The sequence below is a fragment of the Lissotriton helveticus genome, chromosome 3_1, assembly GCF_964261635.1.
Source record: "Lissotriton helveticus chromosome 3_1, aLisHel1.1, whole genome shotgun sequence".
NCBI classification, from domain to species: Eukaryota; Metazoa; Chordata; class Amphibia; order Caudata; family Salamandridae; genus Lissotriton; species Lissotriton helveticus.
The window spans coordinates 955,918,241-956,062,419 of record NC_136061.1 but is presented as its reverse complement, the minus strand read 5'-3'; the positions used below and the strand labels follow the sequence as shown (position 1 = coordinate 956,062,419).

Sequence of the window (144,179 nt, the reverse complement as noted above, 5' to 3'; positions counted from 1 at the left end):
TTGCCCAGAGTTACAAGATGTTGAGCTTCTCACTGAGATTCGAACCCTGTACCCCAGGTTCAAGATCAGCGCTCTAGCCCTTACACTACATTATCTGCTCGAATTGAGAAGATCCGCATTAGGATTACTGGCACTCCTTTGGAACACACAATAAAAATGCATTTCCATTATGCGTTCCAAGTAGCGCCAGCCATCTTTTTTTATTTTTTGTATCATGCTTGTTTTTCTTATTTACTTGTTTTCTGTTTGTCTTTATCATGCAGCTCGATGGTTGACTGCACATCTTTTTGTTTATGTTGAACCTGCCGCTGACACTCAAACCCGGTTCACCAGCTTGAAAGACGACCGTTCCAGCCGTTATGCCAGATCTTTTACCCTTGGCCCCACACTCCATACGAGTGCATGTGTTTACACTCAGTCTATAGTTTAACCATATACTATCTCTGCCTAAAGTGAATTACAGACACAACATCTTTCGCCCTCATAAACAAGAGTCTCCCACCCTGCCCGAGGCCTCTGCCACCCTCTGTTCTCTAACCAATGGTATGGGTTTAATGCAGAGGCTGTGCTATGGCGCGTTTACTGTTTCAACTTTTGTTTTGTACTCTGTAGGATTTAAAAGCATGAGTTAGTGGAAAAAGTTGACCTCTGGGTCAGCCTTTTTGAAGCTCCAGATATCATTGCAACGCCAACTGAAAGAGCAAAATAACATTTTCTGCAAGAAAATTAATAGCTGTTTCAATGTGAAAAATTGGCAAGCTGTCTTTTCTGCTGCAATCGCGTTGTGTAATCGTGTGATTACAGGAGCAGTCAAAGGTTCATTTGGACCTGCTGGTGGGAGGGCAAGGGGGTGGCGTCACTGGAACTAATGTTGTTTAAACTAAACCTTGTCGAAGCCCGCAAACCAGATTCGTATCTGCTCTAGAATGCCAACATACTAAGCAAAGCAAGTAATAGGACCCTTTGCAAGGGAAGGTGGAATCACTTAGCATGATGAAATGTGTTTATGTGGCTGCGGTTTGCACATTTGTGGCACACTGCGGCATACTGAAGTCTTGAGCGTGCCATCCAACTGTGTATGGAAGGCCATTATCTCCACCTTCTTAGCAACACTGTTGCAATATGGGCTTATATTTAATATCTCGTAGCTTTCTGGGAGTTGTAGTCATATTAATTAGACAAAGGTTCTAGATTGTTTTAAAGAAGTCTGCACAGGAAGAAGAGAGATGCCTTTATCTAGTAAAAGTACTGCTAGGGATAGCCAAGACTCAAACCCGGTTCCTCAACTTCAAAGACTACCTTCTCATTGATTGCATGTTCGTTTATGATATGCATTCTCCTGGAAAGAGTGGGCGACAGTCGGGCCATGTTGGTCCGGAACCATGATTATCGACTTCTTCCTGGGAGCTTTGGCTGCATCAAGGGTGCTGCAAATTTTACTACATGTTATTGTGTCCTCAGCGCCAGGCGTATTGATTAAACAAAGGCGCTTTACTTTCAAACAGTTTGTGGCATTCAGTTGTTGATAAAAATGAATATAGATTTGCCTGGATAAAATCAGTTGAATTATTTAATAAAAATAATCATGTTAATGTCCCCTGATATAATCCACAATGCCAATTGGTAGTTCTTTGTGACATCTGATACTGCTGCATCTGTTACTGCTGCATCATTTGATCGCTATATTAACCAAAGAAATAAATGTGTTAATATGGAAAACTTACTTTATAATGAAAAGTTGACCATTGGTAGCTTGCCTGCGAGCAGGCAGGCTTAACTCCAGAGATAGGTATGTAAAGCATTTAAAAACATCAATTCATTAAATATTTAAGACACACAATAAAATCCAACACCAATTTATGCAAATATGAAATATTTGTATTTATAAAATGACACCAAAATGAAAAAAATCCAATGTAGGGAATCGGAGATATGAATTTTGAAAGATGTATCACTATATAGCACATAGAAACCTATAGCGCCTATTGGGACACCTAGTCGAGCTAGGCCAAGCGTGATGCAGCCCTGCGTGGCTGCCCCTCGCCGTAGGCCTCAGTCAAAGTTTTTACCTTCTGACTGGAGATTTTTCTGCTCAATTCTCTTCACCAGTCCTCCGGAGCTTTTCAGCGGGATGAACCAACAGGGCAGGCTGGCTCACGTTGAGGGTTACCGGTTTGGCTTTCTAGGTTGAGTCGGTCCACTTAAGGAGGGTTTTTTTTTAAGTTACTCTCCACTTCTCTAAACTTTGGAACCTTCTTACTGATTTTCCTCTGGGGGTTGCAAAGTGTCAAAAACACAATCGAAGGGTCTACAAGCTCCAAGATGGTCTTTAAGAATTTGGAACTTCAGTTCCCACAATCCACTTGGAAAAAACCCTTATGAATCTACTGCACACACTCCAGGCTGGGGATTCTTGGTGGTTATGGTCCAGGTGAGCTTTGTTTACCTGTAGCTTTCAGGAAGTCCACTCTTTATTCCTCTTGAAGCCAGTTAGATCAGAGAGCTGTAGTTCCAGATTATTCCGCAGGTGCAGTCAATTAGAGTGCAGGGCTTGGTTGGTGCAAATCAAACTTCCAGCATGGACCCTTCTTCTCTTAGTTTCAAGCAGCAGATCTGAGAGGCTCTGCCCCTCTCAGATACTTATACCGAGTTCCCTAGGGTGAAGCAGGGGGGCACTCCTGTCAAAATTAGGTTCAATGCAACACCCCAGAGACTGACCACTTCCTCCAAAGTGTGGCACAATAGTTTCCCAGAGAGCACTACCCTTCCTAAATTAAAAATGGCTAAAATCTCAGAAGAGAAGCAAGTACTAGATAAAGCAACCTCAGGCATGACTCATTTCCATAGCTCTCCTCCCTCTTGGATCTGCAAATTCCTTCCTTAAGCCTGCCTTCTGACTGTGTTAAGAGGGGATGGGGGTAGATGGACCTGGCTGTCTCTGCCTGTACCATTCTGCCTTTGAAGCTGATACTTTACAACCCCTCCCCCATGCTCTGGCATTTCTGTGTAGCAGAGTCCTCGTACACGAGATAGCCTTTCTACCTGGGTGCCACTAATCACTTCATCAAAGCAGCCTGGCTAATCTTCTTAACTCCGACCAATCAGGGAAGACCACAGGAAGGCGGGATTTTGACTTACTGACAAAAAAGTCTTTTAACTTCTTTTCTGTACATTTTTTGATAAATGCAACAATAGCATATTGTACGATTTATACGTACCATTCTCTTAAGCCATTAAATATTATTATTCTGTAATCTCTAGCGGTAGTTATGAGTTCATAAACTATTGCAATGTTAACCTATGTGGCTGGGCATCTACATTGGGGAAAATGAAATGGCCTGGTTAAGCAGATCAGTGGGACAGTTAGAGTCTGTTGCCACCAGTACCAGTCAGCAAAAAGTTAACATAAGGAGGACATCTAAATTAGGTAGCATTTCAATTGCTGTTGATTAACCAAAATGCATGGCGTAGCACCCAAGGCCAGCCTTTAGCATCGGCAAACTGTGCCATTTATAATTAGAGGTGTGCTGGCCTCTGTGATTGACTCCGCAGGTTCCTTTATTATAAGTTCTCAACTGTGCCAAGTAACGGTCAGGCTGTATAGGTAGTCGGACTCTGCAGGAGTGGACAATGTAAGAGTCCAAGGGTGAAGGATAAGCATGTTGCTACTGGCAAACCATCTTGCAGAGCACCAATTGTAATGATTTTCAGCATTTAAGGCATTACAATAATCTTGTATTTATGATTAAAAAGAGATTTTTTTTATTTGTATGAAAACAATACATTTACATTCTAATGTGTTCAAATGGTAACTCTCTCCTTTTAAACATGACATTTGTGTTGGTCAATTCACTGTGAACTCAGTGCATTTCATTTGAGCCATACCTGCTCTTTCACAGGTGACTTTTAACATAGTAAATACTTACTGTACCAATGCGTGCATTAACGAGGCTTTCTCTTGCGTGCTTTTGTTTTTGGGGTATTTTTTGAGAGAGTTCCTTGTAAGAATCCTTTGCTGTCACTATTCTGAGGGACGCATGGAGCTGGGATCATTAAGGTTATTTCAGCAGCATCACCCCAGTCATCTTGCTCCAGCCTTGTCTGGGTCCCTGTGCACTCGTTTCTGTCTGAACTGGCAAGTTTAAAGCAGTTTTAATCCTTCATTATACAGTGGGCAGTGTTTTTAACACGAACTAGCCCCCTTCCTTGCCCTTCCTTCATCCTCTCACCCCTGCTGACACACACCAACAATACCATCATCAGCCTGAGGCAGCTAAGCTATCAGTGATTTAGGTGATCTGGGGGAGGTCCGGAGATGTTTGTGTTCACTGGCCAGTTTCTGCTCAGCCAGAGACTGAAAAGTGAACACAAAAGGGGCACCTGCTGCCTAATTTAATTCACTAGCATCTAAGGGAGCCACATTTCTGTCCAACCCGGGCGGTATCTGAGCAAAGGCTGGCTCTGGTCACACTACATACATATTGTCCTCCATTGTGACATCGCATTAAATTAAATCACAGGTCGTTTGGTTACAGTGGCATCACAGGAAAGAGAGTTTAGTTGATGTTTGACACTTATGACGTCACAGAAAGCGTCTAATCGCTATAAGGCGCTATAATGTAGTCTTGGGTGTAGTTTACTATGAGTTAACAGTCTCAGTGAGGAATCCCTTTCATTTTACATTTGACCACATTCTTTTGTTAGGGGTTCTGATTAGTAAATTAATCACATAGGTTGTATGTTATGAGGGATTTTTATTTTATTTGAAACACATCATAAGGCCTTACTGTTATAAACAGTATATTGATGATTGTTAGCGGACCACTGTTTTTAGATTTTGCCTGCTCAGCGCTTGCGCCGTGTTTGTTTGGTTTGTCTTGTGCCTTTTATCTAATCTCCCTGTGGCTCCACATATTTCAGGCGTGCTTGACGGCTGTGTAGCGAAGAAACGACTCAGGAGCCAGGAGTGAGTTGTTAGGTTTATTGCATAGAAAGGAGAGCGGGGCTGGTATGATCCCCACAGCAGCTGCTGCTAATTGCTCACACAGATTCCACAACATTCCAATCCCGTCAACGTTCCAAGGCTGACGTCACTAGTGTAATTCCAGAACATTTTGGACTATGCTAGATGACACCACACATCTTCCCCTTCTACACATTAATAAAAGAACCACAGAACATAGGTCAATAAATAGTGCACATATAAATACACAAATGCTTGGGTAAACACCTCAATAAATACATTTAAATAAATAACAATGCTGTGTTAGAGCAACTGACAGCGAAAAGGTGCATATGGAAAAAATCAAGACGGTTGTATTACAATCGCATCATATAATTTTGGTAGTACAACGGTTGCACGGCATTACAACGCAGGCTTTTACCCCGCATGCCATTACAACGCAGTTTTTACAACGCAAGTCGTTACAATGACTTGCGTTGGGGGCGCTGGATAGTGGAATAGTTTAATTTTCTATTCCAACTCCAGCCCACGTTGACAGTTGGGAAGGTGTTGGATAGAAAATTAAACTATTCCCTATCCTACAGCGCCCTCCAGTGCAAGTCATTGTAACGACTTGCATTGTAATAGCAGCGTTGTAATAGCAGTGCGGGGTAATGCCCGCGTTGTTATGGATGTTTCCCAGTACAACAGGTCTGCCTGTACGGGTGGACACTTGGGTAACTGGGAGAGTATGCACCTCCACATACAAATTAGTTGCACCACTCTGTACAACATTTGAGTGACTCGGCTCAGTTTGGGCAGTAACACCTCCCTCCGAACCTGTTAACTGCTCATCATTGTTACTAGAGGTGTGGTCATAGGCCTCTACTTCAGACCAGAACCAATTATCATTAATCTTAGTCAAGTTGTCATCACATTTCCACCAAAGAACGTTGTTTCATCTGGCCATTCTTTCAAAGGACCATACTTTGTTGTCGCTTAAAAGAGCGGAGCGAAAAAAAAGTTCTTTGACCTGGAGTAGGTCATTAAATTTGTTGTTCTCTTTCTTACAAAATGTGCCTAGATTCACCCTGACCCAATCACCCACGGCCAACTTGGTGCCCTTCACCCCATGTTTTTGTTGTAATACTCCTTGTAGATCTTTTGAGCTTTCACGAGATTGCTCTTCACCACCGAGGGTGAACATCTGCTTTGAGGTTTGAGGTCCATCCATACTATGTTGTCTCTGGTAAAGGGCTCTCTGTCTCACACAATCTTGAGAGGACTATTCGCAGAGACCGTGCGTGTTAAGCAATAAGCCCATACAGTTTTGATAACTTCTGTCTCCCAATTAATTCCTGCATTTATGACAGCTTGGACTGAGCCCATAATGACTCGATTGAAACGTTCTGCTGTTCCGTTGCTCGCAGGGTGATAAATTGGGGTGTGTTTAAATTTGATTCAATTCCTGTTAAGGAAAGCTTTTCATTTGTCTGAGATAAATTGTGGACCATTGTCGCAAATTATGGTTCTAGGAATTACCTCCCTCAAAAAGGTGTTCGTTAAAAAGTCTATGACGGAAGTTAAGTCTGCTTTTTCACATATTTCTAACTAGGGCCATTTTGAGTATCTGTCAATTAAGACAAGAATGTATTTAGGTATACCCCATGAATCTAAAATGGGACCTAAAATGTCTACCGAGAGTTCATCCCATGGATTGTCCGGGCACTTGTAGTCCCCTAATGGAGGCCACAACATTGTTAAAGACTTGTCAGCACTGGGGCAATATGTACACAATCTCACAACCTTCTCGACGTCATTGCCTATGCCAGGTCACCAGTAAGATGATTTCACTCTCCTTTTGAATTTTACGATGCCCAAGTGTCCCTCATGCATTATATTGAGGGTGCGGCTCCTAATGCTTTCAGGAGGAATTACTTTGTCTTCTCTGAGGAGGAACTTGGCATCATCACTGATGGACAATTTGTCTCCGAGTTCCCAAAATTTCCTGTGTTCACTTGGTAACTTCCTTTTCTCTGGCCAACCATGCGTTACAAAATGTTTCAATTGCATAAGAACATTGTCGTTGTCATAGGCTGACTCCCATTCCTGTGCGCTGATTACATCCTCGTTCTCATCAGTGAATGCAACACTGTAATCATCTAATTCATTGTGTAGATATTCATCCAAGGGCAAGGGTGAACGACATAGGTAGTCTGCCACTTTGTTTCTGCTGCCCATCACATACTCTACATCATAGACATAGTCTAATAATCTAAGGGACATCTTTGCAGTGCAGGGCGTGGCTTTCACATTGCCACTGGAGGTAAGAACTTTGACTAAGGGTTTGTGATCTGTTCTGAGGTTAGATCTTGACCTCCACAGATACTACCTGAACTTTTCCATTGCCCAGACCGTGGGCAACATCTCTATCTTAATTACTGAGAATTTTTCCTCAGTGGGGGTTAGTGAACGGGAAGCAAATGCTATGGTAATTGCTGACCCATCAATGGACAAATGGGACAAGACTCCCCCCAACCCTTTCTCACTAGCATCTGTGGTTAGAATGCTTGGTGCTGACATCTCAAATCCGGGGAGAGGAATGGCATTGCAAATGTCTGATTTGATGCTTTCAAATTCTAGGTTAATCTCCGAATTCCAAGAGAAGGTGTTTTCTTTCATGAGTTGACCCATGCCATGAGTCTTAGTGGCAAAATTCTTAACAAAGTTACTATAAAATCCTGCCAAGCTTAGGAAAGATCTAATTTCATCTTTAGATTTCGATTGTTGCTTTCACTTTCTTGAGCACACGATTTGATTGATTTACCTTTTCTTGAAAATGTTGGGACCTCTTTGGTTTCTCATTACTCTCTCTTATTGGATTCCACCAGGGGATTAACAAGCACTGCGATCGCCGGACCACGTTTTTTTCACAAACTTTATTGACGTAAGTTTGTTTATGATTCACATCTAGCATCACACCATCGAATATCCTTCGCTGATACATGTCTTTTCTCAGTTTTTTAAAGTCTTTATACTAAGGCACCTTTTTGTACTTTTCTATTTCTCTAATTTCGTCATTAAAAAAAAAAAAGGCAGATGCACATTCTCAACACGTGCACTTTCTAATCCTGTTTTTTCACCACCATTACCATCTAGTTACGTGAATGTTCATCACTTCTTTCAGTCACCTAAGGCACTACCAGTTATGACACTGTGTTCAAGATCTTGGCATGCTTACCATTCTTTGTACTGAACTTGAGTTTCTTCTATATTTCAGAAATTTAGTCCCTGATGAAGGGCAAACGGCCCGAAATGAATTGGGCCTATGTGAAATTTAACTATGTCACAAAATGAAAATTACCGTTATGAATGAATAACAAATGATGTCATCAAGAACAATTAATTAACTTAATAAAGTTTATTGAGAAAAGTTTACCAAGAAGTGAATAATTCAATTACTTACTTTTGTTCGAGTGCAAGTTGGAGATGCCGCTCATGTTGTGAGGACAGCGCTGTTGGATTTTATTTTTTCCTCATACTCAGGAGGATTAACCAATCTGCAACACCTACCGTTTTTAGGTCTCGCGACCTATCAATGCGCCTGCGCGCATTGAGCGGAGCGAGAATTCATGTCCTCAAAATCCTCGTCAAACCAAGGGTTTCTTGCTGCGGCTTTCTTTAAGTTCACGTGAATCACGTGACCAAACAAGCACGCGCATCAGCCTCCCTCCCTCCTAATTGCATTTTTTTTTAACGGCCGCACAGCACATCCAATGGCATCGCCCAGCGTGCGCTCTGCGGCTTCTCGGCTTCTCCTCCCCTAATTATTCATGACTCAGTTTCCCGGCGCGCTTTTGGGCCATAAACTTTCACCATCTGTTCCCCAGCTCCAGCACCTCCCCTCTCTCTCCCCGCACACAGCCTTACTTTGATTTCTCCTCCCCCTCCCCAGCCAGCTTCCCCCAGGCCGTGTTCCCTCCCACCTTTCCTCCTGCGCAAACTTGATTAACAGGAGGCCATGCTAATCACTGCCTTCTCCCAATGACCTGCAGTTTCCACCCCCTCCCCAATCACCCACAGCAATGCCTATATGCTCGGCTAGTTGGTGACTCTGCTTTCATGTTTAGCGAGCGTCATGTGAAGATCCTGACTACGCAGTTGCCGAAGATTTCCAGTTCTTCTAAACAGCGTTAGACTGCGGTTAGACAACAGAGCCGCTTCAGAGTCCATCCTTGTAGGCGCTGATCACCATCCAGTGAATGCAATAAAAGTCCCCGTCAACATCCCACAGTAAGAGTCATAAGCGATCTGGGGCTTCTATAAAACTACTGCGGTTTCATGCAACTCCTCACGACCTCGTGCTGAGGACTCAGCGCACGAGTCGCTCCATTGCTTCCCTTCCTTTTTTTTGTATTATGATGCTCTTCATATATTTGGGTTCGCATTTTCCCCATGTCCCCGTCAACATCCCACAGTAAGAGTCATAAGCGATCTGGGGCTTCTATAAAACTACTGCGGTTTCATGCAACTCCTCACGACCTCGTGCTCAGGACTCAGCGCACGAGTCGCTCCATTGCTTCCCTGCCTTTTTTGTATTATGATGCTCTTCATATATTTGGGTTCGCATTTTCCCCATGTCCCCGTCAACATCCCACAGTAAGAGTCATAAGCGATCTGGGGCTTCTATAAAACTACTGCGGTTTCATGCAACTCCTCACGACCTCGTGCTGAGGACTCAGCGCACGAGTCGCTCCATTGCTTCCCTGCCTTTTTTTTGTATTATGATGCTCTTCATATATTTGGGTTCGCATTTTCCCCATGTCCCCGTCAACATCCCACAGTAAGAGTCATAAGCGATCTGGGGCTTCTATAAAACTACTGCGGTTTCATGCAACTCCTCACGACCTCGTGCTGAGGACTCAGCGCACGAGTCGCTCCATTGCTTCCCTGCCTTTTTTGTATTATGATGCTCTTCATATATTTGGGTTCGCATTTTCCCCATGTCCCCGTCAACATCCCACAGTAAGAGTCATAAGCGATCTGGGGCTTCTATAAAACTACTGCGGTTTTATGCAACTCCTCACGACCTCGTGCTGAGGACTCAGCGCACAAGTCGCTCCATTGCTTCCCTGCCTTTTTTGTACTCTTTATAATGAAATATCGCTGCCGCACATTATTTTTAACCTGTAGTTTGATTGTGTTTTCACCAGAGAGACAGGTATGTATGTATTGCGCAAATGTGTATTTTGAAGCTCAGCTGCCGTATTGTCTTAAAAATGTAAGTTTCCAAGTCACTGACTCACTGTAGGTAGCCTTGCCTGACACTGCAAATAGTCCCACTCGTTGCCTTTCAGGCTAGCTTTTGTTTCCGCTGTGCTTCCCCTCCCCCCCCCCATCTCACGCCCGAGCACGTGCACACGTACTCCCTGTGAATTATTTCACTTCAACCAATGAGGCTGCAGTTTGGTTTGTAGTTTCATTACCCGTCCGCATGTATACGGCGTGGCCCCTTCTCAGCCTTCCGCAGTTGGAAAAGAAAATATGCTTGCCTTCATAAATCCAATTAAAAAGGAAGCAGCATTTACATTTCACCCCCACTCCCCAGACCCACGTATAATGGCGCACGATGTCAGAAAACATGACGCGTGTTTTCACTTTGTGACAGAAACCATTACATTTAAAAATCCGTTACAGTTAGCTTAGTTAGACACGTGATGAATGCCTCCCTAATCCTGCCATATATTATTACAGCTAAAAGGCGCTCGATGAAAAATATTTTGCGGTTATCAGCATTTATGGGCAAATGTGTTTTTGCAGTGATATATTGTATCTTTTATTTTCTCTTCATGTTATGGAGATGAAGGAACACACACACCGATTTAGTGGTTTTTAAAGGCTAGCATTATAGACATACATGTTTATTACTGCTGGTTCCTAAGTAATGCGGCGCAGTTTTACATATGGGTGTGTGGGTCTCTACACGTGGCACAGGCTGATGGGTGCTATGGCGACATCTCTTTTCCCTCGCGTCGTCACTGTCACTGCCGTCTCTCTTACCTTCTCCCATGCCTCTCTCTCTCCCACCCCTCAGACCTTCTCCCTACCCCCTCTCTGCCCCTGCTGCTTCACACCCTCATCGCCGCTCCGCCCCCTCCCCTGCCCGCCTTGTTGCATTTCTCCTCCCCCCTCCTGTTTTAAACTCTTAACACGTTGCATTCTGGAACTTTTATTTCCGCATTCCCATCAGAGACCCTCAGGTCACAAAAAGCAGAATGTCTTTGGCCATCATCTTGATCGGTATATTGAGAGAGGAGCATACAGGCGCCGCACTTGTCCAGAGGAGGCGGAGAGCGAGGCCCACTGCCTGCATGAGCCATCCGTGAAACGTGGACTTTGGTCGCGGCTTCCCACTCCAACACATCGTGTGATTCTGAGCAAATCATTTCCTATTGTGCACTAATCTGGTAGCGTATGTGCCACAGATGTTTAAGAAGGTAGCATTTGGGGTCATTGCTGGGTGAGGTGGTTGTCACATTGCATGCATGAGTGAGTGCTGCAGATCAGGTGCAGAGCGTAGTGTACAGCATCAGACACCAGTAGCGTCATAGTCGTCATATAAACATATGCAAGGACGGGTACCGAGGGCTGGGTATAGCTCATCGCTTTATTGGCTTGCTGTCTGCAAGATAGCATAGCGAGTTGAATACTCCCTGCTGGCAAATATAGTGATCTGAAAGTCGCCATTTAAAATCCTGGCAATGCCGACCGAGCCTGTCATCCTTCTGAGGTTGGTAAAGTGAGTGGTAAAAGCAACATTTGTTATTTTACAATGCTTATTTTATTTATACATTATTAGGGTGCTTTCAAACACCAGGTCTCGTATGAAACGCTCTCTCTATATGTGCAAGCATTATAGACATACATGTTTATTACTGCAGGTTCCTAAGTAACGTGGCGCAGTTTTACATATGGGTGTGTGGGTCTCTATAGGTGGCACAGGCTGATGGGTGCTATGGCGACATCTCTTTACCCTCGCGTCGTCACTGTCACTGCCGTCTCTCTTACTCAGACCTTCTCCCTACCCCCTCTCTCTCTCTGTACCCTTTCTTTTTATGGCCCCTCTCAACGCTCTGCTATGTTGTCTGCATCCCTCAACTCTCTCACAGCATCCCTCAGCTCAACCACAGCATCACTCAGCGCAACCACAGCATCACTCAGCGCAACCACATCATCACTCAGCATCACCACTGCATCACTGGTTCAAATATGTTCTCTTAATGTTTCAAGCTTTATTACAAATGTCAAAAAAGATGTTAATATTTCACTTCTGTTCTTGGATTTTCGTCACAATAAAATACACGGAACATAATCTTCACAAAAGTTATTTACAAAAGTTTAAGCTATTGCCATTATAAATTACAATAACTTTTAAAAAATTATCAATTATTGAAAAAAAAATTAAAAGCCATTATTATTTGTAATTTCAATACATGTAAGTCACGTAAATACAACACATATTGCATTACAAATGCTATAGGTGTCACATTTGCAAAAGTTATAACTTTTGGCATTGTAAATGACAAAGATATTAATTTCGCTATTTTCAAAACCAACACATAAATAAAAAATGTGTCATTTACAATACCAATAGCTCAAACTTTCCTAATGCGAGACCTATTGGCAACGCCAGTGCTTGTTAGATTGATATACTACTTACACCCAGGAGTGCATCAATCTATCCAATTGTTGGTTCTTTTTAACTACCACATCAATGCCTAACACAGTTTCTTCAATGCATAGAATGCAATCATCTTTCTCAAAATCGTGTTCACCTTCCTCATCATTGTTTTCTTCACGCAATACACACTTGACTGTGGCATTGCTGGACCTTTTCCTGCGTACCTTAGCGAAATGTCCAACAATGCCGCAATAGGTGCATTTGGACCTTATTGCAGGAAAATTCCTGTCTCTAGCCATGTGTCCCTGACTACCACATCGGAAACAGCTAGGACATTTGTTAGTGTGTGACCTACTGTGTGCGGAGGTACTTCTAATCACTTTACTACCTCCTTTGTTCCCGGAACGTGTCATGTTCTTGTAACCAGAAACTACTTTCTTATCTGAAACTTTGCATACAGAATCTTTAATTTCATTTTCTTTCTTAGCAGCCATGGCACACCTTTTGGACATTTCAGCTTTTTTAACAATAGCAATAATCTTATTGAGAGATGCACCCCCACACACCCATAACTTCTCTTGTACACTAGTGTTAACAGAATACAATTTTTATCTGATCACAAATAAATTAGTTGTGTAGGGTGCAGAATTTACAATTGATCGCAAGTTTTTTGAGGGCTGAAACATAATCCTCTACAAGTTCAGTCTTATTTTGCTTCTGCTGGAAAAAAGTATATCTGTCAATGGCTGCACATATTACAGGTTGGTAATAACTTTCTAGATCTTCTAGGGAATGCTTGAAAACATACTCATCCTGAGCGTCTCTATTTTTTTTTATCATCTCATTGTACACCCTTAAACCCTCGGGATCGAGGCTGTGCAATAGAATCTTTTTCTTCCTGTTACTAGTAAATTCATCACTACCTTCTTCTTCTATAGCAGATAAGTATTTTAAAAAGTAACCTTTCCAGTCCAACCACTTCATTGCTGGTTCGCCAGGTTTAGGAGTGAAAGGAACAGGTGGTGTCAAAGAAAATGTTTGTGCACACATACTGTCAGTCACTGCAAACTGTAGCGCAAGGAATTGTAATGCACTGAGTGCTTACATTTGGATGCACCCACACAGAAAAGCAATTATGCAGAATACCACAATTGAGATCTACAGAAAAAGCATAGGATGACTATATGAACACGGAGATGTGCGTATCACCGCTGGGGTACGCCTTGAACTGCTCACTATAGATTGTTCTAAAATAGTACAGAGGTAAGTGTGCGTATCACTGGAGACACGCAACTGTGTAAAGCTGAACGTTGTGCGCATCACCGTGTAGACACGCAGTAAGGAATATGACATGCAAAAGTGTGAAGTTGAACGGTGTGCGTGTCACGATGAAGGCACACAGTGAGGAAAATCTAGTTGAATTTCAGAAAGGCAGCACTCAGGTGTGAGATGATAGCTGGCGGGGGTGTGCTTGTCACCGTGTGGACACACGCTGTAGAAGTGATTGCTGAACACCAGGGAATGGCGCAATGTGAGGTGAGCATGCATAAGATGGCTGCAGATCAATTGATAGTGGCGCGGCTGAAGAAAATGGCTGCCGATGTGATGACGTGGAAGCCAGTTCTGAGGAGAGTGCACCAGTACCAGAACGAAGAGGAGGTGCACAGGCAGTTGTGAGGAAAAAAAGGTATGTGAAGGCCTTAAGCGACACCGCTGCACAAAGTACTTCTCATAAACCATTAAACGCCTTCCCACAGTCGCGCAGAGTGCCCTTAACTGCAGACGTAGCGGGGAAGAGGTGCGCAAGGTAGTTCCTCGTGGAGGAGCACCGTGTCATAGCCTGAACGCACTCACTAATTAAAGTTTAAAAAAACACTTGAAGCTGACTAGCAGTCAAAATCCAACAAGTCGCTTCACAGAGGTGCCCGCTCTCCTTCTGAACGATGAGGCACGTAAAGTAGTGGCTGCCTGTATCGTACATGCGCGATGCGTGCAGTGTATCCACTGGTGTGGGGAAACGGAGAGAACAGCAACAATAAAGCGCCAGCACAGTCACAATACCTTGAAGCTGAAGTTGACGTGTCCGTAGGGTGGAGTGAAATCAGTCACAATACCTTGAAGTTGAACTTGACGTGTCCGTAAGGTGGAGTGAAGTTTGCTCCTATACCTTCAGTAGGCGAGTCCTGGCGTGAATCGTGTGGGTTCAAAGGTCGTCGCCAAATCGTAGTGAAGAAACGACTCAGGAGCCAGGAGAGAGTTGCTAGGTTTATTGCATAGGAAGGAGAGCGGGGCTGGTATGATCCCCACCGCAGCTGCTGCCAACTGCTCACACAGATTCCACAACATTCCAGCCCCCATCAACGTTCCATGGTTGACGTCACTAGTGTCATTCCAGAACATTCTGAACTACACTAGATGACACCACAGCTGCATTTTTTTTCTGTGTCCTCCACCCTTTACCTATTCTCCCCGCTTTATATTACCACGAGTTACTGCACAATATATTGTCTTTCTCAATAAACAAGTCCTAACGCTATTACGAAGTTTCAGTAACTTGTTTTACACAACAGCTCACCAAGCTAAAATTTACAACAACAAAAAAAGTATTATTAATCACCAGCGAAACCTGTTGCATTAGCCAATGCTTATTTTAGAAAAGGGACTCTGTGTCCCTTTGTCCGAGACTAAGAGGTGTTGCTAAATGGTCTTCACTGGTGTAGAATTGTTTTGCTTTGCAGCTAGCTAAAGAGCACCAGCAGGAAATAAATAAGCATAGACTGCAATTTTAATGTTTAAAAAATATACAAGTTCAACATTTCTGTTTAAAAACAATTGTTGCTTTCAACCATTTCCGAGCAAAGTTGCACCTTTGACATGTGGAAAAACTAAATGTGATTTTGCAAGTAAAACCAAAAATGTCTTCTAGTAGTTTTATTTGATTATTTAAGTTGTTGTTTCTGTTAACTAGGCCAGTTACCTTTTAAGTAAGGATTGTTATAAGGGCGTGTTATCACTTCTTGTCTTGTCACGTCCTGTGCTGTCATTTTCCTTAAGGACTTTTGCCCAGTCTTTCTACGTTGGCGAGGTTATCAGTTGATTAATTCAGAGCTCGCAATTGTTGATGCAAATTTGTAACCCTACCTCTGTGTCTGAAGCATGTTCCAGTTTTTGTTTTTTAAACTCGCTCTGCACATTTTGCCTAACCCTGGGCGTAGTTCGCGGAGCCGCACTCCGCGGAGCTACGCGAAGACGCAGTTGCACTCCGCGACCTTCGCGTAGCTCCGCGGACATGCGTAGTAGCTTGCTAGACCCGTTCGCGCGCCGTTTTTTCGTCTTCGGGAGCGCGGTGCGCGTGTTCGGGGCGCTGCCTGCATGCTCGAGATAGCTAGCGCGCTAAGTTACTCAAGAGGTTTGTCCCGCCCGCTTGCGTTCCCTTATTTCCAAAGTGCGTGATCGCGTCAAATATCGCGCGAACTTACCCCCGGCGCACGCGATAATGTTATTCAGCGCGCGAGAACTACGCTACGCACCGGATCGCGGAGTAATCGACAGCTTCGCGTTCTCCGTAGAACGCGGAGTTGCCAAAACTCCGCAAGCTCCGCGAACGGAGCGTAGTTCTTCGCCCAGGGTTAATTTTGCCACAAAACTGCATGCTGCGCTTTCATGGCCTGTGGCACCCTCAGTACTGGAGCCCACGAGCTTTGCACCCCATACCTAACGCACACATCCAGTGACGCATGTCTTAATGTATTGGGTCCCGAAGAACACAACACATTCAGCAGGCGCCTGTCTACTGGAGACTTCTAGAAGCGCCTCCAAGTCGGTGGGTGCAGGGAGCCTGCAGCACGCGGCTTCCGCAGGGGTCATCGCTTCCATTCATCTCGACCACTTGAGAAGGGGAATCGTGAATTATCTCGCGCCGAGCGCGTGCCGTCCCACGATCGTTTCCAATGTGCTCCTCCGCGGGGCGCCACTCCACAAACCCAAACTAACATGCTCTTGATCAGACAACGCGGCCCGGCCACTGGGAGGTCTCTATGACGTCGGCATTCGCCATTACTGACTCCATGCAGAGTTAAGATTGTCACTGAAGGGAAACAGTGGATGAAGTGAACGGAGCTGCAAATAATCACCGCAGGCGGCCATGCCGAGAGCAGAAGCAGAAAGCGTTGACGACACCTTAGGAAGTGAGAGTGTGCCATCCTTCCAGCAGCGTGTATTCATTTCAGCTAAATGCCTTGTCCTTTCTCTATTTTCCCCTCAAACTCTTTCTCGAATCTCGCTTTTTTTAGGTCTAGCCTGGAAACAGCTTTAGTTATCTCGCCAGACTTATGTTTTTAGAAAAAAACATAAATAGAAAAAATACACAAGTATGTACATGCCTACAGGAGCTTTCAGTCAGTGGTCTTCTCCATTGGTCTATTCACCTGTCATTCGCATTTTGCCTCTGCTGGGCAATGGGTTAGCCTACTTTAGCTATTGGCTGTTCCTACTGTGAGTGACTGCATTTTGTCAACTTCTAAAAAAAAGCTTGACCCACGGACTTATATTGTGACCGCTGAAAAAACTTCTCCCAAATAATGCCATATAATATTTGCCATATACCATAAAATATTCTACCATGTCATCCCGTCTGATAGCTGCCCCCTCGCCAACACTCCTTCTCACTGCCCCCAACGCCAAGAACTCTGTCCACACGGGTCTGTATGCCCGCAGCATAGACACTGACAGGGAACCGACCAATGATAAGCTGTAGCAAGCGATCCCTCTGACTGATCACAACTGAACTGGCATCATTGTCTTCCTCTCCTCCCCAACGGTACAAGCCTATGGAACCTCTGCCACTGGGAACGAGAGAGAGCATCAGCAATTCCTGCAATGTGTCACGCTGTGTAATCACATTCGACCCTCAACAATTGCCACATTTTTGCCTCCCTTGCTGACTGCTTGTTAACTATATTCACTAAAGTTAGGTTATCCGTATTGAACATTATGGACTTGTTGGCAAAATGCTGCCCCCACAGGCACACTGCCACCACAAAGGGAAAAAACTCCAAGAAAGCTAAGCTCTATCCCCCTCTCTAGCAGCCCTCTTTCCACTCCTCCGCACACCACTGCCCTTGCCAAAAATTGCCAAATCCCTGCCCCTTGATGCATCTGAGAAAAGCTACAACGGCCACTCCATCTGCTCTCCCCAACTTGCCATAGGAATCCCATTGAAGTCTCTCAAAAAAGTCTGCCACACCTCCAAATCCTCCTTCACCCCTGCCTTCAAAGGCATTCAATGTTGCAGCAGCGATGTTCCTGACAATGTCATTCCCAACCGCCTACGGAATGTTCTCCCAGTACACACAGCCCTGCAAGTGAAATTTAGATGACCTAAATGTCTTTGACCAACAATTTGGATTTCAACAACATCCTGTCCAACAACTCCATTAACACCTGTTTCTTACCCACAGGAAGCCTGATTCCATTTACCTGGATTCCAGTTTGATTGCCAAGAAAGTGATAATTTCAACTGGGCCAGTCTTCTCCTGTGCCAACGGCACACCAACATCTGCATGAACTCCTGAAATTTACCCAGTGATTCTGCACATTTCTCTGATGCAGTGGAGCCTACTATGAAAAAAATCAACCAAGTAATGAACCATGTTGCCTCTCCCCACTGTGTAGTGATACCAGGCGCAGCTCAGGCAGGTAAGAGCAGTGGGGCGGGGTCGGGGGGGGGGGGGGGAAGTTGATGGAGAACGACAAGGTAAACCTACAATTTAATAAATGAAAACCACTGAGCTTGCACTCACCTCATCGCAGCTCTTCAGTTTCTTAGTAATTGCAGTCTAGGGTTTCCTGTTTTCAGATTCTTTTGGTTGTGAATTCAGATATTTTTTTGTTGTTTTGCAGGTTTTTTAAAAAAATCACTGGCTATTTATGTTTTTACATTTTGCTTTACAAATGTCACAGTGAATGTAGGCTCAATTCACAGAGCCTCCGAAGTCGTGGCGAGATCTCCGCACTCACGGCTGGATCTCCACACCTGTGGTGTGGTCTCCGCATTGCAGTTTCTCATTGCGGCGATTCAGCCACAACTGCGGAGGCTCTTTGTAATCAAGCCCTCTGTTTTTGGTGCTTATAGACAATTTCCTGTTTGATTTGTGCATCGACTTTGTATGAGTCTGTGCCTTTGAATGAGAAAGAGAGAGAGTAGCTGTATGTGGGTGTAACTGTGATTGTTTACCTTCTGAAAGATGTTGCAGTGATTTTGCGTTTATGCCTTTAGCTGTAATTTTTGAAACCAAGCATAAACATTTCTCAGCGATGATTTATGAGACTAGAAGGCGAGAGACTGGATTTGAGATATTGAGAACAGGATAGAGGATGAATAAGAGACCATTAGAGAGATTGGGAGAGAACACGAGCGATTGAGAAATAAATGGTGAGGGCTAGAGAAAGAGAGAGTGTGATCACAGGTAGAGAGTCAGAGATATAGAGATAAATAGAGAGAAAGAGAGGCAGTGAGAGAAAGTGGTGGAGAGCTAGGGACGGGGAAAGTGAGAAAGACATACAGAGTTGGAGAGAGGAGGAGTGAAATTGAAAGAGAGTGAAAATAAAAAGTTTGCCTGCAGGGGGTGTCTCAGTATGGGATGGTGGTTTACAGGGACATAATGAAACAGTTTGGACTCTTGTATCACGCAGACAAGTCTTCACTAAGCACAGACTCAGGAAGCTATAGCTAGAATCATGGTACAGATTGTTTTGATTATTATTTAAATCATCAAACATGTCACGCTTGTTATTGGGGTGAGATATTGAGTATGCATCAGGCCTTTCCTCAGTGGGTTGGAGCCATTTGAGGTCGGTTTTGAAGGCACAGTGCTGCTGTCAGTGCCTCTATGCAAAAGAAACAGTTGATTGACGGAATGCTGGACAATGCAAACATTCACCCCCAGTCACAAAGATCTGGGTTAAATCCATGATTCTTTTGCTCACCACACCACCCTAGTTTAGACCAAGCCATATGCAAATCAGTCTTGACCCTGTTCCTTGTGGGAACAGTCCAGCCCGAACTTCCAAGCCAGGTCCTCCCTGGATCGGAAACAAGCATACTGGGACCAGTTTCAGAGCATCACCCTTCATCAGCAAGGCTACCTTGAATCCTGTGGTGTAGTGAGCACGGGACCCACGTCTGGGCAGATCATTCCCACTTAGGACGACATATGCGAAAGAAACAGTTGATGGGCGGACTACTGGACACTGCCAGTGCCTCTGTCACTTTCCCTATATCCCAGAGATAAAAGAGGCCTCTAGAAAAAGAGAGGGGTGGAATGATGGAGAGACAGAGAGAGAGAGACAGAGGCAGAGAAAGAAAAAGAACAGAGAGGGAGGAGAAAGGAGAGAGGATTGTTGGATGTAAAGAGAGAGACACAATGAAGAGAGGAGGGAGGCAGGGAAGCATGGCTGGTTTGAGCATTTTTACAGGGCTGCTTTTGGTTTCCCAGTTCGGCCCTGCCAGTGATTTATACATAATCACACTTCAGGACAGAAATAAGCCCTAGGAAGCAAGACTCCTTGATTGCAAACTAGGACTTTTATCTGGAGCCTCATTCATGAAGATGAGCTGCTATTGGACAAACGTCTCCTGATGGTTCTATTCAGCGGTCCAGTTCCTTGGAGTACTTCTGTATGTTAACAGAATGTTGGATGAGGGAAGAAAGCCAGTGTAGCATGCTGCATGTGCATGCCATGCGTGGCTGTCGTTATTGGCATGAGAGGCTTTGCAATATTATATCTCATTATTCAGGTTCCCCTACCCCCATGTTGCCTGAGGCCAGCAGGAACACATGTTCCCTTTGCTCTTCCTCCCGAGGTCTAACTGCATGAGCCACAGCTGCTGGGATCTAGTCTTTATTTCCCTGGCCTGGACCATTGTGCCATGTAGCCTGAGTACAGAGTGCAGTTCACGTGTTTGTGCTGTGCAACACCCCAGTGATCGTGCTAGTTCTATAGTTTGGGCACTGCTACAAGGAGATGCTTACTAGGAAGAGCTGCCTTTGAAGGTGCACTTATAATGCTTTAGAACCCTCTAATGCAAAACTGATCAATGCAACAAAAAAAAAAACTCAGGAAACTTTTAAAACAGAACCAGAAAGCCTAAGTTTCATATAAAAGTCTTTGGCCCAGATGTGGAAGCCATTTAGCATTTCTTAACAAGCAAAATTGCTATTTTGGACCCGTTGGGAAATGCTAAATGGCCTTTTCCGATGTACAGATGCCCAAAACCGGTCGCGGTAATTGCAACCGCGATTTAGGAATCGCAAATAGAGATTACCTATTTGTGATTCCTAAACCCCATGTACGTAGCATTTCCTAAATGCAAATCTGGCATTTACGCAACGCTTTACGATTGATTTGCAGTTGATAGTAACCTTGTGCAAAATTAAAAAATGCATTTTTTAATGCGACATGAAGTGCACAAATGCCCCTAGGGCATCTGTGCACTTACATGCGCACTAGGAAATTCGGGGTGCCTTCAGAGGGCCTGAAGCCCAGATGCGCCCTTGGCTTTTCATTTCTTAAATTGCGACGTCCTACTAGGAAATCGCAATTTAAGAAATGCAAACCATTTCCTATTTTGCCCATAGCGGGAATGCAATGGCATTTCCTATTTGCAATTCCCTATTAGTGATTCCTACTTTGTAGGAATCACTATTAGGGAATGGCAAATTTAATACACATCCTTTTTCGTTTCTTAAATAGCGATTCCTACAGAGTTGCTATTCAAGAAATGCCAATGGGATGCTTTGTACACCTGGGCTTTTATGTCTTTAATGGTGTCACAGATTGACAGGTATTCTTCAGTCTTTCTGACATCTTATTTCTATACTGAGGATGCAGATCTTCTGTTCATCCTTCGCCTTTGAGAAACTATTATAGCAGTGGTTCATTGTTTCCTCTTAATTGAGGCATTGTGCCAGGAACCTTTCTCATATTCTACTCTCTGAGGCCCAGTTGGCATTGTTGACATATTCAGCCTGCTTGTGTGCCCCTTTGGGGGTCTCCAGCTTATTAGTGATGTTCTTGTATTTGGTGCTTGCCTTCACAGTGAACAAATATTCTGCTAAGCAGTAGTTCATGTTCAGTAGTTTGTAACACTTTAATTTGCTCTGCATGGAGGTATCCACTGAGTTGGTTACTTTTGCTTTTCGTTTAATAGCAAATTTCAGGCACTGTGCTTCTGAGAATTCGTTTTTATTGCAGGGGTTTGAATATTCTCTTCATGTATACGGAATTCTTCTTCGGCTATTAGGAGATGTGTTGTCTCATTTTCTAGAAATTCTGCTGCTTTGTAATAGCTTGAAAACCATATCAAAGAGTGTAATCTGAGATTCACAGGGAAAAATCATGCCTTGGCCCTGACATGTTAGCAGTTGTTTTGCGGGTCCCAGGCAACCCTGGGCGGAGCTGGCATAGTGCCACTAGGCAGAGTTCCACGGAGTTATGAAAAAACTCTGTTGAACTCCGCTCCCCGACTCCACAGAATCAGGGCCTGGGCCTAGGCTCCGGTGAGCACCAGGGTGCAGGAGCTCATGTCCTGCGGCCAGCCGAGGATCCGTGTGCCCGGGACTGGGGTCCCTCATGCCCGGGCAGGCTCCCAGATCCCCCTGGTCTGCCTGGGTTGAGAAGCAGGGACCTGGTCTAGAGCCTGGGCTTCGGGAAGGGCCTGGGGTGCGGGAGCCCCCCATCCTGCCGAGGGTCCGTCTGCCAGGGATGTGGGTCCCCAGTGCGCGGGGAGGCTCCCCCTCCCAGGTCTGGCTGGGTTCAGAAGCGGGGACCTGTTTTGGGGCCTGTGCTCCGGCAGGTCCTGGGGTGCGGTGAGTCCACGTCCTGCGGCCAGCTGAGGGTCCGGGGGTCCATCGGGCCGGGGCAGGCCTCCCTCACTTCGCCTGCGTGTCAAGGTGTCTGCAGGCCCCGGGTCAGAGTTCCGTTGGGGCCCCCCCTCGCAGCACTGTGCCCGAGACCCAACTAAGGGCTCTGATGAGCCCCTGGGAAGCAGAGTCCCCAAGCCCTCCAAGGGCAAGCGGGGGCCCTTCCTTTAAGGCACAGGGAGGGCTGATGGGCGTCCTTCGGGTCTGGCCATCTGGTCGCGCCTTTTCCCCCTCGGCCATATGGTCGTGCGCAATGCTTTCCAATGGGGCGACCAGAAGGCCGGGCTGTCCTAGAAGTCCCAATGAGGGCTCGTTTGCCTCCCCGATCCCAGCCAGGGCTCCGGGAGGTCAGGCACGTCCGCGCCTTGGGTCCCTCTGTCACTGGATGCGCACGGGTTACCAGAAAAGGGGGTACCTTCCTTCGGATTACTAGGGACAGGGTACGCCGGAAGCCCTCGTGGGTGGGGGGCTTTCAGCAGGCGACCAGATGGGCTAGGGCTGGGCAAATTCCTCCCCCCATCCGGGGCTCCGTACTCCAGCCCGATGCGTGACAAAGTGACCAGAAAGGCTCCATCGGGCCTGGGCGGTCCTCCCTTGGGCGTACGGACGTCCTCCGCTCTGCCATGTGCCAGCGGCCTGTCGGGCGTTCCCCAGCTTGGCTTGGGTTCAGGACTTCCTGCAGGGGCCCTTGGTGGCCCTGTGGTGAAGGGTGCCCTCCCCATCCCGGACTCTGTCCTCTGGCCTGCCGCATGACAGGGTGCTCGGACGTGGTCCTGCGGGTCTGGGGAGGCCCCACCCTGCGCCTCAGGATACGATAGCCCCGATGGGGTACACGGACCCCGCCGGGCCCTAGGGAGGGCGCTCCTGCCGAAGGCTCCATCTCCCAGTCTGCCGCTCCGCCAGGGGCCTGGGACGGGGTTCCATAGTGCCTGAGGAGCCTCTCCCTGTTTGGCTGGCTTCAGGAGCTCGTGCCAGGGGCCCATGATAGCCTAGGTGAGGGCGGCCTCCCCACCCTGGGCTCCGTTCCCGGGCGTGTCACATGGCAGGGTGCATGGATGGGGTTTCACGTGCCCAGGGTGGCTTCCCTTGCACCTCTGGGCCCGGGAGCCCCAGCTCGGTCCAGGGGCCTTGGGTCGGGGGCTCCAGCTCTCAGCCATCGGTCGCACCTATCCCCTCGGCCATCTGGTTGAGTGCAATGCTTTCCAATGGGGCGACCAGATGGCCGGGCTTCCCTGGAAGTCCAGATGAGGGCTCATTTGCCTCCCTGATCCAAGCGAGGGCTCCAGGAGGTTGGGCACGTTCGCGCCGTGGGTCCCCTCCGTTGCCCGGTGCGCACGGATTGCAAGAAAGGGGGATGCCAGTAAATAGCAGTCCTCCTAAAATTAATTGGTGGCTGCGAAGAACATTGTAGTGGGAGCTATGGTAAACTCTATCCCAGCAGCAATGCACCATAGGCGGTTCAGCTTGGCAGGTTGGTCCCTTTTCCACATTCGTTTTCAGGGCAAAAAGTTGACAAAAAGTTTCTAAATTTCACAATTTAGGGTTAGGCAACCAGGGGCCCAGGACCTTGGGGACAGCACCTAGGTATCATGACTTCCTTCAGCATTGGCCAGCAGAAGAGACTAGGCCGATCCAGCTGAAAATGGTTAGCAGGAAAATGCCTGTTGAAATTTCTTGAATCCCTGTATCTCAAACAAGAGAATAACCATATGTTAGAATTGAAAATGTTATTGCCCCATGCACATTTTATACTGAGTTAAGTTAGCATTCATGGCGCCATTTTATTAGTAGCCACCATTCTGTTCTATGATTGAAGCTAAGCTCCTGCCTCATTTTGCATGCCTCAGCAGAAAACTGTCGCCATGCATCTTTCCTCTTGTTACTCCAAGGCCGAGTTCAGCTGCTCTAATGAATGCACTCTTTATTGTGACATACCTTTGCTGTTAGATAGGCTTGCTCCCACCTCCTATAATGGCGGGCATGGGCAGAGCAACCTTGGAATCTTCTGATAACATGTACCCGGTCCCAGGACTGCAGCTCATCCTTCTGTGCCTCCTTTGTTTGTTAGTGCCTGGCCTGGAATTTTCCAGTCTGAGCGTGTTGTTAGGGGTTTGGAATTGTATATTATCTTGTTTTATGTTGGGGGGAGTCAGTCCCTCTGCAGCTATCTCATGAGACTGGTCAGACTGGACCCCGCTGCAGCGCAATACTAATAAATAACTTGGGTTTGTATTATCTACTGTCTGACCCACTCTTCATTTGTTTGGAAGGCCGAGAGGTGGTCACAAGTGACCCAGGTGACCCTATTCGGGTCACTTCCTTCACATATGACTCTTGGGGTCACTTCTTGGGGCCTAGGAACAGAGAAAGCAGGTGCAGTATTTTCAAGTCTTCAGAAAGCAGGGCAGTTCTCTTCTGAATCTTATAACAAGAAAAGGTATCCCCATACATAGCTACTTTTTAGGTCTGGGATGAGGGGGGGAAAGACTACTATTCTGAAGAACATTCCCACTTGGCCTGCATGTCTTCTCGTGCACCTTACAAGTACTGTTAGTTCTGTTCCCCAAATAAAATTATGTTCCTATGCAATATCTTTCTTACGAATTATGTTTAATAATTTTTCGCATATTTTTCCATGATCATTGATCTAAATATTTATCAAAGGAGGGAGGGGAATAGATCAATTGATCAACGGACACAGATTACCACTCTGAGGGGTGGAAGGTCCAGTATCAGCAAGTGTCCGTTTCAGGTACAACTGGCGCAATAAAGGGGTTGCTGAACTGTTCCTATAGACAAACTAGGGGGATTTGACTGGCGTGACCAAGGTGTGGAAAGAGACACCCTAGGGCATCCATTTTGTTGGATTTAGTTGCCTCACACACCCAGAAGGGTGTCATGCTTCATCATCGGCGTTTGCTCCTCGTCGGGGAGGCGGTGCAATCCCCGACGGGCTCACCTCAAAGAGGGGCTCTTTGGCAGAGATCTTTTTATCCAACAGCCTTATGGTGAAGTGGGGGTGTGTGGGCAGGATGTAGTGTTGTGTAGCGAAAATATTAAAATGTAGCAAGGGGTACCGGAATTAACTTTATTCTGAGGGTCCCCTGGCTGCTATTAAAAGGTGAAACTAGCTCGCTAGGTATCAGCCAGTTAGGTCGAGTGACCCTAGAGAGGGCTAGAAGTGAGACTGGTCGACATGTTTCTCGCTCAGGGTAAAGTCACCCGCGATTCATCAGGACCTTATAAAAAGTGTAAAGAAGAAGAAAAATTACAACAACATGCTTGTGTCATGTGTGTGGTGTACAATACCTCTGTGGAAGCTCCTATGCCTAATGGTCAGGGACTACTTGCCACATGAGGGGTCGGCGGGTCAGTACATCGGGGGTGAGTCTATTGAATGCAGCTCACTCTGCCCGTGTCCGCGTGGAAGAACCTACCCATCTCCGCCGAGCTCGAGTGAATAGACACATCTCAAAGTATACAATTACATTTTAACAATTCCTTCCATGTGCTGTGACAAAAACCTATTTTTCACAATAAAGAAAATGGTATAATTTTCATAAAATCAGCAATACCCCCAAACAACAATTCACTCACTCCCACACTCATCCAATATCACTACATACTATACAACCTATCCATACCAGCATTCTGCATATACACTGAACAGACAAGAATAGTTATTCTGGGCTGAAACACAATTGTGATACTCCTTTACGGGAGTGAGGAGGTGCTTCACTATCCAGATACATGAGTGTTCTGAAGACGGTACTGGTGATGTTAATACACTTAAAATGATCACCAGCACACTGAGCACTGCACGAATTGATACTGATGAATCAAATTCGAAATGGCCCGGTCGGGGTTAAGTTAAACTGGGCTGGCCTGGCCTGTCCGCCCGGCCCCTGCCCTGAAGACAGTATCCTCCCCCATTCACTGATTCCTCCTGTGAGTCCTACTTCAGAGTGGCTAATAATGTTAAAGCTGTGCAGGCTGGCAAAAAACTGGCTCATCTGTGTCTCGCTAGCACTGCTCTCTCGCAGTCCTGGGCCGCAATCCCCGCTATCGGGGATGGCGCAAACTGTCCATACAGGAAATTAGAACCTCAACCTAGACTCTAACTGTGGGTGACGGGCCTGATGGCCCATGGCTCCATAGCCTGCCATTTGAGCAGTAAGCAGTTGCAAGTTTTATTAATATAAATCCAAGATCAGTGTAAAACCCATGATGAGCCATATATACATATACATATACATATGTGATCAAGCTTCGTTGGAAGCGAAACGCGTTATGGCGGCTGGCTGGCTGAGAAATAAAGCACTCTGAGTGAAGCACAGAATTCGGGTCTGCTTTTCGTCATTTACTACTAAGGCATGATGAGCCTTGTCTTTGGTGGCGAGTTACTTGCACATATAAATATATATATTTATAACCACCTACAGCAAAGAAAGTGGAAACATCTCGAGAAAAATGAGAAAATACTGGCATCTGATATCAGGAGATCCTGATATAGGAGAACTCGTTGGCAAACAACCCTCAACAATTTACAGAAAGAACACCTCTCTCCAAGATCTCCTTGTGAGGAGTCACTTTCAAACTAAGCAACAAACAGACTGGCTGATGGACCAAGGTAAGGGATTCCAACCATGCACATCTTGCAAAGCATGCAAGATCGGTAAAAATATGAAAAGCATTGAAGAACCTGATGGTAAAGTCATGCAAATCGATCAACACATCACCTGCACCTCCAAAAATGTAGTGTATGTGATAGAGTGCAGATGTGGTATGAGATACATCGACAGCACAACATGCATGCTGAAAAAAAGAATCCTGGAGCATATCCGAGCAGCGAAAAACTCGAATATGCTGTACGCAACGGCCAAACATATAAGTACGTGTCAGAATGGAGACTGGAGAGCGATGAAGTTTTATGGGTTGAAAATGCTGCCAAAAATGGAAAGAGGGGGGGATGCTGTCCGTAAACTACGTCAAATGGAGTCCCGCCTTATCATCCGACTTCGAACCAAAAAGCCGAATGGCATGAACTTTGGAGAAGACCTTCACATACATCTGGACTGACTGTGCAAAAGACCATCAGTAATCTAATCAACAGTAGGGTACTAAACCCGACACAAAAAGAAAAGATGAAATATGGAACTTTTCCTTCACTCGAATATTAACTAAAAACTTTGCCCATGTGAACCAACATGTGACGCAATGTACTATACAATGAAAAAAACACACCAGTCTTTCTTTTCTTTTAACTTTATACTTTCATAATTCTGTACCAAACTACGTATCCCATAATGCCACTTTAGGGCTAATATGGGCCAGTAAATAAATGGAAATTATAGAAGGACTTACTGACCGTGAACAAAGCCTTGTTTGGCTGAAACGCGTCGGTGGGGTGAAGCGCTAATTAAAAGGCTTCAGTAAAGTATCCGGTTGTGCCGCCTCCTTTGTTCTATAAAATACATATATATATATATATATATATATTTTGCAGCTCCTTTCAACACCAGCCTGCCACACTCGCAAGCGGGTGCCTGCTTGACGGGGGTGTACCCGTCACATACACTCGGCTCCAAACATCCTCCAGGACTCCACCTGTACAGATACGCCGCACTCACGGGGATGGTTTTCAAGAGTTTATTAAAAACCTCTTGCACATCAAAGACGCGTTTCGGCGTTTAGCCTTTGTCAATTTGTTCAACGATTGGCGCCATGTTTGTTCGTGTTTATATATGCATCACGTGGTTTACTATAACGAACATAAAAAATGGACTAACAATTCCAAATTCAACACATCACCATATTGAAGTGTGCAAATCTGTGTGAGAGACGCGATAAATATCGCTAAACTACTCAATGCATATCATATGCCAACAGGATAAGGACTGTTATTACAATCCCCTTATTTTCCTACATTATCTAGCCCTGGATGGGCATAACCACTTCTGGGTATACTTCTGGTACGTCTACACCACCATTGTATATAAGACTCTGAACTATTACATTATCTGCTAAGCGAAGGGGAGACAGCACATTAAATCAAGTACTGCGGAGGCAGTTGTAAATTATATAATGTTCTGTGAAACGAAACGACGAGCGGCAGAACAGGGCATGTTCAGGAACAAAAAGAAATCTGACGACGCCCACAAAGCGGCACAGGGGCGCACAGGTGGGGGTACTGCTGATCTGAATTCTAAGCTGGTTACACTGGAACGTCTCTACGAACGAGAGATTAGGAAATGGTGGGAGGCATCCTCCCTCCAAAACTACATTGAGGTGGATCGAGTGCCGAGAGGTCTCAGGATATACACCATACCAGCATATAAAAACCCTGACCCCTTATTATTAGACGCATGGGCGGAACATATAGCCCAGTCATGTAAGGGGAGCCTGGCTATCCTTGTGCGTTTCGCGTGGAGTGATCGTGAAAAGGCTCTGATTCTGATCAAAGAATTGGAACATGAATTAACTAAAGAGGAGGATCAAACAAAATTGGAAGAAAAACGTGAATCTATGAAAAAACGACTAAAAAAATATGAAGAAAAAATAAAGCAACGCAAAGAAGAGAAATTCGAAAGGGATAAGAGGGATTACAGCATGGGGAGGGTGTTGACCTTCTCGAAGAAATATGATAATCCCAGAAAAGAACTAAGGAAAAGAACACCGGGTCCCCCAATGACGGTCCCAGAGACTTCGGAATCCTCTGTAACAGGAGACGAGGTGTCGAGTGAAGAGGGACAAACGGATGTGTCACCTTTTCACGAGGAATTCAAAGTCATGCGCAAACAACAATTAGAGGGGGGAAGGGGGAAGCCACCAGAAAGAAGAGCGGGAAGAGGAAGACGAGGCGGGGGGGCTGGAGCAAGAAACATTGTAGGCTCGCCACCCGTGACCCGCAGCAAGAACTTCTACAAGAAGAAAGTATAAACGAAGAGGACAATTTAACTATAGTCAATCTGACGCCCAAAAAGTTGACCGTAGAAGAAGAATCTATCCTCAGATTGGGACTTTCTTTCTGCCCACATAAGAATTTTGAGTTTGCGCAAACGAGAATAGACCTGTTTAAATTTACTCGGAAGTTAAAATTGCACAAGTTCTTTAAACTGAAACCACCACCCAAGAAACCCGCGGCTGTGGGGAATATGGATGTGAGTGTAGTAACATGCAAGGACTTGGAGGCGATACGATCCATCGAGGAACTTAGAATGGAGGTCAATGAGGAAGATATATTGGACCTGGGCAATACTCAAACATTGTCAGACATGCAAATACAACAGAAGGGAGGGGCGAGTAACTTCAAACCGACCTCCACGTTTATGCCATCTATGGGAACGGATGCTATAGATACGTTTTCAGACGCGGTGGTCAAGGATTTGACACGTCTAAGAAGTGACATCAAGTACAGGAAGAAGGATTGGAACTTCACTAATAAACAACAGTTGGCACTAAAATAATTGTGTGAAGACTCTTCTTGGGTATGTAAACCCTCGGATAAGGGGGGGAACATTGTTTTATTAACTAAGACTCAATATGAGACAGAAGCCTTACGTCAACTTGATGACACTAATACATACACCAGAATAAGTGAAAAAACGTACAATAATAGCATTAAGGAAGATGATGAAATGATCTCCAAGTGGCATAACAAAAATATGTTGAACTCGGATGAGTAATTGTTTTTAAGATGCCTAAGTCCTATTATACCGACATTTTACTACCTTCCTAAGGTTCATAAAGACAGGTTGAATCCTCCGGGGAGACCTATTGTGGCTTCCCAAGGAAGCTTAACGGAACATCTGTCATTATATATTGACTCTTTCCTTTTTCCACACGTTGCCACACTGAAATCATATCTGAGAGACACTAAGCATTTTTTGCATTGCATTAATGATGTGGAGTGGTGTGATGGCTACTGTATGATGGTTATAGACATAACTAGTCTATATACGTGCATTGCGCACAAGGATGGACTTAAAGCAGTACAGAGTTTCTTGGAAAAGCGATCTGCTGTGTATTATGAGCATAATAAGATGTTGTCTGAATTCATTTTATTCATTCTGAATAACAATATGTTGTTATTTGGAAAGGAGTTGTTTAAACAGATGTCGGGCGTGGCCATGGGAACCTGCTCCGCCCCCAGTTTCGCGAATCTTTTCGTGGGCTGGTGGGAGGAGCAGGTGGCCTGGACTGAAACAAACTGTGAATGGAATAAGAGGATTAAGGGTTGGTATAGGTATATCGATGACCTCTTTATCATTCTAGATGATCCAACTGGAGTAGCTGCGGCATATTTGGATGTTTTGAACAACAACGATGTAAATTTGAGGTTTTCGGGAGAGATAAGTAGCACAGAGGTGAATTATCTAGACCTCACTGTATACATAGAGAATGGCAATGTACATACTAAACTCTTCCGTAAAGCCACAGCAGGCAACTCAACACTTTATGCCACCAGCAGTCATCCCAAGCAATTGGTAAATAGCATTCCTTACGGGGAGCTACTAAGGATTAAGAGGAATAACACATGTGACCGTAATTTTCAGGAAGCGGGAAAAGAAAGTATAACCAGGTTTAAAGCAAGAGGTTATAAAGATGGGGTGCTTACCCAAGCCTTGAGGAAAGTGAACAGTGTAGAGAGGGGCGAGCTACTCAAAACGAAAGATAAAAAATTGGAGAGTGGTACGTTTAGACTGATCACCACATTCTCGGAAAATGCGGGTGATATAAAAATGATCCTGCGAAAAAACTGGAACATTTTAATGACCGACAATATTCTTAGACAAGATCTTCCATCTAACCCGCTGGTCACATTTAGGAAAGCAAGGGCGCTAAGAGATCATTTAGTGCACAGCCACTATGAGAGCCAACGTGTTCAACCTCCGTTGAAACAAATGAATGGTTTTTATCCATGTGGCCGCTGCAAAGCGTGCAAAGGTAGCAAACGAACCTTATCCTATAAAATCCCAGGGCTGAAAAAACCCAGGAAAATACAGAAATTTCTAACCTGCACGACACCCTATGCCATATACTGTTTAATATGTCCCTGTGGTATGAGATACATAGGGAGCACCACCCACCCAGTCAAGATTCGTATATTGGAGCATATGCGTGCCATCAATAATGCTAACGCATCTTATCCTGTCGCTAGACATTTTGACAAAGCACACGGACGCAACAGGGATCTGTTGACATACGTTTGCTTAGATAGTCTCCCCGTGAGTATAAGAGGGGGTGATCGGCTACAGAAATTAAGGCGACTGGAGTCGCGATATATTATCGACTTGCAAAGCAAGATGCCGAATGGTTTAAATGTCCATGAAGAACTAGCGGTACATCTAGGCTAGAGATGCGTTGTGTATGATTCTGTGATTAATGTTTGATTTTATTTTATATGATGTTTACCTCCATTAAATGTGTAAATAAGAATTAATTGGATGAATGAATGTGATATTATCACGTTGACCTGAACTAGCATCAAATATAGATATGTATCGGATTTACTATGTTTGAACTATTAGCCCATTCAGGGCGTTATTGTGGGGAGATGAAGAAGTGTACCCAGAAGTGGTTATGCCCATCCAGGGCTAGATAATGTAGGAAAATAAGGGGATTGTAATAACAGTCCTTATCCTGTTGGCATATGATATGCATTGAGTAGTTTAGCGATATTTATCGCGTCTCTCACACAGATTTGCACATTTCAATATGGTGATGCGTTGAATTTGGAATTGTTAGTCCATTTTTTATGTTCGTTATAGTAAACCACGTGATGCATATATAAACACGAACAAACATGGCGCCAATCGTTGAACAAATTGACAAAGGCTAAACGCCGAAACGCGTCTTTGATGTGCTAGAGGTTTTTAATAAACTCTTGAAAACCATCCCCGTGAGTACGGCGTATCTGTACAGGTGGAGTCCTGGAGGATGTTTGGAGGCCGAATATATATATATATATATATATATATATATATAAATCCCATGAAAACCAGGATGTTAAATAAGCTGGTTGCCTTCTTCCCTGTACCAGGCAGTAAGAAAGTAGTTGCACACGCAGCACACCTAATAATGAATGAGCCCAGCATAGTCTTAAAGGATCTTTAAACATGCAGTGCCATGGTTTGTGCTAGTAAATTTGTAATGTGTAATCGTGAAGTGCCTTAATATGTATTAAAGAGATGATGATGTGTAAAAACAACGGACAGTAGTAAGTCAGCATCAGCCGTCAGCCTCGCAGTGTCCTCCATTAATTTAATTCAAACTTCAAAGCAATCTATAACGTCCGCCACCCGAGCATTTGATTAAACAGGCGGCCCCTTGGATTCTTCGTGCCACTGGTTTTTTTCAGTGACTCGTGTGAAATATTTTTCCCAAGAATTATTTGCTTTTATTTATGGCGGAGGCCGGCAGAGCTGCAGTATGTGTCTACTAAGGAAATACCTGGGGCTTAATGAAGTTTATTTATGCCTCTACTTTCTTAACTTCATTATTACCACCAGCCGCAGAAGCAGGGTAGCAAGAGGCCGGGAGGTGAGGTGAATAATAACTTAGAAGATGACAGGGAAGGGAGGAAAGGGTAGGAAGCAGAGAGAGGAACGGAGGTAAAGAGGGGTGAGCCGTGAGGTCACAAACCAAGAGAGAGATGACGGAGCAAGAGATTGGTGACGAAAGAAGGAAAGATATATAGAAAGACAGGGTGTTGAGGGAAGGATAGGCAGAGAGAAAGTAAAGACAATCAGAGTTATAGGTAGACAGGGGGATGTGGGGGTTAGAGAGAGAGAAAAAAATACTGGGGATTTCGCTACATTACGCTCCCAAACAGGGTGATACACGTCTGTGATTGCTCAACAACTTTGAGCGATGTTTGTAATTTTTAGGACAACAAGGTTATGGTGAAAATGTACTCTATTTTGCAGTTGATTGCCTTTCTTTGATGTTTCCATGATTTCTGGCCTGGGTGCCTTTGTGTGACCGCCGTGCTGTACTGGAGAAAGACCATCGCGTCTTCCCACCTCCTCGATTCAGAAGGTTGACCACAGAGTCTTCATCGCCTTAACCAACTAAAGTTCACTCGTCAGGAAGCCGCCCGACATTGGCATAGGAGCACCATACTCCTAAATCAGGAACCCTACCACTCTGGAGGACTCCCATCTGGACACATGGCTTTTTTGATCCCCAATTAAGCCAGCACACTGAACCAAGGGTTTCAACGGCCCGGCTTACGCACTTCCGAGCGAAGCCCCCAGAACTCTGATTTCTTCCTAGCGCCTGATCCATGCCAACCGTGGACATTGACAGGCGTCCATAATTACAAAAACAGGCAACTGATCATATAGTCCTGATGATGATCCCGGTTTATTAGGAGCCAGGGGATCGAAACGTCGACGGTTAAAATAGTTCTGCAATATATCCATTGTGTTTATGAGATTGCAGTGACTGTTTGTCAAAACTTGCTGTATTATATAACTAGTGGCAAGTGACAATTGGCTCCAACGTTTTTGCCTGCTAATTCTTTCCCCTGCTTTTTCTACCTTGTTTCTAACTATATGTTTTCATACTCTTGGATAGGTACAGGATTGTGCCTTATCTAATGCTTATAAAAGGCCTTTCTAAGGCGTTCTACCTTTCTATTGTTCTGAATAAATATTCCTAACCCGGCTGGGTATAGGAATTGAGAGTATAGTACTGATTCGAGTCTATAACTTTATTGTACAATTAATCAATTTATCCTTAGGACCTTTGTTTCCTTTAATAATGGGTGCTTATGTGTGACATTTCCCCAGTTTATGGCCTGGAATGGAAACTTATATGTGACACACATTTCCATGGTTTATGCAGTGCATGGGGTGCTTATGTGTGACATTGCCATGCTTTCTGGCCTGCTTGCATTTGTGTACCGTTTCCATACTTCCTTGTCTGAGTACTTATGTGTGAGTGTTCCATGCTTTCTGGCCTGGGTGCTTATGTCAAGTCATAATTTACGATTTACTATGCTTTGAAAGTTAATACAGCTAAATATGTAATGGAAAATGTGTTGTGCACCATTGGTTTTTCTTTAAGCCCAAGGATGATGAGGAGCCTACTAACAAATGTGCTAAAAAAGACCAAGGGCCAGATGTAGGTTGGTCGGTAACGGCCGAAAATCGGTATTCTCGGCCGTTACCGACCGGTATTACAGAAATGGGATGTAGGGGCATGTGTAACTGATTCGGTATAATTACCGATCGGTAAATTTACCGATCGGTATTTCTACCGAATCGGTAATAATGTGATGTAGGTGGGACTCTTCTGAGTCCCACAAGCCTTACAGAATCGGTATTTTAACATCAAATTCAATTTGATGTTAAAATACCGATTCCGGTGTGCATGCACATGTGTGCATGCACACCTATGCCATATGACAGGCAGACCTGCCCTTAGGGCAGGTATGCCTGCCACATGGCACCCGAGCCTCTTTTGGGGGTGCCAGAGGGTGTCAAAGTGACACCCCCTGCACCCTTGTGTAATTCGGTATTTACCGATTCGGTAAATACCGAATCGGTAATGCCAATTCATTCCTATGGGCTTCAAAGCCCATAGGAATGAATGGGCATTACCGGTCGGTATTTACCGAATCGGTAAATACAGATTTTTACCGATTCGGTAATAGAAACATCTGGATGCTCCTACATGTCCCCCCTTCTTATTTACCGATTCTTAATTACCGAATCGGTAAAATTCGGTAATTATGAATCGGTAAATAAGTCCTACCTACATCGGGCCCCAAGTACCTCCAGTGGATGAAGGGAACAAGGGAGATAAAGTGTGAGAGAAGGCACTAGATGAGAGTGAAACCACAGCTAGCAGTAGCATTGTCATCACCCCTACAGAAGAAAAGATTCAAGATAGTCCTCAGAGATGAACAGCATCATGCTGTGGAGATTGCTGCAGAGACAGAGGAATCACCAAGCACTAGCAAACAGTTTGACATATTATCACTGAAATCACATTCAGACAGAGTTTTTAGTAAAGGCATTCTTTCTAAAGGTTGGAAACATAACCAAAAAATATATTTCCAATACAAGCATCCGTGGTTAATTATTAAAAACCCTAACCTTGGTTGATCTGTGTGTCGCCAAATCCTTGATCTTGATGCTGAGAAATCCAGCGGAATGAAATTGTCCAAAGAATGGACTGAGTCTACTGTGAAGGCATATGGCACCAATATAGAACAACAGCTGAAGTCACTGAGGAAAAACTTTGGAGAACATGCACATAGCAAGGCTCATGTTGCAACTTTAAAAATCTTTGAAAACGCTAAAAGAGATCGTTTATTGCAAGTAACTGCAAAAGTGCAATCTGTACAAGTGTCAGCAACAGCCAGAATATTCCATGTAGCTTACAAGGAAGCAAAGCAGAACAGGCCAGCGTATGGTTTTGAAACAGAGATAGACTGGCACCAGTTAAATGAACTGGATATGGAGCAAATTTTGCACTCAAATGTCGCTTGTTCAAACATACAACGCCATATATCCTCAGAAATGAAGAGGAAGATATATATGCTAAAATTATTGAACTTTCCTCAAAAGTAGGTCTTTTACTAGATAAAGCCACTGCGTTAAATAGGAAAAGTTCTTTAATTGTATGCATACAAATTCAGCTACCTGGGACGGACTCTCCATGGACCCCATTGAGCTGAGTGATTTGTCAGCTGACGGCATAGGAAACAGTTTACTGTCTGCACTAAAAAAAAGATCCTGTTAATATAAGTGAGGACTTTCCAAATGCCTGGCTAGAGCGTCAGTGATTTGTGGCCGCCACAGTGGTGTTGTAAAGAGGTTGCAAGAAAAAATCTCTCCCAATATTGTAGCCTGGCACTGCTCAGCACATCGCCTGGAACTTGCCGTTCATGATCTCATGAAAGATATTGGTGCTACAATCATTTAAAAAACTTACAAGATAAGCTGTATTCTCTCTTTACCACATCTGTTAAAAACCGTTTGGAGCAAAAGGAACGTGCAGAAACTCTTGACATTCAGCTTTGCAGAATAGGTAGATTGTTAGATACTCGTTGAGTTGCATCAAGCTTCAGAATAGAGGAGGTTATTTGGAATGCTTATCCTGCTCTCTATGAGCACTTAACTAGTGCAGCTGATGATGGTTCCCGTGACAGTTCAACACAAAATATGTATACAGGCCTAGGAAGGCGGTTATCGTCTATCCAGTTTATTGCTAATCTTGGCCTCATGTATGTTGCTCTTCATGAGTAATTAGAGTTATCACTCGAGTTACAGAAACGTGATTCTACAAGAATTGATGCTCATCGGGCTATTTGTCGGCAAATAGCAGTCTTTGAGGCAATGGTAGACAGGCAAGGGAACCATTTTTCACTGTGTACAAAGGTAATGGAGGAAAATATATTCCAAGGTGGAATGCAGCACAAAGGAAAGACCTCTGACAAAATCAATAAACAGGGACCGTTTTTTCGTAGCCCTGCAGAAAATCGAAGATATCGTTTGTTGTCTACAGGAGGTACTAATTCTGCTGACAAAAAGGTTGAGTATGATACAGTAATTAGCGAAGTGAGGGATTTATACAAACAGTACTGGCCTGATGAGCTACCTGTTCTATATGGTGAAAGTGATATTGTGTCTCTGTGTAAAAGATTCAACATTGCCAGCCGGAAAAACAATACGTGCTTACAAAGAGTTTAAGGAATCTGGAGGAAAAGAAATTAAAAGGCAGTTCAAGGAGCTTTTGATGAGAAATTGTTTTTTTTTGGGGGGGGGGAGGGCTTCTATAGCCATAAACGTGGAACGTCCAAAGATGTGTGTAGCCTTATTGAAGTGTACACACTATAATAAAGAGTGCAGTTCAACTAAGTGGCGATTGCCAAAGACGAGTCGGGCCCATGAAAGAAGCAGACACCTGTCTCCGGTGCGAGATGGAGGCTGGTGGTGCTCCAGCCCCAGTCATCGGGCCAAAGCCAGAAAGGGGGGCTGGGGCGTGTAATTGCATTTCATAGAAGTAGATCACAGGTGTTCGAGAGCAGAGGGACTTCTAAGGGGTGAGCCCTTCAATATTGAGAGTAGAAGGGGCAAGCCATGTAGTAAGGAGGGATGGCAAGTGTGACCTTCACTGTGAGTCAAAGTGGTGATTGGCCATCGCAGCCCTGGAGACAAACTTGAGGGGGGAGTCCCAAAGCAACGGAAGACACAAAAGGTTAGGGAGCTCCCCACCGAGTGAATAGCCCAGGGGTTAAGGAATAAGCTCTTCGCCCAGCATGTGGAGGCGGGGGGTGTTCGGGCAGGGGTTAGTGTGAGACTTACGAGGGTAGGAGTGAGCTTCACATGGAAGGAGACCAGACGATAGGGTGAGCTCCACATGCAGGAAACTGAACAGAGATTAGGGGTCAGTCTCACACCGAGAGAGAGGGGAAAGGGGGGGATGGGTGGCAAAGGCCAGACCTAAGGGAGAACTATAAGATAGGGGAGGGGGCGAGCATCATCCAGGGCGAGGATGACGAGCGGTCTGGAGGTGAGCAACACACGAAGGAAGAGAGCAGGGGTTGGGGAGTGAGCCAACCCCTGTGTGAGGAGTACCGAGTGTGCAGGGGTTGAGAGTGAGCCCCTCTGATGAATATGCAACGATTGTCTTGTGAATAAACTCATTGTGAGGAGTGTGAAGAGGGTGTGGGCCTCGGCAAGGAGAGTGCTGTGGGGTGCGGGTGAGCCCCTCGGCAAGGAGTGCTGTGGGGTGTGGGTGAGCCCCTCGGCAAGGAGAGTGCTGTGGGGTGCGGGTGAGCCCCCAGGCAAGGAGGGTGCCTTGGGGTGGGGGCGAGCCCCCCAAGCAAGGAGGGTGCTGTGGGTGAGCCCCCAGGCAAGGAGTGTGCCAGGGCTGTGGCTGAGCCCCTCAGGGGTTGAGGGCGACACTGCACCGGGAGTCACGGGTCGAGGCGCTCTGCTCCGGTGGGGTCAGTCCTCGACGTGGGAGGCGCCCCAGAGTACGCGGTCCGGCCATGCGCGCAGCTACAGACTTTGGGGAAGCTCGGAGCGGACAGGGGGGGCTTGGGTGGGTGTGGGTCTGTATGTGTGTGGGTGGGTGTTTGTGTGTGGCATTTGCGAGAGATTAAGCTATTGGCATTGTAAATGACAATGCCATTTATTTATCTGTTTTCAAAACCAACACATAAATGACAATTTTGTCATTTACAATGCCAATAGCTCTAACTTTTGCAAAGGCGAGACCGTTGCATTGTAAATGCTTGTTCTAACTCTACCCTTCTCTGCCCTCTGACTTCCCGTGCCTCCTTCTACACCTGTCTGGCTCTGCCCTTTTTTGACCCCTTCATCTCCTGCTCTGTTTTTGGACTGAGTGTCCCTCTGACTTTTTCTTACCCTCCCCGGCTCTGTCCTTCTCTGCTCCCTTACTGTCCCCGCTCTGCCAGTGGTCGTCTAATTTACCCCCTGCCCCCTTCTACCTCTCTCTGACTCTGTCCTTCTGCCCCCTTCTCTGACAGCCCCTCTTTCTCTGCCCTTCTCTGCCCTCCTACTCTTCCCGCTCTGCCTTTGGTTCTCTGACTTCCCCTCTGTCTCTGTCCTTCTCAGCCCTCTCACTCTCCCCGCTCTGTCTCTGGTCCGACTGCCCCTCTCCCTCCTTGCCACTCTCTGACTCTGCCCCGCAGCTCTCTCTGCCCCTCTGTCTCTGCCCTCTCACTCTTCCCGCACTGTCTCAGGTCTGACTGCCCCTCTCCCTCCTCCTGCCACTCTCTGACTCTGCCCCGCAGCTCTCTCTGCCCCTCTGTCTGCCCTTCTCTGCCCTCTCACTCTCCCCGCTGTGCCTGTGGTTCTCTGACTGCCCCTCTGTCTTTGTCCTTCTCTGCCCTCTCACTCTCCCGTTCTCTCTCAGGTCTAACTGCCCCTCTCCCTCCTCCTGCCACTCTCTGACTCTGTCCCGCAGCTCTCTCTGCCCCACTGTCTCTGCCCTCTCACTCTACCCTCTCTGTCTCTGGTCTGACTGCCCCTCTCCCTCCTCCTGCCACTCTTTGACTCTGCTCCGCAGCTCTCTCTGCCTCTCCCTATCTGCTGTCGATATCTCGCTCTGTTTCGGTGACATCTTTCGCTATGCTTGGGGGCCGATGTGGTTTCTGGTAAAGCGCCGCCGAGAACCATGAAACTGGAAGTCACGTGGGTTGGAAACTTTCCGCACTGAAATAAAAAAACGGTTAAAAATGTTGACGCACACGAGACGGAGGGCTGCGAAATATCCCCCGAAAATCCCCAAACACTTGTGGAAAACCAACCAAAAAAACAGCCTGGCGAGAAAAACACACAGGCAGCCGGTAAAGCACTGAGCAAACACATTTATCAAACTACGTCACTTATAGGATTAAAGGGAGTCGAGTTTAAAATGAAAATGTACTAATCGGCATCAGTTACGACTCGTACAGCAGTTAGTTTCAATGATATATATTTATACGGGTACAAATTAAACATTCAGCACGGCAGTCCAGGAAAAAAGATGCAAGTTTGGGTCACACCGTCTCAGTACCAGGTGTTATTACACAAAGCACCAAACACCCTGGGGATTATAAACAATTAAAAAACAAAATCATTTGCACCTTCTTATGGTAAATGAATTTTCATCCCCTTTGTTTTCAGATGGTCAGTTTCATAGATTCACAGCTGACGCGGGAGTCGCCCCAGAGTACGCGGTCCGGCCATGCGCACGGCTACAGGCTTTGGGGAAGCTCGGAGCGGACAGGGGGGGGGTTGGGTGCTCCGTTACCTGTAGCAGGAGGCAGAGGAGGAGCCCAAAGCCCCCATGGAGGCTCCGTCCAGGTGCGTCAGTCAGATCCCGCCGCGGGTGAAGGTCCTGGGGGTCCGCTGCCGGTGAGCCTCTCCGGGTCGAGGCGTCAGGAGCTCCCGCTCTGCGGCTCCTCCCTCTCGGTGGGTGATGTCCGGCCCCGCGGTCCCCTGCCTGCTCCGGGGCTCTCCGCTCCCTCAGACACCGCTAAAACTAGGGGCTCGTGGTCCGCGGCTCCTCTCTCGCGGGCGGCTAAATCCAGGGGCTCGTGGTCCGCGGCTCCTCTCTCGCGGGCGGATAGAGTACAAAATATACATCAACATTAGTTTAAGAGAAGATTAAGATTAAGAAGAAGATCAAGATTAAGAAGATTAAGAAGAAGATCAAGATTAAGAGAACAACAGATTAGTCTCCCCAAGTTTTACAAGCCTCTGATGACGGGGTCGGCTGAAACGGGGTCGGGCACGGGAAGGGGCCGCATCTGTACTGCAGCACGAGATTGGGGAAAAGGGGCCCGGAGCCCGGGATTTCAGGCACGGGCCTCTGATGACGGAGTCGGCTGAAACAGGGGCAGGCACGGGAAGGGGCTGAAGCCCCACCATCTTTCCCCAATGCGATGCAGAAATGCCTCGGAGAAACACAGCCTCATTTTGGGAGTCGGAGGCGTGTTTTTCTTTCTCTCCTCTTCCCATTGGCTGGAAGGTAAAATTCCAGCCAATGGGAAGAGGAAAGAGAAGAGAAAGAAAGTTAAAAACACACCCCCGAATCCCAAAAATACAGGGCTTGAACGGAGTGACGCCGCTCTCCTCGAATGGCTGGCCTCCGTTTAGGAAGCCAGCCAATAGAGAAGAGGGGCGGGTTCAAGCCCCACTCTCTAAAACATCAGGTTCTCCCAGCGAGACTGCGCAAGCGCAGCCTTTCGCTAGGCGAAACCTAAAAATAGATGTTAGCCCAGTCCAACTGACAAAACGCGTGTCATTGCAATGTTTTGAAAATGTTAGGCTTTACTGTGTTTGGATATTTAATTATTGCTCTAGTTTATAATGGTTATTTATTTGCATTTATAACACTTTGTTGAAGTGTCAATTTATTTCATATTTTGTTATATTTATGTCTCTTCCTTGGGATGTTACATTTATTGTTCTATTTTATATATTTTATTTATTTTGTTTTTATAAGACATAACTTGTTTTTTGTTTTTCATTTTAAAACATGTATTTATTAGTATTTTTATATATTTTATTTTTAGTTATTTTGTATGGCACTATGGTCATTTTGCACTAATAGGTATGACTTACTTGAGATACGGTCAAATTCAAACTGCCCAACCACTACCTATTCCTTTGGCCTAGGTACCTCTAGGACTTTTTGGTGGAGATTAAATTTTGCTGTGCTTTCTGTTAGGATACAAATCTTTAATTAAAAAGTCATATTTTTAATGTATGCCTCTTTTCTAATCTCTTTCATGTCCGTGTGATACAGAACTACATAGTTCCATGTTTTTTTTTTACTATTCTGAATGTATAATAAATGTGCATAGAGCTCCAGGGGAGTAAGGTATAGTAACAAGCCCAATTGTTAATCATCTTTTTTCAATTGTTTCTCTAAAAGTAATCGCTTTAACGGAATACTCTACTATACTGATTAACCCCATACCCCTTCGGCCACTGAAAGTGACAGTGGCTGACTCATTCAAGTGTATTGCATGATTTTATTAGGGTTGTCTGTTTAGAGTGTTTTCACAACATTTTGGTTTATTTTCTCACGTAAGCTATGTCAAAGTTGTATCTTTGAACTCATAGACTCTGTTAAAAATGGTATACCCTACCCCAGGGTTATCCTTTACCCAAATCAGCACATAGAGCACTAAAATTGTCCCTTTTCAATGCATTAGTGATTTTATCTAATTTATTCCAAAATTGTGCTTCAAATGCACTTTTGATTTAATCTTTTTCAAAATGTTCACAGGGCAGGGGAACCTCCTATCAAAACCTTACTATGAGGAAGGCACCCTTTATGAAATTCAGATCAGGTATTACATCTGACTTTTAGCAGTGCCAGTTGAAGATGTGGGAGGAGCTAATACAGTAAGTGAGTGGGGCTAGTGGAGAAATTGGGTGGAGCCAGAGAAAAGTAGGTGTAGCCTCCAACACACATTTGAGCACCTGCACTTCATATTTTACAAATTAAGCACTAGACATATGTGTAACCTGTACTCCACAGGTTCTATGACCAGAAAGTTAGCTTGGTGCGTAATGCACCTGCTGCACAAAGAGTGCCTTACCCTAAGGTTATCTCTAGTTTTTTAGGTCTCGGCTAAGCGCGCGGAAGCGTGTTCTCGCCGAGAACTTATTGTTGCCGTGTCTGCTTCCCAGGAGACAATCCTGGCCACCCGCATCGCTTTGGAGGCGATTTGAAACTGCACGCGCACGCGAACGCGCGCTGTGGCCAGGCGCTGTCTCCTGGGAAGCTCAAAACACCATACACGCATGCGCATACACACAGACACACACACAAGCGCCCATGCACGCACGCACATACATACAGAGACACCCCCCCCACACATACACACACACGCGCACACACACAAGTGCACCGAGGGTCCCCCCCACCCCCGCCGCCGCCGTCACCACCGTCGCACACATACATACACACACGAGCATACACACACACACACACACACACACACGAGTGCACCAAGCCCCCCCAGCCCTTTTGAACTTACCTGGCCAATCTCGGGGGACTCTGCTCTCAGCACGCGGCGCGCAACCTCCTGCTGGCGCGGCCCCGGGGCTCTCCACCGCTCACAGGAGCCCCGGGGCACGAGACGCATTGACTCCGCCTGCCTCCTCTTCCGGTCCGGACGCGGCCCCGCCCCGTCACAGACGACCTTGCCTGACTTCCGGTGCGGCGGCTTTCCGGGTGCATACTCTGTTCTTTCAGCTCCTTACAAAACTACAAGGCCCTTTGCCCTTTTAAAGCTGAACGCAGACCAGTGATGGGTTTCTCAGTCTCATTTCTGTTTCTGCAAAGTGACTTGAGGTGAGTGATTTGGTGCTCCATACTGTGGACGTTTCAGGAAAGTACTGCGTTTGGCCCTGTTGGTTTGGGATCCTCCACCGCGCTCATTTTTAAAGGCTGCACCACAAACATTCTGCTTTATTATTGGTGACTGCTTGGCATTACTAGAGGCGGTTATGTCCTACTGGTAATAGTTACAGCACAAAAATAGGAGTTAAATTTGCTAATTCTGCGGGACAGCATTACTGCTCCTTTGGTGACCCCTTTTCTGCATAGCTCACTCTCTTTAATTTCAAACTTCTACACAGCCTTTTGGAGCAGTTTGTCTAGCCTGAACAGTGCCTAGTGGAGTCATAGGAATCGCAAACACTACTGCGTCTTGGATTGTGGATTTGGAATATTGACCGTCCTTGTGTTCGTTGGATGTTGCTGATGTGTTGTCAGCTTGATATGTGCAGCTGTTGCCCAAACTTCCTCAAGCTTTACTCATCATCCACCAAATAGTATTTCTTGGACACATTGGGCATGAAAGCTATTAGTAATGGCACCTAATTGCCTTTAATAGATTTCCTACTGAATCAGAACCAAAGGTTTATATGTGTGACTCGAGCCACGTTTGCTGAGTACCAGAAGTATCCCTTGCTCTGTCAATTCTCGTAAGCCATTCCTAAGGGTTGTCTGCACGTTCAGTCTTGTATCCCTGTCCTTTGCTGTCCTACCACTATTAAACTAGTTACATTGGCAGACAGTGCAGAGTAAAGTGTTAAAGCCCAAAGCAGCTTGGGCACAGTGGCATATCTCAGCTCAAGCCTTTGTCTTAGGATGGGATTGCCAGAGAAGGAAATGCCCTCTGTCAGAGGGCTACAGCAGTTGGGGCCAAGGAGCAGTCTCCCTGCAAAAAAAGGAGAGGCACCTTCACAGCAGTAATCATGCATGGGAACAGTACACACTCCCTGGCATCTTCCATGTGCTGGTTTGTGAAGGCTGTGGCACTACAGCAATTCCCTGAGCATCCCATCTCTTCTGGATTGCAGAGCTCGACTTCGGATTACACGAGGCCGCAGTGCATGCATGATGTGACTTCAGCAGTCCTGCTTCTGTGTCTTGTCTGCTTTAATGTGGCAGTTGTTACACCAATCCTCATGTCCTTTCGCTTTGTGTTTCTCCCTCCTTGGCTCCTATGGGATATTTAGCTATTTTGCCTTGCTTCTTCTTAAATGGTTTTTGGGAGTTCTTCGTGCACCCTTCCTACCCGAACATTTTACACTGGCTCTGCTGAAGGTACTAGGTTTCTAGCTGACCAAGAAGCTGTGCCCAGACCTAGCAGGTCCATTTCACCAAGACTAAGGCCACACATAGGTTTAGTGTATTCTCTCTCTCCACCCCCCCTTCCACCCACTCCCCTGCCCACCTGTTCTGTATTAAATTACACCTAAGGGAGGTGTGCGGATTAGTGGTGAGGATTTCTCCCTTTCCAGTATCCTCCAGGCTATGTCAATGTGCCATTTCTAAAAAAATAAAAAAAAAGTGTAGGTGAAATGTTATTGTGTTGATACATGGGTTTCTTTATGTTTTTGCGTTGTGTGCACTGTGCTTTGAAACTTGCAAGGTTGTGTTACACATTTTATAAAAATATAGGCGATAGAACAAGAGCAAATGAAATCTCAAAAAACACCTTTCCTTGCGATAGGTTGAATTTTGAAAATGTTCACAGCTAAAAGTTATGGAAACTAGTTTTAAGAGTCCACTGCAACACGCCTGTAATCCCCCTTTCTGCTTTATGGGCCTGGCCCGTCAAGGTTGCTTTCTTCTCATAGATTCTGAGGTGGTCAGCATATGATTCTTAGAGAGAGCTATAGAACTCAAAGGCTTTTCAACTAGTTCAGAAAATAATACAATAATCACGTCCGAAAAATCATATCATCATTTTACTAATGCAAAGATATATGATTTTATCACAAATTTAGTGGGCCTAAATAACAGTCTGCACATGTTTGTGTCAGCTTTCACTGTCCTCTGCCAGCTCCTCGGCGCTCTGCTGTCGCCGTCACTGCTTTCACTGTCCTCTGCCAGCTCCTCGGCGCTCTGCTGTCGCCGTCACTGCTTTCACTGTCCTCTGGCAGCCCGTCACCGCTCTGCTGTCGCTCGTCACTGCTTTCACTGTCCTCTGCCAGCTCCTCGGCGTTCTGCAGTCGCCGTCACTGCTTTCACTGTCCTCTGCCAGCTCCTCGGCGAACTGCTGTCGCAGTCACTGCTTTCACTGTCCCGTGCCAGCCCCTGGGCGCACTGCTGTCGCCGTCACTGCTTTCACTGTCCTCTGCCAGCTCCTCAGCGCTCTGCTGTCGCCGTCACTGCTTTCACTGTCCTCTGTCAGCCTCTCGGCGCCCTGCTGTCGCCGTCACTGCTTTCACTGTCCACTGCCAGCCCGTCAGCGCTCTGCTGTCGCTCGTCACTGCTTTCACTGTCCTCTGCCAGCTCCTCGGCGCTCTGCTATCGCGTGTGTGTGTGTGTGTTCGTGTATGTGTGGCTCTGTGTGGGTGCAAATGCAATAGGTCTCGCATTTGCGAGGTATTAAGCTATTGGCATTGTAAATGACAATGCCTTTTATTTATGTTTTAAAAACAAAAACATAAATAAAAATAATGTCATGAGCAATGGCAATAGCTCTAACTTTAACAATGCCGAGACCATTGCATTGTAAATGCTTGTATTGATTATTTGATGTGGTGTGACTTTAAAGGAGTGGTAGGACACTTTCAAAAGAATATTTTAATGTAATGTAATGGAACTGAAATTAACCTAATTATAATGTGCAAACTAACTCTGGACTGCAGAATCTTGGTGCGGGTCTCGGAAAGTCTTTTGCTAAGGTTAGAACAGGTACATTTTCAGAGACCTTTTAAAAAACCAAGAGTGACTGGGAGAAGCATAGCTCTATCGCTGAAGTAGTGAGGACTTTGATCAAATAAAGCTTTCCTGCCTTTGGAAGAAATTTTAACATTCAATAATCAGGAAGTCAGGAACACTGCTTGGCAGACACCTAATAAGGTGGATTCTCTCCTTTCAGGTCTCTGGGACTAGGGTGTTCTTTTTTTGTAGGTAAACAATTAAAAGAATTCTCTCTTGCACATGGAGCCTCTGACAAGACATTTTAGCTAAAAAGATGAGGCCCCTTCTGGAAAGGCTCTTGACAAGGCATAATGCAGTATTCTGCAGCCTCAGCAGCTTTCAAATCTGATAAGATGGAATACTTGGGTAGAATAAGTTTGCGTTGCATCCTTCCCGGCATGAATTGATGGCAGTGTAGATAGACTGAGAACAGTAGAGGCATGAGGGACCTCGGTTTGTTAATATAATAGAAGTAGCTGATGAACAGAACAACTACTTTTGCAATTAATGGTAAGTCAGCATCACAATCAAAGGCCCTCTTTCTTACTTTCTTGGAAGCCACTAAAATATGAACAAATAGACCTAGAATGCGTTGGAAGGCTAAAAAGGATCTCTTACAGGCAAAGCATAACAGTTCAGTTTTTAGACAGCTGTACTGTGAATGTGAAGGCTGTTACAGGCCATCCAATCCTTACCTCCAATAAGAACCAGTTGAAGGTCTTCAGCAGTCTCCTTACCATTTGAGAACAGCAGTTTGTGGGTGAAAACCATATTACAAACTCTAGAATTTGATTTGAAGTTGATAGATATACATACGTTATGGGGACAATTAAAGAATTTGGATGAATGCAGCAGGAGACCTTATGGCCAACTCCCATGATCCCACCTCACTCTCCCATAACAGAACAATGTGCAATCCAACATTGTTAGAAGAAGAAAAGCAAACTATATATATTTTTTTTCTTCAAATATCTGTCTGAAAGTCAAGATTGCCTTGCTAATAATGGCAGCTGGGAAGTATGGAGGGAAGTATGGATAGGCATGCCATATGTAGCACTATAAGCACCATTCTTTCCCCATGAAAATACAAAATACAAGGATGGGATAGTGTGTAGTTTTGTCCTGCTCTTCCGCTTTTCCTTTTGAAAGCTCCCAAAGAGACAGAAGCACTGATTAACAAAACTGAATTGATATTTAAATTGCACTCCTTCTTCCCATCATTCCCAACACAAAAAATATATTTTTCAATTTCATGGCTATGATCATCTAAGTCCCCGATAAAAAAAGTGAATTAAAACTTCAAAGGGCAGAAGGTCTGAGAAGCACATTTCAAATGTCTTAAAAGAATCCGTTTATTCGAGAGACATGTCTTAAGAATTGTCAACCACCACCATGTCAGGTGTGGAAGAGGGAGGAGGCCTGGCTTGGTCTATAGCCTATGGACAGCTATCCCTCAGTATGTTTGTCTACTTTCCTGATCCTTCACTTGACTGAGAGTCCATAGATCCTACTGCCAACCTGCGAATCCACATAAGCAGGCACTAAGACAACTCCACTCTGAATTGAAGTGCCTGATTCCACAACAAAATGCAGTTTCTACCTCAAACAGATAAAGCATTACTAAAATGCTGACCACTGGGGACAAAGCAGTGTGAAACACTTTGCAAACGTTGACTGTTGATTCTTCACACAAGGATTGCTGTTCTCAGGCATTAAAGAGGTGAGAATCATATCCAGCGGATTTAAATACCCCTTCCACTCCCTGTTGAAGGACTCGGGTAAGGGCTACTGTGTGCACCAGATAAGAAAAGGCTGTATTTTCTAAAGTAATTTAAATGGGATACAAGGAATGACTCGGTCATGAAAATGCTCGCTTCACTATTCAAGCAAATTTATGATTTCATCAGTTATTTCAAGAAGACAATTGTGATTCAGAAGAAACTGAAACATTTTGCTTCCCTTTTAAAGGTCTGGAACCTTCAAGAAACTGCCATTAATGTAGTTTTATGACCCATATACAACGTTGAATATTGGTCTTTAAGACTGTTTCATGTTAGAAAGGGGATCTTTCTACAAATTTTATAGTGTGAACAGAGATTCAACCTAAAACTAAAAACAAGTTTGAAAAAATGACTGGGACGCGTAGGGTAAGAGTCACCTTTAACTACAAACATTATGTAATATATGCTTGTTTCCAGCTGACTATAATGTTGTATGTTTTACAAAATTAGTTTTATTCTGGGTGTAGAACGGAAGTGTTAATACAATGGCGTTCCATGCAAGGCAAACTCATTGATTGTTTATGAATAACATTTGAAAAAGGATCTGCTAAATATGTACACATTTCTGTCTTAATACACTTTGACATCTTGTAGCGCTATGGGATACCTTAGGTGTTCAAAATGTCCAAATAGTCAGTTAATACTGTGCCTTTCATAAAATAATATGCAACATAATTTTCCTTTCCTTACTGCATAATTTGCGTTTTCATGGCACATTATTTAGTCAATCCTACCACATAATTTGGACCTATTATAAAAGCAACCTTTAAAGATGCATAAACCTTTTTTGCTAACAACTTCCTCCGACAGGTGATTTAAAATCTAGCTTAGACCAAAATAAACACTCTCATCCAGAGTGCTGAAGGCAGTGATACCCCCTACACACCCAGCCCTTTCTGTAGGCTAAACGCACACCAGTCACTCATCTGGCACAATTCAGTTAGTTCACAGCCATCTGGACAAATGTTAGCAACTTTCATAGGCTCAACCTCTCCCTGGTGTTCTTCTGTGTATTTTCCAGTTGCAGGATCTGCCTTTGTAATTTTCTTTTCCATCACTGGAATTTATCAATAGGGAAAAATATAGAGGCAGATTCCTCACAAAATGAAAGACCTAAATGGGGCATGGACGAGAGACAACATGATATGCTACCTGTTGGGATGAGGGACTGGGACAGAAAATAGGCCTGGCGACCAAAAAAAGGTAGCCCCCATTAATGAATTAGATCGCTAAAAAAAGTGGCCTATGTGTGCAAATTGGGGCAGTTTTAAAATTGTAAAGACAAGCTGTATAAATGTTTTGCAAGGTATAGAAGACTACATGTATTTTAGCTTGTTGCAGGCAACGTGTGTGGTGATATCTGGGAAATCAACGGGAAAAACAGGTGCACCAGACCATAAATCAGTCCCACAAATAGCCAAAAAGTGGCCCGCCCACTGACCTGTCAGGCCAGCCCTTCGGGCACTGCCTTACTGCCCTATAAGCCAGTCCAACCGGAGGTGGGGGACCTAGAAATCGGGAGAAGGCAGGGCACAAGGTTGGCAGAGGAGAGGTGAGGACATCTAAGAAATTATAATGAATAGACTGCTAATTTAGGGGCTTGCCAGAGGGCATTGCCCACAACACAGTCATAGGCTGTGAGTAAAGCACTTGCTATTGTGAGCCTGCTATCTGTGTGTGTGAAAAGAGCCGTCTAAAAACATATTTATTGATTCATCTGAGATGGGGAGGGGTGGGGAAGGGGAGAGAGTGTAGGCAAAAAGGGCAAACTGAGATTGAACTAGCCAATTCATCTCTGCCCCGTAGTTCCACCCTCAACATTTAGGAGGAACTAATGGGAGATAAAACACACAATCATGTTCAAGGGATCTGTGTAGATGAGCTCAGTAATTCCCTGAAAAAAAACCAATAACTATTTATAAAGGACCTGGAACCGACGCAGGGCAGAAAACATTCTTCAACCAAAAAAGATCAGACAGTACCGCCTCACCTCCCGCATCTGTCTACCTGGTATCCTCTTTAGGGGGAACATCCTTTACAACGCGGATGTTACCCCGCGCTACAGTTACAACGCGTCTTTTACAACGCAAGTCGTAACCACGACTTGCGCTGGAGGGCGCTCAAGGACAAGGAATAGTAGATTTACTATTCCAAAACCTTCCCTACTGTACGTAGGCTGGTGTTGGAATAGTAAATTAAACTATTCTAAGTCCAGCACCCCTACAGCGCAAGTCGTGGTAACGACTTGCGTTGTGATAAATGCGTTGTAACGGTACGCGTGGTAATACCACGCGTTGTACCGTCGTACATCCCTCTTTAGAGATGCTGTAAAGGCTGTAAGACTTCTCATACAGTCTTGTGTACCCCAACCCTTTCAAGCCCCCGCCTGGCAGCCGCCCATTAATGACAGCCTCATATGTGGAGCTCCGATAGCCATACATTTTATCTCCTTCCAAATGCGCTTCTGCTACCGCCACGTCCCAAATGAGTGCCAGGCACACTGCAGCAGTGGCATGGTACCTTCTCCTAGCTGTGGCAGCATGCTTTGTGCCCTTCTGCCAGACTGGCCTCTTCAGGGTCTGCACACGAGGAGCTCCACAGGCTGTGCAGCTTCTTCTGCTGCTCTTGTTTCAACAGCTCCTGAGCTGTGGAGGAAGGTAAAAGTGTGTCAGTGAGAAAGGCTGCGTCTCAGAGGAGCACTTCACCAGAGCAAGTTGATACATAAGTAATTCGATAAAGGGAAACTATGATCCATCAATGCATGCAGTAGATACATCGTTACATAGATATATGCATACTCGGATAGACATAGACATCAACATGTATTACATACAAATTGTGAAACATAAATGCACTGACCCGTCTTTTCTCTGCACCCTTTGATGTAGCGGCATCTCGACTCAAATAAATCAAGAGGCTGATACAAAGATACAACACTGATACATAGATACAGCTCCATGCAGATTAATGATTCACTTGTACATAGATAAACATATGTAAATATAAAAATGAATCAATACATAAATTACACAGATTATATAAGAGTATGGACACTAGAATGTTAGATGCATGTATCAATAGTTACACATACACAATAAAACCATAGTAATAATGTAGTATCCTTGCACCTTGTTTATATTATATACATGTTTTCTCCACCACTAGCCCAGTCTGTAGAATGCTGCAGTTATGATGTGCATGAGAATGTTGGGAATCTGTGGGCTAAGGCCTTCAGTTGTCATTGGACTGAGCATCATGCTGGATGCTCCTGGTGGGGCTGTTCCACCTTATCTACATATCTTCTAATAAACATCTTTAACTTCATCTACCGTGTGTGGACGTGAATACTACAAATACCTATTCACATACATGGAAAATATTTCAAACAGAGTGAAAGACAGATACATGAATTTTAAGATACCTTCACTCACACATATAAATATATAGTTGCTACATAGAATTATCAGTAAGAAGAAGCATTTATCAAATGATCAATGTTAACGAAATCCATTGATACACATATGTATAGGTGAATACATTCAACGTGTTGACGGTTTAATTTAAATTGGCCAGTAGGGATAGTGTAAGAGGTGCATCTTTGCATAATGTTAAATGTAATGATTTATAGATAGACTGTCAACATCCGTCTCTCAGAACACTCCTCAGGTGCCTACTTATCTGTGTCTTCTTGTGCGCATCACTACGTAAAGTATTTCTGGTAGAAATAAAATAACTCAACTAAGAGATGATACAATATTACCCAGTTGTTTCAGTAAATAAGCCTGAGTTGTTACTCAGGTAAAGTAACAACTTCAAAACACATACACAATACAAACGAAAAAGTATACAATAGAAATCATATAACCAACTAAACGTTAAAAAGTATAGACAAAGAATACGAGATAACAGCATCAGGACCCCAAATCGGAACCCAAATGTGCTATTTGCAATAATTTAAAAGCCTTTTTCCGAGCTATATATAATCAAGTTGTTAGGGCAGAAAAGTTCTCCTGCCCTGAGTGCCCAGCTTTACTGATGTCTGGATCTCGAATGCTGATATTTGTTGTCATGGGTAAACACAGGAGATGCATGTGCACCATAAAATAGGCCTATCTCACAGATTGTTGTCTTTTTGTCCTGGCAGGGGTGTCGAAAGTGCTACCCTCATTGTAGTAAAAGGTTACTGCCTTTACCAGGAGTTACGCCGGGTGAGGGCGGTGGTGGCAGAATACCATGTAGTGATCAGTAGGAGTAAACAGGTCCTTTTTGCCTGTATCACTGGAGTGTGGCCTGCAGGCTCATTCAATTAAAGTTCAGCTGCTGTGTGCTTAACTCACCCTTGGCCTACATCGGTTTGGTGTGTAGTGCTGAGCAGTGCATGTGTGATGTACATGTGCTTGATGATGTATATGTACCTGTGAATGGTACAATACAGGGCAATTGCAGTACTGTCCAACGAGTGTATCTTATATGTATGTGATGGGTGTATGTGCGCCTGTGAGTAGTACAATGCACAAAGGATGTAGTGCTGTGCATGTATGATGTATACATGTGCTGTGTGTGTGTGCCTGTGAATGGTACAATACATGGCAGACTCTAAGTTGCATTTTGCGAGAGCCAGGGCTGCATGGTGAAGACATGAGGAGGTAGAGAAATCCCTCCAATAGATTCCTGCATTTCTGTAAGATAGGTGGGGCACACTGGAGAGAGGGAGAGACAGGCTCCCCAGTAGACTTCAAAGGGTGCTCTTTGATTGAGAGAATTCACAAGGAAGGGGCCTGGGCACATCTCAGGAAGGAGATGGGGCTGATTAGAGAATCATAAAGAGAAGGGTTGAGGCCCTGGACTAAACCTTTTATACACACATCACTTTGGCTGACATCCAGGTGTGAATTCTTAGTCACTCCTATGGACTCTGTATTGGGGCTGTCAGCTTTGGAGTCGCTCCTGTTGTGACAGACTACTTTCTGGAGGAAGAGAAGGCAGGGGAGTGGGCACTTCAAAAGGAAGCAGAACCCTAACATCAACTTCAAAGACTCAGACTCTAAATCACAGTATGTGTCTGGAAATGGACTGTAAGAAGGGGAGCTTAAGACACCAGAAATTGTCAACTATCAAGCAGCCAGTCAGGTGATGCAAGGAGGATAAGCTCTGCAAGACTTTAGTCTATGAACAGGAGTGGGGGCCGAGGCCTGCTAGTCTCCCAGCTGGGTGAAGGGGCATCACCCAGGGAATCCAAGACCACCTGCCCTCGAGCTTGGAGCACCAGCTCTTCTCTGCTTGCCAAGTCCCGTGTGCATTGTGAGATAGAGATTACTGTGCTGAGATGGCCTTGTCCCTTGTGAGGCGGGGAGCCGGCGACCCCGTATTTCACAAGGGGCAGCCATGAGGAAATCTGCTGTGCCAATCGGGTCAAAGCCTGTGTGCGCAGTCGAGAGACAGTACCCCCATATGCCAGAAGAGATCACCGTGACCTGGTCAAAATCCTCACATGAGGAGTGAGGCTGCTGTGGAGATCCCTACATACCTATACCATGACTGGGGATCAGGTTAAGGGTCTTCACACTACTCCCCCTCCCAATCGCATAGAGAAGAACAAAAGATCGCAACCAGCCTGGAGAAGCCATGAAGAACTTTCTGTCACTGCAGCTGTGTGGAGAAACTTGAGGACCACCGAGCACAACCTGCCTGGCCTACATGCAAAGAACTTACCAGAGACATCCACTGCTACTCCTGCTCCTGTGGAGGGGGCACGCTCGGAGACTCCAGTCCTACAAGTGTGGCTTAGACTTATTTCGGGGCATGGGCCCACTGGGGAAACCTGCTTGCAAGGTAGCTCTTCAGGGCTGGAACACTTTTGACTTTAAATACAGATTGGGTCTCCTGAGAATCAGACTACTAGTGCGATTTCACCTGAATGCCGCCTATAGCGAAGGGGGAATAACAGCTATAACTAGAACAAGGAGGGAGTGGAACCACCTGAAGAAACACTAGAGCCCTGACCCCAGGGGACTGTGGAAGTTGTTTGTGAATGCCGTATTTATCTTTGTGTTGATAGTGGTAAAATAAAATACTTTTTTCATAAAAGGAAGTATTTGACTGGCCCATTATTTATTGCTGCGCATCTTTTGAGTTGTGATCCTGTGTTCAATCCCCCGTATCCTCATTTTCCTGAGAAGGGTTGGACTGCTCGACCCGCGTTACTACTGAGAGTCAAGTGCCGAAGGGATACTTGGACCAGTTGCTCAGGTCCTACAGAAGCCGGGGTCCCAGGACATCAGTAGTAAAAGGTCTCGGCTCACATGGCTGGGTCTGGTAGCTCCTCCTTGCCCTGCGGTCCTCTAAACAGGGTTCTGATTCAAGTGTTCGCAAACTAAAAGGATCACAATCCTTTCTCATGGAAAACAATGATCAACAATATCCTGTGGGAGAAGATAATATAACCAACCCCCCACCTACAATAAACACTGTGCTATTTCTGTTGACCTCTGGGATTGCAAAAAACTGTGCCACAGCACTGACTGTGATCCTCATTCTGGGGAAACAATGGACAAACACTAATACACAGAAGCGTATCTGAATACTTGTTCTGGCCCTTACAATATAATGACAACTACTATTCTGTTCTCAATCAACTAGTAAAAATGTGGAAAATGCCAAACATCACCTTAAAATCATGCTTCTAAGACTCTTTGTTTAACAAGTGTTGCCCATAAAACTTGCTTTGTCTCCAGATTTAGGAACAGATATTTCACTGTTTCTTCAAATATCTGGATATCTTGCGACAAAAAAAGGTTTCCACAACACTTTTCAATGGCTGTATGTCCATGGTGAATCGATCTTGACAATGATAGGGGTTGTAAAGGGAGGTGTAACAAAGGCCAAAGGAGGTACACATGAACTGCTAAGGACAGTATTTGAGCTTTGGGTCTGACTAGGAACCAAGCAATTAGCAAATCACAAGTACTGCTCTTGTTGGAGAATCAATCAACCAATCAATCAGGTATCCCGCCAACAGAGGTACACTGTTTGCAAAAAGGAAGCGAACTATTACAGAACAAATAGCCATGTTTTCAGAGGGGATGTATGACGGTACGACGCGTACTGTCACAATGCGTGCTTTAACAACGCGTCCCTTACAACGCAAGTCGTTACCACGACTTGCGTTGGGGCGCGGATTGAGAATAGTATAATTTACTATTCTAACACCAGTCCCCGTGGACACTAGGGAAGGTGTTGGAATATACTATTCTTAATCCTCTAGCGTCCTCCAGCGCAAGTCGTGGTTACGACTTGCGTTGTAATGGACGCGTTGTTAAAGCCTTGCGGAGTAAAATCCGCGTGGTAAAGGATGTTTCCATTTCAGAGGTCTTCTGAAAAGGCTTTTGATGGCAGTGAGAATTATATATATCCCCTCTAGAGTAGAACTGGGAAAGAGAAGGTGGGGTACAGTTTGTTCCTGTGGTTTCTGTGAGCAGCAACAATCTTCCACCTTGTACTTATCATTTTCGTTTAAAAAGAAAAGATGTCAGGTACAGCTAAACCTACCAACAGGAGGAGAACAGTAGCAATACTTACTTCACCATAGACGCACACTGCAATTGTTCATGATTGCTAATGTTAGAAAAATTCATATAAATATTGTAAACATTAACTCTCATTAAAAAGGGTTCCCTGGTGCCAGAAGTCACAGAACATAATTTACCGGCAGCCAAGTAGACATCACTCCTGGCTTCAGCTATGCACCCTGAAAAGTATTATTATGCTTTTATCCACCAGGAGGTTCTCTTCTTGATATTTGGGTTGGAGATATCAGTTTAAATTATTCCCTGTTCCAGGGGCTACATTGATTTGCTTTTTGGGGGGAGTACAATTTAAGTCAAACTGAATCAAAATGTGAAAATTACAGGAAACCTACTGGAGACAAAGTAAAACCGTTAGGATTTAGCTATAACTTTCATCTTCACAATGTGTTAAGTCTTCCAGCTAACTCTGATGCCAAAGGCCAGGTAGAGAACTAAGACTGCCACAGTTTCTCACAGCTTGTCAATAAACAAAGACACTACCATCTACATCTAAAACTCTGCAGATCTGAAACAGAGTGGACTGTCTTGGGAGTGCGGAAGTCAATGGGACTTGGTGAAGCTAAAGCAGTGGTTTGTTGTAGCACTCCTGTCCTGGCAGGTCCTCAAAAAGTTGCTATGAGGGTGGTGGAGTCAAAGCTCTTCAGGGCTTTGAATCAGCTTCCAGAATATGTTGCACTATTTCTTGGTTCGGTTTTCAGCATTATTCACACAGCTCCTGTCATATGCTTGCACAGCCTAGAACACATCTATATGCATAAGTGGCAGGCAGCAGGGCTAAATGGAGTTTTTGGAAAGTCTCCAAAGTCTTTGCATCACTCTTTTATTGGGTGTCATTTTCAGGAGTTCTTCAGTAAGTTATTTATCAGACTATCCTTTGTTCCCTTTGGTCTTGTGGTGCTTTTAGCCACAAATCAAAGGTTCAAGACATATCTTGTTTTGTTCAGCCCAGCAGAAAAGATGATGAACAGACAAGGAATGGCAACAATGAGGAAAGCCCAGGTAAAAACGTATCGATGGATAAGGGAGGAGTTTAATTGTGTCAATGGGCTTGGGCAATGTGTGGAGTTCATTTTGTGTGGAAGAGAAATATTCTGAGATCATTGAGTGCAAATGAAGTATTGCTGCTTAAGCATGTGGGTCCAATCTGCCCAACACTCTAGATCTGTGTATTTTGTATGGTGCAGCACTTTATACCCACTCCCAAGAGCCCAGGACTGGGTTGGCACCACGTTGCCAGGCAAGACTCTCATATGGCAGGTGCTGTTTGTGGAGTACTTGGAAGTCTTTTGTGTCCCTGAGATTTCAAACAGGAGACAAGCAGACAATCCCTCTGAGTCACTCTCGGTTCAAGTGGTGCAGGTCCAGTCCTTCAAACCAGGCAGAAGGCAGCACAGAACGGCAGAAAAACAATTCTTCCAGAGCAGCAGTACAGCAGAGTGGCAGTTCTTCAGAAGCACAGCAGTCCTTCTTCCTGGCAGAGTTCCCACAGGTACAGAACTGTACTGAGTTGGTATGGTCAGAAGTCGAGTTTTGATACCGAGTGGTGCCTTTGAAGTGAGGGAGACTTCAAAGAGGGGATTTGAAGTGCACAGAGATCCTCCCTTCCTGCCCTGCTTCCAGACTCACTACAGGGGATTACGCAGTCCTTTGTGTGGAGGCAGTACACAGCCTATTCAGGAGCAAGAGTGAGGCTGCCGAGCTCCTCCCTCCCATCCTGTCCAGGATGGCCCATTAGGATGTGGTTGGCCCATCCGTGACATCTAAGCTCCCTTTGTGTGTGGCAGTCTAGAGGGAATGCACATGGCTGAGCTGTCACCCACACCAGACATGTACTGAAGCATCAGTAGAAAATATAATCTTTCTAAAAGTGGCATTTTAAAAATGTTAATGATAAATTGACCATTACTATTCAAGAGGGTTTATCATTACAATTTCATAGGTAGGAGAGGTAGGCCTGATAATAGTGAAAAACGAATTTGGGAATTTTTCACTACCAGGACATGTAAAACTTCAAAGTATATATATTTTTGGGGGGAGTTTTATATAGCGTGAACACGATCTGAAAGTATCAGAGCACTTTATATGAGCACCAGTTGCATTACAGACAGACACATTCATTTTTGTTAGGCAGAGGAAGATTACGTTATTTGCCCAGAATCACAGGATGTTGAGCCCCCTGCCGAGACTAAAACCTGGTTCGCTCTAGCCGTTAGGCTATATCCTGCCTTTTACTGACACAGCACCCTGCCCTATGGGCTTCCTAGGGTCTACCTTAGAGGAGACTTGTATGTAATACAGGGGAATTTAAGGCCCGGCTTGCTTGAATCCAGTGGCAAAGTGAGCAAGGGACTCACATCTGAGCATACCCTGCCACACTTATGGCGGCCAAAAGCGGTACAAAAGGGGGTGGTGATGGACCAGGGAAGACATGGCTTGGCAGTTCGGGCTGGACTGTTCCCATGAGGCACAGGGTCAGACTGATTTGCATATAGCCATGTCTGAACTGGGGTGGCAGAGTGGGCTAAAGAACGGTGATGGATTAAACCCAGATGTTTTGACTGGGTGTGAGTGTTTGATTGATTCAGATGCTCCGTCCACCACCACCCCCTTTTGTACCGCTTTTGGCTGCCATAAGTGTGGCAGGGTATGCTCAGACGTGAGTCCCTTGCTCACTTTGCCACTGGATTCAAGCAAGCTGGGCTGAAGACGGCTGGAATGCCAGAAACCGGTCCTCGGAAGCTTGTTTCCGGTCCAGGGAAGACATGGCTTGGCAGTTCGGGCTGGACTGTTCCCATGAGGCACAGGGTAGACTGATTTGCATATAGCCATGTCTGAACTGGGGTGGCAGAGTGGGCTAAAGAACGGTGATGGATTAAACCCAGATCTTTTGACTGGGTGTGAGTGTTTGATTGATTCAGATGCTCCGTCCATCACCACCCCCTTTTGTACCGCTTTTGGCCGCCATAAGTGTGGCAGGGTATGCTCAGACGTGAGTCCCTTGCTCACTTTGCCACTGGATTCAAGCAAGCCGGGCTGAAGACGGCTGGAATGCCAGAAACCGGTCCTCGGAAGCTTGTTTCCGGTCCAGGGAAGACATGGCTTGGCAGTTCGGGCTGGACTGTTCCCACGAGGCACAGGGTCAGACTGATTTGCATATAGCCATGTCTGAACTGGGGTGGCAGAGTGGGCTAAAGAACGGTGATGGATTAAACCCAGATCTTTTGACTGGGTGTGAGTGTTTGATTGATTCAGATGCTCCGTCCATCACCACCTCCTTTTGTACCCCAATCTCAATATATAACAGAGGATCTTCAGTGGAGAGGAGTTGGCCTAGCGGCTAGTGCGGTCAACCTCAAATCTGGGGAACTGAGTTTGAGTCTCTGCAACAACGCTGAACATCCTGTGATTCTGGGCAAATCACTTAATCTCCCCGTGCCTAACAAAAAAAAGTAAGTGAATGTGTCCTCGTGTAACGCAACTGGTGCTATTTAAAGTGCTCTGATACTCGATACCTGCGGGTCAAGTTTGCGATATATAAAACTACATAAAAAAAAATATATATATATATATATATATTTTATATATATATATATATATATATATATATATATATATATATATATATATATATATATATATATATATATATATGTTGTGGACAGACTCTCAGGACTAGCGGATGAACAACTGGATTTCCTTTATTGCTCCCAAGAGTGAGATTCTCTTAGTTATTCTGGTGACACATTCCCCTTCTCCACTCCACTACTAGGAGCCAGCACATAATCAGGGCGTCACCTTAAACGAAGACCTGTCATTTGATTGACACGTACACATGGCCCACAAATCTTCTGTAGCTCAAAAATTTAAAAACTATTCGATCATTTCACTTGATGGAAAGGATTTAATAGAAGTTAAGGAATCTTTTGACTCTGCACTTAAACCTCAATGAGAAACGGATAACTGCAGCTACTCTGATCAAAGTACTTCTGCAACTAATCGTATGATGTGCATCACATAACAGACCAATGTAATAATTTCTTCTTAATCATTTACAAGTCCGTACTCTACAGCTGGGTTGCAGATTTTGCTAAAACAAAGGGTTACTTTTCCGACATTTGAATATTCATTTTGACCCAAAATATGGCCTAGGTCAAAGTGGCCCGACTTGAAATATCTTTAACACTAGTAAACTTAGCTTGCCTACTAGGGAATGCTATACTTTGAAGTAGAAATGTAGATGCCATTAAATTTGTAAACTCAAAAAATATCAGGATTCGTATTAAATCTTTCAAGTAGATAAGTTTTGATTTGGAAAATCAAAATCCTATGAGGGTTCCCACTAAATCTTTCAGGAAGTGATTAGGAATCTGACAGGAACACATCGATATTTCCCATTTGAGCAATATCGCATCAAGAAAAACATGATTTTTTCCTAAGGTACAAAACTTAGTGGCCAATTTACAGGCCCATTGCGCTTCCGGGACATCACTTTTCCCATATTAAAAGTGAGGCAACGGCATCGCAAGTGGCTTGTAAATAAGCCCCTTAGTGTTTTAATTGCTCAATATGCTCTTAATGTACAGTATCGTCTGTAGCTGCCAGTGACTTTCGCTAATCCTTCCAAGATTTCTAGCTTGGCAAAATGCGAGGGACTAGAAACCGAGAAGCCAATTTTCAGAACAAAAATTATCTGTATCAAAACTGCCTACTAAACACTCAAATTAAAAGCACTTTCTAGTGGTCCTTCAGACAGAGAGTTTGAGGCTTAAATCTTCAATGGTATGCCCCGTGCAGCAATGAGAACAATTACTGAAAGAATCAACATAAGCACATAGATGAAGGGTTGCACTACGGAGAGTATCTGCTGGGGCTAAAGGGAGCTGCCTGGAACTTAAGGGGCTTATCTACAAGACCCTTGCGCTGCCGGTACGTTACTTTTTTTCATATTAAAAGTGGCGCACCGACGACTCAAGGGGCTTGTAAATAAGACCCCAGGGGCCTCCTTTATGAAAAGTGACCCATCGCTGCGTGAAAACAGCTATGCGTCACTTTTCATTGCGCCCTCCTTGCGACATGCTGGATGCGTCATATTTACAGTATGACGCATCATGTCGCAAGGAGTCACAGATACGTCAGTATTTCTGACGTATCTGTAGGTGCAAAAGTGACTCATTGCTGAGTGTGTTACGAAAGTGATGCAACTCCATCAATCGTCATTTCACATGGGCAAGTCCCATTTCAAATGTGCCTGCGTCAGTCTTATGCCTGCTGTGAGGCAGGCGTAAGATATTGCGTCCTAGAAGTGACGCAGTGAAATCTCATAAATTTCACTGTCACTTCTACGAGGCTTACTTGCGTCTGAACGCAGGGGTTTACAAAGTGACGCATCAATCTAGATGCGTCACTTTGTAAATATTACGCACCATGGCACATTTTTTACCTTGTTGGTGAGTCACAAAAAGTGACGCACCTGATGCGCAAAAGTAACGCAAGGGCACATAAATACGCCCCCAAGTATTTAGCCATTCAATAGTTGTTTATACAGGGCTATGACATGAGGCCTGACCTGCAAAACAATGCAATGCACCAATCTCTCATCCTATTTATGTACCCCTGGCCCATAATGATAACATACAAGTCTTTCCAGGTTCAGGCATCCTCAGAGCATTACATTTCAACAATCATCCTTTCTAAAAATGCTCTAATGGCATTCCTGCAAGACATAGCCACCAGCAGATGTGTTGTTGTTGACCTTGCTGGGAGGCCACCTGAAAAGCTGTCAGAGGATACTACAACCTTTTGCATCCCAGTATAGCGGTACCCAGCATCCTTTTCTGCCACATCTACTGAGCTCTTGTCGCATTTCACGACATGCTGCCTATTGCTTGGCACTCTGAAATTCACATATTCTCTGTGGGCATATGAACTGAGAACTGACTTCTTGATACTAGGTGCACTTGATCCGTACTTGAGAAGGGGATTTAAGAATGTGAGTTTTCCCCTTCCTCGCCAGTGCCCTCAACCACCTGTAATCATTAAACTGAGACTATGAACGAACATTGCCTAAGCCTTAGGTCTTGCCTACGATGCAGCTTTTAGCTGTCTGGTTGCAAAAGACCTCTTGTAGACCATAGCCAAAACATACAGTCGGCTTAGAGCCTGCCGATTCCTCTCCATTGGTTAGCTTTAGTGTCACTTTCATTTGCTTGCCTCTTATTCAATAGCTTGGCTTCCTTATATTGTGTCACAACACATGATAATGACAGTGAGCTGACATGTTTGAGCTTACCCACAGCCAGGAAGGCTTCGGTCACATTGTAGTCGTCCTTCGCCGACGTCTCCATGAACAGAACGCTGTTGTCCTCAGCGAAATTCTGAGCCTCCTGTGGATGTACATGAGAAAATGAAATGTTTTCATTCAATGCTGAGTGCAGGGACGCTCTCTTGTGGTGAGCTTGGGGAACTACAGGTGGCGGTGCGCTGCCCTCTCATGCACAGTGCTTGCTAAGGCTTAGGCGCCTCGTTTGCTGCGCACGACTCTGGGCCAGAAATACAAAGAACAGGCCAGCTTTAGAGCTGGTGGCGCCCGGTGCGACAATGTTTGTTGGCGCCCCCCAAGGACCACCTCCACCACGGATTCACTCAACACCAGCTTTAACAGTACCCAAGTCTCCATAACCACTGTCTCTCAGATGCATATATAGCACACTCTCTCAGATACATATATAGCACCACTCATGCCAGTGTAGGGTGTGAGAGCACTTTGCATCACACACATTACAGAAGACAATAAATCATACATGTGTAACTCAGTAAATAGGAAATGTTATAAAAGACCGAGGACAAGCCACATGTCATCCATACTGGTAGGCAGAATAGTTTATTAGTGCTTGGTCTAGAGAAGCACAAACTCAGAATTTAAAAAGTAACACCATAGTTGGGGGTTCCTTTTAATAATGAGAATAGATTTCTGCCTAAATAATCTTTTTTGCTACATTAACCTTTGCTCAAATCTACACTTTGCAGGGTGCTTGCAGTTCTTTGATAAAAGTTGATGGTTCAGTACTATTACAAAGTGCATAGAATATAAGTAGGCCAATGGGTTACTGCTTTTAAAAGAGACATAATTTTGTTTCTTGCAATTCATAAATTCAAATCCTATGTTAGGATTTTAACCTATAAATGCAAGTGACAAAATGACCTCTCCTTTCCAACGAGTAACCCACTGACCTATTTACATTCTATGCACTTGGTAACCTGCTAGGTACTTGTTTTCTGCAACAGGCATATTAACCCTCTGCACTACTTTATAGTGGGTCAAAACCCAATGAAACAAAACTCCGATCTCTCTTCAGGACGAGCCTTAATCACCGGATTTATCCTGACATATTTTTGTTGCCTGGAAATTGCAGGAGGAAACGAGCGCGGCAGCAGCAGGTGCTTTCATATAACAATAAACTTGCAAAACGGGGCCCACTGGAAGCCAGCACCCAGTGCGGTGGCACTGGTCGCACCGCCATGAAGCTGGCCCTGGTAAAGAAGATACTGGTCATACAAAGTGTTACAAATTTGCGATCCGACTTTCCGTGACCAGTATATAGTTTTGCGAACCGACTTTAGTACTAATAGGTTGGTTCGCAAAATACCGAGCCCGAGGGGCATCGAGTAGGACCTGCCTAATTAATGTTCATTTGGCAGGTCACAAATAGTAACTGTTTCCCACTGGCTGCAAAGACAGGGACAGTGGCCTGAAGAGTACAGCAGACCACCATAGACAAACAACACAAAGCCATGGAACCTTGAGTTCCCTTTAGAATGGTGCACATAATCGGTTAAATACTTAGGTATTCATATTCATCTAGACTCAGCTCAAATATTAAGGGGCATATTATCAAGCACATGCGATAATTATCGCAAATCGCGGTTTTCATTATCGCCATCTATCACTGGATTTCAGCGCCGGGTTAGCAACGTATTATTAACGCTTTTCACCCAGGCAATGTGAAAAATCCAGCGATAGAGGGTGATAACATGCATTAGCGAGAGAAAAGCAGCAAAAAATGACCTGCGATAATGTAAACCTTGATAATAGACAGGTGTGGACTTAGTCCTGAGATCACCTCCCATGTTACAGATGGCTAAGTCGGATTAATAGCAGGAGTTAAAATCCTGAGATAAAGGGGCCTTAGCACAACTTTGATCATCGATTTGCGAGTCTGGGGCATCCTTGTAAATATTGCGCTGCAGTTTTAGCAATGTTTACTCATGTTGTTCTGTGAGGAACGACCACTTTGCATGTCATTAGTTATAATAATCGCTGACAAGCAAAGTGGAGAAAAGAAGGCTGCTAACTCAAGGAAATAATAGAGCAATATTTAAATTGCCCCTTTTCGGACAAAAATGGGCACTAAAGCGGCGAGATTGGGCTTGATAATTTGCCCCTAAGTCTTAATTATGGGCAGGCAGTGGGCACGTTTACCACTCAGATAGAGAAATGGCTAAAATGACCCCCCGTCTTTAGCTGGTAGTGGCAGTCATAAAGATGGTAGTCCTCCCTAAATTTTTATACTTCAACCACATACCGATTCCTTTCACCACTCAATTTTTTAGTATGCGTCTTTCCCTTCTGAGCCGGCTGGTATGGGGCGGTAAACAGGCACGAGTCCGATGGCTGTCCTTACGTTACCATATGAGAGAGGGGGTTATAATGTACCAAATTTTCAGCTTTATTATTTGGTGGCACAGAGTAGTTATGCATATACCTGGTACCACCCTGAAGCCCGGATCCCCTATTTAAGACCAGAGGCAGAACAGGTGCTTCCCAATCGCCACTCGGCGGTCCTACCTACGGGCTTCCCCAGAGACCCATTCAACATTCAGACCGTCTCCTCTATGAGCTGGGCATGGCATAAATTATGCTGGAATAGATGGGCTATACTCCTCTGTCCCTCCTGCCGTCAACCCTGACTAATCCCCATTACGGGTGAACGACTGGTGCAGCGCAACCTGACGGGATTCAAACTAGCAAGTTTGGGGGATTTGTATCCAGAAGGCCAAATTCTGTTCACCCACAGAAGAAACACGCTTCAACTATCATAGATCATGGACAAATTCGTCCTGGGCTGCATCCACTCCGCCTTACGTTCCACTTTCCCGACATTCCCACTGGAGCCAGCCTCGTTTCCCCCTCTAACACTGGTCATAGAAAATGCAGACAGCGCGCATTTGATCTCAAAGCTTTCCAAGGCATGGGCCTCACTGAAACCTGTCATGACAGCAAAATTCGCAGTGCATTGGAAAAAGACTTGGGAATAACAATCACAGATGAGCAAATGGGTCAAATGCTGTTCAGTTACACAGGATGTCTCCCTGAACAACAGACACAAACTTTTACATTTTAAATATGCCGCATTTCTTTTACTCCAGCACTGGCACCCACAATAGACCCATCCAAGACACACAACTGTCGCAAATGTTGCGCTCCACATGCGGACTTCGCACACCTCACCTGGACATGCCCCAAATTACACGACTACTGGGAGCGTGTACACCACACGCTGGGACAGATGTTGAACATCCTTTTGACTCCAATTCCAGAAGTAGCCCTGTTGGGGTACACAGTAAATTTCCCCAAAAAAATCTGTAGGTTTGCTTCACTAGGTCTTCTATTAGCGAAGCGAGAGGTGGCCCTGCATTGGGGGCGGAAAACTCTACCAAATGTCCAGAGTATGCTACACAGCCTCGCCTATTGCAATGTAAATAGTGTGCTCTTTGCAAGTATGATGTCCAGTGCATCTCGCCCCAAAGATATCTGGGGACCCTACAGGTCGTACATCGAGACCCTTCGACAGGAATCCAAGTCCCAGCTGGAACGTGGCATTGTCCCTGAGAGAGTGGGGTGATTCCGTCCTTCCACTTGAAATGGTTTTATGTGTACAACGGTCGGCACGCCGAATCGAGATGTATGTTGGCTTTGGAGAATAAGGGGTGTATTTGCTGAACTTTTTTACAACAGAGAAAGGGGTGGATACAAATTGGACCCTAATCTAACATATGATTATTAATGCCATTGGTTCTACCATCTGGGGCCTGTTCAAATATATTTGTATAATGCATAGGACACTAATTTTGAATTGATAAGACAATTTATGACTACGAAATTATGTACGAACATACCTGTGTAATTCTTTTGTAATGAAGAAAACGGAAAATAAAGGGGCATATTATCAAGTGGGTTTATCTCCGCTTTTTTGGCTTTAAAAGCCAAGAAAGCGGAGATAAAATTATCTCCCTATTACCTAGCTGTCGCTAACACCAGTTAGTAGGAGATAACGACCATCTTAGGCCCCACTTTGCATGTCAGAGAAATGTATCACTAATGACATGCAAAGTGGGCGTGCCAAGATGTTAGCGACTGGAAACAGTCGCTAACATCGCTATCTCCTATTACCAACTTTTGGAGATATTCGTGCTAAGCGCGAATATCTCCAAAAGCTAACACCTGCCCTGAGCAGTTCTTGCCATGTTATCCAATGGGAGGTGGATAACATGGCTAAGAGCATTAGCTCGGTAATGCCTGAATATCGCGGACTTTTCAGCGATATTCATGCATTGCGGCCGATTTTTATCGCATTTGCGATAAACCTTGATAATACCAAGGTTTATCTGCGATTAAAAATCGCCGCAGGTCGGCGATACATAATTATCGCTATTGCTTGGTAATATGCCCCAAAGTTATTAAAAATGGGGTACAGCAGACCATCATGCCTGTTTTTACATCTCAAAACTGAAAAAAAAAATCAAACAGTCCTATGTTCCTTAAAGAAAACGGTTGAGAAAAAAAAAGTATTCAGTTTTGAAAAACATTGGTGAGAGTGAGAGTAGACCACTGCCTACTCCCTCTGAAGCTGCAAAACAAATTGCAGAATGGACATCTGTTACTTACAAATTGGTTTGTGCCCGGAATTATGGTCGAAAACCGGTGATACTTAGGACACCGATTCAGTATGTGTTAGAGACGCCCAAACATGTCCCTTTCAAATACAAAAACGATAATCATTCCTAAACTAATTTCTCAAAGTGGAAAAACATTTCTGACATGAAAATAGTAGCAAACAGGAGTGTATCCATTCTGTAAAAAGTTTAATACATCTGACCCTCAGTTAGGAGGCAAGAGGTTTGCCCTGGCATCCCCTCCCCAGAAATGTAAGAGTGAATCACCATCAGCAATAGAGGTCGCAGACTGGGATTTAGATGCATCAAGACACACCTATTCTTGGAGGTACCAAAAGAGAGCCCTTTGCATACACAAAAGATGCGTCCAAAGGGGACACTGAAGACTACTCAACTTCTATTTCACATAAAGCAGAACCTTCGATTTATGGTTGCTCACAGGACTTGCCCCTCCTGCAGATCTTCCCCAAAAAAAATTCAAAGTTTACAGACAGGATGACAGGGCACTGTCAAAAGTTTGATGAGACACGAACCCCAATGACACCTCAACAACAGGTACAAGTACACACTAGACCAAGAGGCCCCTATGATCTCTGGAACAGAGTCTTCAACTGCAACTTAATTAAGGGTATCAAAACAGATATGTCCTGAGGCTCCATGTTAAGCCATACCATTACCCCGACAGTGACACCACACAAAGCCAATGCACCACATGGCCCTTGATGAAAATTGCGTATGAGTGTATAATAACTTTTTTACATCACTGGCCTCAAAGACATCATTTGAACTGGAAAGCAACCGCAAAGCACTGGTCTCGTGCGCAGAGTCCCACTACTCTCATTGTTCATGTCATACCCTTTAATGAAGTATCACTCACTCTCCACATCACTAGTCTCACTCAATTTATGGAAACACTTTTGATTGGTCAATCACTGCCATCACGTTGGTAGTCTCACTAATTTTACCATCACAGGCCTCGGCACGTGAATGAAGAATCACACAGCGCCCATCATTGGACTCGTCCACTTCAATGGGGCATCCTTCTTTCCATTGTAATGACATCATACAATTCATTGGACTCTCACTCATTCCCCATCTCTTCCCCCACACACTCCCAAAGAGTCTCACCCCTTTCCACGCCAGTGGCATCAGCATTTTGAAGGGGTATCATAAACCCCCTTTAGCTCCTGGCGACCACTGTCCCAAATCACCACCGGTCCTCGCATACGTCACTGGAGTTTCACGGGTTCTGGCATCAATGGCCTCACTCACTTCAGCGGCACATCACTCATGACGCGATATCTGTTTACTTTCAATTCCGTTCCAGCCAATGGCTGGCTTCCCTGTCATTCTCGCAGCCAGCTGATCTCAAGACTGGACATTCAACGAGGATCAATTTTGAATCAACCTTTTGGGAGGTTTTCTTCTTATTACAGATGAGGTCATGTTCTGATCTAATTCCTCCCTCATGTAAAAATTCTCCTGCGCCAAAATGTCTGTGTGCCCAATGGGTTTATGGGGGCACCAAGGATGTAGTTCCTTAGAGTGCGCCAATCCCCCATCATCTACAACTCTCCAGGGGGACCTGCATCTCTTTGAAATGCAAGTCCTTTGTCTTAGTGTCCTATGATGTATGAATGGCCCTGGGGTGCTCATGGTTTGATTTATTATTATTTATAAAGCGCAAATCATTGCTCGGGGTCATCTTGACGCTGCTCATGACAAGTGACTGGAATCAGAAGTTTAAAGAAGAACTAGTCTTGCCCGAAAAGCCAGGTTTTTAAACCCTTCTTGAACCCAAGAAGGGAGGTGGCCATTTTTAACTCGAGTGGGAAGGAGGTCCAATATTGGGCCGTACAAAGGACACTGCTCCTGCCATCCCAGGTGGTCAATCTGTGCGTGGGGACGGCCAAGTCCTTAGCAGAACTAGAATAGATGGTACCATCTGGACATGTCTTTGAGGTAGCCTAGGTCAAGGCCCTTAAGTGCCTTGCAAGCTGTACAGAATCCCTCAAAGATTGAGGGCTGGGGCAGTCTTTCATTACTATTGATCACCCCGCCCCATTCAACTGGTCTTGATGACAAAGAACAGCCTAGCGAGGAAAGAGCCAGCTTGCGACGTCCATGAGCTGGGCCCTGTAAAAAAGTAAACTGGTCCTCCAGTTACCAAGGATTAGCCTCAATAGAGTGTTTTTGTACTCAGTGAAACTATCAAGATAAAACTGACAGGCAAGTGTACCAACCCCATAAAACCCATTGTGTCTGACAAGATGCTAAGGCTGGCAGCTAAAGGACTGTTGGCAGAGGCAAACCCCTACCCCTGTCAGAAGGATCTATTTCAGGGAAAGAGAACTCAGATCACCTGGTTTGGGATTTTCCACGCTCGGGCCATTATCCCTTTTAACATCATACATTTCACGTAATAGGTTAGTAGTTTGGTCTTCATTAGATGATTTCTGGGGTCAGGTAAGGACACACTACCGCAGCAATTTTGTGAGGCGATGCTGATGCCATGAGACTGGAGTAAGGATGTTCTGCTTTTTCATTGGTCATTGGTTTGGCTGTATATCCTCCCTCTGATCTCTCTGATTCAGATGGTCTTAAATCAGATGCAACTGGAGAGGGCAGAAGAGATTCTCAAAGTCCATTAGTGCCCGCCAGCCGTCCTTCCCTTCATTGAGGCTGTTGGCAATGCAGGCCCGCTAGGGTTGCCACTTGTTCCATCACCATTTCATTACCCTGTTCTGACAGCTCCAGCTTTTCACTATCAACACGTAGAGGCACACAGAATTCAGAGGTTTATAGTCTAGGCAAATATGGTGGATCTGATGGCACAGCCTGTGTCAGCTCGCAACCCTCTGGCCAAAAATGGAGGCACACTAGCCACCACCTTGGGCGCACTGCTTGGAGCCATTTTTGGATGTGTCAAGGGAAACATTTAAATATAGACGACATACTGAAAAAACTCTCCGAATATTAGCAACCTTGGAAACTAACCCACTATGCGGGTAGATTTCAGGTACCCATATAGGAACTGGTGGGGGAGCATAGTCAATAGGGGGCGAGGCATGGTGGATAGTGTCACATGACGCAAACCTTCGTGCAAGCAGGAACCAAATTTATTCAGGCCATACCAGCAGTCCAGTAATAGTGCTAGGAACAGCCAATCTCCAAACTACTGATTTTCAAACTCCTAATGCCTGTTTCTTGCATCACAACGTACCTTTATAAAGTGAGATTGTTATGAGTAAGACGTGGACTCAAGAGTAGTTATAAAGGCCATAGTGTGTATTTTTATTATAAGGTTTCTCCTCAATGTAACTTTCAGTGCTGCGTGTCTCTTGGTGTAGCTAGTAGTTAAGAGTGTTACACATTCCTCACTGTAGCCTCCGGCTCTGAGTGGTGCTCACTCCTCAGATAAGGCTAGTATCTCTGAGTGCTGCAAGTACCGAAGAGTGAAGTGTGACGTATTGCTCTGAGTGCCTCATGTACTTCAGTGTAACTTACCACTCTGAGTAAAGCTCGCTTCTCAAATAAGGTCTGTAACATTGAGTGCTGTGAGTACCAAAGTGTGATGTGTTACTCTGGGTGCTTTATATGGGTCCGCGTACTTATCACTCTTGGCTGCTGCTCGCTACTCAGATAAGGCTTACTGCTTTAAGTGCCCATGCTTTAATATAGCTTTTCACTCTAACAGCTGCACAGTCCTTAATATGAGCTGTTCCTGCCGCAAAAGCCTTATGTAGGCCATATCGCTCTGAGTGCTGAAAGTACTGGGATGTGACCTGTCTCTCTAAGTGCTGCATGTACCTGTGTTGTGACAAGTAGCTCTGAGTTCTCCATGAACCTTGAGTCTGACTTGTCACTTATTGTGCAGCATACATCTTTGTTTGAGCTGTAGTCCTGATTGCTAAAATTACCTGAGAATGACCTGGTGCTCTTAATGCTGCAGTTGCCGATATATGGATTTTTCGTCTGACTCTATGCATACATCCTTAGAAGTTACCACTCCAAGGGGTATATTTAGAAGCTCCCTGCTCCACCGGAGCGTCACTTTTTTGACACTCCAGTGGTGCCCAATAATGAGCCATATTTACAAGGCCACGCAAAGCCACCCTGCGTGGCTTTCAAGGCCACGTAAATATGCCCCCTTTCAGGCATTACTCTGCGTGAAAGGTGTGTTCCATAGGCGTTGCTTTGGGTGTTCCCACACAACATCCATGTAACCTGACACATTCCCAGATTTTCAAGGTTTTGTAAACTTGGGAATGCGTCAGATTCTAACGCCTCCACAGGGGAGGCGTTAAAGTAGCGCAATACCTTTATGTCTCCTAATTGTCTGCTCTTTCTATGTGTGCTACATTCTGCAGCACAGATAGAAGGAGGAAAACGAAATCAATGATTGTTTTTGTGCAGGATGGTGTCTCTTCCTGCATAAAAAAAATCATCCCCGCAAAGCAAGCACCCTTGCACCATGGTGCAAGGGAGCCTGATTTGGGGCTTGGCAACCACTTGTGTTCCAGCACAGAGGAAAGCACAATACGCTGCATCCCTGCACTTTCCTAATGACGCAGCTCGACACAGCAAGATGGCTTGCAGCTCCTCACTGTGTAATTTTCTAGTAATTATGCCCGTTAGTGCTGAAAGTGCCTCGGGTGTATATACCTGAAATTAAATTGTCACTCTGAGCAATGCATATAAATCCATGTAACTTGCTGCTGTCAGGGCTCAATGTCTCTCAGAAAGGTTTTGAATCACTGCCTTGCACAAGTGCACCAATGTGGATTCTCACCTGTGATACTGAATGGACCTTGCATGCACCTTTTTGCTCATGTTCGTGTAATACCACTCTGAAAGTTGCACACACCTCAGATGTGACTTCTCTCTCCTCTGAGAGGTCGGTCTTGTTGCCAATCAGAGCAATTGTGATCTCCTCTGCCGCAAACTCTCTCGCCAGCTCCTTCAGCCATAGCTGTGCCCTGAAGAAGGTCTCCTGTAAAAGGATGATAGAGACAGATTCAGGAGCCAGGTAAGACTTCACATGTTTCCAGAAGACTAGCAGAAAAGTTGGTGCAGGCTAGCAATCCAGGAGGCAGAGCAAAAAACTGTCAGGGCACAGCCAGGAAAAAGAATTAGGTGAAGAGGCAGACGACAGGGCCATTAGTCAAGGGAAGGTGTTAAGGTCAAGAGATAATGTTTAAAAAAAACAGGAGATAGACAGGAGACAGAACCAGGGCCCCTTTGAAAGGGGCAGTCCTTAGATCCAGAGCATACAGTCAGGAAAGAGACTGCAACAAGAGCAGGAGACAGAGCCAGGTAACAGAGGTCAAAACAGGACAGAAGAGTCACCTTTAACCCATCACTCTATGGTTCGCCGCAAAAGACAGGGACATGAGAAAGAACCAGAGCACAGAGTCTGTCTCCATCATCCACATAAATGCCAGCTAGCGCCTACACATTAGGATTGTAGCACGGTGGCCCAGCCTTCCATCCTTCCAAACAGGGTCAGACTCATTAGGGATTCTGTGAGTATTTGCTCCACACCCATAGATTGGAATGGTTCTCAACAACAAACAAGCTAGGCAGAATGTCAATAACAATTACTTAGCATAATTAGTAAGTAAACATACATTATGAGTAGCTAAGTTACATCAGTAGCTAAATATGATTGTTGCCTTGTGCGCGGTTGCTCAGTTTCAATGGTTGATCAGTGTACCAATGACTCTAATATCAATGTCTAACCAAGCTATAATTTAAATCCAAGGGAGCAGCCAGAAAAAGTAAAACCTCCTTGCTTGAAATATATCTAAAATCAAGCCAATGCAAGCTTCCTAAGAACAGTTCCTTTCACTCGCCTTACATCTGTTCCTTTCACTCGCCTTACATCTATCCATCCATTTATCTTTTATCTATGCATCCATCCATCTGTCCATACTTTCACCTTTACATACACCCATCCATTTTTTCACCCATCCACTCATCAATATGTTCATGTAGCCATCTTTCTTTTAACCATCGATTCATTCACTCTTCTTCATCTGTGCATTCTTCAATACTCCCATCCATGCACAGTTTCGCGGGTCAATCCTCTCACTCCATCCAGCCATTCATTTACCCTTTCACCCTACCTTTCACCTTTCTTCCATCTTTCCCTTCATGTTTTATTTCTTCCTGTCACACTTGCTCTCACCTTCCGTTCTTTTTTCCCTTTGTATCCACCCATCTTTTTTCTCTCATCTTCACTTTTCCTTTAATATTTTTCTCTGTCATGCTCATTGTTTTCCAATGTGTTCCTCTCCGCATTTTCTTCTATTCAACTTGTTTTCTTTATGTGTTCCCTTCTTTGAGCATGCCATCTGAAAGCTCACAACCCTCTCTCATTGTGTTTGTTAGCAGCGCTATTTATCGGCATTTTATCTGCAGACATAACAGACCCATAAACAGTTAAATGTTCATAAGAACCCAGTTCACCAGTTTATCAGGTCCAGTGGTAGCCCCCGCTTGAGCTGCTACAGCGGGGGTTCACTACGCCCCCGTTCAAATCAATGCTCACTGTTAGCTGCACTTTGCACAGAGCAACTTCAACAACCTCTTCTTCTGCAGGAAAAATATGTTTTTTTTAACAATCCAAAATATATTTTTCTAAAATTCTATACTCTTAACTACTTAATTGTTTCCTGTGGCAGTTGATCATAACGACTGGACAGCATGGAAAAAATGTCCTCTTGCAATATCCCATGCGGAAAAATATAATTTCAAGAAACAACACAACGGATTGGACTGTGAGTCCATGCAACATATTTTAAAGCTGTGAACTAATCCAAACTACCAGACTGCTAACCTGCACTGAAAGAACCATGGCCACACGCCATGCTTGCACTAGTGAGTGAAGAGTTCTGCAAAGAGTCTGCGGAAGGTGCTGGGTAAGTGCAGTGAGTGAAGAGTTCTGCAAAGAGTCAGTGGAAGGGGCTGGATAAGTGCAGTGAGTGAAGAGTTCTGCAAAGAGTCAGCAGAAGAGGCTGGGTAAGTGCAGTGAGTGAAGAGTTCTGCAAAGAGTCAGTGGAAGGGGCTGGATAAGTGCAGTGAGTGAAGAGTTCTGCAAAGAGTCAGCAGAAGAGGCTGGGTAAGTGCAGTGAGTGAAGAGTTCTGCAAAGAGTCAGTGGAAGAGGCTGGGTAAGTGCAGTGAGTGAAGAGTTCTGCAAAGAGTCAGTGGAAGAGGCTGGGTAAGTGCAGTGAGTGAAGAGTTCTGCAAAGAGTCAGTGGAAGAGGCTGGGTAAGTGCAGTGAGTGAAGAGTTCTGCAAAGAGTCAGTGGAAGAGGCTGGGTAAGTGCAGTGAGTGAAGAGTTCTGCAAAGAGTCAGTGGAAGAGGCTGGGTAAGTGCAGTGAGTGAAGAGTTCTGCAAAGAGTCAGTGGAAGAGGCTGGGTAAGTGCAGTGAGTGAAGAGTTCTGCAAAGAGTCAGTGGAAGAGGCTGGGTAAGTGCAGTGAGTGAAGAGTTCTGCAAAGAGTCAGTGGAAGAGGCTGGGTAAGTGCAGTGAGTGAAGAGTTCTGCAAAGAGTCAGTGGAAGGGGCTGGGTATGTGCAGTGAGTGAAGAGTTCTGCAAAGAGTCAGTGGAAGGGGCTGGGTAAGTGCAGTGAGTGAAGAGTTCTGCAAAGAGTCAGTGGAAGGGGCTGGGTAAGTGCAGTGAGTGAAGAGTTCTGCAAAGAGTCCGCGGGAGGTGCTGGGTAAGTGCAGTGAGTAAAGAGTTCTGCAAAAAACCTATGGCCCATGTACTAACCCTATTTTGTGAGTCGCTAATTAAATAAAATAGGATTAGCGACTCGCTATTAGGAAGGGGTGTTCCAAGGGTGTCCCTTCCTAGTAGCGAGTCTGAACGGTCGCAAAACACTCGCAGTTTACCACCCTCTTCAAGAGGGTGGTAAATCAATTGCAATCCAGAAGGTGTCCCCAGGGGACCCCTTCCCCTTTGTGAATGGGTGCGTAAAAATTTTTCAGAGCAGGCAGTGGTCATAGGGACATAAATACGTTAGCCCAGCACACTCAATAAACAGTAATCATGAGGTGTACAGTCAGTAATGTAGACATTTTTCGAAGGCGAGTCGATGTTGTATTTCAATTCTTTCTTTATTTATCATTAATGAGAAATTAATTATTGAAATACGCGCACTTTATATTTCAAGCCCTGAAGAAGTCCCTGGAAGGGACGAAACGCGTTGGCGGTTTCAAAAGTGTTTTAAAGAATGAAAAATAAAGAAAGAATTGAAATACAACATCGACTCGCCTTCGAAAAATTTCTACATTACTGACTGTACACCTCGTGATTACTGTTTATTGAGTGTGCTGGGCTAACGTATTTATGTACATTTGAGGAATGCTAGGTTCTTTGAATCAGGTTCTGAATAGAGGAGGTATAGGGAATTGTGCCTCCAGCCCTCGCTGCACCTCTGGGCTTGTGTAAATACAGATAAGGGACGTCTTAAACTTGTGCAGGCACTTTGCTTTGATTCCCAGTGTTGTATGTTTAGTGGTCATAGGGACCACTATCTGCCCTTAAAAGATGGAAAAAGAAGTTTCATTTTTTTTATTTTAAATGCATCTCGTTTTCCTTTAAGGAAAACGGGCTGCATTTTTTTTAAACTGCTTTATTTAAGAGCAGTCCCTGACATGGAGGTCTGCTGAACTCAGCAGGCCACCATCCCTGGGAGTGGCAGCCATTCCCAATAAGTTCTCAAATTGCGACAGCCTCATTAATATGCATGAGGCAGGCAATTTGCTACCCCATTGGGAATCGCAAACAGTGTCTCAGACACTGTTGTACATTGGCAATTGTGACTCGCAAATTGCGACTCGCAATTTGGCGCAATTTGCGATTTGTAATTGCCAATGGTCGTACATCTGGCCCCTAATGTTATATTCTTATGTTTACCCTTTATTGGTCTGCTGGAGACAGTAACAGAAAGTCCTCCTGTGCCTGGAGGCAGCGTTTAAAAGAAAGGAGAATTCAAGGGTGAAATTTCATTTACCATTCCATCCCTTTAATGAAGGAAATTCAACTGGTGGATTGTAATCTACATTTAGCACTACCCCCTGGAATGCCAACAACCTCTAAACTAAGCCCTAGACTGAGGGAGAGAATTAGGATAGTGCAAGGGAGAACCATTCTTCCTTTTTCCTTATAGGTCAGGAAATGTTTGACATCCTATTCTGCCTTCCACACCACCACTTTCTTCCTCATTCACTTTTTTTGCAGTAGTAGTTTTATATAGGGCATACTTAACCCAATGGTATTGGAGCGCTTTACATAGACACATTATTTTTTTTTTCAATGGGAGATTAGGTAATTTGCCTAGACTCACGGGATGTTGAGACTCAAACCTGGTTTCCAAGTTGGCAGCTCCAGCCATTAAACCACATCCTTTACCACTTTCCTGTCTCCCTCATCTCCACTTTCACTTTCCAGCTTTTACTATATGTTTAACAATGTCTGCCCTTCTCTCTACTGCCTTCCATCACTTCTTCTCCCTAATCTCTTCCCCCCATTTCCTCTATCTCTCTGCATCCCGTGAACTCTTATCCTCTCTCCTCCAGGCGCAGCCGATGTAGGTAAGAGCTGTGGGGCGGGTGTGGGGGAGTCGACAGACGATGACGAGGGAAACTTAAAGAAAACCATTTATCTTGTGCTTGCCGCAGGGCCAGCTTGGCAATGCCCCAAGTGTTTGGTAAGAGGTTTTCTTTTTTTAAATTTAAGTTTCCCTTATCGTCATCTGTCAACTTCCCCTCCACCCTGCCCCCCCCAGCCCCACCACTCTTACTAGCATGGGCAGTGCCTGCTCTTTTCTACTTTTTTTTCTTCCTCACTTGATTTCCTTTTCCTCTTCCCATATTTTGCCATTCCTCTCCAATCTGCTGTCTCACTTCTCCTTTTGTCCCTCTCCACATTGCTCTCATCGCTCAATCCATTTTTTTAGTGTCCTGCCATGCCTATTCTCCCTTTCCTTTGTCCTTTTGGCCCCGAATCAAAGTTTTTCACAGAAATATTTTGTTTACAAAGTTTTGTGTTGTCTGGGACTACTGTGGGGAGAGCCTTGCCTTCTAGAGAGACCCTGGTGGTCACTGACCGCACGATGGGGCGCACCGCGAGCTGGCGGGAGGCTGCATACCGGAGAGGTTACTCTCGATTGCAAGCGAGGCTTCTGTGTTGGGAACATAGTGGAGACCTAGCGGCCCAGACTCACTCCCTATGAAGAGCGCGCAGCAGATTGTCATGGGCCGCTTACGTAACAACCCCTCTCGTGATGTGCCTCCTGGGGGCCAGGCTGGGACCTTACTCACGACCCCCGGGTCGATGACTGTGATTAATCCACCTGATATTGCAACCAAATTGGACTCTGTATTGGTAGCAGTGGAATGCATCGGCAGCACCCTGGATCAGACCCGCACATCCTTGGAAGGCCGCATGGACACTATCACCTCAGATTTCACGCTCCTTCGGGCAGAAATCCACAAACTTTCAGACCGACTTTGTGATGCGGAAACTACACTAGGGGATCTCCGACCCCGTTCTCAGAATTGCTCTTCCGCACTCCAAGATCTGTTGGATCGAGTTTGCACCCTGGAGGATAAGGTGGATGACGCGGAGGGACGCTCATGCTGAAATAATGTGTGCATAGTCAATCTTCCTGAAGGGGCGGAGGGACAAGACATGGAGACCTTCACGGAGGCCTGGATGAAGGAGCTCATGCCTCCCGGAACACTCTCCCCGCAATTTGTGGTGGAGCGGGCCCACCGCATACCTGCTCGCAGGCCCCGAGTCATGAACTTCAGGGACAGAGACGCTATACTACGGGAGCTAGGCAAACACCCCGGCCCGATGGTGCAAAACGTCGCAGTTTCTCTCTTTCTTGATTATACGGCTCAGGTGCAAAGGAGACGAGCCACCTTCACTGCTGTAAAAAAACAGCTCCGTGACCTGGACCTTCGCTACTTCTTGCTCTTCCCGGCCCGCTTGGGCGTTATCAAGGATGGCTCTACAAAATACTTTGACTCCCCCGCTGAGACATAGGACTGGCTTGAGAAACAGGGTCTAGCGTCGGCACCCAAATCATCTGACGAGTCCCGGTTCGGCGAACGTCCTCGTGGAAGGTGACGCAGAGGGGGCAGGGCAAGATCACGGTACATACAGTGACTGTTCCCAGTCCAGACCAAATAAGATTGGAATGTCAGGGGGCTCTGCGGGCGAGGCGGCCCTCCGGCCCTCCAGATCTCCATATCCGGCTGGCTCTGCTACCTTTCCACTCAGATCCGGAGCCCCCAGATCCACATCGGAATGGTCCTTAGGTGCGGAGTGGTGCTGTGGCATTGAGTGGTGCTGTGGCATTGAGCGGTGCTGTGACATTCAGTGGTACTGAGTGATGCTGTGTCGGTGAGTGAAGCTCTGGCGTTGAGTGATGCTGTGGCGTTGAGTGATGCTGTGGCGTTGAGTGATGCTGTGGCGTTGAGTGGTGCTGTGGTGTTGAGTGGTGCTGTAGCGTTGAGTGGTGCTGAGTGATGCTGTGGCGTGGAGTGATGCTGTGGCATTGAGTAATGCTGTGGCGTTGAGTGATGCTGTGGTGTTGAGGGATGCTGTGGTGTTGAGTGGTGCTGTGGCGTTGAGTGGTGCAATGCAGTAGGTCTCGCAATTATGCGGGTTTGAGCTATTGCATTGTAAATGACAATGCCTTTTATTTATGTTTTTGTTTGTAAAACATAAATAAAAGGCATTGTCATTTACAATGGCAATAGCTTAAACTTGCGTAAATGTGAGACCTATTGCATTGCAAATGCTTGTTTGAAGAAGGTTTTGCCTTGTGTGGCCGTATTGTAGGAGTGCTAACAGCTGTGGGGACTATGGGCAGTCACGGGAAGCACGAGGGGAGGAGAACCTGGCAGGGAAGGGTGGTTTAAATTTACAGATGCAGCAGTGCGGCAAGGTGCTCTTGGATGCCGCTCAAACACAAACACATTTTTTTTAAAAGCTGGCTCCACTAAACAAGCAATGCGTGCAACTAAAGAAATAATTAAAAGCGGGTGCCATGCTAAATATAAAACGTGCACAATTAAATAAATAATTAAAAGCGTGCAGAAGTGAAAGGGGAGAAGAACCTGGCAGGGAAGGAGGGGTTTGAATTTACAGATGCAGCAGTGCAGAGAGGGGATCTTGGGTGGCGCCTGAACACATAATCAAAAAATAATAAAAGAGGGTGGCGCTATACAAATAATGTGTGCAACTAAATAAATAATGAAAAGCATGCGCCGTGCTAAATATAAAGCGTGGCCACCGAGTCAGTGTGCAACTAAATAAATAACTAAAAGCGGGCGCTGACAGCTGTGGGGACTATGGCCAGTCACGGGAAGCACGAGGGGAGGAGAACCTGGCAGGGAAGGGTGGTTTAAATTTACAGATGCAGCAGTGCGGCGAGGTGCTCTTGGATGCCGCTCAAACACAAACAAATTATTTTAAAAAGCTAGCTCCACTAAACATGCAATGCGTGCAACTAAATAAATAATTAAAAGCGGGCGCCATGCTAAATATAAAACGTGCACAACTAAATAAATAATTAAAAGCGGGCAGAAGTGAAAGGGGAGAAGAACTTGGCAGGGAAGGGGGGGTTTGAATTTACAGATGCAGCAGTGCGGAGAGGGGATCTTGGGTGGCGCCTGAACACATAAACAAAAAATAATAAAAGAGGGTGGCGCTATACAAATAATGCTACTAAATAAAAAATGAAAAGCATGCGCCATGCTAAATATAAAGCGTGGCCACCGAGTCAGTGTGCAACTAAATAAATAATTGAAAGCGGGCGCTATGAAACAAGTCTTCACGACTCGATGCTGTTTGGGAGGTGGGAGGGGAAGTAGGAGAGGGGGGAGTGATAGCGATGAAAGCGCTAGCGGCCGCATGCTGGCAAATGGTGACTTTTCAGCGCATTGCTTTGAAGTCTCATGGCGGGGGCGGGGGAGCAGCTTGGGAGGCTTCCATTGAAGTCTGGTGCTGCAAGGCTGATGGGTTTGATGTGGACGCGCGTCTCACACGAGTGCATCACATGAACTGCACGTAATCCGCGCTTGGTCAAGAGTTTGTTTCGCCTACTATACACTCGGCTATTAATGCCTGCGGGATATAATAGCCGAGACCTAAAAAGTGAACAAAGAAAAAGCAGTAGGCAGCTTGAATCTCTGCAGTTGGAGGGGGCCATCTTGGCAGGTAGTAGAAGGAGAGTGAAGAGTTGAGCTATAAATACATACATGAGCACAAGGGGGCTCATAACAGTAAATATGCTAACTAGAATTGCAGCGAATCCCTCAAGAAGATGTGGCAATCTTACCTTGCTGGTGATGTCATACACCAAAAGGGCAGCATTGGCTCCCCGGTAGTACAAGTGGCACACACTGTGGTATTTCTCTTGCCCAGCTGTATCCCAGATCTCAAACTTAATGGTTGTGTGGTCCAGGCACACTAGTTGCGTGAAGAAAGCACCTGCAAGATAAATCAGTGGCTCGTGGGTATCTTCCTGGGCAGGGAAAGCAGGAAAGACCTTCAGAGTGGAATACAGAGTGACCTGCACTGATTGCTCAAGTATTTTTTATTGATTAACCATGCATGTGAATGGATCACCTAAATGTATAAACAAGTTGAACTAAACATTCATGCAACTAACCTCTATATCCCACGCTATTAAATATGTACAGCGACCCGCACCATTTCAAAATTATGTTGACACTTCGGAAATACCCAAAATAAAATAAACAGTAGACCATCCCATATTAGCTTTGCATTTACAAATAAATATGTCAGCATAGCCCACTTATAAGATTGCTTACAAAACTGAAGGCCATGTGTGCCACCACCAGGCTGCTTAAAAGTGTGCTGAAAAAATGTAACAGTATCCCAATCCACATATTTCTTTGGCTTCCTCTGGGATGGAAATGTTGGGCAGCAGTAGTAAATATAACATAAACAAATGCCCAAGTATTCTGGCTGGAGACATTAGGGCTACAACTCACATACAAATTGCTCACCTAAGGGATTTTGCCTGCATGATCTTCACTAGATAAAACCTGGCATTAAAAATGTCACTGCCTTATCGCTAGTACTTACAGCCGACTGTCACAGGCAGATCCCTGAAGTCATCCTTTACATATCTCAGCACCAAGCTGGACTTGCCGACACCACTGCTGCCCAGGACCACCAGCTTGAAGGCGTAGGATGTTCTGTCGCACTCAAACTCCATGAGGGTGTCTGGGTTCTCCTCCAAGATCTCACTGTTCTCCATTTATCCGTGCAAGAACGATTCTGGCCGAAATACTGCATGGAAGGAGAAAAGGGATCCACTGCATTTATGCAATTGTGCAGCCATGGGCAGTTTTTACATAATGATAGATTTGCCACATGATCCATCATCTGCTGCATAATTTGCAGATCACAAGAATATAGGGGCATATTACCAAGCAATAGCGATAATTATCGCTATTGCTTGGTTAGAGAGAAAATTTTACCGCTGAGCTGCGGTGATTTTTACCGCAGATAAACCTTGGTATTACCAAGGTTTATCGCAAATGCGATAAAAAACGGCCGCAATGCATGAATATCGCTGAAAAGTCAGCGATATTCATGCATTATCGAGCTAATGCTCTTAGCCATGTTATCCACCTCCCATTGGATAACATGGCTAAGAACTGCTCAGGGGCAGGTGTTAGCTTTTGGAGATATTCGCGCTTAGCGTGAATATCTCCAATAGTTGGTAATAGGAGATAGCGATGTTAGCGACTGTTTCCAGTCGCTAACATCTTGGCACGCCCACTTTGCATGTCATTAGTGATAAATATCACTGACATGCAAAGTGGGGCCCAAGATGGTCGCTATCTCCTACTAGCTGTCGCTAACTGGTGTTAGCGACAGCTAGGTAATAAGGAGATAATTTTATCTCCGCTTTCTTGGCTTTTAAAGCCAAAAAAGCGGAGATAAACCCCCTTGATAATATGCCCCATAGTTTCTAGATCAGATGGATTAAAAGTTACTAAAAACACAGCGACCCGTGTTGTCTCGCAGTGGGAGGGGCTTTGCAAAGGTTGAATGGTCACCTTTCTGTTCCTTATTGCTATATTTGGGTGCTAACCAGGTACTAATGTGGTGTTACTAATACCCTGAGTGATAGCAAGTGTAAACATGGCAAAATAATTGAGTAATACTATCACAAAATGTGCTGCATTATGCAACATGATTCGCCTTTTCCTGCCTCACAATTTGCTCAACTATGCTGCTTAATTTGGCCTTGCCCTGACGCATAAATTAAGTGGCCCTACTCATGACCTAGGCAAGTAACCTCCACCATCTAAGCAACCACTGTAACACATATACCCCTATAATATGTCCTAATTCACATACGTAGACCCCAATCAATGCATCTGATTTCAGTGCTTCCTTCTTTAATTTGCAAACCAAATGCCCCAATATTAAACAGAACACAGCAAGCAATGACACCTATCTAGGTGCCTTATGTCATTGCTGTGCAACTATGGGTTTTTCATTTGTTGCTGCTAATTTTATGTAGTTAAAAAAGTTACAAAATATGAAAAGTGACATAACATAGGATTTTAATTTAGATCATAGCACAAGCCAAGTCCATCCAGCCTGGTCATTTCCTCACCATTCAGTTCAGCTGAAGAAAATCGTTTGTGCATTCTCACTATTAAATTATTGCATTTGTTTGCATTTTTAATTTAACATGTAAGGATTTTGAAAAGGGTGTAAATGATGTGTGCATTTCAAAAACCTCAAATCCCCTACTCAAGAAGGCCCTACTGTCAGATAGAGGAGGGCCTTTATTTTGTATTTGTGTATGCCATTTTTGTAGCTTTTTCTCAGCTTGGGCACCCTCCATTGACTACGTCACACATGGAGCATAGCAATGTACGCCCTTATTCATCTGCGTGTAACTACAAACTCAACATTCTAAAGCAGCCTTCACTGTAACACACTCTATTAATTACATCAAAGCTCTACTGAGTTCATCAGGAGCCAAAAGGGTTCTGCCATTGTTACTTCACAAGACACTACATCTCCCCTCTGTTAAATGAAAATGTCTCACTTTCACAAAAAGATACACACATATATACATTGAAATCTCTTCATTTAATCTCTTTGGTGCTGTAATGGTTCGACCTGACCGTGTTGTGTGAAGTTGAGACCGGCCACCATCATGATCCAAGATCTGCTAGGATTGTGGAAAGGCAGCAGCAGTCACTGGTGTTTCAGAATCAGTCTCTCCTTCACCATGGAGGTCTGGTGAACAATGAATGAAATGCGGAAAGTGAATGAATCTCTGGTAAGAGACTTCCCAGGGTGCTGGGCAGTCACCATGCACCTTTGGGTCGACACAATTTCGAAAGGTTCTGCATCAAAGGGAGCATTGTATTTTCTTTCCCGCATCTGCCGGAGAAGCAATTTGTCTCCTCTCTTGAAGACGATGTTTTTTGCATGCTGTCTTCGGTCAGCATATGTTTACATCTTTTGTTTCTGACCCAAGTCCCTCATATGAATGGAATTCCCATCTTTTTCTCTTTGATTGGTCCAGTGGGGTATCTTGGTTGTCACTGCTCTCCTGAACATCAACGATGCTGGACTTTCAACAGTGGTAGAGTGAGATGTTGAATCGTAAGACCACAATGTAGAGTTTAACACAATTTTTAAATTGAGGTTTTCATGTGTAGTACACTGCACTTCTTTTTTAAGTGTACTCATAAATCTCTCAACCAGCCCGCAGTCTGTGACCACAGAGACGTGCTTTTTTGATGCTTTATACTCAGATGCTCTAAAAAGTCTTTGAATTCCCGACTATTAAAAGGTGGGCCATTGTAAAATTTTAGTATGGCTGGAACACCCCATGTAGCAAAGATGGCACCCAGGGTCTCAATGACTAATTTTTGAGTGGTGAACAAAAGGTTCCTAATTAATGGAAATCATGAGTATTCATCCACAAACACTGTAGGAAGCTGGCTCTGTATATACTATACCAAAGTATACCCCAGAGGTATAGCAAAGGCTAAATTAGGTAAGTACTAACAGCCCTTAATGTGGGAGAGCAGTTAGGCTTATCCAGAGGGTGTGTTAACCATTTATTGTATTCACTCACTCAAGGACTGATTACACACACTCAGAGACAGAATGCAGACCAATTGGGTTAAGTATTAAAAAAAGACATACTTGTATTTTATTTCTAGAACCATTCAAGACTTGGTACAGGTAGGAAAAATATACTTTTAATTGTGAACCTTTACACGGACATGCAATTGGGAAGGGATTTGCAATAGTTATAGCAAGGTATAGTTTCAAAAAGCATTGGAAATTACACAGTAATTAATTTTAGAGTACTTTTTGATTACTTTTAGATTACACAGAGTACTGGGGTGGCATGCCTAGATACCAAACCTAAGGATCTCACAATACAAGGTAAGTAAGACTTTTTTGACTTGAGTTTAGTTACTGTTTTCCCCATACAAAACAACAGTTCAAAACTTAGAACATTTTAGGCCCAAAATCTCATAACATGGGTTCCCATGGGAAAAAATGTTTTTCAGTTTCACAGGCAAGTAAATGCCTTACAAGTGGGAGTTTTGGGGGTTAGGACCAAGGTTCCCCGATGTCTAGGTAGGCACTCAAGCTGCACCACCAGCAGCACTGGGGCGGCCAGGTGCAGAGTGCTGGGGCCCAATGTTAGCCAATGGGGCTAAGGGAGCCTTCAGTTAGGGACTGCTCACAAGCAGACCACTCAGGTGTGGGAGCAAAGCTCCTGGGGTAAAGGTCAGCACTTAAGGGGCCAACAATAAGCACAGGAGCTGCATTATCAGCGGCACAGGGTCGGCCGGTGCAGTGTGCCAAGGAGACGTCTGGGACCCTGTGATTCTCAATGGAGGCCTTCAGTTAGGAAAAGTTGCTGCAGGCCAAGGCAGAGAGACTTCCTGAAGGCGACTACTGGCTGGAGAGGTAAGTTGGGTTCTTGGGGATGCCTGGACAGCATCGGTTGGGCCGCCCAAGGCAGTGGGTACTCTGGTGCATGGGTGTCTTCTGGTGCCAGGTTTTTCTTACCAGCTCTGGTCGCAGTCAGGGGGACCCTTCAGGTTGAGACTGCAGGAGTCATCTCGAAGCTTGAGGAAGGTCGGGGATCACCAGATCCCTGGTCAGGATCAGTGGGGAGACCTACTTGTGGTGTTAGGCCATGTACATCGGGTGCAGAGTCGTGCAGAATCGCCGAGCCACCTGCATCCCGATTCTGTGTGTCTGTCTTTGCTTGAGCAAATCTAGTGCGCACGGGAGACAGAGTCTGTAAGATGGTTGCAGGGCAGATCCTCTGGGCTCTGGAGGGCTGATGGCTGTTGGACACACAGGGGTTCTTGGCTGTAGGCAGGTCGGAGTTGGGACAGGCTGGTAGGCCTGGGGCCAAAGCAGTAGGTGTACTCTTCTTCCTGGGTCCGCACGGCTCTTCGGTCCTTCTTCTTTCTTCCTTGAATCTGAGGAGACAGGGTTCAGGATGGCCCTTAAATACTAGATTTAGGGGCATTAAAAGGGGTGTGCAGGTCAGGACCGATGGGCTCCTTCCTTGGGGAGGGTACACCCCCTATTATGCCATCCTCCTAATTGGCTGAGTCCCCTCATATTCAAGATAAAGGGGACTGAGATGCATGCTTCACCTCATTTCCCCCACCAGAGGGGTGGGGTTGGCAAAGGTGGGCACACGTCTCTTCCAAGCTTTGTTTTCCCGCCTTTACTACTGCCCAAAGTGGAGGCAGATCCAGTGGAAGCCAGTTGCTGCAGGCAGCAAAAGGCAGGGACAGCTTCCAGAGGAGGAAGGCCTTTAAAGCTTCCCCTTCGTGGACGCAGCCCATCCTGAGGGAGGAGGCATGACACCTCTGCCCAGGATCAGCTTTGTTTCTGGACCCAGAGAGCAGGTGCTCTCAACCCAGGGGTCCAGAAACCTGTCTGGTGGTGGCAAATGGCAGGCAGGCATTCAGGAACCACACCAGGGCTGGTCGTTTTTCAGGGGCATCTCTAAGATGCCTTCTGAGTGCCTTTTACATTAAATCCCACACTGGCATCAGTGTGGGTTTAATGTGCTGAGAGGTTTGCTCCCAATCTTCCCATGTTTTAGTGAAGCCATTATGGAGCTGTGTAATTCGTAATGACAACTCTCAGACCATATACTCTTTATGGCTTTACTAAATCTGCAATGTCTAAGACTAGACATAGACACTGTAGGGGTACAGGGCTCCTGCCACTGTACCCTCAGCTGAGGGCTAGTGCACCCTGCTAGAGAGGTGGCTTACCTAGGCCTCAGGCAGTGGGTTGTAGGCATGGCATGCAGGGATGTGTGCCATGTCGACTCTTCACTTTTCTCTGCACCAAACCATGCAGCCTGCAATGGCAGTGTGTGGGTGTAAAGATACAGGACCTCCAAGGGTGGCACAATAGGTGCTACCGCCCTTAGAGCCTTCTCTGGTCACAGTGTCCTTGGTGCCCATGGTACCTTTTACAAGGGGCTTACCTGTGGCCAGGAATGTGCCACTTGTGGGTACAAATGTACTGTTTTGGGAAAGAACACAGGCCCTGGGAACCTGATTGGCAGGGACCCGGGGCACATCAAGTCTGGTTGCATCAGTGCTTAGACAAAAAGTGGAGGGTAAGCGTGCAAAGAGGGGCACTTTCCTACAATCATCATCAGGTGATATCCATTGTCGAGTGGCCCGAGAAAATCAATTGCTATTCTCTTCCAGGTATGCTTCAGGAGTTCTGACATGTTTAGGGTGTGTTGAGTAACTTTGGTAGATAGGCAGTTGCACAGATGACAGGCGTTTAATTCTTTCTGAACTTGCTCATTGTGATATGGCAACCAGACTCGGTTTTGTAGAGCTCATTTTGTGGCAATGATTCCCCTATGTCGTTCGCAGGTCACTTCAATAATTTTTGCCCAAAAACACTCCGGAATCAAGATTTTTGACGCTCTCAGTATAGCTCCCGCTTGAGTTATGGACAGTTAATCTTTGACATTTCTGTATTTTTGATCTTTAGACTGTCACTATTGTGGCTAGTGGCAGTAATAATCTGGGCTAATTAAATAGCAGCTGGTGTGTATGATTTCACAATGAAGTTGACATAAGCTTCAGCTGACTTGGATGGAGTGCCATGGCCATGACTGGGCACTCTGGAAAAGTAGTCAACAGGGTTCTGATCCATTCCTGGAGGATGCACAATATTATAATTGTACTCTTATAATCGTAATACCCAGCGTGTAATACGACGAGGCATCTTGGCCATTGGATTGCCAAATATTGTTAGTAAAGCTTGATGATCTATCACCAGCTTAAAAGGCTTTCCTTACAGGAATACATGGACGTTTTCACATGCCCACACCACGGCTAAACATTCTTTCTCAGGTTGTGAGTAAGCACATTCTGGTTGGGATAAACTCCCACTAGCGTATGCCACAATATGTCTTCGAGCATTCGGGTGTCCAATGTGCTGTCCAAGGATAGCACCTAACCCAACTGGACTAGCATCAACTATAACCTCTATATAAAGTTTCAGATTGAAGTAAGCCATTTCAGTAGCATTCTCAATGGCTTGTTTGATTTTCTTAAAAACTGTTCTCACATTCATTTGAGCACTGAAGTAAAACATTCTTTTTCGTCAACTCTCTCAATGTAGCACTTACAGTGGCAAAGTCACGTATATATCCAGAACAGTAGCTGGCCATTCCAAGAAATGAATGCACCATAGAAAATGATTGACCTTTAGCAGGATCCGGTGTCATGCCCCCATCAGAAAAGATATAGACAAAGAATTTTAGCTGTGTCTTATGGAACAAACATTTTCCTGCAATCAAAGTCTAATCTGCTTTCGCAAGTAACCAACATACTTGTGTAAGTGCTTTATTGTGTTCTTTTTGGGTAGCTCTGAAAACCAATATGCAGTGGACTACACACCAAAACTTAGTCTTTTGTTTCTAAACAGACCAACAAGTGAAAAAAGGTTGTATTGTACCTGCAATATTCTTTGCGTTCCAACTGATTATTACCTTTATTTAAACCAAGGCTAGAGAAGAGCCAGACACCATTTAGTTACATTATCATGTCAGCAATGTGTGGACCTGAATGTCTTTCTTGTTCAATTGCCTTGTTTGCCTGACGCATGTCAACGCATATGCGTACCTCTCCTTCACTGTCCTTTTTGGCCACTACTATAAAGGGGGAAACCCAAGACATTGGACCAGTCGAAAGCTCAATGATATTATGTTTAAGTAATGATTCAAGTTATTTTTCAATAGCATTTTGTTAATGAAAAACAATTTGCCTACGTCTCTGAGCAACAGCACAGGTGGCTTTAATAATATGCAACTTTACTTTCATAGTCTTAAGCTTTCCCAAACCATAAAACAACAAAAGCAACTGACGTACTATTTCATGGTGAGCATTCATGTTGTAGCAGAAATCAGTCACATATCAGCAGCTGTGCTAAAACTGAGTAGACAGGCACTTGACGCTGTCCCTTGAAGCACATGGATGGGTAGTTGCATCTTCGTTTTCTTGTGTTTCATCATCGCTACAAATGAACATTGACTTTTTAAGGGTGTCATTGCAGCCCAGGTGTACATTTTGGTTTTCAATGGCATAAGTGGTGGTAAGGGATGCAATTCATTATATTTCTCCTGAGGCATAATGTTTATCGAAGCACCACTTTCAATAGTGAGAGGTATTGTTGCGGGGATTCTGCACATACACAGAACTATGCGCAGGAAAACAGGACCTCAGTGTATAGGGGTTGTACCTTCCTACCACTTTAGTACCCAAAATCCCAAAACCGACTAGCTGTAGTGTATCATTCGTTCTCATACATAATCATGAAGCTACAAATGATTAGACAGCCCAGAACACAGCACTCCCGACTCTCTCAGGAACCGCGGTAGCAAGACATACCCTTTTAGCTAACTCACTCGTACTTGTCCACAATAAGGGTTGGTAGAGTCACTGTACAGTTCAAAATGTTTATTTTAACTATTGTGCTCTATAAGGCAGTATACGAACCACTACCAGCAGCAAAATGCATAAACCTAAAACAGTTAGCCTTGTTACAATACCATAGAATATGAAGGGGGATGTCAGCATATACAGACAGTGGTAAAAGGTTCCCCTTGGTAAGTTGAGGAAGATCTCTGGGATTTGTCAGCAGACTCTATACCTTAGAGCCTAGATGGTAGCTTTACATTATAGAAACAGCATAGCTCTTCTTCAAGAAAAGGTTTCCCTCCAAGTGTGTGTGAACGACATGCATCCCTGTAATATGACAGCACGAGCTCTCCAGCAGTGCAGCTGTGTGTAGCATGTTTTGTCTAGGTGCTAGGGACTGACTAGAACAGAATAACAAGGGGCATGTTTATCGACCTTGCACATCGTGTTCAGACTAAACTGCAGGAACAGCAGAGAATGCAGAAAGGAGACAGTTCTCATGTAAAAGGCACAAACAGTGTCTCGCATAAAAAGTCATGTAGTAACGTGCATGAAAGCAGCATCATGGCAGCAGAGCTCATGTTAACTTAGCTATGTCGAGAATGACCCTAACGGCCATATAACAGTATCAAACAACCATTTGCTTTCAGTTTAATTTTTGGACAATCTTTGAATGACTTTGTTGCTTTGTCATGTTGACTGTTCTTTGACTGGAATATTTCTTCACATGAGTCCAGTCTGACATTCGTATGCTTTTCTGAAGTAAACATCGACATGGCACAACCATCTTCTTCACTTTCACTTGATATTAATAAACTGTTTGATGATGACACTAGACTTCCTTCAGTGTTGATTTGTCGTACTGGATGCCACCACTGGGCCTTGTGGGTGTGCGTCCAACTTGACTTCTGGAATCTTCCGGTGGCCATTTTGTCTTCATGCCGTGGCGCATGTTTTTCCCTTTGCTTTGCACACCATCACAAAATTGTTCTTCTTCCCACAGCCCTTACATGTCTGCCCAATGGTGGGACATTTGTCTTTGTCTGAAAATGAAAATCCACATCTAAAACATGACTTCTTTTTACGTGTAGACATAGCCTTGTGTTCTTCAGCCTTTTGTTTGGACTCACTTTTCACATTCATGGCTGATTCATTCTGGGCACCTCTGACCTCCATGTCAGCAGCTAGTCGTTCGGCACGCTCTTCAGCTCTAGCAGCCATCAGCACTCGTTACAGACTCAAAGTTTCTCTCTTCATTCGACGTCTGAATGAATCGGACAAGCATGCATCAATGACCCTGAGACATATGCGGTCTTCATTATTAAATTAATTAAACTTACAGTGTTTGACGAGTGTGTCATGTCTCTCTACAAATTCATCAATGGTTTTGCTAACTTTCTGTTATTCTATACTGAAAATATATCTTTCATAGTCAACATCCAGCATTGGATTGAACTTGAGATTCAAGGTTTCTTTAATCTGACGGTATGGGATTTCTTCGACAGATGTGGCATTTTGTTTATGACTTCCTTTAAGCCATTACCAGTAAGATTTTCGAAGTAGTTGATCATCTTTTTATCAGTCTCTTCAAGTGTATCAATGAAATCTTCAAACGCCAACATTTTGCTTTTTGGTGGTATCGAATGATGATGGTGGTTTCAAGAAAGCTGCAGCATTGTAACCATTTGTGGGAGTGGCTGACTCGGATGGTGGAGTTCTCTCAGACATTGTCTGCAGTCTGCTAGGACCTAGATCATCGGCAACATCTCTGAGGCCCTGTGATGTGCTGGCTCTGGGTAGTCATGGACAGTTGGTGGAATTACCTCTCTCTTGGTTGTTCTGAGCCACCACCCAGCAGCTTTGGTTATGTGCTACTACAGGTATCAGACAGCTCAGTAAGCACAGCCCCAGAGTGTCTTCTTGGGTCTCTTTGCCCACCACTGAGGTCGTACAGCTCTTCCTTTTTCAAGACTCTGGCAAGTACATGGATAGTATGTGACTGTCTGCTTCCAACCAAGGTGTTCTCGTGCACTTGTCTGCCACTTTGTTGTTTTTTTTAACCTGGTTGATCTTTGCTTGGCAGTACTTGTAATCACAGTGTCAGTGTTTTTACTGTGTACTAGGTAAGGCTCTATGTTGCTTATTAACGCGGTACCTTTAAATATGGCTTGATTGATAGGTTCTTGACCAATGACATGTAAATTCTCTGTAAATGCTTTCATTTTCAACTGCTTCACAACGGCTGGAACTGCACTTTGACTCCACATCCATTCAACGTCAATTCTGTACTTTGACGACGGCAAACGTGGCCCTCGCGAGCAGTTTGCTTGGACAATGACAAACTCTCTGAGAGCACTGTCAAACTTTCAGGTTACTTATCCCCTATCTCATTGCTATTTGTAGTATTTACAAAGCCTGGGTACCTGTCAATGGCTGTCACATAAAGGCGTACCGAAACTTGAGGGGGCCCCCTACAAAGTACATGGAGTGGCCCTGCTTCGGACTCACTCAGGAGCTCTCAGGACAATGTACCGTGCTGAGGGGGCCCTCCTGGGGCTCATCCCACCCCACCCCGCACTGCAAGGAAATGGGGCCTTTGTTACATCACTGATGCCACAACCAGAGCTTAGTAATGCACATCTTTATTCGTCAGTGTGTAACTGCGAAATCAAAGTAGCCTTCACTGCAATACACTCTATTCATTACGACACTGCTCTACAGAGTTGATCAGGAGCTAAAATGGTTCCGTCATTATAAATTCACAAGACACTACAATTTTGTTTAAAAGTGTCTCCTAATAAAGTTCCTTATCTGAAAAATCTGGTACTGTGAGGGTTGCTTTAGCAATCCAACACCCGTGGAAGCAATTGGGTGCAAACAAGTAGTATAAGCTAAAGTTAAAAACACAAAAATCTTCCAAAAATTGCAATCCCCTAAAGGTGACATTTACATGAATATTCTATTAAACTGGCTGAATTGATTCCTGCAATTCAGATAAAGGACACTTCTAGGGTTTAGGGACTGTAAACTTCTGTGTGCATTGGTGCATTCTTTTCTTGTAATATGTGTCAAACTTTCTATGGAACATGCAAGTAAAACAATATTTTGTCAAACCAAACATACATAGTGTTACATTTTTGAGTTCCTATAGTACTTACTATTCCCGGCGAGCCATTGAAGCATTTTGCATCGAGTAGTGCACAAGTTTGGAAACTAAATTAGTGGTTAATGCAGTGGTTTATTTGGCTTTGATGACAGCATTCACCAAATGTCCTTCACAGCCCTTCAAAGCACACACTTTTGAGTTCAGCTTAAGAGGACAAGTAAATCTCTTAGGGGCAGATGTCCGACGCTTTTTAGCATGCGCAAATGGGTCTTAGACCCATTTGCGCACGCTAAAATGCATGGGCCCATGTACAAACAGTATTTTGCAAGTCGGAAATAAATTGTGACTCGCAAAATACTATTTTGCGCCTCGCTATTAGGAAGAGGCGTTCCCTTCTCATAGCAACCACAAAGCTATGTTACAATGTTTTGCAACGGCAATTGCAGTAGCAAAACACTTGCAAATTACTACCTACTTCAAGTAGGTGGTAATGCATTCACAAATGGGAAGGGGTTCGCACGGGACTCCTTCCCCTTTGCAAATACATGCAATATTATTTTTTAAGGGCAGGCTGAGGTCCCAGGCACCACTGCCTGCCCTTACAAAATTAATCGAAAACTTTTCTTTTTTTCTTTAAATGCATCCCGTTTTCTTTTAAGGAAAACGGACTGCATTTAAAAACAAACCTCACTATCCCTGGGAGGACCTGTCATTCCCAATGGGCTTCGCAAATTGCGAGAGGCTCATTAATATTCATGTGCCTCTTAATTTGTGACCCCACTGGGAATCGCAAACAGTGCTAAACACACTGTTGTACATGCCAAATAGCACCTCGCAAATTTCGAGTCCCAAATGTGATGCGATTTGCGAGGCGCTATTTAGCAGGTCGTACATCTGGCCCTTAGACTGCTGCTTTGAACACGAGCAGAAGTCCACTCTAAGGGGACCAGAGAGCATATTGCACAGCTGCTTGTGAGCAGACATGGCTTACAGAGTGCCAAACATGCGTTCACACAGCCGGTCAGAGCACAAGTCTGAAAGTTTATGTACATGGAGAGCAAAGAACCTTTCTTATATTAAGGCAGAATATTTTGTGTATTCACTCTAAGGGGGGGAGCTTGGACTTTCTCACAGCTACAAAAATCATATTGTTCATTTCTTAGGGGCAAATATTGTGCCTCATGACCTGGCCATGTGCGTGGGGGATCCCGGGCGGGAGAATCACTGCTCTGAGCATGTGCTGAGCGTGTGTTAGAAAGGGCAATGGCTACTTCCTACCACCACATAGAGCACACAGCCGCGCTCTCCATGGGAGGCCAAAGCATAGGTCTCCAAACCAGAATGAACAGGGAGATAACTATAGAGGGACATAGAATCTCCCTCACACTCATTCTGGGCATATGGGTGATCACTCTAAAGGTACAAGACAAGAATCCTCCTTAAAGTCACTCTAGGCATGTGGGGTGTGCGCAGAGGAAGCCATGGCAAGAAGCTCCTGCATAGTCACTTTCTCTCCATGCGTAATGGGGGGTTTACTCTAAAAGGAGAGGGGTTTTAAGAAGCTCCCTCACAGGTACTCTGAACATATAGAAAGTCCAGTCCAAAAGGAGTGCAAGAGGAATCTCCCTCACAGTCACTCTCTGTGTTCATAGAAGGAAATCACTCAAGGCGAGGGCAAAGAAACTTACTCAAAATCTCTCTGGACATATGGGCAGCTGACTGAAATAGGAGGGAGCTAAATATTTCCCTCGCAGTCACTCTGGTCATATAAGGAGTTTACTCTAAAGTATGGTTGATTGACTAAAGATTAAGAGTTGCCTTGTCTGTAGGTGTGAGGAGGTTTCATATACAGGGATTGGTGTAGCAACACTAAAGCTATGACAGCCCCACACTTCCCTCTCTCACAATACCTTCATAGTGCTCTCAGTCCAATTTCACAGCATTACATAATTCTTCCCCACCTATTTTAGACTCCCCCTAACCATTTCTCCTCTTCTCTCCTCAAACCCTCACTCTCCCACTGCCCACATACCCCCCAAACCATCCCATTTCTTATGCGTAACCCTTAAATAACCACTTTCAACATCCCCGGACACCTTCCTTCTCTAAACAACCCACTACACCACCCCCTGCCATATATTAAATATTGTTTTTTCTTCTTTCAATTCAATTAAAAAAAACGTTATTGCGGCCATTATGGCCATAAAAGCACATTTAAAATTAACATCGTCTTATAAATCCAAACTGAATTATGGTAGTGGATCTGATCATACTAAGCGTCAATCAATCAATCAATCAAGAGTATTTGCAAAGCGGGCTACTCACCCGCTAGGATCTCAAGGCGCTGGGGGGGGCTGCTACTGCTCGAAAAGCCAGGTCTTGAGTTGCTTCCTGAAGGAGAGATGGTCCTGGGTGAGTCGTAGGTGGGTGGTGGGTGGGGAGGGTGTTCCAGGTCTTGGCCGCCAGGTAGGTGAAGGATCTTCCTCCGGTGGTGGTTCTGCAGATCCGTGGGATGGTGGCAAGGGCGAGGCTGGCGGAGCGGAGCTGGCGGGTTGGCGTGTAGAACGTGAGGCGGTTGTTGAGGTATTCAGGGCCCAAGTCGTGGAGAGCCTTGTGTGCGTGAGTGAGGAGTCTGAACGTGATCCTCTTGCTGACGGGGAGCCAGTGCAGGTCCCTCAGGTGGGCGGAGATGTGGCTGTGTCGGGGGATGTACAAGACGAGTCACGCTGAGGCGTTCTGGATGCGCTGGAGTCTTTTCTGTAGTTTGGCGGTGGTCCCAGCGTAGAGGGCGTTCCCGTAGTCCAGACGGCTGGTGACGAGGGCCTGGGTGACCGTTTTCCTGGTTCCATTGGGGATCCAGCGGAAGATCTTACAGAGCATGCGGAGTGTGTTGAAGCAGGAGGAGGTAACGGCGTTAACTTGCCTGGCCATCGTGAGGGAGGAGTCAAGGATGAAGCCCAGGTTGCGTGCGTGGTCCGTGGGCTTGGGTGGGGGGCCCAGAGCAGGGGGCCACCAGGAGTCGTCCCAGGCGGAGATGGATGGGCCGAGGATGAGGACTTCCGTCTTGTCTGAGTTCAGTTTCAGGCGGCTGAGCTTCATCCAGTCTGCGATGTCTTTCATTCCGTCCTGGAAGCTGGCTCTGGCGGAGGTGGTGTCGTTGGTGAGGTAGAGGATCAGTTGGGTATCGTCGGCGTAGGATATGATGTTGAGGTTGTGCTTGTGTGCGATGGCTGCGAGGGGGCTCATGTAGACGTTGAAGAGGGTGCGGCTGAGTGAGGAGCCTTGAGGTACGCCGCAGATGATCTTGGTGGCTTCTGCGAGGAAGGGCGGGAGACGGACTCTTTGGGTTCTGTCGGAGAGGAAGGAGGTGATCCATTCCAGGGCCTTTCCCTGGATCCCGGCTTGGCGGAGGCGGGTTGTCAGGGTGCGGTGGCAGACCGTGTCGAATGCAGCCAAAAGGTCGAGCTGGATGAGGGCGGCGGTTTCTCCGTTGTCCAGTAGGGTCCGGATGTCGTCGGTGGCCATGATGAGGGCGGTCTCGGTGCTGTGGTTCGCTCAGAATCCGGACTGCGATGGGTCGAGGGAGCCGTTCGTCTCCAGGAAGGCTGTCAGCTGTTTGTTGATGGTTTTATCGATGACTTTTGCAGGGAAGGGGAGGAGCGAGATGGGGCGGAAATTCTTGAGGTCTGAGGGGTCTGCGGTGGGTTTCTTCTGGAGGGCGCTGATCTCTGCGTGCTTCCAGCTCTCCGGGAAGGTGGCGGATATGAAGGAGTTGTTGATGATGTCCCGAAGTTTGGGTGCGATGATGGAGTCGGCTTTGTTGAAGATGTGGTGTGGGCAGGGATCGGCTGAGGAGCCCGAGTGGATGGTGTTCATCGTGTGGGTGGTATCTTCCATTCTGACCTGAGTCCTGGCGCACAGGGTGGTGGTGGGGGGTGTAGGTTCGGTGGTGGGGTACGAGTTCTGAGCGCCAAAGCTGTCGTATATGTTGACGATTTTACGGTGAAAAAAGGTGGCCAGAGAGTTGCAGAGGTCTTGAGAAGGTGTGATGTCGTTGTTGCTGGCGTTGGGGTTGGAGAGCTCTTTCACGACATTGAAGAGTTCCTTGCTGTTGTGGGTGTTGTTGTCCAGTCGTTCTCTGAAGGATGACCTTTTGGTGGTGCGGATCAGCTGGTGGTGTTTGCGGGTGGCGTTCTTGAGGGCTGCCATGTTATCCGTTGACTGGTTGTGGCGCCAGGCTTTCTCGAGGTCACGGCAGGATTTTTTGGAGTCTTTGAGATTGTTGGTGAACCACGCGGCTTTCTTGCTGTTGAGGTTGCTGGGAGGGTTTTTCAGTGGAGCAAGGGTGTCGGCGCAGTCGGTGATCCACTGTGTGAGGTTGCGGGCTCCTTCATTGGGGTCCGTGGTGTTGGTGGGAGGGTTTAGGCTCAAGGAGGTGGTGAGTCGGTCGGTGGTGATCTTGCTCCAGCATCTTCGGGGGGGTTTGTTGAGGGCGATGGTGGGTCGTTGTTTTCCTGAAGTTGAAGTGTACGCAGCTGTGGTTGGTCCAGTGGAGCTTGGTGGTGTGGCTGAAGGAGATGTGGTTGCTGGAGGAGAAGACGGGGTCAAGCGTGTGGCCGGCGTAATGGGTGGGGGTGTTGACCAGTTGCTTGAATCCGACGCGTCTAGGCATACAGTAGAAAATAATATATTTAAAAATATTAAATCATCATTGTGGGAATTTCATAGTTATAAAACAACCATAAAAGTATCATTTAAGTATAAAACTGTCATAAAATTCAGAATACATTTCCAAGGTCAGCATCCAAACCCAGGGTGGTACCGCTGGACCTCAAACAACTGAACCCCGAGCCACTACAATTAAGGATAAAATTTCCTAGATCAAACATGGAACCACAGAGTAGAAAATATTATAAATTGCTTGTGGTCTGGTCCACTTTTAAAATATTCCTTCGCATTGACCACATAGCAAACAGGAATTTCGATGTTACAACCACATGGACCGGATCGGTGTCTGTTTTTAGGATCCTGAAAAAAAATCAAGATAACTCCTAATTCCCAGGTTCCTACAATGTTGGATAATCCACTTGTGCCTAGGTAACTTATATGCCCTGCAGAAGAGCATTACATGGACCATGGTTTATTCCTCCACGTGGCACCCAGGACAAGATTTAATAGGTGCTCCCACCCACTTATTTGTAATGGAAAATAGCGGTAGGGTTCCGTATTTTCTTCTTTCTTCTAACTCCCACAATGGTTGCTTTCAGTGACCCAACAGTTTTCATTAAATTAAATATATGCCCTGGGTTAGGAAGTGAGGGTTCTATGGGCATGTGCATTAGTAAACATTTGAGCATGATTACTTTTCCCTACATACAGCACACCATAAACAGAAGTTAGCTAATTGCTTTAAGACCTTCCCTACTCTGCTGCCTCACCCAATTCGTGCAGCACAGCGGGTATAAAAGGTTATGCTTATTGTGTGAGGGTGTCATGGTCCTTCTTTTGGACTTCATCGCAGCATGGTTGAGGGAGAAGAGTTATTTCATTAAACAGTTTGGAGTGTTTCATTAACCAGAGTTAACAGCCCATGGCACAATTTTAATGTTAAATGAAGTCTGGAAAGGGGGACCTGGATGTCTTTTTATTTTTATGCAAACAAATCCCTATGAGATCACAATTGTATTTCTTTGCATGCTTACCTCGCAGATACCGAAATTAAAGTTTTGCTGGTCCTGTTTTTAATATAATGTATTTTTGGGTGCTTTAGCGTGGTTTACTCATTCGAAAAGCGGGAGTACACGCACCAAAATGCAACCTAAATAATATTGAGAGGGAGAAAACGTATTGCACAGGAGAGCCTAATTATCTTTTTTTAAGCTGTGAAAACCATCCCAAAGTTAGCAGAGTGTACAGCAGCTCAGACATTTGTCTTTTTAGGTCTCGGCAAGACAGCGCATGAGGATTCTCGAAGAGACAAGTTGTTTACAATTCAGTGGGCTTCAGCTCGCCCATACTCTTACCATTTGTTTGCTCCACCATTTGTTTTTTCCATCATCGCTCTTATACACTTCGTTCCCATTCATCCATTGCATGAATGCGTCATGCCTCTTTCTGAGTTTGGCCGTCCCCCAGAGCATAGATCACTTACTTGTGTCCATCCAATGAACCCGTTTTAAGAGATCCTATTTTATGTGTGTTTGATCACTCCACACGAGTGCTTGTGTTTTCCACTTGCCCCATCTCCTGGCACTTGCAGGCCCTGACTCTCCTAGGGTCTTGCTTCCAAGCATTTTGATTAGTGTGGGTTTTCCTTCTTCTCTCTGGGCAGCACACCATGTCTGAGGTGAAAATGTTTCAATAAACATTGTTTCATACACAGTGCTCTGTGGCCCATAGGAAGTAGGCCGTGTCTATGGAAAATTCCAAAATATTTTTCTTTTTCGTTCTGCTGTTACAACTGAGCTCAGACAGGCTGAAACAGAGCTAAGCACCACCACAACACTTATGTGGCACAACCCCACTGCACACTAAGCACACAAGTGCACGGATCATGAGGCATAGTGAAAACATGGCTACCTTCCGAAAGGTGCCAGGTGGTGCTGCAAGCTCCCAAGCATCCACTAGCTTTAGGAGTGAGAGAATAATGTGTAATTGTAGCTACCCTTCAACTTTTCAAACATTTCACTCAGCCCTCTTCTACATATGCTAGAGCTGCGAGGCAGTCATAAAGCAAAGGACAGCGCCAGTAAACTCATTAAACAAATAACGATATTGGACTTTTTTTGCTAAACTCAATAGACCTGGTTATGTCAACCTCAATAAAATATAAGCGTGATTCAGTCCTGCCGGGATTGTTATGTGTGACTTTGAGCTCACACACAGATGAGTGCAGCAGTCCATTCACGGGATGATCATACCAGTTCATTTACAAATTACAATACCGTTCAATTATCATACCTGAAAGTCTAATTGTGAGTCAATAAAGCCTAGCCACCCAAGCATCACGCCTTTCACATGGAAAAAAAATTCTCCTTCTTTCTAAAGGAGATGATGCCCTTCAGTGTCAAAACGTTGAACTACAGGAATGGATTTCTATTTCAGTTCAGCAGAACAGTAAAGCTTTCCATTGATGCAAGAAAGAGCTATTAGAGGCACAGTTATCTGAAGAAAATTGATTACACTTTTTGCACAAGCATTCCACTATGTACCTTAAGACTTCAAAGTAGCTTGAGGCACGGCCGCAGAATGGAGCTATACAAAAAAAATATGCAATTAAAGATGAAAGGAGTTTCTGTTGCCCAACTCAATGGAACTCGTATTAACTTCAACATAGTAAGTTACTCTGCCCTGCTGAGATTTCTATGTGTAATTTTCCCCATAGATGATTCAAGCATTCCCAGTCACTGAAGGATCATACCAGTTTAATTGCAGTAATATTCAATTACCATACCATTTACTATTTACCCATTTGACTATAACATGGCGCAGTACAGTCACAATGCCCGATTGCCCTGCACTGTGTGGTGCAGATGCACTGGGTACAGCTGGCAGCTTTCAGCAAGTAAACAGCTGTAGAGTACACTTTTATCAGGTCCATGAACGAGTAGCTCACTGAATTCATTTTCAAAATTTGCATTCTGGGCCTCCAGCTTGTTTATTCCATTATAACCAATAATACTACAAGTACAAGAATGCAAAGAAAAGAACTGGAGTTGGTTAACTGTCCATGCATGAAACTTCTACTTATGCAGCTCCAAAGACGAGAGAAGATGTACCAACAAGGGCAGACGTGTGTGTGCTGGGACAGCTTTGAGGTGGTTGATCATGTGACAGAGGTGTGAGGGATCTAGCTCTTTACTGAGCTCATTGATGTGAGGGGCGCATCAGCAAAATATGCTGGATGTGACCCCAGGAATGAGATGAACTGTGGTGGTGCCAAACCTTGAGTTGGTTGTGCTTTTCCACCACAATGCTAAAGTACAGCAGTCTCTATGGGCATCATGGAGGAGAAAGTCATGGGGAGAAATTGCAACAGGTTAATGAGAAGGGTTACACTCCATAACACATAATCCCACTCCATAAAATTCCAATTCCACAAAAACAATTCCACCTCAACCCACATAATTTCACTCCACACTAGACATACACTCCACTCCATAACACATAACAATGCAATAGCTCTTGAATTACCGAGATCTACTGGCTTTGTCAATGCTTGTTTGTTTTTCTTATGTCTAATGTGCTTGGTGTCTGTGGATGTGCAATGTTATCCTTCTACCAAGGGTTTTTTCTACAGCTGTGCTCCTTCGATGTTTAGGGCTAGGCCAATTTTAGTCCTATTTCTATGTTCATTGTCTATATCAGTTTTGACTTTGGACATCAGGTCACTCTGCCTGGCATCTCCCCACATCTTCCTCTTTTATTTCTAGGTGTAGGGTACTCACAAACATTTTCCAGGGGGCTACAAAGTTTGGTCTTTGGTGTGACCGAGGGCTGCACTAATGCCGGGGGGGGGGGGGTGTAAAGTCAGTGTATTGTATTGTATTGTATATTGGATTTGTATAGCGCCTTATCACCCAGGGGTCTCTAAGCGCTAGTGTAGGGGAAGCAAAGTATGTATATTTAGTGGCTGAACACAGTTGCGGAATGTAAAACCAGAAAACCTGGGATGAATCCCAGCTTCTCCACTTGACCAAATTGTGGGACCCTGGCCAATTGTTTTATTTCAATTTTCCTCCTTTTCCTTCATTATCACATATAAGAGGAACTCAAAATACATGACTTCTGGTTGTGTGCTGTCCAAACCCATCTCCTGTATTTGGGTTTAACCACTACTAATGGCATTGTTGTCAAGGGGGAGGGGGAGAGGGGGGGATAGAGTAGCATGGATGTTTTTAAATTCATGTTTGAAAAACATCATTTGAAAAATCCTTCTGAATGCACTGCTATAATTTGATTTACTAAGGTGAAATAGTTCTACAGGTTAATGAAATACACTTTTTGAATTTTGAAAAGACTACCCTATTTGTACACATTTGCTGTCTTTGCAAATGAACCGTGTTCATTAAGTTAATGGCCTCCTTCCCGAACTGCAACTAACCTTTAAATTAGCGCCTGCTTTATATTTAACATTTTTTTCATATTAGTGATGAGTCGAGTAAACAGTGGCCCAGTGCTGCTGCTGCCCAGGGGGCCGCACTTCAAGGTGAGGAGGGCCTCATGCGGGCCCGGGCCATACGCGGCCCCCAGGCCCTATTTTAAGCATCGCGGGTGTAAAACTTCAGTTTATAAAATAAAATAGCTGCAATTCTAAAAGTAGCCACAAGATGGAGAAAGAGACTAAAGACTGCCTGAAACAGCATAGCTCTGAATTCGTTCAAATGACACCAGTCCCTAACTGACCACAGCCAGTCAGCCATCTTCGATAAAGGCATGCAATGCCCTGAATTTCTGGCCTCCTATATACAACTAAAACGATCTCCGTTTTAGTTCACTGCACATAGTCCATCCAGCTCCTACCCTATCGACCTTCCCAGCTCCCTGAAAGCATGCATTAGGGAGCTGTGGGGGACTCTCTTGTTCCCTTCTAGATTTTCAAAGGAAAAAAACTATTCCTCTCAGTAGCCACAGCGCCACCCTGCACTTATTATGTATGTGAAAGGTGTCAAGTGTCTCATTAAGAGGGTCCAAGTTAGGGGGGGAAAAAGCAACAATGGTCCTAAAAAAAACTACTTGACAATATTGGTGCTTCTTGATTGAAAATGAAGAATGATACAAGTGTTGAATAGCAAGGCACCAAAACTAGGCTGAGACAGGCGTGCTAAAGAGCCCGGCGTGTGGTCTTTCAGAATGGAAATCAAGCAAGGAATTCTGGTGTAAAAAAACAGGCATTTGGCATAGCCAATAGGTCTCGCCTTTGGGACCTTATAAGTGTTTAGCCATGCAACAGTTGATGTTGCACCAAGGATATGGTGCTGCATAACTAAAGACTTATAAGGTCCCAAAAGCGAGACCTATTGGCTATGCCAATGCTTGTTGGACTTGATGCTTGATAGCTGACGAGACATTTTAGCCCATGTCAAGGATTTTAAAGGAAGCTATGACAAAGTAAGACAAAAGCAAGGGTTCTTGTCCAGTTTGTTTATACAAGGCAATTATCTTGTTGCCTCCAGCGCGCCTCCCTGGGAGGGAGGTTTACGGGAGAGAGGCGAGAGGGCTCGTAACATGCGCACGCTGCTCTTGCCCGGTAGCCTTTGTAACTTCACAGGGACAGGAATCCGGTACCGAGGGATGAGACGAGGCACCCTGAGGCAAGACGGGCGAAACCTAATTTAGGGTATGCCCATGAGAGGAGGATCTTACGGCTGGAGTTTCCCTAATAATAAGGAGAGCTGGTCCGACTGACTTTGGTTCCCTTATGTCATTTAAAGAAAATTGCACCAGTGTCCGATATTAGCGACGAATTACCCTGCCCTAACGAAATTGCCTGAAAGATTGAATGCCAATGAAACATGTTGGCTAAGAAAGGAAGTGCTCTGCATTTGTGCAGCCGGTTTTAGATTTTTGAATAAGCGCACAAGAAAAGAATAAAATTGGTAATCTGTGCGTCTTGTTTCAGTTTTATACTGCATTGGGTCTTGTTTGTTTTGGTAGTCGCAAAGCACATAGGGTGGTTTTTTTTTTTTTTTTAATTATTTGATCACTTTTTTGGGACACTTATAAGTTTCATCAAAATGGTTACCGATGATGATAAAAGTGAGCATAGCTGGTGAGTGCCAATCGGCAAGCTCGACTGGTGGTGCGCACGTGAGGTGCCATTTTTGCTTTTTTCACAATTTTTGAAAAATTAAACACATTTATTGGTGTGTTTTTTGGTATATATACCACTGTTGCCCATCTTTAATATTTGATGGGGTATGACTGGCATTTGATAAAAACACCATTTAATAAAAAGAAGGCAAATAAAGTGGGGGGACACTATCTCGTAAAAAGTAAAGGAGTGACCAACGTAGATAAATATAAAAATTCCAAGTCCATATTTTGGAATTGAAAAGCCTGAGGTGACCGGTCTTGTGTGTATTTGCTCTTGACCGGTGCCAGGTATTCACAAATGGTCAGTGGTCAAAAACCTACTTTATCAGGGTATCCCATCTGCACAGGCACATTTGCAGTTGTGTGATGGGATCCTCAAACAGTTCACAGCTGCACAGGGTGTTTTCAAACCTGTGCCTCTTCAAACTATTTAAAACCAGATGGCGGTTGCACCTCTTCCTGTCGCTCAAACTCTGTGTTCAAATTTCGCCCGGATGTTTACTGGCAACCCAGAGGCTGCATCAGCGTGCACGTGCACACTTTCAACCATGAGCCTGCGCTTGTAGGTGGAGCACTGTCCCAGTTGGCCACCATTTTTTGTTCAGGGTGAACCTTTAATTTTCAGGTTGACTCCATGAGCCCATTAGTACAAGACTGTGACGCTTGCCTGATCTTGGGCGGAAGCATTGCTGATGTACAGAGATAGGTGCGCAGTTGTGTATTTCTCTCTTCCGTGATGGGAGGTATTAACAAAAACAAGCGAGAAAAAAAAGTCTTAAACAATCTCAGTTGAAGCACAGCAAATAAAGCGCCTGCACGCCTTTGCTTTTTTAACATGGTGCCCACAAACATGGCTTCAAAAGTAAATAAAAAACAAGATAGGACGTGGCTGAAAACTGGGTCTTTCATCTGTAGGGGCTTCTGCGGGTACACCGCTGGGAAAGCGTCTCCTCCTTCGAACATGTTAACTGAGCAGCTCTGCAAGCGGCCAAGACTTGCCGCCCAGATACACTGTATCATGATGGCAGCTGCACAGACAGTGAAGGTAAGCAATCTCTACAATGAAATATGGACATAAGAAGAAAGGGATTTGTAGCGCCAGGAGAGAGCAGTTCGAAAGGCTTTGCCTCGTGAATGCCACATGCGCCTTTTCAAAGCTGGACCTTGTGTGTTAGGTACACGCTACAATCCTAATACTTTACATAGAGTAGCACCTGGATAAAGTGTTCTTGCAACTCTTCACAATTACGTTTCCATCACAGCATTGGATTTGATTAGGATTATCTGTTACTGCTTCAGAAGCTAACATTCAGGATGGGAGCAAATATACTGCACAGGCGAGGTAGGCGGAATACAGACACACACAGCGTTTCCCTTGCGGGGGGGAGCACAGGCACCATCTGTTTGCAAGATAATTACAAACAGATGTGGCCAAAGCTCGCTCCCACAAGGGAAACGCCAAACGTGCATGCATTGCAATTGAAAGCAATGCAAAGCGTGCATGTTTTTGGGTAAAAAAGCGAATCGATTCCAAGAGGTCTCCTCCTATGCAGCGCATGCGCTCTGCGTAAACGAGACCTAAAAATGAGGGACAAAAATATTTAACAAGTGAGTGATGAACATGATGAAAAATAGGGATACTAAAGTTTTGACCCAACCTTCTCTAATCCAAGCATCCTAATACATGGATTAGATAGAAATCACAGGAAATAAGACTGACTCTATCCTGGATTGAAAAACTCTGACAACAAACACTGGGAAAGTAACGACCCTGGACAGGAAGAGAATTTATGATAGTCATGCTTTCTCCTTCAGAATAATGATGCTTTCTCTGGTCGGCCAAATTGATAAGAAAATCCTGTTTGATATCCTTCCTTGCATCCGGGCGCCCTGCATCACCCTCTGAAACTGGTGCCAGAGGTGACATTCTGAAGGGGGCATAGATCTGACAGCGCTGAAGCCAAGCGGATGGAACAAAAAGAAAGGACGAAAGATGGTCCGCTTGACCATGGAGCCATGAGGTCAAGTGACCAGACTGCTCGTTCTGCTGAGTTGTACTTCCAGCTGTAACATCCCCCTTAATTAATTCTGTGGGTAGTGAAGGGCTATTTAAAAACTGAACATTCCAGTACTACCCAATTAGATACATCAGCCTCATTCACAATCCATATCCCTATTCTAGTGGGCACCTTGCACCAGTCCAAACAACCCTTACTGATGATAGGTTTAAGACAACCTTTATTGAAAGCTATCCTAGTGGTAGCTATGGAGAGCAGCCTTCAGGCTAAGTCCTGAAGGAGTGTAAAGCAGCTTGGTTTACCAGATAATATCCTCTTGAATGTCTAAATGAAAGGAGAACCACACAAGGTATATATACAAAATATATGTATTTATTACTAAACACTCTCTGGTAATCTTTTTAGGAGATTACAGAGCAAAGTACACAATTTAAATGCAACAGAACTTCAGTAAATAGCACAATATACACTGGGCCCCAGGGGGGACCAAACCATATATTAAGAAACTGATAAAAGAACCACGACTTGACTAGACACAAGGTCTAGAGCCTGTAGAATCGCTGGGACCACAAGGAACCTCCAAAGGTAGTGACCCAGGGGACCCACGGGGGACACGTGCAGTGTGAGAACACAGCCGCAGGGCGCCGTTAGCTTCTATGGGGAAAGTCGCGGTTGGAATTTTAAATATTTTAAGGGGAGAGGGGTTGGCCTAACGGCTAAGGCGCTCGACCTCGGACCTGGGGATCTGGGTTCGAGGCTCGGTAACGACGCCAAAAACCTCCTGTGATTCTGGGCAAATCACTTAATCTCCCCGTACCTAAAAATGAAAGTGTGTCCTCATGTAACGTAACTGGTGCTATGTAAAGCGCTCTGATACCTGATTCGGTTCGGGTCTAGTTCGCGCTATATAAAACTCTGCAAAAAAAAAAAATATTAAGGACACTTAGGAGAGGACTTTGAGCAAACCCCTTTAGACTTAAGTGGCTCTAGGGCCAACACCCACGGGAGCACCGGAGTACTCGAGTTACCTCACCCAGGGAAGCCGGGTGCATAGGTGTCTTTTGGTGTCAGGAATCGTCGTTGATTTCAATGGTGATATGCTGCAAAGTGCTGCTGTCATCAAGAAGAAAAGTGTCCGGTGCGATCCAAGCCTGAATCAAAAATGTGAGGAACCTGAAAGCAGAGGGGACAGAGTCTGGGTCACTTGCTAGTGACCAGGGGCACGATAGACGAATGCCCACCGATGTCGGGTGATTCAGGTGTGAAGAGATGAAGCTTGACTCTGCAGCCACGAGGACATGGGGGAGTTGATGATGACCAGGAGCTGGATTCGAGCTGTCCCACGAAGGATGTCAAGTGCTGCGGCGTCGGAATCCGGATTGGACCCAACCAGCCTTGTCAACAGCAACCCACGCAGAAAGAGAAAAGATGCTTCGGTGTGGACCAGCAAAGTCCAGGGGACTCACCAAGTGGTGGAGAGTCAGGGCATGTCTGAAGCAACCAGGAAAGCTCAAGGAAAGTCAAAGTTGCCTTCTCAGGGACCCACCAGTCAACGGACCAGGGATCATAAAGGTACCTCGAGTGAAAACACAAAGGGCCGGCTCACTGAACACTCGTGGAGTGTTGGCCAGCAATCTTCAGTGGAAAAGGTACTCAGGGTCTGGACTACAAGTAACCCAATGCACAGCCTCAAGGAACATCGAGAAGCTGATGCACTTGCAAATGTGCACGTGTCCAGGGGTTCCGCTTCCACTGTACCCACGAGGGCTGCGGGTTTCAGCTTTGCTGGGGACTCAGGGCAGCCTCGGGGAAGTCTGGAAATCCACCTCCTGTGTTGCAAATACTTTGGAGTCTGGTGGGAGCTTCGGAGATGTAAACCGGTCAGATGCGTCTTTGGTGCCTGCCAAGCAAGGGAGTAACTCCTTTACTCCAAGGGAGATTCTTCAGTCATCCAGCGTCATGCAGATCGTGGAAGTTCCAGGATTCAGTATCAGAGTTTCGTCCAGGTATAATCTAAAGTCCTCTACTCAGGGGTTCCAATCTTATACTCAAGGAAGGGGTGGGACAAACTCTGGGGACCCACCTATGGGTGGATTTGGAAAGAGGAGTGGCTACACCCATTCCCTTTGTCCAGTTTTGCGCCAGAGCAGGGGCTGGTAGCCCCTGCAACTGGTTTGAACTGGGCTATGCACATGGACACCAAATGTGCCCCCAGTGCAGACTTCAAAGCACTCTTGGAGTGCACCCACCCAGCCCCAATACACTAAAGCCTGTCTGGGAAGTGGTGACACCTCCCTGTGACAGGAAACCTATTGTCCAGGCCCCCCCTGCCAGAGTTTTGTCCACCAGCAGGAGGCCAGACTTGTGTCTGTGGCATCCATTTTGTGATGCCAGGGTTCTTTTAAACTGGTACCGGGTGTACCGGTGTGTACATGTCTCTCTCTCTAAAAGGGTGGAATCATACCCCCCCCCCGCCAGAACTGGCGGGGGGGGGGTATGATTCCAAAGTGTTTGACACCAAACACTGCATGTTTCCTTGCAGCCATTCCAAAGTTAGCATTTACTGCGAGGTAATAATGCACTTAAGAGTATATGGTCTGGCTGCATCACAGAACAGCCCCAAAGAATAGATTCCGAAGGCTGCATAGGGTCCCTGCTCATGCATGGGCACCCTCTCACACAAAACCCAGTACCCTGCCTTCAGGATTGATAAGGCCTGCCATAGGGGTGACTGATAGGTTTATATGTGTAGTGATATAAGTTAGATATAGGGAACCTATATCTAAGTAAGAGGTGCATACACCACCTTACACAGGCTGCTGTAGCAGACCTGTGGTGTCATTTTGGAAGGCTGCCCAGGAGTGGTGTAATACATGCTTCAGCCCCTGGTAGGCCTCTGGTGTACCTATGCCCTTGGTACCTAGTGTACCATATACTAGGGACTCCTAAGGGTACACCAGTAACTAAAGTGAAGTGTACCTGAAGTACATGGAATCATTTTAGAGAGGAAGCAGCTAGGCTGGGGTCCTGCATAGCAGGGCCCCACCCAGACTAAAATTGAAAAACAGTGAAACATCAGCAAAAAGTGGGGGTAACTATAAGAAGCAGATCCTACTCTCCTACACTATCCAAAACTGTGAAAATAAAATTGGAGAATCCGTTTTCCACAACATCTTACAAAAATAAAACATTGCCCAAGAGAGGATCCATATAGCTCATGGCAGGCAATCTAACCAAAGTACCAGATAATGGCAGTGAAAGCGTGATGTAGGACGAAACACTTCACATCAAACGCTCAGAAATCTGCACAGGACAAATACATATTTTTATATGAATTGTAGAATGGCGATCCTCTGCATAGGAAGCTAAACACGAAAGTACTAGAAAGGGGCTTTAAGATCATTGAATTTAAATAGAATGAAGGTAGATCCACTATCTAGCAGGTTGGCAATATATAAATTATTACTCCCGTTACAGAAATTTGTAGAGAGAGGTGGAAAACTCAAACTTGCAATTAACACTTTAATAAAAATAGAGAGCTAAGATTTCCTGGATAAGGCCTTGACCAGAAAGATGATTGTAGAGCTACAGAAATTAAATCATTTGAAAGTAAGCTAAAAAAAAAAGTGGTTTGCTTGTATTACCCAGAAGATGCTGCCACGTGGTCAGGCAAAAGGAAAATTGGCCGGAGTAACTGAAAGACATTCATATTCTCGCTAAATTGTCTAAAGCTTAGAATTTTGATCCCATGATCGGCTGAAGCCCTAACTTGATTAATTTTTTTTTTTTGTACATATCTTTTTATTGCAGCAAAATAAGGTGTACAAGCAGGTCACATATGCCATTTCAACCGTTGTCTGTCATAACTATGAATCACCAGTACACGTGTCACACAGCCATTTAGCTCACACCCCGGAGGTCGAGCGGCGCAAGAACGGAGAAAGTTATGAGCTGGTGATGACAGCATAGTGCAGCGACAGCCAGTAGTCCGGAAAATTGCAGGGCTGCTTTTCGGTCCTCTCATCCCCCCCCACCTCCCCCCATCTCCGTAATTGCTTAACAACCCAACTAGACCCTCCCCTCCCTCTCCGAACAACATCCCCTTATCCGCCCAACTCTCCCATCCCCCCTCCCCTGGTCCTACCCCCTCTGCCCCTCTCCCCGCCCCCCCCACCCCCCAGGCGTGCCAAAGTATCACCAGTGCGAGCTTGCATCCACCCCAATCAAACCAGACCCTAAACAGACCATCAGGAGTAATCAACAAAAATTGCCAGTCATCACGTTGGAAGCAGGGAAACAAGGGAGGGAGGCTAGGCCAACACCACCCCAGGCGGCGACGCCGCCAGTTCAGGACTAGGCGCTGGGGTGTCTTCATCATCCAGGTCCAAAAGTGTGAGGTCTAAGACCAATTTTTCCCATGCCCTGGCCCTCTCCAGAGCAGTGTCAGTGCCCGCTCGAAGTGCAGCCTGCAAATGGAGCTCCCCCTCACACCGGGCCCATTTTTTAAGTTCAGCCTTCCATCTCTCTACAGTGGGGCCCCTACTCGCTTTCCATTGGGATGTTATGGCACGTTTCGCTAAAAGCAGACCCAGGTCCAGAAACTTGCTAGTGATTTTGTTCTTTGATGTGTGTGGGAACCAATGTAGGATGCAGTGCGCCATGGTGAGTTGCAAGTCCCTCTCCGTAACCTCCCTCAGGCAATCCACTACCTCCTGCCAGAAGGAACTTAACTCCGGACAGGACCAGAACATATGCTGGAAATCAGCCAAGTCCGCCGGGCACCGCGGGCAGGCCGCCGGATGGGTCGGAAATATTTATGCAGTTTGTCGGGAGTCAGGTAGGCCCTATGCAGGACATAAAAGTGCACCAGCTGAAACCTAGCGTTGCGCGTCCCATTCCGGGCCCGTTCCACTATGCTAGACCATGCCTCTTCAGGGATCTCCATCATCAGGTCAGTCTCCCATTTTGCCTTCAGAGACAGCAGCGGGGTGATAGCCTCCGAGACCATGCGCCTATACAGGCACGTAACAGCTTTGATCGTCCCCGCCATCATCACCACGTATTGGCACCCTAAAGACAGTGGCGGTTCTGTCATGCCCGTTTTCCAGTGCTTGCCGATTGCCGTTGTCAGTGCCGCATGTAGGAGGAAATCCCCCTCCCCCCCCGCCAGTTCAAAGCGATCTCTCAGAAGGTCAAAAGGCAGCAGTACACCATCCTCATAAAGGTCTCCCATGGACTTCAGCCCCAGCAGGTCCCAGCTTTCCAATCGGTGCCATGAGCCCCCATGCGGGAGTGCCCCGCACAGCCTGAGCGGGATCTCAGGAGCGTATGGGACTGCAATACGGCCCCTGCGGAGATATCTATTCCAACATTTCCTGGCCGTCGCAAATTCCTGGGTGAGGTGGAAATCCCCCATCGGGAGTCTCAGAACAATCCGGGATAACACCTGGACCGGTCCCGCCGGCTCCCCTGACCCATCCTCCTCTCTCCTGGCCCTCGCGACCCATTGTGTCAGCCATTGCAGCTGAGCCGTCAGGTAGTACAGTTCGTAATCTGCCACCGCTAGTCCCCCTTCTGCTCTAGGGCGGAGAAGTGTATCGTGCGCCACCCTGCGCCTGCCCGCCCCCCACAAGAAGCCAATCACCATCGACCGCAGTCGGCGGAAGTAGCTCACCGGGATCCAGATCGGGAGTGTCCTGAAGAAATAGAGCAGTCTCGGCAGGGTCACCATCTTAAGGAGCGCCACCCTCCCCATTAGTGACAATGGGAGCGTGCTCCAGAAGTCGAAGTTCGCCTTAGTGAGCCTGATCGCCGACCCAATATTGCCCTCAAAGATGTCTGCCTTATCATGGAAGATCGAGGTACCGAGGTAGCGCAGACTCCTCTCCTCCCATGCCACTCCGTCCGTGGACTGCGGACACATTCTATGTGGGCGGGCCGGGAACAAGTAGGACTTCGTCCAGTTCACCCGGAGGCCGGACACCCTGCTCAATTAATTTAGTAGGGACTTAGCCCCTCGCAGAGAGGCAGCCGAGTCCGCCAGGAACATCAGCAGGTCATCTGCATACAATGCGATGTGGTGTACCTGTCCATAGACATCCAACCCCTGATATGCCTGTCCCAGCCAGGCTTGCGCCGCAAGGGGCTCGACCGCTATGGCAAACAACAGGGGGGAGAGAGGGCACCCCTGACGGGTGCCCCTGCCCACCGCCCACATCTCCGAGATAATTCTTCCAGTCCGGACCCTCGCCGTTGCATTCCGGTAGAGCAGCATTGTCCAATCTACGAAGTCCTCGCCTAGTCCCATTGTGCGCATGACATGGAAAAGGTAAGGCCATTCCAGGCTGTCAAAGGCCTTCTCCATGTCAACTGCGAACACCACCGCTTCATCCCCGTCACAGGTGTCAGCCTCCAAGACATGCAGGAGCCTTCGTATATTGAGCGCTGTGTTGCGGGTCGGGATGAAGCCTGACTGGTCCGCGTGGATCAACGTGGACATATGGGGGAGCAAGCGCGACGCCAAGATTTTACTCAGTATCTTATAGTCTAGATTGAGCATGGACAATGGGCGATATGCCGCCCTGTCCCATGGCTGCATGCCCGGTTTTAGTAATGGGACGATAAGTGCTTCGCCAGTGGTTACCGGAAGGCTGCCCATCCGTTTCGCCTCATTGTACAGCCACGTCAGTCGGGGCGCCATGAGGTCGACGTAGGTGAGATAGAACTCCGTGGGGAGCCCGTCAGAACCCGATGTCTTGTTCCTTGCCATACTCTTGATGGCGACTCTCACCTCCCTCTCCTCAATGTTACTCCCGAGTAGCTTCGCGTCTTCCGCCACCAGCTCCGGCAAAGCAAGACCCTCCAGGAATCCCTGGAAGTTGCCCACTGACGGTAGGACCCGGCTGCGATAAAGCTCCGTGTAGTAGTCGTGGAATATCTCATTGATCCCCTGATGGTCAAATCGTGCCACCCCCAGGTGATCTCTGAGTTCAAGGATGACCGAGCTCCGACGAGCTGGGTTGGCCAGCCAGGCGCGTGTGAGATAGGCCTTGTAGTCGAAGCACTGGAGACGCTCCACCGTCGCCGCCACCAGCTCCCGTGCCTCAAGTAGGGCCTCGTGAGTGTCCGGCCGCTCAGGCCTCGCTCTCTCCAGCCCCCGTAGTTTCTCGTCCTCCCGCGTAACGTCCGCCAGTAGCGTTTTCCTAACTCCCGACGCCGTTGCCATACACTGTCCCCGCACTACCGATTTGAAGGCGTCCCATTCAATCGCGGCCGAACCCGCGGTGCCCGCATTGATCTGAAAGTACTCCTCGATGTTCGAGGCTATTGTGGCTCGGAAGGGCTGATCGTCTAGCGCCTCTGGGCGCAGCTTCCAGGCGGGGATTCGTGGGCGACGCTGCGACCAGCGCAGTTGCACAAGGAGCGGGTTATGATCAGAGATCGTGCGCGTAAGATACTCACTGTGGCACACCTCTGCGTGCACGTCCTGGGAGCATAGGAAGGCATCTATGCAGACGTGTAAGTCATGGAGGGCGGAAAAAAAAGAGTAGTCCCTATGCGACGGGTGGTTCGCTCTCCAGGAGTCGACTAAATCCCATTGGCATTGCCAGGCAGAACGCGCAAGCGCCAGTTTGCCAGCCGGTGCATTCGGTAGGGGGGGTGCGATCTGTCCAGTGCAGTGTCAGTCACGCTATTGAAATCCCCACCAAGGAGCAATGGTTCCACCAAGAACGGGGCCAGCTTGTTGGACAGCAAGGAGAGAAAGGCAGGTTGTTCAACATTCGGGGCATACAGACAACCCAGTGTCAGGTCCCTCCCATCCAGTTTGCCTCGCACCATAACATACCTCCCCACTGGGTCTATTAGTTGCTGTGTGCATTGGAACGGTACCCCCGTCCTTATCCAAATGGCCACCCCCCTAGCATATGCGGAGTAATCGGTGTGGTAGACCTGCCCCCTCCACCTCCGTTGCAGCGCCTTCCCCTCCTTAGCTAATAAGTGTGTTTCCTGGAGGAAGGCGAAATGAATGCCCCGTCTAACGAGATAGGCGTGAATTTTGTGGCGTCTATGCATGGTATGCATCCCTCTTACGTTCCACGTGATACATTTGTAGCCTAGGTCGGGTCCCATTGTAGATCCCATCGTGCTTCATCCACTCTCTCAGCAACCCCCCTGACACGCCCAGGTCCCACCCCCATCCCCCCCCCAACCTGATCAACTAAACTTCCCCAACTCCCACACCCCAGGACAGACAACCAACATGGAATCCCCATCCAAACTCTAGCAAAGCAAGTGTATCTCAGTAAAAGAGGGCTAGGGTGGTCAGGACGCCGACCCCGACAGGTCCGAAGCCCCCAGGCCCCCCTCTCCCCTCTGGGCGATGCAGAAGGGCCCCCACGGCTCAGCCCCCCCCCATATCGCAGTGTCAAGTCCCAGGAGGCATCCCTATGTCGCCACCCAGCACCCAGGGGCAGCCTCAGCCCACAGCCCAGTACCTCACAAACGTGTCCAGAGTTCACCGAACCATTTCAGCTAAGGATTTCGTCTGCTGTTTGGGGAGTCACCACCGGTAGGTCCGCCTCCCAAAGATCATGCACACTGCTGGAGCCAGGACTGAGAGCACTGTTCTTCGACTGTTCCGATGCATTACTGGTAGGGCTGGCGTCCCCCTGACTGATGGCCGCCACCGCCAACACCGCCTTGGCTCTTTCCTGCTGCCATCCCGATGGGGAGCCAGACCTCCGCGTCGGCGTCGCTCCAGCAGAGCGCCCCCCTGGCGAGGTCGCTGGGGGGATATCTGCGCCGGACTCCCCCCTAGTATCCAGCCAACTCCAAGCCTCCTGCGGCGTGAGGAAGAAGTGAGTGTGCCCTCCAGCGATGACCCGCAGCCGGGCCGGGAACAACATGGCGTAGGGCAGCTTCAACGATCTCAATTTCCGCTTGACCGCCACGAAAGAGGTCCTTTGTCTTTGTACGTCTCTGGTGAAGTCCGGAAAACCATGACCCTGCTGTTGTCAATTCGCAAGTCCGGCAGGTCCCTGGCCCTCTGGAGAATGTGGTCACGATCCCGGAAGTGCAGGAGGCGCATCACCATCGGTCTCGGCGGGACTCCTGGTTTGGGCGGGCGCGCCGGGACTCTGTGGGCGCGTTCCAGGGCAAAAAACGGGGAAAGTCCCTCTGGGGCCACCTCAGTCCGCAACCACCCTTCCAAGTAGGAGACCGCATCCTGGCCCTCCGCTTGTTCGGGGACACCCACGAGGCGGAGGTTGTTGCGTCTGGAGCGCCCTTCGCTGTCCTCAGCCCTGAGTTCCAGCACTCAAACTTTCTGCACCACCTCCGCCAGAGACGCTCGTAGAGTAGCCACATCTCCAGGTAGGTCCTTCAGGGTTACCTCTGATGACGTCACTCGCTCCTTCAGCTTCCTGTGGTCGTCCTTCAAGAGGGACAGGTCCGACCCGATGGTGTCCATCCGTTTTTCAAGAGCTTCCCGCGATTCTACTATCGCCTGCATGATATCACCCAAGGACGGATCTCGCGAGCGGGTCGAGCTCCCCGGCCCAGGCGCCGGCTCCTCTACCTCCAAGGGGTGCCCCGGGTCATCCAGTTTCAGTGCGTCGAAGCCCCTCTTTTTGCCGCCTCTCGCCATTCTGCCGAGTGGTAAGACTGGTGTGCCTCTTCTGGGGTCCCTAGGGACTCAAAGCACCGTCGGTCGTTATCCCGGTCCCGCTGTAGCTGTCCGGCACTCCCTCGCCTTCGCAGCCCTAACTTGATTCATGGAACAACAACAAAGTGATGGACTGAATGCTTGACTTAATCTCAGCCACTGATCTTCGTGTGTGTCGTGTTCCAGTCCATAATTTCTTTCCCCCACCATGCCACTCTAGACAAAGGCCTGACTTATGCAAATCAGTACTGGTCCTGTTCCTGATAGGAACTGTATGTTCCAAACTGCTAGGTGTGGCCCCCTCCAGAAAGGACCAAAAGCAACCCCAGACCGGTTGCGACCTGCTTAGGCCTCACCAGTGAATAATTGCTTGAATGAGATGACACAATGAGCACGGTACCCACATCTGGGCACAGCTGTCACACTTATGGCACAAACTGTAACAATAATAAGATGATGGATGGAATGCTTGAATTAATCTCAGCCAATGGTAATCACTTGGGCTGCATTCCAGTTCATCATTTTTTTGCCCTCAATGCCACTGTAGACAAAGGCCCACCTTAAGCAAGTCAGTACTGATCTGTTTTCTCGTAGGAACAGTCTGTCTCAAACTGCTAGGTGATGCCCCCTCCAGAAGGGACTACAAGCAACCTTAGGCCGGTTACAAACTATTTAGATCGCATCCGTGAGGTATAGATTGAATCCTATCGCACAGCCAGCACAGGAGGGCCTGGTCTAGTGGTTTGGGCTGAAAAGTTCCTATTGGAGCAGAGTCACGACTGATTTGCAAATGGCTGGGACCATACTGAGGTGGCATGGTGTGCAAAATATCTATAGACTGTGATGTGGCCCGAATAATTACCAATGGCTGATATTATAATCAAGTATTCCATCCACCACTTTTTAATATACTTCAGTGTGATGCCCTTAGTGGGACGGGTATGCCCAGAACTGGGACTTGTGCATACTGTCCCACTGGAAACAAGCTGTACCCAACAGATTTAATTCTGACACACGACCAAACTCAAATAGAAATTGTATTCATCTGATGGTAAACAACATATCTGTGTCTCCACAAAACAGCCCATACCTGCCAAGGAGAAGCTCAGGACCCCCACAGAGGGGGTCCTGAGCTTCTCAGCAGGTATGGGCGGTTTGAAGGAGGCCCCGCCTCCTTCAAGACCCCTCTACTACTCGCCCCCTCCACCGCTCCCGCAGTGAGCAGCGTTTGTCACTTTACCCATCTGGCGCAGGCGCTTAGTAGTGATCTGCCGTTCCTGTCGGTGCACTTGTGAACAGTGGTTGCTGCCACTGTGGACATCTGGGCCAGGCCGGCCCAGATGCTGCTAGTGAGCAGCGTCCGGTTGTTATGGACACCCTGCCTGTGCAGCCGCTCCTACTGTCACTGCACAAACCTAATCCAGCCACTTATTAGTGAGCATCTGTTGTTGTATGACCTTGGCCCGCACTAGTGAGCATCACTTGCTTTCACTGCACTCACCTGACATAGCCACTCACTAGAGCCTTGTAGATCAGGCACTCCCTAGTGAACAGTGATCCCTTTCACGGTGCGTATCTGACACTCACTAATAAATACGCAGCTGTTACCGCACCTATGGCTGCCGCGCATTCTTGTGAATGTATTTCACTGTGCACACCTGACCTAGGCACTTACTAATGAGCAGAAACTGCTGTCACTGTGTACACCTCGCGTCGTTTAGTGAACGATGCCTTCAGTGCACTGCACACAACTGGCCCAACTACTCACTATTGAGCAGGGGCGGGTGTCGCCCCTCACACCTATCCCAGGCACTCACTAGTGAGCAGTGACTGTTGTCACTCACGCATATTCCCCAGCAGTGCTGGAAAGTAGGTGGAACCCACCGGATCCCGCTTTCGGCCGCTATTTCTGGGCCCAGAGAAATATACTGAACTGGACATGGTGTCATTTCCCAAGGAACACAGTTCTGCCCGGGTTTTATCTTTTTTTCACTTCCAAACCTCAACCTTTCTTTTGTTCGAGTATCGCCGTGCTGACAGCGTCTGACGCCTAACACCTAGATGCCAGGGCAATGGAAGGAAACAAAGGCGCACAGTTGATCATTTTACAAGTATTCTACAGAAGCTATGACTTGGAGAGCTGGTTTTCATTTCGTTCAACGCCCCATGTAGAAATGTGCAGGGACAGTAAGAATGCAGGATTTAGTTGTGTGTTTGAGTAAGTACAAAACTAATGATTGTATTGGACCCTACTATATTATTTTTTAATTGAGTATGAAAATAAATGTACAGGAAATGCTACATAACACAATGAGGGTCATAAGGCGTAAGAATCAGATATCGTCCATACTAGTGAACATTATAAGGCCCTCGCAGTTGCTGGGCCTATAAAGAACTCAGCTGCATCCTGCAAAATATTTTTAAATGCAGTTCCTTTGTGACTAATTAAGTAAACTACAACAGATTTATTGTCACATTTGTCCCTTTTGCCAGTATCTTTAAGCAACTTTTTTTTTAAATAAATGTATAAGTTGACTGTGGACTCTGCTTTCAAGCTCCGCCCTTTGTGACTCCACCCCCTTTCGTCTGCCACACCTTGACCTCCAAGGTATGGGTTACAGAGTGAATGTTTTCCAATTCCTGCACTCTTGCCAAGAGATTCTCAAATGTGAAACTACTTACCTGCGTGAGATATAGGAGCTTACTACTGAGCGGCTGTTACCAGGGCTTTAACCCCTTCGCTGCGGGGGTTATTCCCCCGCTGTGCTGGGGGAGAGGGGGGCGCGCACAGCGCCCGCATGCTCATGACGAGCTCAGCTCGTCATGAGCTACGGCGCTCATGACGAGCTGAGCTCGTCACAGGTGCATTGGCTCCCGTGGAACGCTCAGCACAGCGGGGGAATTCTCCCCGCACCTGAGCATTCCACGGCTCATGACGAGCTGAGCTCGTCATGAGCACCGGAGCGCCGTGGCTCATGACGAGCTCAGCTCGTCATGAGCACCGAAGGTGTTAAGTGGGCCGGGTCCCACCTTGGCCGTTCCAAAAAGCAAATGCTGAGACTTGTCCCTATCAGACTCTCACTTTTTGCCCTCACCATCAGGGTGAAAAAAAAATCTTAACTCTGCAGCACTATCACCCTCCACTGCCTTTGATGTAATTTCAAAGATAGGGTGACCAGGCGTCCGGGATTTGCCCAGACTGTCCCGGTTTTTCACCACCTGTCCCGGCAGATATCAGGGAATATAGCTCCTGTCCCGGTTTTTAGAGAGGGTCGACTGTAAACGGCAGGAGGTGCTTTTTAATATTTACAAAGCAGGGAAAGTTATCAGTTGTTTCAAGAAAACTCCCAACTCCGGTATCCACCGTTTCAAGAAAACAATTTAATTCTCAGGCAAGCTACTGGGTTTACAAATTGCTTTTTATGCATGTTCTAACTGCCTTTTTGGCTTTAGAATTCTGGTCACCCTATTCAAGGGGAGGCAGAAGTTTCCTACTACACACAGCAAAAGTATGTAACCTGCTTTCAATCTCTATAAAAAACAGTCCATCCCTGCTTTCTTTTAGAAAAGCAGTGAAAACTTGGCTCTTCACTGCTGCATGCTAGACTGTGCGGTCGGCCCAGAATATCTCTACAGTCATAGTGCCAAAACGCCCATGGGCATTCGCGCGCTCTATAAAATGATAAATCAAATCAAATCAAAGAGAATCCTTAAAGTTCTTTCACAGTCTCGTTTCAGAACTGAAGAATTTCAATATTATATACAACTAAGCCATTTTCATTACTTATTTATCTTATGCAACTAACAACCAGTGACAACGCCAATAGTAATGGATTGTTCTAGGTGTTACTTGTTATACTATATATCAGTGCTTTAAATGGGCCGGTACTCACTGGTACTAAATAATTACCGGCACTTATAAATTTTCTGCTCTTGAGTACCGGACCTTCTCTTTGACTAAAGGGAGTACCGGTACTCATGGGACAGAGAGCCAAGCTCAGGGAAATTGGCATGCACAAAAAGAAGCACAACGCGCTGACAATGAGTCGCACCGTTTTCCAGAATCACTCTGATCGAGTTCTAATTTACCCCCCACAATGAGCTAATTGAGCAGCAGCCCATAGGCATTCCTTCAGAGCTGGCAAGAAGTTTGGGAGGGGCAGAACTCACACTGTGATTACTGACACAGTGTCTACTCAGGTTCTGTGGAGTCACTAGCACTCTAGCAGGGACATCTTAAGGATTTTGGAGGCCCTGGGCCAAACATATTTTTGGGGCCCTTGTTGGGAACAGTTTTGAATTCCTGATTGAATTTCAGCTTGTTCATGCAGCCTTTAGCCATGTCACTAACAGGCACATTCGTCCAAATTCTAAATGTCTTTCCACCAAATATTCAGGGATAGTGATGTGTGTCTTGAACATTGTAACACAGCAGTAGCTCACAAATTATTCTGCAAATAATCTCTGTGAAACCCTCCCATCTCTCATATGTGAGGTCCTGTTTTGATCTAAAAGAAAGTTTTTTGTATGGATGTTGCATGAAACAAACACAACATTTATCTGCAAAATATCTGTAATAGTCTCTCACATATCGCCCACAATAAAAATAAATGAAAGGAAACATGGTATTTAAAATAAATTGTTTAAGAATTAGTACACGTAATAAGGGCAAGACTCTCTGCAGAACAGAGCAGGCTCTGTCTGGGGGCCCCCTGAAAGACTCGGGCCCTGGGCCATAGCCCGCTTTGCCCATGCCTTAGAATGTCTCCGCACCTAGGTGTGTGATCAGGGCCTGCTAACGGGCATATCTCCTGATGTGGGAATTCGGAGAAGACTTCCTGCTGGTATAGCAGAGTAGGGCAACACTTGTTTGGAGCCAGATTGAGGAGGAAGGTAGTGATAGTGATGCTGTGCAGAGCCGGTGGGAATTAAGGTTTAGTAATGTGGGCAGAGGCAAATGTAAGCTTTTCTAAAGCACATGCAGTCCTGCCAAGTTAGTCTATCGCATTTCAGTGCGGTGATCCTCATCACCGCAGTGAAATGCAAAGTCACGAATTATAGCGCCTCCTCAGCTGTTAAACTGGAGCGCTGCTATAATGCACAATGCTGACTGAAAGCTGCAGTGGCAGCGCGCTGCTCCCGTCAGGCTTGGGGGATGGCTGAGCTGCTCGCAGCTCTAGCTTCCACTCCTCTCCAATATAATAATAGGACACACTACACCACGTGGCATTACATTCACTGACATCAAACGTACCCTTTTGTACGTATAAGGGAAATGAAATACTTAAAATATACCAGAAATGCTTTAGTATCATTATACACATCTGTACACCAATTCAATCTCAATCACATTAAATGTGTGCCCCTGGCTGGGTCCCTTAGCACTCCAAATAGCTCTGCCCCCATAGCCCCGCCCCCTAGTCCACATCTCAATTTGGTGAGTACCTGTACTTATATTTTTTCCATTTAAAGCACTGCTATATATCCAAGCTCAATAATACCAGTCGGGCGGCACACACTGTGCTAAGCACAGATGTTTAGCTTAGATGTTTTTAATCCACGTCCTTAATTTCATCGGCCACGCCCTTTGAGAGACCCCCACATTTTTCATCCCACTTAAAGCCCTTGCTGTTAAAATGACTATTCACTCCTTATCCAGGCAGCCTACTAACGACACAGGTAAACTCTCCCTTTTCTCATTCAGTGACTCACTGTCCTGAAAGGGCAATGGGAGGGGTTCAGTGATCCTAACTCGCCTTACCTTAAAGTCCAGGCTCCTGCCACACATGTGGAAAGAACTCTTTCAGCTTTAACCCTTCATGGACAACAGCAGTGCCTGCCCGCCATCAACCAAAGGGGACACCCAGAGAGAGGACCCGGGGTGGAGTCCCAGCCAGGCAGAGGAAAGACCAGGCTAGGGACGGGATAACCCAAGCACGGCAGGGACAAGGACAAGGGAGGGCCAGTCACATATGTCTAGGGCCAGGCAAATGGCAGGGGCGGGCCGGATATAGGTCAATCGGGTTTAGGGCAAGGAACAGGGAGAGCAAGGCGCGTGGGCCTGCATGGCACAGGCAAGAGAAGTGCGGGGGAGGGGCTAGAGACCGACATCCGGGCACAGGGAAGGTAATGCCAGGAACCATCGCGCGCTACACCGCTGGCCCCGATCCACGCCTACTGGCTCTGTCTGCACCTCGGACGGGGTTCCCGCCAGGAGACAGGCCGTATTCGGGCTCAAAGTCCTTTCATCAACACGGAAGGGAATGAGGTGCCCGCCCGGCCTGGCTGGGAGCAGCATTAATCCGAAAGCAGATAATAAACATGGCGCTAGGCCAAGAATGCGGGCGAGGTGTGGAAGAAGGGCCTGACAACAGGCCGCCATTGTCCTCCGAGACGTAATCTCTAACCACAACATTGTTATCGCAAAAAGCAAACAGACACAAAGACCCCCAACTATGCTAATTGTGAGCAGGCGGCAACTGCTTCTAGCAGGACTGGATAGTTAGCTCTGTGGGTTCAAGGCCTCCTGTGAATGAATTTCTGTAATGTATGCTTTAGCTGGGGTTTTCAGTCTTACAATGATTACAACAGAAGCACCCCTGAGCAGGGTTGCGTAATATGCAGGGTCTATGGACTGACTGAAGCCAAATGGGCACTGTTGACATTTTACTGGGAAAATGTGACATTTGAGTCTCCCACATATACCTATACATGTTTTACTAGAGTTCTGCAGATTTCAGTGTCATTTGCTAATCAAAATGCAAAAGGAGAGTTCTTGCAATATTCTTAAAAACATGCCACAAAGTTCGATATAAAATACAGAGAGTTTTTAGGAACTACTTATGGGCGTTTAAAGCAGCAGCACAGATAGTCTTAAAAAATAGACAAGATTCTTTTATAAATTGCTGTGCATTGTTTAATACAAAAGGCAAGCATGTCTATGAAAGAGCACAATTCTATGAAAGGTCACATCAAATTATATTAAAAGAGTCCGGAGCCCGTGAAAGATATACAGAGAATACTTTAAAGCCCAATGCCCAGAACAACGCAGAAGAGTTATGTTATGCTGGTCAAAGTATATTTGAAGGAATAGCGTATGTGTATTACCAGGATGGTTTAACCCACACGGAGTTATCAAAAATAAAAATAAAAATACTCACGTAGTCTTAAACTAACGGTTTTGAATTTCAACAGAATTCCTAAAATAATCGCAGCTTCCCAATGTATGCCCAAGTGTGAGTATTTTTGTGTATAGAACTGAAAATGTTCACATGCCGAAATGTCATACTGGAGCTCATTCGCACTTGCTAACTTTTTTTATTTCTGAGAATATAATTTACTCTCTAGGGAAATCGCTTTTCATACAACCCTATAAGTTTTTAGGTCTCGCCTATTATATCCCGCAGGGATAAATAGGCGAGATTATAGTAAGAGGAAAAGAAAAGTCTACCTAGCCTGCGGATCGCGTTCAGTTCATGTGAGCTATGCACGTGCACAGAGCCAGCCACTTCACACACCACCATTTGTCTGTGCCTCGGTATCAGACTTCAAAGGCTGCCGCTCCCCTGCATGCACATCGTACTCCACCATTTGTCTGAGCCTTGACATCAGACTTCAAAGGAATGCGCTCCCCCGCCCTGCCCCCCCCCCCCCAGCAATGCCGAGAGCTTGTATTTTTTTGCATCCATTTCGCGGGGAAGCCATGTTTGTTCGGCTTTCTCTGCACCTTTCTCGTTTTTTTTCTGGACAAAAGTGAAAACCTACCGTGCTTGTTTACAGTAGCCTTGCTCCGCAAATGCTGTTGCTGTGTTGCCATCTCTCTGGGGACACTCAGCTTGAAAACACTTGACTTGCTAGCTGCAATGCTACATCCGCTATGCTTTGACTCTAGACATGTTGATCCCTCGCAGACTGTGCTGACTCTGCCCCTCCTGATTCTGAAACTAACCAACGCAGTCACCATGTAGTCTCTTCTCTCTGTCTTATGATGTCTGCCCTGCTACCATTTACTTCGGACCCTCACCCCTCCTCACCCTCACACACCCTCACACCATCTCACCCTCACACACCCTCACTCACCCTCACACCCTCACCCACCCTCACACACCCTCACTCACCCTCACCCCCTCACCCTCATACCCTCACCCCCTCACCCTCACAACCCTCTCACCCTCACTCACCCTCACCCCCTCAAACCCCACACACCCTCACCCTCACACCCCCTGATCCCCTCACCCTCACACACCTCCTCACCCTCACACCCCCTCACTCTCACACCCCATCACCCCATCACCCTCACACCCCCTCATCCTCACCCTCACACACCCTCACCCTCACACACCCTCTCACCCTCACACACTCTCTCACCCCCTCTCACCCTCACACCCCCTCACCCTCACATCCCCTCACCCTCACATCCCCTCACCCTCCCTCACACCCTCACTCTCACAACCCCTCACCCTCACACCCCCTCACCCTCACACCCCCTCACCCTCACTCACCCTCTCACCCTCACCCACCCTATAACACATCCTTTCACCCTCACACATCCTCTCACCCTCACACACCCTCTCACCCACCCTCTCACCCTCAACCACTTTTTCACCCTCACACACCCTTTCACTCTCACACACCCTCTCACCCTCACACACCCTCTCACCCACCCTCACTCACCCTTGCTCTCACACCCCCTCACCCTCATACACCCTCACACACCCCCACCCTCACAGACCCCCTCACCCTCACACCCCCTCACCCTCACACCCCCTCACACCCCCTCACACCCTCGCACCCCCTTAAAACCTCACACACCCCCTCACTCTCACACACCCTCACCCTCACACACCCTCACCTCACACACCCTCACAACCCCTCATCCTCACACCCCATCACCCTATCACCCTCAACCCCTCAGACACCTACTCACTCTCACCACCCATCACCCTCACACCCCTCATCCTCACTCTCACACACCCTCACCCTCACACACCCTCACCCTCACTCACCCTCTCACCCTCACACATACTCTCACCCTCACACACCCTCCCACCCCCTCTAACCCACACACCCCTCACCACACACCCCTCACCCACACACCCCTCACACTCATATCCTCTCACCCTCACACCCCCTCACCCTCACTCACCCACCCTCACACCCTCACACCCCCTCACCCTCACTCACCCACCCTTTCACCCTCACCCACCCTCTCACCCTCACACACCCTTTCACCCTCACACACACCTCACCCTCACACCCCTCACCCTCACCCCTCACACCCCAAGACCCCCTCACACCCTCACCCTCACACACCCCCTCATACCCCTTCACACACCCTCACACACCCTCACCCTCACCCCTCACCCTCACTCACCCTCACACCCACCCTCACCCACTCTCTCAACCTCATCCACCCTCTCACCCTCACACACCCTTTCACCCTCACACACCCTCACCCTCACACAAACTCTCACCCACCCTCACCGACCCTCACCCCCTCACCCTCACACCCCCTCACCCTCACACACCCTCACACCCTCACCCTCACACACACCCTCACACCCCTCACCCTCACACCCCCTCACCCTCACACCCCACACACCCCCACACCCCCTCACACCCCCTCACACCCTCACCCTCACACACACCCTCACCCTCACAACCCCTCACCCTCACACCCCTCACACACCCTCACCCTCACACACCCTCACCCTCACTCACCCTCTCACCCTCACACCCCACACCCTCACCCTCACACACCCTCACTCACCCTCTCACCCTCACATACCCTCTCACCCTCACACACCCTATCATCCCCTCTCACCCTCACACCCCTCACCCTCACATCCCCTCACCCTCACATCCCCTCACCCTCACATCCCCTCACCCTCCCTCACACCCTCACCCTCCCACCCCCTCACCCTCACTCACCCACCCTCTCACCCTCACCCACCCTCTCACGCTCACATACCCTTTCACTCTCACACACCCGCTCACCTACCCTCACCCACCCTCACCCTCACACCCACTCACCCCATACACCCTCACCCTCACACCCTCACCCTCACAACTCCACACCCTCACAACCCCACACCATCCCCTCACACACCCTCACACCCCCTCACCCTCACACCCCCTCACCCTCACACCCCCACACCCTTGCACCCCTCACCCTCACACAGCCCCTCACCCTCACTCCCCCTCACCCTCACACCTCACCCTCACCACTCCCCCACACCCCCTCACCCCACTCACCCACACCCCTCACCCCCACACCCTCACACTCCTCACACCCCACCCCACCCTCCTCACCCACTCACACCTCCCTCACCCTCACACACCCTCACCCCTCACCTCACACTCCTCACTCACCCTCACACACCCTCACCCTCACACCCCCTCACACACCCTCACCCCCTTACCCTCACACACCCTCACACCCTCACACCCTCGCACACCCTCACTCACCCTCACATCCTCACACACCCTCACCCTCACACCCTCACCCTCACACACCCTCACTCATACACCCTCACCCTCACACCCTCTCACCCCCTCACCCTCACACACCCTCACCCTCGCTCACCCTCACTCACCCTCACACACTCACACACACCCTCACCAGCATAGCATAACAAAACATAGCATAGCATAACAAAACAAAGCATAGGATATCAAAACAAAACATACAACCCCTCATCCTCACACCCCATCACCCTATCACCCTCAACCCCTCAGACACCTACTCACTCTCACCACCCATCACCCTCACACCCCTCATCCTCACCCTCACACACCCTCACCCTCACACACCCTCACCCTCACTCACCCTCTCACCCTCACACATCCTCTCACCCTCACACACCCTCCCACCCCCTCTAACCCACACACCCCTCACCACACACCCCTCACCCACACACCCCTCACACTCACATCCTCTCACCCTCACACCCCCTCACCCTCACTCACCCACCCTCACACCCTCACACCCCCTCACCCTCACTCACCCACCCTTTCACCCTCACCCACCCTCTCACCCTCACACACCCTTTCACCCTCACACACACCTCACCCTCACACCCCTCACCCTCACCCCTCACACCCCAAGACCCCCTCACACCCTCACCCTCACACACCCCCTCATACCCCTTCACACACCCTCACCCTCACCCCTCACCCTCACTCACCCTCTCACCCACCCTCACCCACTCTCTCAACCTCATCCACCCTCTCACCCTCACACACCCTTTCACCCTCACACACCCTCACCCTCACACAAACTCTCACCCACCCTCACCGACCCTCACCCCCTCACCCTCACACCCCCTCACCCTCACACACCCTCACACCCTCACCCTCACACACACCCTCACACCCCTCACCCTCACACCCCCTCACCCTCACACCCCCACACACCCCCACACCCCCTCACACCCCCACACCCCCTCACACCCTCACCCTCACACACCCCCTCACCCTCACAACCCCTCACCCTCACACCCCTCACACACCCTCACCCTCACACACCCTCACCCTCACTCACCCTCTCACCCTCACACCCCCACACCCTCACACACCCTCACTCACCCTCTCACCTCACATACCCTCTCACCCTCACACACCCTATCATCCCCTCTCACCCTCACACCCCTCACCCTCACATCCCCTCACCCTCACATCCCCTCACCCTCACATCCCCTCACCCTCCCTCACACCCTCACCCTCCCACCCCCTCACCCTCACTCACCCACCCTCTCACCCTCACCCACCCTCTCATGCTCACATACCCTTTCACTCTCACACACCCGCTCACCTACCCTCACCCACCCTCACCCTCACACCCACTCACCCCATACACCCTCACCCTCACACCCTCACCCTCACAACTCCACACCCTCACAACCCCACACCATCCCCTCACACACCCTCACACCCCCTCACCCTCACACCCCCTCACCCTCACACCCCACACCCTTGCACCCCTCACCCTCACACAGCCCCTCACCCTCACTCCCCCTCACCCTCACCCTCACTCCCCCTCACCCTCACCCTCACACCCCCTCACCCTCACACACCCTCACATCCCCTCACCCTCGCACACACTCACACTCCCTCACCCTCACACACCCTCACCCTCACTCACCCTCACACACCCTCACTCACCCTCACACACCCTCACCCTCTCACCCTCACACATCCTCACTCACCCTCACACACCCTCACCCTCACACCCCCTCACACACCCTCACCCCCCTCACCCTCACACACCCTCACACCCTCACACCCTCGCACACCCTCACTCACCCTCACATCCTCACACACCCTCACCCTCACACCCTCACCCTCACACACCCTCACTCATACACCCTCACCCTCACACCCTCTCACCCCCTCACCCTCACACACCCTCACCCTCGCTCACCCTCACTCACCCTCACACACACTCACACACCCTCACCAGCATAGCATAACAAAACATAGCATAGCATAACAAAACAAAGCATAGGATATCAAAACAAAACATAGCATAACAAAACAAAACATAGCATAGCAAAACACAACAAAGCATAGCAGAGCATAACAAAACATAGCATAGCATAACAAAACATAGCATAACAAAAAAAGCATAGCATAACATAACAAAGCATAGCAAAACAAAACATAGCATAGTAGAACACAACGTAGCATAGCATAACAAAACACAACAAAACAGCAGAACAAAACATAGCATAGCATAACAAAACATAGCATAACATAAGATAAAACAAAGCATAGCATAACAAAACAGCATAACAAATCATAGCAAAACACAACAAAACGTAGCATAGCATAACAAAACATAGCATAGCATAACAAAACACAACACAACATAGCATAGCATAACAAAACAAAGCATAGCATAGCATAACAAAACATAGCATAACAAAGCATAGCCTAGCATAACAAAACATAGCATAGCAAAACAAAGCATAGCATAATAAAACACAACAAAACATAGCATAGCATAACAAAGCATAGCATAGCAAAACACAACAAAACATAGCATAGCATAACAAAACACAACTAAACATAGCATAGCATAACGAAACAAAGCATAGGATAGCAAAACAAAACATAGCATAGCATAACAAAATATAGCATAACATAACAAAACATAGCATAACAAAACACAACAACACATAGCATAACAAAACATAGCAAAACGCAACAAAACATAGCATAGCTTAACAAAACACAACAAAACATAGCATAACAAAACAAAAAATATAATAGCATAGCAAAACATAGCATACCAAACACAACAAAACATAGCATAGCATAGCATAGCATAGCATAACAAAACATAGCATAGCAAAACAAAGCATAGCATAATAAAACACAACAAAACATAGCATAGCATAACAAAACACAGCATAGCATAACATATCAAAGTATAGGATAGCAAAACATAGCATAGCATAACAAAACAAAACATAGGATAGCAAAACAAAACATGGCATAGCATACAGCATCACTCCGCACCACCACTGCATCACTCAGGGGCACTACAACATCACTATGTGCTACCACAGCATCACTAAACGCCACAGCAGCACTCGTTCGCCATCACAACATCACTCAGCGCCACCACAGTATCAATCTGTGCAACCATTCAACAACACCTGGTTCAAATATGTTCTCTCAGTGTTTCAAGCTTTATTACGAATGTAACAAAATATGTTAATATTTCACTTCTGTTCTTGGATTTTCGTCACAATATAATACACTGAACATAATCTTCACAAAAGTTATTTACAAAACTTTAGGCTATTGCCAATATAAATTACAATAGCTTTTATTTAAGTATGAATTATTGAAAACAAATTAAAAGCCATTGTTATTTGTAATATCAATACATGTAAGTCACGTAAATACAACACATATTGCATTACAAATGCTATATGTGTCACATTTGCGAAAGTTATAACTATTGGCATTGTAAATGACAAAGCATTAATTTCGCTATTTTCAAAAACAAAACATAAATTAAAAAATTGTCATTTACAATACCAATAGCTCAAACTTTCCTAATGTGAGACCTATTGCATTGCAAATGCTTGTTTAGAGGTGTTCCTTTCTTCTCCCCAGTCCCACCATAAAGGCAGATTTATCTCTTCCTTTGAAAGAAGTAAATCTTCAAATGTTTTTCACGGTTCTAAACTGCCAGCAAAAGGTTAATTCACAACCGCAAACTCTCAAGTTTGTGGGCGGGCACCACCTTCCCCTGATGTTCCCACCCTCGAACCCCCAGAAGCCTGCAGCAATGCCAAGATTTAAATACTGACGCATTTTCTGTGTGAAGAAATCCATTTACGAGTGCTAATTCATCTTCTCTGAGTCCCTACAGTGGATTTGCGCTTGTAAATTATGAGCTGCCCATCCAATTAAAAGTTAGGTTGGCAAATACCTTCAGAGTCGGATTGGGACAGAAAATAGTCCGCCTACCCACATAACAGCTGCCCTCATTAGCGAACTAGATGACTAAAAAAAGTAGGCCATATTTTCAAATTGCGACAGTTTTGATCTCGTACTATATACACACTGTAGGGGTGTGTTGCAAGGTGTGGAAGACGGCATGCATTTGTGCTTGCTACAGGCAGGTGTGTAGTAATATCAGTGAAATCATCAGTAAAAACCAACGGAACAGACCAAAAAACAGGCAAAAAGCCAAAAAAACGACCCCCACACTCACCTGTAAGACCAGCCCTTCCGGTACTGTCAGGTGCTGTACAGCCCAGTCCGAGGCTGAAGGGTCCACCCACAGCCACGGCCGGCAGTGGGAGTACCTGCAGGGCGGTGACGTGGGGAGGGGGAGGGGCAGGGTGGGGGGTAGTAATGTATGGATTACGGAGTTTTACAGGTAAGTAAACATTTAAATAAATAAAACGAATTTTGTTGCACGCACTGCATCGCATTTGGTGATGCAGTGCACTCAACTGAATTCGTTTTATTTATTTAAATGTTTACTTACCTGGAAAGCTCCGTAATCCATACATTACTACCCCTCACCCTGCCCCTCCCCCCTCCCCACGTCACCACCCTGCAGGTACTCCCACTGCCGGCCGCGGCTGTCCAACCAGCAAGATGCAGGTGTGGAGATGAGTCTGATCAGTGGCAACACAGGAGCACAGCCGGGTGGACCCCACTGACTGCCAAGTTTAGGCAGAACTAGGCAATGGTCGAAGTGCATAAAGAAAAGGATGGGAACTGTGATCCTGACTACAAGGGTGGCGGCGTCTGATGGGGAAATACTGGCACCCTCCCAGAAGCAAATGAATGTAACTCACCAGACATAGCAGGTTTGCTCAGAAACAGAGTGACATTCATTTATCGGTACCAAAAGCATGCATCATTGCTGATCAGCAAGGAAGAAGTCAGATCTGCCACCTTAGGGGCTCTCAGACCGCTTCTTCCCAGAGTGACAGATTTTTTTATGCTATATACCTAAAGTAATGCCATGTCAGAGAAACTAGAATTAGGCACCAAGCCAAATATGGCTGACATGGATGTAGAATGTCTGCACCATGCAAATTATAAGCAGCCAGATATGGGCAGACCAGAAAGGCTGGCTCAGCACTGTGTAAGCAACTTGCATAACCATGTTAAGAAATATCATGTAGTCAGGACAAGCAAGGTGGCCTCTAAAGGGTACAGAATAGCTTGTTGAAGCTTGTCCAGTCAAGGTCAGATAGGAAGCCCTTTTGAGCTCCAGGCCTCATGTTAATGTGATCTATCAAAGCATGATATCTTTTGAAGTGCATACACATGAATTTATATGGATATTCATATATATTTTGTAACAGGGTCAGCAAGGGCAGGGTCAAAGAAGTGGCTAAAAAACGAAATATTATGTAACTATTATGTTGGCCTTTCAACTACAATTAACTGCATATAAATATAATGCACCCACATTATGTGATAAAAAAGTGCACCTGAAAACTATTTGTGGGAAAAGCATTTTTGTGGTAGGAAAGCCCGGTTGGTGAATGCAACTGCTTTAGGTGTTTGTGGGTCTAACTGGACATTCACTGATTTGAATCCTGTTTGACGTGCACTTATAGTGCTTAGAAGGCCAGGCCTGTGACAGTAAGCACAGATGATATGAGTGTCATTCATTTAAAACAATGTATTAAACAAATTCCAGATTCAGTCAAAGTCTATACTGGCTCCCAAGCAGCCTTTAGCTTTGACCATGTGGGCACCTGGAAAGAAGGATTGTTTCTTCTTTAACTGCCTCTCACTTCTCAGTGGAGAAGGTCTCTCTTCTCCCCTTTCAACCTGCAGCAACCCGACTGTAGTATGGGATACGAATAGGAAATGAAGTTGAAGGAATCCGTAGAGGTATATTTATAATTCAGTATTTATTTCCAAATTCCAATAGTATCCATAAAGGAGCCCACGACAGAGCAAATCAACGCGATGCACGGAGTCGTACGGAGTTGTACGAATCTAACTTGGTGGCTGAGCGTGTGACGTAATTACGTCCAATCCCACAATGCTTAGCACTTCAGTGACGAAATACTTCCACAATGCCTTGCGATGGAAGAACGTCGAAGGAAGAATGAAGAGAGGCAGATGGCTCGAGCTCGAATGACGCGTGAGTAGCGACTCAAATGTCGCTTGCGTAACAGCAGTTGAAACGATAGATGAAAGTATCCACAAAAAAAAAATAAATAAATAAATAAACTGTCTGACGCACCTTAGAGGAAAAGAGTCTTTAGATGGTCGAGACACTCTTGTTAGTAGGCTCCGAATATTGCAGGGTTTTGCGATTAAATCCAAAATTGTAAAGGGAATTTCAACGGATTTTTCTTTGAAAGGAAACCCCACTCCTGGTACCAAATTGTAGTATGGGATACGAATAGGAAATGAAGTTGAAGGAATCCGTAGAGGTATATTTATAATTCAGTATTTATTTCCAAATTCCAATAGTATCCATAAAGGAGCCCACGACAGAGCTTACTAATGCGAAAGACACCAACAGCAATCTGACGTGAGGTTACAGAATTAACAAGCAATAGAAACTCTAAACAGAATGCACTGAGAAAAGAACTGAAAAGTTAAAGGTACAGTTTAATAAGAATACTACACCAACCTTTCTGGAACTTTTTTTTTTTTTTTTTAAACTAAAATGATGGTAGCTATTTTGATCAAATTAAAAAAGCATTAGAATGTCGTACCCCCTTTTCCCTGCCCATTTCGACCTCTGGAACTAGATCACAGAAGTGAAACTTGGCACCAGAGCTCTATCAGAAAGCAAACACCGACTCAACCACCACCAGCTCCCTTGGTGTCTTCTTAGGACTCTGGTCTTTTTACGCGTAGACCACATTCTCCTATTGTCTGAACACCTGCACACGTTCAAAACACATTTAAACACTGGCTACTTAAAATCTAAGAGTTTTCTCAGCTCCGGTAACCACTATGGTCAGAGTCTCTCACATAAAGCATTCTTCCCGTCCCATAGTGCTCACAATAAAAGTAAAAGTCAGAAGCCGGCTCAGTAGAGGACCTGAGGCAAACACAATTTCAGAGGAGAGCAAGATGTGTCCAATGAGGAGCATGGAAGTGTTGAGGGTGCTAGGAAGAGGAAAAAAAATTACAAAATTAACGGGACAGAGTTTGAGATCATCACAGAGGAATGTGTCTCAAAAAACCCTGTTCAGAAAGTCATCATTACTTGTTCCATGAAGCATCACAGATGCCAAAGGATTCAGGAGTGAATAAACGCCGTCAGAGTTACCACATGGAGCATTGAGGAAATTGACAAAAGATCGCATGATATGTGCTCCAGGACATAGGAGAAGGCCAGCAGCAAGAGACATCTGGCACTGGAGTGAGGCCACCTACAAAGCCACCACTCACACTACTAGAAGAAGCCCATCAACCAATCCTTGCACACGAGGCAGTCTGTGGAGTGACTGACATTGACACATCTGCAGCATCACCTGTCGGTGGGTCTCAGTGCCCTTAGCCCCTATTATAGCAGAGCGTATTTCACTACTCATGCACATGCCCTGGATTGTCTTGCATTACAAAATATCACCAGACATGTGCAAAGTGCCACAACAGTTCACGCCACCATTCTGTAAGGATACACTGCTGGAGTTGTAGAACTGTGAACATGGTAACAATGATCATGAACTGTTGTATCAAGATAAAGCCCTGCACCCATGCATCCGAAGGGGTTATTGCAACCCAGTAACTCCCAGGCCCCACATCACTCCCATCTGACGTGCAATGAACAGTCACATTCCATGCCACTGAAATAAATGCATTTCTTCCACAGATAACCTTCCACCACAGATTGCGGAAGCTGGGGGTCAACAAGAGAAGCTATCGGAAGGACATAGTTCAGACCACAGTGGAGAAACACCAAATACTATCTCTTTGCCACAAAGTAATAAACAAGCAGCAAAGTGCTCCACCTCATCTGCAGACATATGTCACACCAACCAAGTTTTACTGTGAGAAGACCCCAAGCACACGCTGCTACAAGGTGACACTGAACCATGCCTGGTGCCACAATGCACACAGGGCTAAGCAAGGCAGCATGCGTCCATTATGAGGGGGGGCGTGATTCTGTATTGGGGGAAATCCTAGGGGCAGATGTATCAAACGATTTTTTTGTCGCAAACACTGCGATTCGCTAAAAAGCAGCGTTTGCGACAAAAAAATCTGAAAATGCTATGTATCATTTAAAACGCATCGCAAAATTAAGGAATCGCAATTTTACGATTCCTTAATTTTGCGTCAGCATTTAAGGAATCGCAAATTGAGATTCCTTAAATGCTATGTATGAAGCACCCAAGTTGTGCGATTTCCAATTAAGAAATCGCAAATTACCACCAACTTGAAGTTGGTGGTAAATTGCGAATTCTTCCATAAATGCACTTTTTGCCATTTGTGAAGGTGCCATGTGGCGCACATACATGCCCTTAGGGCATGTATGTGTGCCATATGCGCTCACATGTAAATTTCAGGGGTGCATCAGGGTGTCCTTATGACACCCTTGCACCCTTGAAATTATTCTCAATTTGCGATTCTCAAATTGCGAATCGCAAATTGAGAATAACTTCCCATCCATTCCTATGGGCCTCCTGGCCCATAGAAATGAATGGGAAATTATTCCTTAATTGTGAATTCGCAATTTGCTATTGGCAAATAAGGAATATTAAGAAATCGCAAAAAAAATTCGATTTTTTAGATACATACCATTTTGCAATTCTCAAATAGCGATTCTCAAAAAATCGCTATTTGAGAATCTCAAATAGGGGGGGGGAGCAGTTGGAGTTGGGAGTTGGGGGTGGGGTCGGGGGTGAGGGGTCGCATGGTCACATGAGAGTCTGGATGGTTGAATGGAATGTACGAGTCGGGTCCACTGGCTGGAGGTCCACTTTTGATGTCCCGTGATGGCAGGGTCTGAACACAGAGCCCAGGGGTCCGGGGGCTCCCTTGGAGTCCTCAGCTGGAACGTCCGAGGTATACTAGATAAGATCAAGAAGGGGCTGTGTTACGGCAGGCGAAGAGGGCGGGGGTGGATGTGCTCTTACTCCAAAAAACTCACCTGTTGGGCACAAAAACACCTTGCTTACAGCGTTTTGGCTTTCATCAAGTGTTTCATGCTGGGTTTACGAGGGGCTCAAGGGGGGTGGCTATACTTATACACCACAGAATCCCCTATGTCCATTCCACTCAAGGGGTTGATGTACAAGGTAGATATGTCATCATTAAGGGTACCATAGGTGAAGAACCAATAGTGTTGGGGAGTATCTATGCCCCACCCCCCTGCAGTGGTCCCTGATTGAAAAGTTGCTCTGTATTTGGGCTGACCTACCTGATGTGCTACAAGTTGTGGGAGGAGATTGGAACGATGTCATGGATAGCCAAAGGGATAGGTTCCGTACTGGGGCGGTGGAGGGGCAGGCCCCCCCACTAAGCTTCACGGTATGGTGCGGGGTCTGAACTGGGTGGACACATGGCGTCACCTACATGGCACTACGAGGGGGTACACATATATATCCGCGGTCCACAAATCCTTCTCTAGATTGGATTACCTCTTTGTGCCAGGGGCGTTGCAGCATAGGGTTGAAGCAGCGGCTATCCTGCCGCGGGGACTTTCAGACCACTCCCCTATCACTGTAGACATAGGCTTAAGTAGGGAAAGGAGGCCCTTTAGATGGCGCCTCTCCACCTGGCATCTGCAGCAACCAGAATATCAGAAGCACATGAGTGAAGCCCTTGCCAATTTTTTGACTGACAATGTAGGGTCCGTGGATGAGGTGAGCACAGTTTGGGAATCAATGAAGCCAACGCTCAGGGGGGTGGACATTGCGCGGTGCGCGGCAGTGCAAAAGAAGCGTAGGGAGGACCTGGTTCGAGCAGAGGCCAATATTGCGACACTGGAGCTTTGGGGGAGTATGGAAGGAGGGGCACAGGTGGTGGGGCAGCTTCTCCTGGCACAGCAAACCTACGCGTCCCTGCAGATGAACAAAGCGGAGCAGATTTGGCTTGCTACGCTCAGCCGGGTCTATCAGTGGGGGGACAAATCCGGGACAATGCTTCACCGGCTCTGCCAAGGTACATTTCAGGTCCAGGTCCTGCCCGGGATTTTGGACGCAGCGGGTCCCCGGTCACGGATCCAAAGGTGTTGGCGGAGGGGTTTGCCTCCTACTATGCTGATCTTTATGCCCCGCATGAATGTCTCACAGCTGCGGTGATCGACAAGTTTCTAGGCACAGCACTGGGTGAACTTAACACGGGCAAAGCACCCGGGCCTAATGGGTTCCCCAGTGAATTCTACAAGAAATACCACTTACAGCTAGGACCACATTTTAGAGCGGCGGTGGAGGAGGCCAGGGAGTGAGGCAGCCTTCCCCCTGACTGGAGGCACACAGAAGTGGTGGTGTTTCATAAACCCAGTCGGCCCCCCGAACAGTATGCTTCATACCACCCGATTTCCTTATTAAATGTGAAAGCAAAAATTCTAGCTAAGGCCCTGGCCAATCGCCTTTTGCCCCACATTACTGATTTAGTCCACCCGGATCAGGCTGGCTTTATGCCCCAGAGGGCAACCAGACATAATATACGTAGAGCGCATGTGGCGGTGGCGGCAGTCCGGAACGCCTGCGGATATGGACAGGGCATTCGATTCCCTGAGTTGGGTCTACTTATTCGCCCTCATGACGCGGCTAAATGTGGGGCTCAGATTTTTGTCGTACATCCAGCTGCTATATACAGATCTGAGGCCTCGGTCAGGGTGGCGGGCGTTACATCATCCAGTTTTCGCATTCAAAGGGTCACCCGACAGGGCTGTCCCCTCTCGCCCTATTTATTTGCGCTAGCCATGGAGCCGCTGGCCATGTGGGTGCGCATGGATGAGCAGCTGCGCGGTTTCGAGTGGGACCAGGGCCCATCCGATAGAATTGCGCTGTATGCAGACGATGTCTTATTCTTCTTAACGGACATTGATAGGTCAGGACCCCGTATCATGGAAATTATGCAGATTTTTGGCGAGACATCAGGACTTTATATGAACCATCGCAAATCAACTCTGTGGGTTCTGGGGCGGCATGCCCAGACAGGGGCGTGGGCGTCAACGCTCCAGAGAGCAGCTCGTGAATAAAATACTTGGGCGTCTTCCTATCTGAGGTCCCAGCGATTGCCTGGGAACGGAATGTAGTACCGGTGTGGGAGCGAGCCAAGGCAGATATCAAATCCTGGTCCCGTATGCCATTGACTATCTATGGAAGGTCGGCGATATTTAAAATGGTGGCCCTCCCCAGGTTGCTTTACCAACTACAAAACCACCCCTACCCGGTCCCTTCCCAATGGTTCGGGCAGGTCAATTCACTCCTAGGACAGTTCCCCTGGACAGGGGGCGCAGTACGAGTGGCGGTGCGAACATGCTTCCTCTCCTCCTATTGTGGCGGACTGGCGACGTCCGATCTCCTATCTTACTACCAGGCCTCCCACCTCCTCGTGCTGAATGATTGGTGGTACGGGCTTCACACATTACTGTACGCGGCGCAGCCACGAAAGTTGCTGCCACCCGGCACACAGTTAGTCTTTCAAAATTGGAGGCAAGCCCTGCAGCGCTTGGGATGGTGGAACAGGTTAACGGCTGAAACCCCCCTTTGGCGTAATGGTAGATTCCCGGGCCTAGCAGCGCTACAAGGATTTGGGGGATGGGATAACATTGGGATATCCACACTGGGGGATGTAGTAACAGGGGTGACCCTTAAGTCCTTTCAGGAATTGAGTCAGGAGTTTTGTATGCCACACACCCAATTTTTTGGCTACCTTCAATTCCGCCATGCACTTTCACCAAGCTTGGAGGGTTTGGAATCTATTCCTGAGTTTAGCCCCATAGAGGCCAAAGTATTTATGGGAGAGTTAGGTCCCAAAAAGATATCCAGAATATACCGAACCTTAGTTACACATTGCTCCATGCCACTACGGAAACTGCAGGACTCCTGGGAGGAAGACGTGGGGGCCCTTGATGAGGAGGATTTGAGGGAAGCGTTGGCGGGGCCTAGGGGTGCGGCCATTTCAGTACGCCTTCGGTTGATACAATTTAAGTATCTTCATAGGGCATATTTTACCAGGCACCGCTTATGGAGGGCGGGTCTAATAGAGTCCCCGGAATGCTTGCGTTGTGGACAGGAAGCGGGGACATTTATACACACGGTGTGGAGCTGCCCGGCCCTGTCTCGATTTTGGAGAGGAGTGTGGGAATGCTTGTCTGAAGTGCTGGGGAGGGAACTCCCCCGGACACCGCGACTGGGGCACCTGCACGTCTTGGAGGGGGTAGGTGGAAATGTGTACAAGAGGCACTTGCTTTTGTGGGGCCTTACGCTGGCCAAGAGGGATGTGGTGAGAGCCTGGAAAGACACCCGAGCCCCGGCGATTGCAGCATGGAAGAGGGGGCTTGACTTTTGTATGGGACTGGAAGAACTGGTATTCATGGCCAGAGGCTGCCCACAGAAACACTACAAAATTTGGAAGAGGTGGGCCGACTTTAGAGTCCTCTGGCTATAGCCTCCTGTGGACCAAGACCCGCTGGTAGAGGCGAGATAAGTGGATGCTGACAGGTACACACATAGTGTTCAGGGATTTGCTACCGAACCGGTAACAGGGATGATGACCATGCGACCGGGGAGGGACCCGGGGGAGGAGGGGGTCAGAGGGAGGGAGGGGGTTCGGGGACTGGGCGGGGCTGGGGGGGGCCTTGTTTCCTTTTGTATTATGCAATGGTTGACTTATTCTCATGGCTGAAATCAAGATTGTACAATAATTGACGTGGTTCTAATGTCCTGTGGTTACCTCTGGAGTACAGAGGCCTGCACCTTGTAAACAATCTTCAATAAAATTTGTTTAAAAAAAAAGAAAATGTGAGCCCTGCACAGGAGAGTGGAGAGCACATTAGTGGTGGAGGTCCATATGTGGCGGCACAAAAGAGTTCACAGCGGGAGGCAGTTTGCCTCAGGGACGAGGCAGGGATACAAGGGAGCATTGCAAGCAAATGATGCAAAATTAATGACGACATATTCATAATTCAAATGTTTGTTTTGTTGTTCAGTACCCTCAGAATAGGTCATCATCAGTTTCAAGCCAAATATGGTTGTTGTTAAGTTCTTGATTCTTTTTTCATTTATTATCCTGTAAATAAACAGAGTATTTTTTATGCCTGCAAACATAGTCAATACCTATTTGTTAATTATTGTACGATGTTTGAATTTTTCCTTAGAAGTGTGATTTTGAGTAATATCTTCTATGAGTACCCTTTCTTCTGTACTCCTTGCAGGAAATTGTTGTTGGTAGAGCGGAAAGCTTTTTCTAGTGGCAGTGTTATGTAACGTTGCACAACATGCGCACCATTTTTGCAGGCGTTTTCTAGGAATACTGCAATGTGCCTCCACTCTTGGGCAGACACCGTAATCTGCTCTTTAGGAAGCCAAATGTACATTTAACGAACGTGTGCACCTATGTGTAATATTATAAGAGCTTTCACTCTGTGCCTCTGCATTCATGTATTGGTGTGGATCCCAGGGTGTACAGTTTACATGCTGTAACCTAGAAGAGTGATGCAAGAATCCGAGAATCATCAGCGAAATTATTTATTACATGGCAGGAATAGATCCATGAGCATAATATAATAAGTACTCATTTTTTGTGATTCCTGAGCAGATCTTTTATTACAGAGAGAGGGGAAATCAAAACAAGTCCCATCAACATACTCTGTCAGCTGGGGAAAATGTGCAGTTCTATGAAACTCATGCTTGGTTTGTTGAATTATCTGTTGTGTATTAGCAAAGGAAATGTGAGCGCCAATCCTGGGCAATATTGTGTCAGGGAAATAAAGAAACACCTAGGGCACTCTGTAACACACCTCCTGCTCATGTTACAATGCACTGAAAACTGCCTGAGACAATATATAAACTATAGATGCTAAAAACATGTTTTCAAATTGGCACAATCTGGTGTGCTGTGAAACATCAGCAGTCAGATAAACAAAGGCCGCTCCAAAAGGAATTTACAACAACATTAACAGGAGTCAAGAACCAATAAAGCTGAAATGTGCCCTGAGCTCACATCCAGAAGAAAGCATGCTGCTATCACACTAGGCTATAAACACAAAGACAATGTTGAACAATAAAGTTAAAACACTGGCACTGAAGGGCAGTAACTTGTGCATAGATGTTCTTCTTGTGAAATAGAGAAATGCTGTCTCTCAAATTGCAGTTAGTCAGTAGCTAAAGTTGGCTGTCTCAATGTCAAGCACAGTATGCTGTAGTTGTTTGAAGCAAAATGTGATGTTACCGCTGAGGCCATCGAGCTAGCTCTTGCAGTTTTCCTTGCCCTCACTTCTTGCGGTCCATAGCGACCAAAGACCCAGTCAACCTCTCAACCCAAGAGAAGAACCCCGTCTAGAAGAACCTAACTGGAAGTAACTCAAATGGAATGCTCTACCAACAGAAAATGGGCAAGAGTCAGTAGGACATTAGCACTGTGTCCTGGAGCCCACTCTCCAGGTCACTATGGAGATGCAGGGGCAGATGTAATGGGGTGCACTTCACTTCGACTTTAAATTCCCCCAGGTCAGAAAGAAGGGCCAAGTCAATCTCAAAGCCCTGTTGAGGGCCCTTTGCAAGCAGGGTTGCACAGGCTCACCATGGCTCCTCATAGTGTTGATCTCCCACTTGGCCACGGTGCAGATGGTAGAATATGGTGTTGTTTTCGATCCGCTTCTTACTGGTGGCTGGACTAGGATCTCCTTTAGGCAGCTTTCTTCTGTAGAGGAACCTCCACCCCTTCTCTTTCCAGCAGTAAGAACAGATGTATCAGTAGTTCCTGTAAAACTCGCTGGATGAAAGCTCCAACCTACCAAAACAACAAGCACAATAACATGACAAATATATATGTTCTGTAACGTTTAGTGACATAGAAATCATAAAATGTTATAAAGAATACGCTACAATACCTTTCTATATAATATGCATAACACAGCTTTTAGTGTACGTTTAGATATAAAAGGTCAAAATGTTTGAAGTCACTTGGTTGCTTCTAAGCCTTTCTTCAGCACGGAAGAATTTACTATTTTCATACACGTGGTGATTAGTAAATCCCAGGGAAACATTAGACTTGTCCCAATGAATTGATCATATTTTATCATATCATAACTTATCTAATCAAGTGATGATCAAGGGATGATCTACTTCTTAAAAATATGAATACAATTGATTTCTTGGACAGGCACCCGCGATTTTCTTGCTTCCCTGTGCAGTAATTTCAATCTTAACTAAGAATTCTGCACTCCTAAACAAAATATGCTAACTACATGAATAACAATTCAAGAAACCAGACATCTATCATATGAGTTTGCGTCTTTGTCACAGCGCAGAAAATACCCATCTGCGATTCTCCTGAGCAACAAAAGGGTGATAATATGGCCAGGCAACAGGGTTTGGTATGTGTTTTGACGTCATGTAGATATGTGTTTTGTTTGTAAGTCGCTGTGTTGTGTGGTGACTTTTGGAGTGTATGGAATGGAAAACCTAGTTCAGTGGTTTGACATGAATTAATGATAGCTGATTTCTCTAGGCTTTGGTGAGGGTGGGCTCCTGATTTGAGTGAATTGGGAGGATTAATTATTGTTTGGGTTAATGTGTTGATGTGTTAGGAAAGTAGGTGCTAGGGTTTTTTGCTAGTGGTGGCACAGCAGTGTGATAGTTGGCGATGTAGAGTAGAACAGCATGAAGCAATGTGACACGGTTTTGTGTGGAGTGGTTGTTTTCCATGTGTGGATCTGTTGTGAGTTCCAATTTAAGTGATGGTCCTGTTATTATTAATTGTGTGCGTAGGCTAAGATAGATGGTTTTTGGGTCGGGTGCATATGTGTGTGTGTTTTGAGGTTGGGCATGACTCATGTTGTATAGATGTCAATCTTAAAAGCTATTGGATTGATTTAGAGTTTGACAGACTAGTACTCCATCTCAAACATGACAGATATTCTGTCGGCCTTATTATAAGTGCATTATATTGTAACTGGTCAGACGAATAATACTTGGTCTGGCTCTAGGAGTGTGTGGGATTCAAGGAGGCATGTATGCTGGTGGAAGGCATGTCACTCTAGGAGTTGTTCACGGTTTCAGGTCCTGAGCAAGTGGAGAAAGTTTGCCGAGGCATGAATGTAACGTTTGATCTCCTCAGACGCAATCAAAACAATGTCAGTTCACTCTTCACCTTATTTGTAGAATCATACAGTTTTAGCCAGGAAAGGGACTACTGAAGACTGGGCAATGGCATCTAAGGTGCACTAGACTGCTAACTACCATGGGACTGGTGACTTCCTGGTCAAAGACTCACACCCAGGTCAATAGTCATAGAATCTTTAGTTAACCACACAGGTCGCCTCTCCTGGCAACATTTCGTGGTTGCTTTGGCTTTCCTCTCTCTCTCTCAGTTCAATCACCCAGTCTTGCATCTGATCACCTTTGATGTTTTTCTTCCTCTCAGTACCCCTCAGGTCCTGGCCGTGTTCCTTCCAAGTTTCTACTTTGTTTGTTTGTTGTTAATCCTGCTGATGTGCTGGAGTTACCCAATCCTTGGCAAACTGGGGAACAGTGCTTGTATACGGATCAATATCTGGTTGCATTACCACCAACATAGTCCTGGATCAGGGTAAGCTACTTTCTCTGAGTGGGGGCCCTTCTTTGTGCACTAACTCCTTTTTGTTTATTCGTACACACTGACCTGTTGGCTTCTACCTTACTTCTTTCAGAACTCCCCCCATTGCCGTCTGAGTGCACAATACACATGTAACGGCTACCAGACAGAGTAGCATCCCAGGAAGCACTCCAGTGTTTTCTCTTCCACAGCCCCATTTACCTTTTTTTGTTTGTAATATATATATAATATATATATATATATATATATATATATATATATATATATATATATATATATATATATATATATATATATATATATATATATATATATATACATATACATTACCTACTGGCAGTCGCCAGTAGGTATATATAGTTAGGATTTTTTTGAATAGGGATTTCTGAAAATTCTATGTTGAATAACTTTGGCGTTGATGGACGGAATTGGCTGAAATTTTCAGGAAAATGGCACATTTTGTTTCTGAGCGTCCCCTGAAAGTTTGGGGGGGTTTCATCAAGCGGGGGGCCGAGAAAAAAGGGGGGTCCCAAAACGTGTTTTTAACATTGAGTTTTCCATAAGGCGGTTGGATTCACTTTTAGCTCGAACGGCTGAATGGATTTCCACAAAACTTGGCAAAATTGTAGGGACTGGTAGCCCGATGTGCCTTTGCTATGTCTCAAGATATATGCTCCAGTGGTTTTTACGAAAATTAACTTTGAAAAATATATATTGGGCTACATTGGGCTATATATATGTTAGAGCCCAAATGTAGCCCAATGTAGCCCAATGTAGCCCAATGTAGCCCAAAGATGGCCACCAGAGACAAAAAAAAACAAATGTAGCCCAAATATCAGCCAGATGTAGCCCAACTATAGCCCAATGACAGAATGTCCCAGAGTGTTCTAAAGAACAACTAGAACGCTAACAGTCTTACTTATGACAAAAGTATGGCACACCTGAAGTCATCTTGATTGGAATAAAGTGGTAACACTTAATACATTTAATTTGAAAAGGAACAAAATGAGGGGTTTCATTTTGCCATAGAAATGTTATATATATATATATATATATATATATATATATATATATATATATTACCTACTGGCAGTCGCCAGTAGGTATATATAGTTAGGATTTTTTTGAATAGGGATTTCTGAAAATTCTATGTTGAATAACTTTGGCGTTGATGGACGGAATTGGCTGAAATTTTCAGGAAAATGGCACATTTTGTTTCTGAGCGTCCCCTGAAAGTTTGGGGGGGGTTCGTCAAGCGGGGGCTGAGAAAAAAGGGGGTCCCAAAACGTGTTTTTAACATTGAGTTTTCCATAGGGCGGTTGGATTCACTTTTAGCTCGAACGGCTGAATGGATTTCCACAAAACTTGGCAAAATTGTAGGGACTGGTAGCCCGATGTGCCTTTGCTATGTCTCAAGATATATGCTCCAGTGGTTTTTACGAAAATTAACTTTGAAAAATATATATTGGGCTACATTGGGCTATATATATGTTAGAGCCCAAATGTAGCCCAATGTAGCCCAATGTAGCCCAATGTAGCCCAATGTAGCCCAAAGATGGCCACCAGAGACAAAAAAAACAAATGTAGCCCAAATATCAGCCAGATGTAGCCCAACTATAGCCCAATGACAGAATGTCCCAGAGTGTTCTAAAGAACAACTAGAACGCTAACAGTCTTACTTATGACAAAAGTATGGCACACCTGAAGTCATCTTGATTGGAATAAAGTGGTAACACTTAATACATTTAATTTGAAAAGGAACAAAATGAGGGGTTTCATTTTGCCATAGAAATGTTATTTATATATATATATATATATATATATATATATATATATATATATATATATATATATATATATATATATATATATATATATATATATTACCTACTGGCGGTCGCCAGTAGGTATATATAGTTAGGATTTTTTTTAATAGGGATTTCGGAAAATTCTATGTTGAATAACTTTGGCGTTGATGGACGGAGTTGGCTGAAATTTTCAGGAAAATGGCACATTTTGTTTCTGAGCGTCCCCTGAAAGTTTGGGGGGGTTTCGTCAAGCGGGGGCCGAGAAAAAAGGGGGTCCCAAAACGTGTTTTTAACATTGAGTTTTCCATAGGGCGGTTGGACTCACTTTTAGCTCGAACGGCTGAATGGATTTCTATGAAACTTGGCAAAATTGTAGAGACTGTTTGCCCGATGTGCCTTTGCTAGGTCTCAAGATATGTGCTCCAGTGGATTTTGAGAAATTAACGTTCAAAAAAATATATATATCTGTGACAGCGTCCCGGTTGTTGTGTTGTGTGGGTGATGTAAGTACCAACATGTAGGTACCAATGAAGAGTCTAAAATTCAATGTACACCGTCTCCTCTGTAGATATTTTGTATGTTCTAATATGGGTTATTTAAATGTAAATGTGTGGAAAAGCACTTCATGCTTTAAAGCAATTGTATTTTTGAACTGATTGTTCTTTCCTCTTAGTCCTCCTCTTTGGTTTTTTTCCCCCACACTCTTCTTCAGCATGATAGTTGATAAATTCGTTCCCTCAAAAAATTTATATACATAAAAAAATTATATTAAATACATATAAAATATATTTTTCCTTTAAAAGAAGAATACATTTTACAGCTGTTGATATTTGCTATTAAAAAACCATTGAAATTCACTGAAAAAACCATAGGTTATAGACCATATATAGTTAGGAATTAGCATTTACAAAACCTTGAAAATTCACTGAAAACA

The 144,179-nt window shown here is 46.0% G+C and overlaps 1 protein-coding gene across 7 annotated transcripts; it reads right to left on the bottom strand.

Annotated features, from left to right (window-relative positions):
• Positions 1–48,465: 48,465 nt before the first annotated feature.
• RAB17 (RAB17, member RAS oncogene family) lies at positions 48,466–120,388 on the bottom strand. Of its 7 annotated transcripts, XR_013608739.1 has the most exons (8): positions 119,971–120,200; positions 88,058–88,202; positions 80,709–80,915; positions 79,936–80,087; positions 71,440–71,565; positions 61,909–62,002; positions 50,235–50,678; positions 48,466–50,178 (listed from the first exon to the last, which is right to left on the bottom strand). XR_013608739.1 is itself a non-coding variant. In XM_078681359.1 (7 exons), exons 3-7 carry the CDS (start codon positions 80,881–80,883, stop codon positions 50,560–50,562), a joined length of 666 nt encoding a protein of 221 aa, XP_078537485.1. In that variant the 5' UTR covers positions 80,884–80,915; positions 88,058–88,202; positions 119,971–120,294; the 3' UTR covers positions 48,466–50,559. The 7 variants fall into 7 exon arrangements, 4 of the variants coding, with proteins under 4 accessions (XP_078537485.1, XP_078537484.1, XP_078537483.1 ...); XR_013608740.1 differs by lacking the exon at positions 88,058–88,202 and having other exon boundaries at positions 119,887–120,306; XR_013608738.1 differs by lacking the exon at positions 88,058–88,202 and having other exon boundaries at positions 119,971–120,300.
• Between the last annotated feature and the right edge of the window lie 23,791 nt (positions 120,389–144,179).

Excerpts from the sequence above, each read along its gene's own strand:
- RAB17 (XM_078681358.1), bottom strand. The coding sequence starts at position 80,883 with ATGGAGAACAGTGAGATCTTGGAGGAGAACCCAGACACCCTCATGGAG. Across the intron at positions 71,566-79,935 it reads TGTATGACATCACCAGCAAG|GAGACCTTCTTCAGGGCACA; the intron begins GTAAGATTGCCA and ends ATCCTTTTACAG. Across the intron at positions 62,003-71,439 it reads AGAGAGAAGTCACATCTGAG|GAGGCTCAGAATTTCGCTGA; the intron begins GTGTGTGCAACT and ends GTACATCCACAG.